This window comes from Lupinus angustifolius, chromosome LG07 (genome assembly GCF_001865875.1).
Source record: "Lupinus angustifolius cultivar Tanjil chromosome LG07, LupAngTanjil_v1.0, whole genome shotgun sequence".
Classification (NCBI taxonomy): Eukaryota; Viridiplantae; Streptophyta; class Magnoliopsida; order Fabales; family Fabaceae; genus Lupinus; species Lupinus angustifolius.
In genome coordinates this window covers 6,912,155-7,043,757 of record NC_032015.1, presented here as the reverse complement: position 1 = coordinate 7,043,757, position 131,603 = coordinate 6,912,155, and the positions used below count along the sequence as shown (strand labels likewise).

Sequence of the window (131,603 nt, the reverse complement as noted above, 5' to 3'; positions counted from 1 at the left end):
CTAATATGCGATTAGAATTTCGGATTTCGGCATTCCGAGTGAAAAATATTTAGAAAATAGGTATGGGTGTATTCAGGGTCTATATTGACTCAAAATTAAATTACGAATCCAACGGCGCGATCGGAATTCGATTCCGAGTTACGAAACTCAAAAAGACACTTTTTGAGCCGTATCGGGCGGATTCGGCCCCGATAGTGGTCCAGAACCGACTGTCTCCAAAAATTACCAAAATTTACCAAAAAATAGGAAATAAAATTTCAAGACTAAAACTCAACTAGAGTTTCGTCTAATTCTTTACCGAAAATTCCCAAAAATTCATTTTCGAATATATAATTAATAAAAATATTAGTACAATCTTATAATTCAAAATCGTAAAATTCGCGGTGTTACAAGAACTGTGCAAAGTGACATTTCTTGATGATCAACATGACATAGCTCTTGATGGAGACAAAGAAGATGGAAGAATGATGATTCTTTGTTGAATCTTGGAAGAGAAGTATAAGCGGAAGTCACCAAAACAATAATTATTGCTCTGATATTCTGTTAAAATGGTAGGAGTCATTGACAAATATTTTTGATGAAACAAGAAAGATGAGAAAAGTGAAAGAGAAAGAAAACTTAAAGAATTGATATTTCTCATTACTGAAAATGAATAAATTACAAAGAATAAGAAAATCACCCTTTATATATTAACTAGTTAATCGATTAATTAAATTCTTAATCGATTAATAAAAACAATATTACAACTAACAAACAGAAATCAACTAATAACTTTAACAAACACCATACATTTTTAACTTTTTTCTTTCTATATGCCCTCTAGGCAGTCATATTTGAGTTGGAACTTTATCGCTATTACGAGATTAACTATTTCAATGAGAGTTTTCTTCATAAGCCATCTAAATTTTGTTTTAAGTGAAAATAAATATATACGACTTGAAACAATCATCCATTAATAGCATGTTGTCATGTTTTTTTAAAATGTATATATACAAGAAGATAAAATGCTTAATTAACTTCCAAGTTCCTTTAAATTGAGGTGATTTTGTCTTAGGCACCTCTTAAATTATTTTCTCACAATTTCAAAACATTTGGTAGGATCCTTCCTCTAAGTGTATTGGTTTTCTAATGAAATATGCTTTTTAGGAGTTTAATCCAAATTTTTATTATATTGTAGAAGCTTCCAATTTTGGATTTTCTTAATTGCGATATATTGAAGCTCTCTTGTCATTAATAAGTTCCTGTTTAACTCATATCACAATCTTTTCTTAATTGCATTATATTTGAAGCTCCTTTTGTCATTAATAAGTTCCCGTTTAACTCATCACAATCTTAAAATTAAGAAGAAATCTTGTATTAAGTTTAAATGGTTTAAACAATTAAATTGTTTTATCAAACTGAATGATTTCATATATAATTAATCTATAAATATATAAATATAAAAAAATTATAATTAATACTTATGTATAATTTTATTGAATTAATATTCTATTTTTTTAGTTTTAAGTGACTGTGTTTATTAATGAACTATCTCTGTAGAGATGGTAAAAGATATTCCACTAAAAATACTGTTGTTATTGCTTCTACTCACATTTCCTGAAAAGTAGACCCAGAAGTGTAAAATAGAAAGTAATTTTGTGTATCCAGGTATCAATTGATCAAACAATAAATTATTTTTATATTCTAAACCTCTTAGAAAAGAGGAGAATGGATGGCTACCAGGGAAATAAAATGAAGCACATCTATTCTACATGATAAGTTACAATACGTATTACTATTCTAGTGTTATTAATACCTTATGGTAATCAAATCGATTAGAGTATTTGTATAATAGTATAGTGGTTTAATCGGTGATTTATTAATTAAATGTATATCGATGAAATTAAATATACATATATAATATATTAATATTAATGTTAAAACTTAATAAAAACTAATAATTTTATATTTTTATTAAAAAATTAATTTTAAATAAAAACTGATAGCTATAACCGGTATGATTCAATTGAAAATCGACAGATATGATCAGTTTTGAATAGTTTTTCCTGATTTTGACCAATATAATTACATGATTGCTCTAATTATTTTACCGTATTAGTATATGTACCGTATTAGTATATGGACCAGTTCACCAATTGAAATGGTTAACACGAACCTATTTTTAGAATACTGATTTATTTTATATTTATGTTAAAGCTCTCTTTACTCTTTTAGTGATAATAAAGTTTTTTGTTATCACATATGACAGTTCTTCTTAACTAAATCTTTATATAATTTATTTATTTTTATCAAATTATGGAGATTTATTACATTCTTATTGAAGTATGACAACTCTTATCAACTAAGTTTAATTGTTATATTTTATTTTATAAACAACCAATTTCCCCGTCATTATTTTTTATTTTTAGCAAAGGGGCAGAGAGATTATTATCAAATGTAAGGACTAAATGCAAAATATTTCTGTGAGTCATAACCTCCAGTTTTAACATTAGTTATTTATTTCAAAGGCTCTACTACTACTTTTTATGAAACTCACCAAAATTTGTTTTTTATGGCAAGTTTACTAGTTTATAAACCCAAACATTTCTTTAATAAAAAAATTCTCATGTTATGCCCTTTTTCCCTTTCTTTTACTCCTTGTTGGCTTATTTCCTTTTTCTTTCACGTGTTTTGACTTATTTCTTGTTATAATAGAATTCCTCATTTCTCATGCTCAATTACCCAAAATGTATTTTTCTCACGTTAAATAATGTAGTTTTTAAAATACCATGTAATTTTGTTTCATTTGCATGCATTTAATATTTTAAGTATGTTCTCTGACTTAATTTTAATTATCGTAGCGTTATTTTTTATGTCTTTTTTAATGAACTAATGTAATTTTAATCATGTACATGTACATCCATGTTTGTATTATTTTATAAATTTCATTAAAAACTTCAGTATTTCATTGAAAATAACATGGTAAGAATCAATCTTTTCTGTAAATCAGCCTTTGCATTTTCTTGTTGGTATTTACCCAAAATCAAATTAAGCGAATAGTTATTTTCTAAATTTTACAACTACCTTTGTAACCTAATGTGTAAAATAATTTATAAGTAATTTTTGTTGTGTCCATTTCATGTATGGCAAAGAGGACAAAAACAATTAGTCTGAGCTAGAGTCTACCGATTCATGTTGACCTTTGGCCACTGAAAATGGATTCCCTGTTTTAAAAAATTCATGTCCTCCTAAACCAATCAAATCTAATATAGACATAAAATGGGACAAGTAATTTCCATTGTTCGCCACAGATATGCAGAAATCTTTCAAACCAATTTATCTAATTTATATTTATAATTTGCTATATACATTTCATACAGGACTAACTCGTAGGTGCTCTTAATAAAAAGCAAAATTTAATACTCCATTTCCCTACAGAAATAGATGAAAAATTATGATATGATTATGCTTGAATAACTTTCCCTTGTGGAAATCTGATCTTGTAAACATGTTCTTCTCCGGTGCATTGATCTACTCTTTTAACCCAATGGCTTCTGTTCTTCTTAATTTCAGGTCCATATTTTGAACAAGTGGTGGGTTTTGCTCCAAATCTAGTCACCAATAACCCTTCTCCAATTGGCAGCAACTGAGTTTTTGATCCACATGATCTCCAAGACCCTCTGCATCTAAATGCATTGTAACCAACAACCATTGTGCTATTTTGCTTCCCACCTTGCACAACTCTAAAAATCTCTTGATGGTTCACAAGGTTACAATCTATTAGTACAAAATCTGCAGCCTCATATTGGTTTAATAGAAGATCTTTTGCATCTCCAACAATGAAGTGAACTTGACAAGAAAATAATCCTAGGACATTTTTTGAGGCTTTTAGTTCTTCATTGCCAGGGACAATGCAAACAACATGGCCACCAGTTTGATTAGCAGCAGCAACTAAAGCTAAGGTTGTTGAGTCTGCTACACTGTCACATGCAACAACCATAAGTTGTGCATTGTTTCCAGCTGCTAGTGCTGATATGAATTCAGCAACTGCAGGTTCTTTAGCCCTTTGACTCTGAGAAAAAGAAACCAAAAATCAGATCAGAAAAGGGTATCTATAAATTATAATGATAATATTGAAATAACTAATAGGTAGGCATTTTAGTTTGAGAGATTAGAGAAAAATACTCACCATTTTCAAAGTGCTTAGGTAGGCCTTTGTAGCATTTTCTGCAGACCAACAAGACATGGTTTCAATTTATGTGGCTTCTTTGTGACCTCTAAGGCTTTTGTTGTATGGAAGATTATATTGAAACTTTGCTGATGCAAATGTGTTCTGTTCTGTCTAGCTCTTGTGGTTATTATATAGAGACATGAGCAAACAAGGATCTTTTATGTCTTTATATTTTAGAGCCAATCATATCTCATTAAATAATATAAAAAAATTATTTTTTAGTTTTATAATTTTTAATTTTTATTACGTGTCACTTTTCAATTAAAATAATATCAAAAAATGAGGATAAAAGTGATCTCTATTATGGACACGGTGGGTCATGTGGCATTCCAACTGCCCTTGGCACAGAAAACTATATGATAATGCATATAATATGTATATGTATATACCTAAAAAACTGTCGTGTACATTAGAGCACCAACATTTTAAAAAAATTAGGTAAGTGAATAATGGGAGTTAATATATTAGGATATGACTCATGGTTTGTAGTGCACTTACACCTTACCCATTAACAAAGTTTATAGGTTGAGAACAAAAAATATTTACAGCGTAAGACTTTATATGATCTTATTATATTATTTATTATTTATTTTTAGTTATCATTGATATTTTAAAAAAAAAATTAAATAAATATGGATGATATAGTGATTATGTATAAATATTTATACCAATAATACATAAATATGATGTTTATGGAAGATTTGAACATAAAATTTTATATAAATATATTTTGGTCATATGGTCAAAATTCATTCTCGTAATTTATACGCTACTTTAATTTAAAAAGAAACATAATATCAATAACTTAGCCGGATAGGTTTGCTGAAATTGGTATAAAAATATGGCAACAAATATTTTTCCATTATTTTTCTCATTTTCATTATAAAAGATGAATTTAATTGGAAAGAAATATAGTTTCTTTATTTTTTTAATTTTGTTCTAGGTTGGTAACAAAAGGTGAAGCAAAGCATTTAGATTCTTTACGGCAATATTTAAGACATGAACAAAGTAGGTGACTAGATGGCAGGGATGGTGCTGTACATGTGTGCTTCCTGAAATTTAGTTCCGTATATAATATTTATTAATTGTTAGTGTAAAGATTTATACACAATTATTATATTATTTATAATTTATTGATATTTTTGAAATAAGGATTAAAAATGAATTGTGGATGATGAACTGTTACACTGTCGGTGCATATAGTTTTTTCCTTCTATTTTTTTCATGAAAAAACAAATAACTCTAATTTCAGGAATTTTATGATCGTTTCTTCGAAACAAATATCTAGTTATTTTGTGTATGTCCGTTTTGAGTTTATCAAATTTTTCTTTAGTTTTTATATGACAAAACTAATTGAGTTTACAAAGTTGTATCTACATAATTTTGTTCAACTAATTTGGTAATGTTTGTCATCAATCTGAGACTTACATCATTCATATGCATAATAGTATTGATTTGCTTCTTTAAAATAAATCAATAATCTTCTTTTAAAGTTGGTTGAAAGTAGAAGAACATTGTTTACCTGTTAATTTATCTTCTTTTGAAGTTAGCAATACAAAATTGTGAAAAATAGATTGCGTAATCGAATGTGCATCAATGAATATTTATATAGTGACTTATATTTTATAGAAATCTTCAATAACATTAATAACAAATTGATTATTAAAAAATATGTAATTTATTTGATTAAGTATATTTAAATTTTCTAATTTTAATATTAATATTTTCATTTTTATAATTAATAATATTTATTATTTAATTTTTAAGCAATTTTGCACACCATGCCTTAGGATCCTACGTTTGGTATATATACTAATGGATTTCATCAATCTTTATTTTCACCAAACAGAACTTAGGTGAGCTTCCTGGAATCTGGATATTGGCATTGGAATCTTTTTTTCAACTAATGTTGGTAAAGTTCCAAATATTTACTATAGGAATGAATATTTTTTGTAATACTATGTCACCAATGAATATATTAAAAAGTTTGATAACTTGTTTTTTAATGAAAGTTAATTTAACTTTTTAATGACGAGATTGTTTACAAAATATAATATGGAATAGTGGGTATATAGTATATATGAGGACAATATATTTTTTAAGTTTAATACAAATTGCTACATAGGAAATATGTTAGAAGTTTCCAATTTGGATTTTCATAATTGCATTATTGTTGAAGCTTTCTTTGTGATTAAGTTTTTGGTTACCTCATATATTAATGGTAGTCTTTGTATGGTTTATTTCTTTTTATCAATTTGCAAAGATTAATTACATTCTTAGCTAATTTAAAAAAAAAAAGCATTCTTACTTTTTAGGAATTGATTTCTTTCTTATGGTTTGGTCTGTGATTATGGTTACCATATATGACAGTTGTTATGAACCAAGTCTTTGTTGTATAATTTCTTTTATCAAGTTGTAAACATTAATTGCTTATTGAGGCTCTCTTGAGGATTAAGTTTATGGTAAGTGACAATTTTTATCAACTAAATATTTGTATAATTTATTTATTTATCAAATTGTAAAGATTGATTGTATCCTTATTGAAGCCCTTCTTGATGATTAAGTTTTTGGTTACGATCGATATTTGACATTTCTTATCAACAAAGTCTAATTTTAAAATGATTTTACATATAAACATAAGGAAGAGGAGGCTAATTATGCGGAATGCATGTGTTATCCCACCATTTTTTGTCAATTGACTAAAAATATATTTAATAATTATAATTTTAAACTAATTCAATGAATCAAAGTTAATAATGCATGAAATGATATAAAAAGTGGGACATCCCATTTGTTCACCGTATTTATTTGCTTTTCTTTAAGTTGTGGGTTGAGTTGTGTTTAAGAGAATTTCACCTATAGTTTATGCACACGTCCATCTCTATAGTGATCATTTTTTAATGAATAAATTATAATGATACCCCTGAGTTTTAGTGAAATTATATAAATCATCCTTTACTTTTCTACATTTACACAAACTCCCTGATTTTTATAATTTCGTTACACTAATCACCCCTGAGAAATAAGTGTAATATTTTAAACAAAAAATGTGATAAATAAAATTAAGTTAAACAAAATATGATATATTACGGAGACAAGTCCAAATAATATACAAATCAATGTATCTTTATTATTTTTGGTTATAAAGTGCATCAACAATTCTAAAATATATTGTATAAATCGCTTTTATACTATATCGTAACGAACCAAAAATAATAACTATGTATTGACTCATATATTATTTGGACTTTTCTCCACAATATATCATGTTTTGTTTAACTAACTTGCATTTATCATATTTTTTGTTTAAAATGTTACACTTATTTTTCATGTAGGGGTGATGAGTGTAATGAAAATATAAAAAAAATAGGGGTTTGTGTAGGTGTAAAAAAATGAAGGATGATTTATATAATTTCACTAAAACTCATAGGGTATCAGTGTAATTTACTCTTTTTTTAATTCTTCATTTTGTATCAAGCAACACTTTTAATTTTAAAAATAAGAGAATACAAATTGGCCTTCTCATGTTTACCCAAACAATCTTATTCTAGGTGACCTTCCTCTGAACAATAAGACAATAATTTAAAATCAAATTCAATATTCAATTTGGAAAATTCAGGATCTACATCACTCAACAGTAAGCACTAGCTGTAATGTCCTACTATATTGAATAATATCTTTTTTTATATAAGCAAATATATTAATTTAAAGCAGATGTTAATTTAAATTAAAAGTTTCCTATTGATTTTCTAAGGAGACAAAATAATCAGAACCCATGTTAACTGAGACAGAAGCAGTGAAGCACCGTAATATACTTAACATGACACAATATGCATGATAAGCAATGTGTTCTTCATGAGACATGAGACAGGTTGGGACATGTATAGAACTAAAGATTAACAGGTAAAATGGGTTCACATCTATCTTATTTGAGTAAACCCAGAGATATATTCTCGATAACCCTTATTAATGAGTGACATTTTTGTATAACCAATCATATTGCAAGAAATTAATTCATTTCGATCGAGATATATGACTATTTCTCTCAATAAATGTTATTCTTATAAAAAGTTATATCCAGCCACTTCCAAATTTCATCCAAAATTTTGATATAGTATTCATTTACACTTAAATATGATATGACATGATTAGGTTAAAATTAGGTAATATGATATATTAACACAATATATAAATTTAAATATTATATTATAAAATTATTAATTAAATGGATACAAAATCAAAGCTTAAATATATATTACCATATAAGTTTTAAAACAAATAATACACATACATATGGATATATTCTATAATGTTTTTCAAAACGTTAAGTTTTATTATTTATATCTAACTGCAAAAGAAGTACAAATTCTAATAGGATGTGTAACATGGAACCAAGTTTACATGACTCGAACTAGGTTAGTCCAATCCATTAATTTACCCAATCTAACTTAAACCAAATTAATTAACCAGTGGTTTGAATTGATCTATTAGATGGATTGAATTCATATGCTAAAATCAAATTATGAATGGTTGAAAAAATAAAGAAAATTTTAACCATGCAATTCAAAGCAACAAATCTACTTAATATTTCCTTCTTATAGAAAAATAAAATATAGGAGTTATAACTATACTATTTATTTGTCTTCTAGATTACTTTTCACTCAAATGCCAATATCAAATACTTTTTGTTTTAATCTTATGATTTTTAGTTTTACTACTTTTAGATAAAATATATACTTTTTCTAAAAATAGAGTGAATTATACTCACATGAGTTTTAGTGAAATTATGCAAATCATTCTTCTATCTTTACACCTATAAAAAAACCTAATGTTTATATATACATTACATTGACTACTTCTCTATGATAAATAAGTTTGTTTTTTTAAATAAAAAGTAGCGATAAGTATAATTAAGTTAAACAAAATATGATATATTGTATAAACAAGTACAAACAGTGTACGAGTCAATATATTTTCATTATAATATAATATAAGATTGATTTAAACAATATCCTCATAGATTCATTGATGCATCTTATAATGAACAAAAATAATGAAAATGTATTGACTCATACTATTTGGATTTGTATCCAAAATTTATCAATATTTTATTTAACTTATTTATACCTTTTTGTTTAAAATATCACATTTATTTTTCATGCAAGGTATTCAGTGTAATGTACATATAAAAATCAGGGTTTTTTGTAGGTATAAAAAATGGAAAGTTTGTTTATATAAGTTTACTAAAACTTAAGAAATATCAGTGTAATTTACTCTTAAAAATATTATATGATGACCCAACCTTCTTATCCAAGTAGATTAAATGTGAATCTCTTAGATTGTTATCGGATTACTTAACCAAAGTTTGCAACCATATCTATCCCAATTAATTTAGATACTATATTAGAAAAAAATCCATGCAATTCTATCTAATATCCCCCAAACTCAAAATCACCACAAACTTGACAGCTTTAAGTATGTTAAGTCTAATTTTCTAAACACAGAATTGTAGCAATTAACCTTTGAATTATTAATCAATAAGTTGTTTGTCTAATGATCTACTAGTTCCTCATAAAGATAAAAAGTTAAAAATTCAATTCCTAATAACGATACTTATTGGAGAAATAATCACGTAAACCAAAATATATTAGTTCTTTATCCATATGCTAATGAGATACTAATAGCTACACAAAAGAAAACTTTGAACTGTGATGATTTAGTAAGATGAGCCAAGTCCTTAAACACTTATATATATTATATCATGTTGTTCAAAATACTAAGTTTTATTATTTATATTAAACCGTAAAAGAAGTACCATTTCTAATATGATGTGTAACATCAAACCAAGTTTACATCACCCGAACTAAGTTAATACAATCCATTAATTTTGCTCAATCTAACCTAAATCAAATTAACTAACCAATGTAGTTGGTTTGAATCGGTCTATTAGATTGGATTGAATTCAGATATGAAAATCAAATGATGATTGTTTGGAAAATTAAAGAAAATATTGTAACAAAGCAATTCAAAGAAACAAATTTACTTAATTTTCCTTCTTATACTAAAATAAAATATAGGAGTTATTACTATATTATTTATTTGCCTTCTAGATTACTTTTCGCATAAATGCCAATATAAATTACTTTTTGTTTTAATTCATATAATTTGTACTTTTATTGTTTTTGGATAAAATATATACTTTTTAAGAATATTATATGATGACCGAACCTTCTTATCCAAATAGATTAAATGTGAATTTTTTAATTTGTCTTGGATGATTTCTTAACCAAAATTTGCCACCCAATCTAACCCAATTAGTTTAGATGCTAAATTATAAATAATTTGATGCAATTCTATCTAATTATCCCCCAAACTTGAAGTTATTCTCCAACTTGACTGCTTTAAGTATGTTAAGCCTAACTTTCTAAACATGGAATTGTTGTGGCAATTAACTTTAAACTATCAATCAATATAGTGTTAGTCTAATAGTATAAGTTTTTACTAGATCCTCACACAAACAAAATTGAATTCAAATGTTAAATTCAAATGATGAATAGTTTGAAAATTAAAGAAAATATTGTAACCAATCATTTCAAAGAAACAAATTTACTTAATGTTTCCTTCTTATACTAAACTAAAATATGGGAGTTATAACTATACTATTTATTTACCTTCTAGATTACTTTTCATACACATGTAGATATAAAATACTTTTTGTTTCAATTCCTTATGCTTTTTACTTTTACTATTTTTGGATAAAATATATACTTTTTAAAAATATTATATATTGACTGAACCTTCTTATCTGAATAGATTAAATGTGAATCTTTTAGTTTGTCTTGGATTACATAACCAAAATTTGCAACCCAATCTATCCTAATTAATTTAGATTCTAAATTATAACAAATTCGACACAATTCTATCTAATTATCCCCAAACTCGAAGCCATCCTCAAACTTGATAAATTTAAGTATGTTAATTCTAATTTTGTGAAGTGGATTTGAGGTAATTAACTTTAAATTATAAATTAATAAGATGTTGGTCTAACTAATGGTGTAAATTCTACTAGATCGTGAGGAATACAAAAAGTTAAAAATTCAATTTATGATAACAATATTTATTAGGAGAAACAATTATGCACACCAAAATATATTAGTTTTTTATTCATAGGATGATGAAATATCACTTATTACACAAAAGAAAATTGTTAACTATGATGGCTTACTAACATGAGCCAAGTCCGTAAACACTTATATTGTATCATGTTGTTCAAAATGTTAAGTTTTATTATGAGGAAATTGTTAGTCTACACCATCTGAGTTTTAGTAAAATTATACAAATCGTCTCTCCATTTTTTATATCTACAAACCCCTAAATTATATATATATATATTATATTGACTACTTCTATATGAGAAATAAGTGTAATATTTTAAATAAAAAAGATGATAAGAGTAATTAAGTTAAATAAAATAGGACATATTATAGAGATATGTCCAAATAGTATATGAGTCAATACATTATTATTATTTTTGGTTCATTACAAAATGCATCAATAATTCTAAGAAAATGTTATTTAAGTCACTTTTATACTTTATTATAACGGAAAAAAAAGAATGAAAATATATTGACTCCTATATATCATTTGGATTTGTTTTGATAATATACCATGTTTTGTTTAACTTAATTACACTTATCACCATTTTTTATTTAAAATGTTACACATATTTCTCATGCATAGATAATGAATATAATAATATATATAAATTAGGATTTCGTAGGTAGTTTGTATAATTGCACTAAAACTCAGATATATCAGTATAACTTACTCTTTTATTATTTATATCTAACTCGAAAAGAAGTACAAATTCTAATTGGATGTGTAACCAATTAAGTTCATGTGACTCGAACTAGGTTAATTCAATCCATTAATTTGCTCTATCTAACCTAAACCAAATTAATTAACTAATATAGGTGGTTTGAATCGATCTATTAGATTGGATTGAATTCTGTTAAAATCAAATGATGATTGATTCGAAAATTAAAGAAAATATTGTAACCAAGCAATTCAAAGAAACAAAGCTACTTAATGTTTCCTTCTTTTACTAAAACAAAGATAGGAGTTATAACTATACTATGTATTTGTCTTCTAGATTACTTTTCCAACGAATGCCGATATAAAATACTTTATATTTCAATTCCTTATGATTTTTACTTTTATGATTTTTGGATAAAATATATACTTTTAAACAATATTATATGCTGACCAAACCTTGTTATCCGAATAGATTAAATGTGAATCTTTTAGGATTACATAACCAAAATTTGCAACCCAATCTATCCCAATTAGTTTAGATGCTAAATTATTAAAAATTCAATACAATTCTTTTTAATTATCCCCCAAACTCTAAGCCATCCTCAAACTTAAGTCTAATTTTATAAACATGGATTTGTGGTTGTTCAGACCAACTTACATGTATCTTGACTAATATACTTTTATACTTTTCTGACCCAATCAAACATTATATTATATATCCATGCTGGGACTAGAACATTAATAAAAATATTCTTGAAACTTAGTTCCAAGATATTTATGTGATTCATACGGACAACCATATATTATACACCCATCACATGCAAACAAATTTCAAATTTGGTAGACCCTAGAGACATGCCAACACCAAACACAAATCAAAGCTTGCATAATTTCAGAAGTTGACATTAGCTGTATATTGCACATTAAGAAGTCCTGTTTGATTCTTTGTGCTATGAAGAAACCAAACATAGATGTAGATCACATAAAGTTGCTTCCCCTACCAAGAACATTGTTATCAAGGGACAATACCATGATTCTATTTTTTGTTTATTGGTCTTTGATTTCTTTGCATTATAAGATACCCATTTGTCTGATTCTGCTGGGAAGATTATGTATTTAATTGGTGGACATCGTATATATAAATGTGTGTGTATATATATATATGTGTGTATATATATATATATATATATATAACTTTCAGTACAAGTTTTCTCTTTCCTTGCTATTTCCAATTGGATTGTAAGAATCTAAAATAAAATAGGGAGATATGAATATGAGAACGTGCGGTTCTGAGAATATGGTGTGTACGATTATATTAAGAGGGGTACTAACCACTGGTTAAGAATTAATAAAAATCAAATTTATAATAAGAAATAGTGTATTTGACTTATCATATAGCAGTGATTCGATTTTCTAAAATTAACTTAATGTTTGCGTATTTCTTAATTAGTTGGCAGTGCTTATATAACAATACCCTTATATTGATTAATAATGTTATTTGACAACTAGTTTGTGATTATACCGTTCTAGTTATCATTTTAATTATTGAATGACATTTTAAAAATGTATGTAGATATAAACAAAAAATATGAAAATGACATAAATAATTTAATTTGTTATAACAGAAGTTGATGAAATGGATACATATAAAATGCGTAGGACGTGCATATAAGAACTCTATAATAATATATATTTTTAAAGACAGGGACAAGCAAGCATTTATCCAGGAAAAATACTTATTATATAATAAATATAAAAAATGTAATAAGTACTTTCAAAACATTATACTAGTTTAAGTGTTTAACAAATTAAACCCTTAATCTTAGAACATGTAAAAGATGTTGATTAATCTTGGATTTGAGGAGGAATGACAAGTATTTAACTTTCAATTAGAGCTGATGCTGAGGAAGTATAGAAAATTGGTCAATAAATTGGTCTATGTGGGAAAGGAAATAATGAAGAAATTATCAATTCTCTGGTTGCTATGGAGGAAAGGGATAAAAAACAATTTCAAGATTTTAGAAGGAGTCATGCAATGGTTAATGTTAATAATCTCCATTAATATTCGAGGTTTGGGTGGGCAGCTTCAAAAGAAGGAGATTAGGTCTCTTGTTCATAAACATAACCCTGATTTTATTTGCATCCAAGAAACTAAAATTCAGTGTGTGGATTCTAAATTGTGTGCTTTTCTGTGGGACAGTGATGATGTTGGTTGGGCTTTCTTACCAGCGGTTGGTCTCTCGGGTGGTATCATTTCTCTTTGGAATAAGGCTAAATTTGTGTCGGATGAGGTGAGGCTTGGGCCAAATTTTGTGTCGGTTAAAGGGAAGTGGACATCTCATAGTAAGCTTGCTAACATTATGAATGTTTATAGCCCTTGTGATCTGGTTAGGAAGAGGCTTTTCCAGGAAGAAGCCAAGAACGATTGGGTGAATCATTCGAAGGATTTGTAGTGTGTGGTGGGGGATTTCAACGCAATTGTGAACACTGATGAAAGAGTAGGTTCTGCTTCCCATTTTGCTGGTAATGAGTGTGCTGAATTCTCTAAAGTCATTGAGGATTTGGAGTTATTCGACCTCCCTCTTGCTAGTTCGAAATTCACTTGGTTTCTGTCAAATGGCTCGGTGATGAGTAGGCTTGATAGGTTTCTGGTCAATGACAACTGGTTGAACTGTTGGTATCGGCTTGTCCAATTAGGCCTACAACGAACCTTCTCTTACCACTGTCATATCCTCTTAAGAAATGATATTCCTGATTAGGGTCCTTCTCCGTTCATAACAAATAATTGTTGGTTTTTAGATTTTGGTTTTAGTAAGTTTGTTGAAGAAGAATGGAGTAAATTGGAGTTATTTGGTAGGGGTTCTTTTGTTCTAAAAGAAAAATTGAAGTGCTTCAAGAGGTCTCTGAAGATATGGAATGAAGATGTGTTTGGTTTTTTGAATGGGAAGATCTATGTTAAAGTCTCTCTCATTAATTCCATTGATGGGAAAGGGAGCGAAGGTATTCTTAGTGATAAGGGTATTGGTGCTAGGAGGATTGCTTCTGCGGATCTCTAGCGTCTATCAAGCCAAAAGGATAGCCTTATGTTGCAAAAATCTAGACAAAGATGGCTTCGGGATGGTGACTCTAATACTAAATATTTTCATGCTTCTATCAATAGAAGGCAAAGATCTAATGAAGTGCTTGGGCTGTTAATTGATGGAGTGTAGGTTGAAGATCCTACAAAGGTTAAAGATCACATTCGCTTGTTTTTTCAAGAAATATTTACAGAACATCATTGGAATAGACATTCTCTCTATGGGATTATATTCAACCGAATTTCTGAGGATGATAATAGTTATCTCATGGCCCGGTTCTAGGAAGATGAGATTAAAGAAGCTGTTTAGAATTGTGAAGGTGAAAAAAGTCATGGGCCTGATAATTTTAACTGCACCTTTATTAAAAAATCTTGGGATTGCATGAAGCATGATGTCTTTGCTATGGTGGATGATTTTTTTCATTTATGGTAATCTTACGAGAGGATGTAATGCTCCTTTCATTGTCTTGGTCCCAAAGACGGGAAGCCCACAAGGTCTTGGTAATTATAGACCTATCTCACTGGTTGGGTGTATCCACAAGATCAACTCTAAACTTCTGGCAGGTCGGCTTAAAAAGGTTATGCACTTGATCATCTCAGATTACCAATCTGCTTTTATTAAAAGGTAGATATATTATGGATGGAGTTGTTATTGCTAATGAGGTCATTGATCATGCTAAAAAGAAAAATTGTGGTGATTGCTTTATATTCAAAGTGGACTTCGAAAAAGCTTATGATTGTGTTAATTGGAGCTTCCTCTTATACATGATGGAAAACATGGGTTTTTGTCTCAAGTGGAGGAGTTGGATTAAGAGTTTCCTTCAGTCTAACTCTCTCTCCATATTGTTTAATGAGAGTCCAACTTTAGATTTCAATATGACTCGCGGCCTAAGGCAAGGAGATCTGGTTGCTCCTTTTCTTTTCCTAATTGTAGTCGAGTGTCTTGCTGGTGTTATAAGATCGGTTGTCTCGCAGAGGATCTTCAAAGGATATTTGGTTGGTAGGGATGAGGTTATTGTGTCCCATCTTCAGTATGCTAATGATACACTTCTTATTGAAGAGTTAGGTTGTTTCAGGTTGCTTTAGACAAAAACACTACTATTAGCTCTATGGAAAAATGGAGGAATGATGTTTGGTGCTGGAATATGAAGTGGCGAAGACATTTGTAATCTTGGGAAGAACAAGAAACTGAAGTTCTCCTTAACTCTGTAAAGGATGTCAGGATTTTGCATGATAGTGTTGATGGGTGACTTTGGGTGCATGACAAAGATGAACTTTACTCGGTTAGCAATGTCTATAATGTTCTTCTTAATCAGGTTAACTGCTGTGATGTTGGGTTCTATAAAAGAGTTTGGAGATGCAATGTTCCTTTGAAATTGAGATGTTTCATTTGGAGGCTGTCCTTTGATGGAGTTCTAACTCGTTTAAATCTGGCTAGGCGAGGTGTCCTTGGAGATGAAGCTCTAACAGGTTGTGTCTTTTGTGGAGTGTTGGAAGAATTTGTTGATTATTTGTTCTTTTCCTGCTATTTCGCTTATGGTGTGTGGCAAACTATCTACTCTTGGTTTGACCTCAGTTTAGTTTTTCCAGTTGGCATTAGGAATAACTTCCTATCTCATTGGTACTCTTTGCGGTTGGGAAATCCCTATCATCATCAGTGGATGTCTATTTGGTTTGTCACTTTGTAGTCTCTATGGTTGGCTAGAAATAAGGTTATCTCAGATCATTCTCCTTGTCATCTACATGAGGTAATTTTTGTTATTCAACTTCATTCTTGGAATATTCTTTCTGCTCGTTTTTCTCCCTTCCCTTTCTCCTTTAGGGATTAGGTTTGGAGCCCTTCAAGCTGTCTGAGTTGGTCTCTATAATGTTGTTGTAGATAGGAGTATTACTTATTCTCCTAATTCTATTCTTCTTCTTTATTAATACAATATAATTGCTGATAAATTTTTTTTATATAAGTTAATATAAACAGTTGGGGATATACAAATTCTGGTTGGTGGTTTTTGCGTGCATGGATGGAGGGGACAAGTACAAGTTCGTATGGATGAGCATACCTCATTGATAAGCAAAGTATGGTACATTTACTGTACCATGCACCTTCTATGTCTACCTACGTACATAAGAAGAACACTATAAAAATCAAAATAAAAAGATTTTCATGTATTGCGTATATAATGTGTGATTAATGTTAGATACATCAATATTAACACTTGTTGCATGTATCCCTATGATCATAGTTTTGAGACATGGTGGGACAATAAGCAAGAGGAAAAAATATATATTTCAATGTTTGTCCTGACATTGAATTTTATGAATTTTTATTTACTCTTGTCTCTCTTCATATTCTAATGCATGCAACACGTTAGGCGTCAATGTTATAAGATTGAATAGGAAATTTAATTCCAACAATATGTTGGATCCACTTTTATGAGTCGCTTGATTGTATTTTGTTGCTAAATATTGTAAATAATACTAATTTTTATTGCTCACGTTTGGGAGTAATAAAAAGATAGAGATTGAGGAATGAAGAGGGCAGTGCTAGGCTGCAACGCTAGTCAGCATCCAACGGAGGCGGGGTGTTAACACCTATGCCATGCACGGCTTAATATAAAAGATATCCGGTGATGAGAAACTTTTGATTATGCAAAAAAAAAATATAACATATAGATTTCGCCTGTTTAATTTTAAATGTGCCACTAAAAAAGCTTAATTTACTTTTATAGACATGTAAGCCAACTTATCATCTTCTAGGTAGATTATTGGTTAGTTATCTTGAAAAGTGCATAACAAAAAACCATTTATTCTTGTCAAAGAAGCTAGTTGGCTACTTAACAAATTACTTTCTTTTTTTATCCCATCAAAAAAAAAACTTAACAAATTACTTTATGATTGTATGGTATTACCAAACACTAAAAAATGTGTGGGCTTATGCTCATAAAAGATCTTCTGAATATATCGTGGTATTTTGGCCCAGTTCAATAAGGCCCAAAATCTAGACTCTAGGTCGAATCGCTAATACCAAATAAAATTCCACCACTCCACACGGCCAACTTAAAAAATTAGTTTGCTGTCAATCTCGAACAAGTGATTTTCGGTTCAAATAATATCTAATTTTCTATGAGTTTATTGTTATTGTAAATATTTATACATGATTAATACAATATTATTATTAATTTTTATATTTCGGTTCAAATATGAATAATACATGGAAAGTTCTCTTACACTATGCATACATCTTTTACTCACTTTTTTTTTGTCCAACCCTTGCTTAAGCCTAAACTGAATGACAATCTTACACCTCACACAAAACATATTTATATGATTACTCGTTTTAATATATGTATCACAAGTTATTTATAAAAGAAATAGAGTGTGAATATTAATATAATGTAAATTTTAATATATAATTAGTACATCATTTACAATTCATTAAAATTACTTTTTTCCAAAAAGTTGATGATAAATAAATATAATCAATAAGTGATATATTAATAATATATATATCGGTGCACGCATTTTTCTCCAAATAATATAATAATAAATAATACAAATAAATCCTCCCAAACCACATTCATATATCAAAATATATTTATATGGTATTCATTTAGGATAAGTATCACACATTATGTTCTTTATAAAAATATTGTAGTAAATAATGTAAACAATCAATATGAAACTCTTTCAAGAAAAATATCTAGTATCCTAAATTCTTACCCAAGAAATAAAAGTGGAAAACATAATATCACACACATTGAATCAACCAATATTAGTTTAGTCGTATAAGATTACATTAGATTTTTAGGATGATCAAAATGTCAAAAATTCAATTCATGTAAACAATATTTATTAAAAGAAATAGTCACACAACCGAAAGAAATTAATTCTTTAGTCAAAAGGTGGGGAAATACATTTGGTAGCACAAAAAAAAATATACAAAATAATTATTTAAAAAAATTAATTGACATATAAGATTTGAGACTTATTCCTGTTTCAAAGTTGAAACCTCACAACTGCCAACCATATAATTAAAAGACGGATATTTTATATAAAAGTGAGTAAAGGAGAGAGAGGAAGTGGTGATTGTTGATATGGGGAATAGCGTGTGTTTGTTTGGTGGATGCATTCCGCAGTCAAACGTCGGGGTTGTGGAGCAGTGGGGCCGCTTCCAGAGGCTAGCTCAACCCGGTTTCCATTTCTTTAATCCTTTCGCCGGTGAATGCCTCGCTGGTGTTCTCTCCACCAGGATCTCCTCCCTTGATGTCCGCATCGAAACCAAAACCAAGGTCCCTTCCTCCTCTCTCTTTTTAGTTTTCATTATTATTGTTATCAGATTCTGTCATTGTGTGTGTCATCTTTACTTTTCAATTGTCAAATGAGATATAAGAAATTAGAATGTAATGATGGTGGATGCAGGACAACGTGTTTGTGCAGTTGCTTTGTTCAATTCAGTACCGTGTAATTAAAGAAAACGCTGATGATGCTTTCTATGAATTGCAAAACCCTAAAGAACAAATCCAGGCTTATGTTTTTGATGGTATGCTTCTTCTTTTTTATATAATAAAATCATATTATTGTAGAAAATTTGAGATAAGTTATCCTCACAAAAAATTGAAAAGAAACAATTAAAACTACTATGTGATATTCATGTGACAAAGCGTGTCGATTCCTCTGCATGTCTACAGTAGGAAATAGTAATCCTGTCCCAAACAAGTTGTCATTGGAGATTCTATTGCTACTTTCCAACCGTATGCACTAAAGAACAAAAGATGAGAACTATCATAGAGTGTTAGCATCTTTATGAAAACCAAAACATCTAGAAATTAGTAAGGAGAGAAGAATCTAAGTCCTTAGGGAAGCTCCAAGGTTCATCATAGAATCCAAACAATCTATTCTGAAGATATTTTGCTGCCAAATGAGTGGATTCTAGGCAGTTCGAAAAAATAAGTTAAAATTTTGACTGAAATCAATTGTGGTTGTTTGATGAAATAAACTGGCAGGGGCTACACATCCATTTAAGAGTCAAAAAGCATGTTGCCTCATTTTGTCAAAGACTGACTAATAATTCTGCTTGTCTAGTGTCTATTGTCTAGCATTTTTTTCTGAAAGGGCGACCCAATACACGAGGCTCCCACCTAGTGTGGTATGAGAAAGAGATATACACGGTCTTACCCTCGTAAGTGAGAAGGTTTTTTCCAGGATTTGAACCCATGACTTACGGGTTAGAAGGCAAGCAACCTTACCATTGCGCCGAGGCTCACCCTCTACTGTCTAGCATTTTTATTTTAAGCACTAATTGTCTACTTCTCTATCTGATGGATCTGCCTTCTTTCTACATTTGTGACTGTGGGGGTTGATGTTTAAGTCACACGTGCTATTGTTCCGAGAATGAATTTGGATGAACTTTTTGAGCAGAAGGGTGAGGTTGCTAAAGCTGTGTTGGAGGAACTTGAAAAGGTATGTAAGCTATTGCTTCTATCCAATATTGTTCAGGCCATCTTTAACGAAATATTTCAGAACTGATAAGTAGAAAGAACCTTGATCACACAACGAGTGAACAAAGCAAGTATTTATTTATTTTGTTCCTTTTTATACTAAAGCTTGCAGGTTGCAAACAAAAGACTTAGTACAATTGAACAAACTACAAACATCTGTTTTGAAATTATCAACCTAGGACAGTCTTTGACTCTAGTATATTTACTTCCTTATGCTGAACTTTTGGCTGGACTGTTCCTCTCTATACCAATATCCCTATCTCTTGAAATTTGTCCCAGGTGATGGGAGAATACGGATATAACATAGAGCATATACTGATGGTTGATATTATACCTGATGATTCTGTGCGGAGGGCAATGAATGAGATTAATGCAGGTAAAAATACTTTATTGTTTTTAAGACTGCCCCCACTTATTGGACATATTAATCAGTAACTAACATATATACAAATTTCTCAGTACTCAATATATACAAATGCATGTCTATGTACGCATCTCATAACCACTGTGTGCCTCTTTCAATCCAAGGTTACCTGTCCCATGCCCAAGATGAAACTAGGCTAGTCTACCAATATCTTTTTATTATCGCTGTGGTATTGTTATCGACACTTAACTTGGTCACAGAATGTAAGGGTTGGGTTCTAAAAGATAATTCTGTGAATTTCTGGGCATCTTGAGTGTAATTCTGGTAGATCCTGTGGATATTTTGATGAAAGGACCCTACTGTCACTCCCCCCCTTTCTTCAAACAATCAGATAATGGTTTTGATTTTTAAATATTGTTTTTCTCTTCTTTCCCTGTGTACTTAGAATTGATAATCATTTTGTGCATAATTTGTTACTCATTGTTTTTATGATAGTGTTGTAGTCAATGTTGTGGTTTATTTTATAATAACTTGGATTGAAAGAATACATATATAAGAATTGTTTTCAGCCAACACATTTATATAATAGTGTAAACTATATCTCAAATGACCATAGCAATTGGACGTGAAGAGCCCAGTTCTAAGATTCTGCACAAACTTGTTACGTCATTGTTGAAGTAGGTTATGGCTTTCAGTCGGTGTTTATCATCCCATTTGCATTTCCTTTGCAACCTATCACTGAACATTTGATTTTACTTTACAGCTCAAAGGATGCAACTGGCTAGTGTATACAAAGGAGAAGCTGAAAAGATCCTTCTAGTTAAAAAAGCAGAAGCTGAAGCTGAAGCCAAGTATTTGGGTGGCGTTGGTGTGGCCAGGCAGCGGCAAGCCATAACAGACGGCTTGAGAGAGAACATCTTGAACTTCTCTCACAAGGTAGAAGGCACTTCTGCAAAGGAGGTGATGGATCTAATCATGATTACTCAGTACTTTGACACAATCAAAGATCTTGGAAACTCCTCTAAGAATACCACAGTTTTTATACCCCATGGACCTGGCCATGTTAGGGATATTGGCGAGCAGATACGCAATGGACTGATGGAATCAGCCAGTGCTCAATTAAATGTCGAGTGATTTTGTATATCACCTTAAACCAAGTTTACTTCTCTCTCTCTCTCTTGTGCACATACATTGTTATTATCTGGAAATTTAGCATGTTTTATTTGGATTGTAATGAAGTTATGAAGGTTTTGTTGTAAATTAGGATGGCTTGCAGTCATACTATACACTATACAGTCGATGTCATTCCACTGGTGAAATAATTTGAATGATATATATGCAATATATGTTTTATAGGAACTGTACTATTAATACCTTTAGTAGTTTTGTCATCCTGTTTCCCTGATTATATATAAGTGGACAAACTCAAGTAGTAAGTGCCCAACATTTGTTATATTTGAGTGTGTCTGTTGTTTGTATTTAGAAGTTGGAATAAGTTTTGGTTTCTGTTTTCATATCCACAGATGATCAAGGCATTTATCAAATGTTACATCCATGAGATGCAATTGGTCAGAATATTTTATAATTAAAATTTTAAGTTAAATATATATTTTAGCTTTATGCATAATGGTTCTCAGTTGGTATATCTGAATCATATCTAGATAACTCATACTTGAGATTTGGCCCAAGTGTGTAGTAGTGAAGGTCTTACTGGGTTCCAAGAGGATTCAATTCCTGAAAATGATACTTGTTGGGAGGATAGTCACAATCCATGAACTCCGAAAGGGTTAATTCCTTACCCAAAAAGGTGAAGAGATACCCTTAGTAGTACCAAAAAAAATCTTTCATTTCACCTACAGTCATCTACTTCATTATGCCCTAACCCTTAACCATCCACTCACAAATTGCATGTTTCCCATTCTCCCCATTTAGCCATAAACTCACTGTTATTGTTCATCTTCCATATTTTTTCTCAAGGGAATGCCTCACAAGTTCAGTTTTTCAACTTCTTCAATCAAGTTATGAAAGTGTACTTTTCCACAATCCTACTTTCGTAACTTCAGTAAATAAGTTCAAAATTTACTAGTAAGAAAAACCCAGATGTATGCATAAATAAAAAATTAAAAATAGCAAACAAAGCATTAGAAAAAAGAAATGCATTTGATTTGTGAATATTAGGCTTCAAAATTCTTAGATAACATTTCAATTATATTTTAACTATATTATTAATAATTTTACTGAATGATAATTTTTTTTTGTATATATCTCATTATGAATAAGAAACTAATTTTTTGTGTTTATAATTGTTCATACAATAAATATTGTTTGTAAGAATTCAACATTCAACATTTGATATAGAATGAAGATTAGGTAAAATGAAGGCTAAGTTTGTATGAATACAATATAATGAACCTTTAACTACAAAATGAAGGCTGAGTTTGAGAATTTATAAAATTCATTATACTAAATTGATAGAGACGACAACTTTAAACAAATAACATATATATTTTTCTTTTTCAGGGGCAAGAGTAATAAAAAATAAGAACGTTGAAAAATCTACTTTTCAATGTATTAAATAATAAATACTTTTGTTTTCGATAACCAAAAAAAAATACTTAGTTTTCTCAATATGAATTTTTTTTAGTTCTTCATCATCATCCTAAAAAATTTCTAAAATATATAATACCAATTAAAGTAGTTTTACTTTCAATTATTCGTCTTACATAGGCCAACATACTAAAATGGATAACCTCATCTAAACAATCTGGTTAAGGTTAATGATTTGCACACTTTAATTTATTGTCTCCACTTTATTCTCATTTTGTTTGAACTAGAAAAATATATTTCCAGTATATATTTACCGAGCTATACTTTTCAGTTTTCATAAGAAAAGAGAAATAATAAAAGAAGGGGATGTTTTGAAAAACATTGATTAAATGCAAATCCAACTAGGGATGGCAACAAGCACGGGCAGTCACAACTAGTAGCTACTTGTACCCGTTTCAAAATAGGAGAGCATTATTTATACTCGTCTGTACCCGTACGAGTACCTGTGTGTGGGTATTTGCGGATATTTTTAAGTACCCGCAGGTAAACAGATATCCCCAGGTTTCCTATATTATAAATGAATTTTTAAAATTTTACTTCTATTATATTTCAAATGAGATGAAACTTAATTATTTTTGTACCTTTTGATTGAATATTTGATAAAAATGTTAAATTTATTGGTGTTTTCTATTTGTGTGATTTTTTGTTCTTATTTCCTTAACAAAAAGTATATATTTTCTTACATGTGTGTTCTACACATGTAATAATATTTGTAGGATGTTTCACCACCAAACTCAATAAAATATGTAAACAAAGTAAAATGAAAAAATGTACATAGTGTAATGAATGTTAGAATAATGTACTTTTTATATTAATTAAATATAATATATTATCATATAAATAACGGTACCCACGAGCACGAGTATCATAATACCTATAACCGTCCGTATGTACTACGAATATTTTTTAAAAACCCACTTTTATATCCGTGAGTACCCGTTTATGACCCATACTAGTACGGGTATGAGTTTTTTTGCCAACCCTAAATCCAACCCATTAAATAGGTCGATTAAATCCTGTATCAATTATCCTTGTTTGTAGACGTTCTCTTTTCTTTCTCCATACCCTTTTGCCACTTATGAATTATGACTAATTTGCCACAACAATGAAATTCTATATATATTTGATTAACAAAAGTAAAAGTTCAAGAATGGGGTCTTCATGTTAAAGTAATGTCTCAACAACACTATTTAATCACGCAGCCTATGACAACAATAACATGTATTTTAATGAAATACACAGAATTTTTTATTGAAACTCATTACATCTGTCCCCAACTTTGTCAAAATCCCATTCAACTCTCTACACACATGTAAAAAATATAGAATAAAATTTGAAAAATAAAGAGAATACTGTAGACATGTGAAATATGTTTAGGAATATAAAATATGCTAGAGTAATGTACACTACAAAAACTGACAAACATGATATTGCATAAGATCTTACAAACTTTTATTAATTCCATAAAACTAAGAATCTAATCATGGTATTAGGTTGAAGTGGTCCAATATGCATTAACATGTATTTTTACTATGCAACTTAGTACAATTAATAATAAGGTTTTGGTGGCCAGTTGTAGGCAATGTTTGGAATCAGTACAACAGTAATACAAGAAAGAAAAGTACAACAAAGCTTTGTAATTATCATACAAGATAAGCAATATTAGGTGAAGTAAGATAAAATTGGAAAATGATCTGTTATCCTTAAGCATGTTCCAAAGTCTGTCCTAAATCAATTACTATATGATATATCAGTTAAAAAATTTAAACATTCATGATTTTATCTATTTTTGCTTCACTATGATTGGTTAAAGACAGACTTTGAGACATACTTGAGGACAACCGATCTCATCAGATAAAATCTTGATTTGATTGATGCATTAATTATAAATAGTATTACGTATTTTTTTTATTTTCTCCTTTTATTTTTCAAGGCAAGATGGAAAAACATAATCAAGTGTAGCACATGCATTATATTTAAAAGGAGATCTCATAAGAACTCTACCGACTGATTTCAAAATGAGAGTATATTTAGCTTTCAAGTGGGAATGATTATTGGTTGGTCCCTTTCCCAAAGTAGTGCAATCCAATTTATTTTTTAACAAGTATAGTGCAATCCAATTGAGTACTAAAAATCTAGTTGATTGGTGCTATTATATATATATATTATTCTTAACTCATATTTATGTATTATGTATGTCTAATAATTCTTGGGGCCCAATCTTGATCACTTTTAATCAATGTAAATTATAAGGGTGTGTGGGTAATAGAGTAATAATAGTACTATAATTATTTGTGTTTGAGATTGGGGCCACTTATACAAGAGCCAATTATGGCATAGATTGGTGGGAGAAACAGTGAAGATAGTATGAGAAAAGAGATAAATATATGATGCAGAGAGGATTTGTTTTGGCAAAGTTTGTAGGGTATGGTATTAAGTGGGAGCTGCAAAAGTAACACACCATGTGATAGAAATGGCACATAATGACTTGTACTTAAAGGTAGCTTCCTAACAAGTGTATGCAGTAAAATAAAATTTGTAGTTAATGTTTAATTTGCAAGTTTTATATTTAGTTATGAGTTTAAAATCCGTGCACTGGTAGTGTAAAATTTTTATACCATTAGTATATTATTCACCATTTATTTGTTTTACTTTTGTTTAAGATGCAATGATAGTTAACAATTTAATGGTAGATGATTTGTTGATAGTGTAAAAAATCTTTACACCGTTAATGTATAGATATCAAATCTTTAGTTATTCATCTGTCATTGTGTAACAAGTCTATTCACTTGGACCTTAGCTTAATCCATATAAAGGGAAGTGGGTGGTGTATAAGAGGAAATGGGGAACCTACAGGTGAGTTTATAATAATAGTGTATTCACTGTTAATTATAGTATAAATAAATGAGTTAATTACGTTTATAAAAAATTAAGTGATACTAATAATGCCTTGTTAGATTTACTTGTCCTATTATTGCGTGAAAAATATCTATTATCTCATATTATGTTGTCTCACATCAATGACAATGAAACAAAAACAATAATAATAAAAGTTTAAATTTTTAATTGATATGACATATTTGTTTTATATAATGATACATTAATCCTTCTACTTCTATCCGGGGGCGGATGTTCTCAATGGCAGGTGGGGGCAGTTGCCCCCTCAATTTTTTTAAAAAAATTATCCTACAATATTTTTTTTGATATGTTTCAAATTCAACAACAAAACTCCAGAACAAGAGTATAATATAAATGCATTATCAGTATAAAGATTTACATACAGTTATTATATCATTTACCATTCATTTATATTACTTTGTTAAAGAGTTAATGAAAATTAGATATGAATTGTGGATAATGAAATAATAGTCTATAGAACTCATATACTGTTAGTTCATACATTTTTTCTCCAAGAACAATACTTTTACACAAAAATCTATTACTCTCACCTTCTATGAAGCTTCACTCTCTTGACTCTCTTGAGTATGGCATGACACATTCCTCATATCTTTGATATAACTTCTCATAACTCTTCAACTTAACCCATTTAATTTTCACCTTAAAATGTCATATTTACTTTTTATAAGTTAGTGTTCTTCAATTACTTTTTCCACATGTACATTATCATATGCCTATGAAATCATGACATGATTACTTATGATTTGTTTGTTTTTTGCATCAAATTTTATTCATCAGCGTTGTCATTCTTTGTTAGTGAACTATTTTATGATTGATTAATTTTAGTGGGGTTATCTCTATCTTTCTATTTTTCTCTTTATAATTTATAATTTTCTTTAAAAAATATTTTTATCAATCTCAATCATACAATATTTTGATTATCTATTTGAGAGGATATAAAAACTAACTTATGCCCAAATTTGCATTCTTCTCAGTTTAAAATGCATATAATATTTATAAGAGATAAGTGAATATTTTGAATTTCTTCATAGATTTGTTATGTTAAATTTTCTATTATGTTTCTTGGAAATTTAAATATAAGAAAATACCTTATTTTTATATTTAAAATTTATATATTTTCTAACGATTCCATACATTATTTATGTATAAATCATAATCTTGCCCCTATAAAATTATGGTCAAGATCCGCTACTGCTTCTATCGATATTTTTTGTAACCTGTAATCGGGTTAACACCCATTATATCTATTTACAATATTTTTGCTTATAAAAAGTGATATATTTTTATTTACTCGAGAAAGTATATGAGACCTGATGGGACACATCAATTCCGTGTAAGTCTCCAGAGATCTCCCAGTAAACACTCGTATGAAAATCACGGGCCTTTGTTCCAAAAGTATTGTTTGAAATTCATACTTCAACACTTTAGAGCCATATAATCATACAGAAAACAAAGATCATGTATAGTCAAAATATCTCCATTTCCCCTTCAACCTGAGCATCACATTAATGATTTTTTTTTCCTTTTTCACTTTACATGAAAAATAAGTAATTAACTAATGGATCCATATTAGCACCAATGAATAAACCAAATAGTCTATTTATAAATCACAGAGTGAAGAGGTTGGATTCTGATGAAAATAAATTGAAGCATTAGCGCTTGACACGTGAGAATGAATTTTAGTTAAACCCCATAATCATTTCCAACATATCCTTTATTTTTGCCATTATTTCTATTGCAAATACGGGAAAAGGAATACTTCATTTCATAATTCAACTAATGCCCTTGGTTGGCAATATATATAAAATACTTGCATTACAAGCTACTGAACAAGAGATCCCAAAGAAAAACAAGAATCTCCAAGAACCTAACAACCCTTAACTAATTATGCTTCATTAAATGTTTCTAGACGGTTTGCCCACTCAAGTTGGTTAGAAACCAGAAAACTAACTAATGTGTAATATCTGACTGAGACAATTTATGTGCATCGGTCAGATTGCACGAACCAAACTTAGGCCAAGCTTGACCAAGCTGATTTGCTTAACTCGTGCACAAAGCCTAGTGAGTCACGGTCAGGATCACGCATGTTGCGTCTAGCTTGCTTACATACATGCCTAGCTTGTGAGTCACAGTCAGGATCATGCGCCTAGCTTGCTTTATGCCCAAGAAAGACACACTTTCTAGCCCTTGGATCTAATTTGGTCCTTTGGTTGGTTAAGGTTGATGCATAGCATTGGCAGCCAAAGACTTTTGTCTCAAGAAGGTTCGGCATAGTGTCAAAAAGGAGTTCAAAAGGAGAACAATGGTTTAAGCTTGGACTAGGTAGTCTATTTATCCAATATGTAGCATGTTGGATAGCATATGACCAAAATATCTTAAGTAGGTTGGAATGAAACATGATAGTTCTAGTTATATTGAGCCGATACCTATGTTTTCTCTCAACAACAGAGTTTTGTTGAGGGGTCTCAACACAGGAGGTCTGGTGTATGATGTCATTCTCTCTAAAGAAGGTTTCATTGAATTCTATGTCATTATTACTCTTAATACCCTTGACAACTTTGTCAAACTGAGTTCTAGCCATTTTGAAAAAGTTCTTCATTAAGTTTCTGGCATCAACCTAAGAATTCATAAGGAAGATTCAAGTGTGTCTTGAGTGATCATCAATCACAGTCAAGAAATACCTATACCTATGTATAGAGGTGTTGCTTATTGCGCCTCATATATCTATATGCAGAAGATCAAAAACATTAAAAGTTTTGTGCATGTTGTTTGGAAAAGAGAGTCTAGATTGCTTGCCTAAATGACAATGATCACAAGCTATTTTAGGAGAATCATCACCATAATGGTGCTTTTTACAAATAGATTTCAAAATGTCAAAAGAAGTGAGTCACGGTGATCATGCGCCTAGCTTGCTTCCATGCACGCCTGGTTCCAGCTACATCATATATGGTGCCTTTCCTTGATCATGGTTCAAACTCCTTTGGTCACGATTAATTTTCCTTCGGTCATGGTGAAGTTTCCTTCGATCATATGTACTAGAAACACCTTTTGAAGTATGTTTCAGCTGTTAAAAAAGTAACATGTCAGATTCATTCCATTTCAATCTAGAATCTCTATTATTACAACTTTACTATCTTTCTTTAGCACAAAATAGCTTGTTAAAAAATAAGTGAATAAAAGGTGTTGTTTATAAAGTGTTGAATACGAAAGGAAAATGGCTTTTAGAGTCCTTAAAATAAGAATTGTTTATCATCCTTAAAAGGGTTTTTCAGATGCATGAAATTTGGAAATACATGTAAAAAATTAAAATCATCAATCATTTCCATAAAATCCTTGGCGAAAAGACTAAAAACACTTAATTGTTAGCAGAATACATCTTTTTCCATTTTTAATAATAGTGATTGTTAAAATAACTTCTAACCAAAAGCCCTAGGATAGTTTGGGATTATTGTTCCAAGTAAGCTTTAAATGCGTACTGTAATGAAATAACACATTTTTCTCTCTTAATTTCTGTTATATTCTTTACATTTGTAAGAATAAAAGGTTGAAAATAAAATTCAACTACTCCTTGGTGTGAGTTTGTGAGCAAGACCCGATCCGACCGGTAGATCCGTCTCAACCTGATGACTTAGGGACGGGTCTGACTCATCCAAATAAATAAAAAAGGACAGACCCGATTAAAAGGGACAGACCCGTCATCAAAAAAGGATGGGTTCGGGTCTATGTCCGGATCACCTGACCCGTCCCTTATAGTTATATTTCAATAATAGTTGAATAAATACATATCAATACCTATTATGTTTAGTCTACATAACTCAAATACCTACAAGTCACACAACATGTCCACACCACTTATCATATGATCTTTATTCCTTACCCTTTTTTTCTTCATTGTTTAATTCTCCTGGACAATGAAGGACTGCTGCGACGAGAGTGAAAGACACTGCGACGCTTAAAAGTTAGTTATTTTTTCTTCTCCATTATTTGTTTTTCCTCTTTGAAGTTGCTTATGCTTATGTTATTGCCTCTGATTGTCAATGCCCAATAGCCTTTAACCTGTCTTATTCATCTTTTTACCCTCCAGTTCTCGTGTATTTTTTATCATTTACAAGAATACTTCAACTTAGGTTGACACTTATAGTTTAAAATTTTCAATGTCTCAAAGACACACTTTCTAGCCCTTGGATCTAATTTGGTCCTTTGGTTGGTTAAGGTTGATGCATAGCATTGGCAGCCAAAGACTTTTGTCTCAAGAAGGTTCGGCATAGTGTCAAAAAGGAGTTCAAAAGGAGAACAATGGTTTAAGCTTGGACTAGGTAGTCTATTTATCCAATATGTAGCATGTTGGATAGCATATGACCAAAATATCTTAAGTAGGTTGGAATGAAACATGATAGTTCTAGTTATATTGAGCCGATACCTATGTTTTCTCTCAACAACAGAGTTTTGTTGAGGGGTCTCAACACAGGAGGTCTGGTGTATGATGTCATTCTCTCTAAAGAAGGTTTCATTGAATTCTATGTCATTATTACTCTTAATACCCTTGACAACTTTGTCAAACTGAGTTCTAGCCATTTTGAAAAAGTTCTTCATTAAGTTTCTGGCATCAACCTAAGAATTCATAAGGAAGATTCAAGTGTGTCTTGAGTGATCATCAATCACAGTCAAGAAATACCTATACCTATGTATAGAGGTGTTGCTTATTGCGCCTCATATATCTATATGCAGAAGATCAAAAACATTAAAAGTTTTGTGCATGTTGTTTGGAAAAGAGAGTCTAGATTGCTTGCCTAAATGACAATGATCACAAGCTATTTTAGGAGAATCATCACCATAATGGTGCTTTTTACAAATAGATTTCAAAATGTCAAAAGAAGTGAGTCACGGTGATCATGCGCCTAGCTTGCTTCCATGCACGCCTGGTTCCAGCTACATCATATATGGTGCCTTTCCTTGATCATGGTTCAAACTCCTTTGGTCACGATTAATTTTCCTTCGGTCATGGTGAAGTTTCCTTCGATCATATGTACTAGAAACACCTTTTGAAGTATGTTTCAGCTGTTAAAAAAGTAACATGTCAGATTCATTCCATTTCAATCTAGAATCTCTATTATTACAACTTTACTATCTTTCTTTAGCACAAAATAGCTTGTTAAAAAATAAGTGAATAAAAGGTGTTGTTTATAAAGTGTTGAATACGAAAGGAAAATGGCTTTTAGAGTCCTTAAAATAAGAATTGTTTATCATCCTTAAAAGGGTTTTTCAGATGCATGAAATTTGGAAATACATGTAAAAAATTAAAATCATCAATCATTTCCATAAAATCCTTGGCGAAAAGACTAAAAACACTTAATTGTTAGCAGAATACATCTTTTTCCATTTTTAATAATAGTGATTGTTAAAATAACTTCTAACCAAAAGCCCTAGGATAGTTTGGGATTATTGTTCCAAGTAAGCTTTAAATGCGTACTGTAATGAAATAACACATTTTTCTCTCTTAATTTCTGTTATATTCTTTACATTTGTAAGAATAAAAGGTTGAAAATAAAATTCAACTACTCCTTGGTGTGAGTTTGTGAGCAAGACCCGATCCGACCGGTAGATCCGTCTCAACCTGATGACTTAGGGACGGGTCTGACTCATCCAAATAAATAAAAAAGGACAGACCCGATTAAAAGGGACAGACCCGTCATCAAAAAAGGATGGGTTCGGGTCTATGTCCGGATCACCTGACCCGTCCCTTATAGTTATATTTCAATAATAGTTGAATAAATACATATCAATACCTATTATGTTTAGTCTACATAACTCAAATACCTACAAGTCACACAACATGTCCACACCACTTATCATATGATCTTTATTCCTTACCCTTTTTTTCTTCATTGTTTAATTCTCCTGGACAATGAAGGACTGCTGCGACGAGAGTGAAAGACACTGCGACGCTTAAAAGTTAGTTATTTTTTCTTCTCCATTATTTGTTTTTCCTCTTTGAAGTTGCTTATGCTTATGTTATTGCCTCTGATTGTCAATGCCCAATAGCCTTTAACCTGTCTTATTCATCTTTTTACCCTCCAGTTCTCGTGTATTTTTTATCATTTACAAGAATACTTCAACTTAGGTTGACACTTATAGTTTAAAATTTTCAATGTCTCCTATAATTTTCAGTCACATGATTGTGATAGTTTTTAGTTTGAATGATGCAATTTATGGTTTGTAGTTTATATACTGATATATGTGATATGCAGGTTTTAGTTGAGTTTATACGTAGATGGTGATAAGTTCAAGTTCAAAAATTGACTCAATCAATATTTAGAAACAGGTAAGGCACATGCTTAATTCATCTCAACCCGTCCCTAATTTCTAGATGGCGAGGATCATTTTAATTGGGAGGGAATTACCTTAAACTTGTACTAACTAGTGAGATTAAATATATAATTATGAAGGATACCATGAACATCCTTCTGAATTCTTTGTGGGCTGATATCATTTCCAGACAGTCAAAAGTCCAATAGTAAAATGTAAGATTTAGATTGGTTTGATAATTTAAATTTTGCACGGTTAATAATACTATTAGAAAGAGGGGAAAAAGCAAGGCTCTCCCTCCTTTTTCTTGTTTTTTCTTCTAATTTTGTTATGAATATCATGCATCCAACAATGAACAATTAGGGTTGGAATATCTCTTGTATTCCTCTACTACTAATGTTTTGGCTTAAAAATAAAAAAAATATAGGTTAGGGTTGCATCTAATGTTTCTACTTCAATGTCAAATACACATTACTTGTGGGGGTTGGTAGGGTTAGTTGATGCAACGATAGCCATAGATATCAAATTACACGGTCAAGATTTTGATTGGAGATGTTTTGATTAATATAATCATTGTCCCACCGTCCACATTTTGATCGGTGAAGAATTGATTAATGTGTGATCATTGTCATCATCACACAACTGAAAATTTCAATTTTACCACAAGGATTAACTTTTAGTTACCGGTTAGCATAAAAAGCAGTTTACACTTTAGGGTTAAAATCAGAACAAAGATACACCTTTTCCATAAAGAGTGATCTTTAATTGAAGGAAAAATTAGACATTGGAAAGTTGAGTCCAACACTTTTTTATAATTAATCATTTTTCAATATAAAATACTTATTATACAATAATTGTTATACAAATTGATATATGATGTGCTACTGATACCAAAATAAGTTTGTTATATAATGATAGTAGTAAGCCATGAAAAAAATTGTTAAATACATAAGGGAATGAAGGTTTAAAGAGTAAAAATACTTTACCATAACACTGAAATAATGAAGTAAATAAAAAGCAGAGCTGTGTGTAGTGGAAAGAAAAAGGAAAGAGACATTAAAAAAGATTAATCATGGGGGAACACTGAAAGTATGAAGATTCTTGTAAAAAGATGACATTGTCCTATGCCAATCATCACATCCTTCTCTTCTATACAAATAACCATGCATAGTGGAATGAAAAATGAAATTATACCATATACACATGAAAAGGAAAAATAATTTAATTCAAAGAAAAAGGTAAAAAAAAAAAGGACTTTTCCTTTTCGTTTGGTCAGAATTGCTTAGCATTACAGACATGATACACTGTCACTAACTACACCAAATTGATAGAAAGAAAAAACAGTTATGAAATGAGTAATACAGCATCTTATAATTTCTACTAATGAGTTCAGTCAGATCAAACAGCTTTTTCATTCACATCCTTATTTGACTTTTTGCCAGACATGCAGAAACTTCCATTATTTCTAGCCTTGAAGGTAGGTGGAGATACTTACACCAATAAAGAATAAAATAACCAATATACTCCAAGACTAATAAACCCATAATATGTGCAATATTTCCATAGTAAGTAAGAAATGCTCCATAATGAAGAGCATGAAGAATGGTGGGAGATAATGGAATGTGTTAGATATATAATAAAGTCATTTACATGTATTTACCTAGTAGTTTAACTATATAGTAGAATTTTGTTGATATAGTATTAGTCTCCATAAAAGTTGAATTTCATCCCATGATAAAAATGAACTTCTGTATTGTGTATACACAAACCCAAAGAACTCTTCCATGAGGAGATGAGCTTATATATATCGGTAAGTTGTTGTAAAGCCAATTTCTTTATTTCATGGAAGATGGAATTAAATGGTGCATGACACCTATCCTATATCATATATGCATTTATGTCGCATGAGGAGACATACATAGTTATCTTTCGGGATATATGACTATCCCTCCCAACAAGTATCACTTATAAGTACTAACAAGTAAAGTGGAGAGTCCACTTCTTTCATTAGATTGAGAATATTAGCCCTCAACAATGTTATTTGTGCTCTATATTTGTACACTTAATTAACTTGCACAATATCTTTTTTTGGAGACTACTAATTCTGTGTCATTCTATAGAAACTTAACTACTTATCTAACTAGAGCATCTAGTGGCAGAAGCACACCATATTATACCAATCAAGATTTCTTGATAGACATGGTTCAATTTTGTAATAACTATTCGTCTAATCTCTAAAGTTGAGTTTGGACGTATCAAATGAAGTTGTTATTATGTGATAAAAAGATCATATACTCGAGTTATGAAATCCGCTTATAAGATAAGATTGGATGCTAGTAGATTTGGTCCTTCCCTACACTACTAGGATCAAATGCATATCCATAACTATGGTTTATTTATTTCAAGAACAATGTATATATAATATATGAAGATGAACCATTGGAAATAGATCACAACTGGAATTAGAATCATTTTTAAAGGGTTGGGGGAAAATATGTTTCTACTGTTCTTTAAAGGCATTCATATGCTTCAATAGCCTTCTAAGAAAGAGGGAGACTAAAAAACAACAAATATTATTCACAAATGCTATGCTTAGAAGTTTGATGTTGAAACATAATTGGTTGACTGAATGTTAACTTTTTCATGTGGTGATAGGTGGAACAAAACATGAACAATTGTTGAAATGTGCCCATATTGGCTAGCAAATTCGGTTGGGGAGTCCAACAAGACAAGTATGTGGTCAATGTTCAAGTGGTTCCAAAATTCAGAATACTATTATTGGTCATGTATATAAAAAAAGCTTTATAGAGAGCAATTAATTATTTTTGTGATCTCCCTAGAAATAAGTCTCTCATTATGGATCAAAGGACATTGTTAGTGCATATAAAAAGGGGAAACATGAAGAGAACTCTTTATCTATGTTAAAGACCCTACCAGAAATTGAAATTAACCTCTGCATCAGGCAGTTTGTAAATGCAGTGACAGCTTTTCTTCTTTGCTCAACTCAGTTTAAAACTATTCTCTAGCAATATTATGAAATCCAACATTACATTGGAATTAGCCTTATATTAGTTTAACTAGTTAAATTGTCTAATAAGATGATATCACATAACAATATAATTAATAATTATGAATAGTTATTAATTATATAATTTCTGAATAATTATATTGGAGTAATATAAGATGCAGAACATTGGAATAATGTTCGAACGAATCAGAATTTCACGATCCAACCCCTCATTCGGTTAGTACTGATTGGAATTCCTGTATAGTGCTATTGAAACTAAATATCTTTGGATGGGATGGAGGTGAGGTGGTCAAACAGTAAGATTTTTAATGTTTTTCTTTTCAGTCACAAAAACTAGTGTGACAAGCAGAATCTAGGCCATTGTATCATGTTATGGTATATCAAGACATAAACCATCAACTGAGATATAAAATCTAAGTTTTCTTTGGACTATTGTAGAACCCTTTTCCTCGTTCATGTGAGTAAATCTCGATAATGCCCCCCACCACCCCCAATGATGTCTATTTAACGTTGAAAAGAAAAAAGTGCTCCAACCATAATATTTCCTGCTTTTTTAGTAACTTCCCCACAGATTCTTTTTCTTTTAAATATATTTCGTGAGTTATGTATTATCAAAATTATGTCAGAGTCAATTGCTTAAAAAGAAAACCACACAAATTAAAAGATAACTAATTAATCCACAAGAAAAATGACTAATATTCATGTCTGAAAGACTGAAACAGAATCTCCATGACAAATAGGAAGTTAGTGAGCATGGCTGTATCTTATGGCCAATTTTTCAATGAAATGCAGCATTTGAAGTTATAGATTAATATTACAATTAGGACCAAAACCATTCTCATAACAAATTACTCAAACTTTTATGATATTCTTGTTCTTTTCTGGATTATTGTGATGCTAAAAAATGAGCAAGCTTTCCTTCTTCCTTTACAAACTCTATAAATACAAAATAACTGCTGGAAAAAAAGATTGGTGATTCAATCGAAACAAAACTGAACATATAACACAATCACTGACATGCTCTTTTGGTCCCTTCTAATATCCCTTGTAAAAGAATAAATAGAAGAGTTCTGAAAAAGAATCTGATAAATTCTACAAGTACACAATTCTATAGGAGTTGAAAATAGAAGATTACAATAAAGATGCATCACCATAGACCTCAGCTAGCATGCCATCCTCACTACCAGACATGGCAAACAATTCTGCGTCCTTTTCTTCGTCATTAGAGAAGTCTCTCCTTTCAAGCTTGGCATGAGCCGCAATATACACCATTTTCTGAGCTCTTTCCAAAGCAACTCTTGAGTGTTTATTTGCGGAAATTTTCCGCATGAAAGACCAATTACTCTTAAACCCACATGAGGTTGCATGCAGAAAAATAAGCCTCACTGCAATCTTCCCCAAGGACTTAAACCCACTTAAGCATGTTTCCCAAACTAGTCTACTGCTAAGTGGATTTGCAACTTTCATCTTACCAGTCACAGGGTCCCTTTGTTTCATCTGAACGGCTTGTGCGTAAAGAGGGTCAAGCCCCTCTGTCCTCCACTTCATTAGCTCCATCAACACAATATGAGCTTCTTCTCTTGAAGCTAGCCTTGTTAATAACTTATCTACATCTTTCTCCTGTTCACGCGTCAAGCACTTGAATGGAGGAAGGTACTTTCCACTTGTATCTTTAATCAAGTAAAGTGGATCAAGTATAAATGCTGCTGACCATGCAGGGTGATAATTTTTTCGGAATCTTTTTTCAATTACGTTATCCACCGGTCCTTCCATAACATTGTACTTGCCACACCACTCCTTCACTTTGGTTCTCAGCTCCTCCCAAAGAGGTAAGCATCGACCGATCAATGGTCTCTCAGCCTCAATGTCCTGAACCATTCCTTTGATAAGCTTCACAAGTGAATAAACTGCTTCTAGTTCATTCCAAAACCCTTCATTCTGAACCATTCCAGCTACTTCTCTTGCCAGTGGATCCTCCATGCAAGTTACCTTGAACGTTTCCTCTAACATCGCCATTTGGATTACTCTAGCACAGCTCAAAATGTCCTCCAACATTGGAAACACAGATGCAAAGTCCTTCAAAGCTTCACACTTTGGTGAAGGAACTCTAAGCAACCCGGCATACTCCAGCTCCTGCATCCTGTACTTGAGAAAACTATTCCTCGCCCGAGAGTCGGTATTTATAAAATTTGCAACCTTAAGGCAATTCTCAGTGACAACCATAAAAAGTGGTAGCTCATTGTTAAAATCTTTAATTAAACTAATGAACCCTTGAAGCTGACAAGAAGTGTTTACCATCCAATGGTTCTGAATCTCCAAGTTCCTCAACGCCTTCGCCTTAAACTTGTCTGCAACAATCCCTACACATCTCTGGACAACACTACCACTAACACCAGTCACTGTTTCCCACAATATCTCCTCAGCATACTTCGATGACACAACACCAGTGAACACAGCCTTCTGGAACACACTAGTCCCATTAGGAAGATTTACCATAAACTTAACCAAATTCTCACCACCACAACACAAGCTATACCAATTCTTGTTCTCCCAACCATCACTAGCCAACTGAAAAAACATAGCATCTCTTATTTTCGCTTCCGACTCAGCCTTAACATCACTGAACCTAGCATCAAGCCTAGGACCAGATATCTCGCGCCTCAAATCCGGCGTTGGCAAACCAACCTGGCTAAGAAAAGCTTGAAATTTTCTGTGCTCAAGAGTGGACAAAGACACATACCCACATGACTCATAGAACCAATCAGACAATAACTCCAAAGCAGAGTTAACCTGGTCCTTGTTCAAACAAGGACCAAGTGAAGTCTTAGGACTCTTGAGCTTCTTCACACTGTCCTCAAACATAGCCAAAGCACTCAAATCATCTTTACCACCAGACAGCACCAAATTCTGCTGATTCTGGTGCTGGTGCACAGAATTATTATGCACCTGAGTGTATCCAATTTCACCACCAACACTACAGAACCTTGAAGACTCAACCATTGCCAAGGTGTGATTTTGATGATAAGGGGTTATTGTTGTTGTAGTTGTTGGTGAAGTGGGACTGGCGGAACCGGGTGAGCCCCTCTTCCGGTTCGAACCGGCGACCATTGAAATTGGATGAGGGGAAGGAACCGAACCGGTGGGTCTCAAACCGGTGCTGAAATTGGGGCAAGTTCCACGCTTTAAGTGCTCAGAAGCGGTTCTAGAAGGGTTTGAAGCAGAGAACATAGAGTCACAAAGCGTGCACTTGAGTTTCACCGATTTGGGCAAACCAGTTTCTGGGTTCCGAACCAGAATCGGTTCTAAATGAGCCCAGTACCAAGCACCCTTTCCCTTGATCGCTTTGGTTCGAACCGTGACGAGACCCTCGTAGCGTTTGTTAACGGCTTTGACTGCAACATCATCTGAGGAAGAAGGGATAGGGTCAGTTGAGGTTGAGTTTGTTGAAGCCATTGTTGTTATGGCCAAAAGGGTGTCTGAAATTGTGCCCAAAATTGGGTCTTTGAGATGGAGGGTCAAAATAGGGTGTTGTTCTTGTTGTTGATGGTTTTGTTGTGGGGTTGTGGTGAGAGTGATGTCACCATTGTGGGAGTGGGTTTCGTTTTGGGACATTTAGCCATAAAGGGTGTCACTCACCACACTACAATAGACACTGAGGAAGTGAATCAGAGTAAGAGTGTTAGAAAAAGAGTGAGTGTAAGGTGTTTGATGAATTGTGTAGGTAAAAGGAGAAAATGGAAAATAGTGTTTGAGTGAGTAGAAGTGCATATAGAGAGAAGAGGCATTCACTCAGTTCTCTCACTGAAAGGATGGAAGAGAAAGGTGAGTCTGGGAGAGAAGAAGTGAATTCACCAAATGTGTATTTCTCAACCAAAAAAAATACATTTTTAACTTTTATTGTCTTTTTAAAGGAATCAGGTAAAACATAGAAACAATTTTAAGGTGTTAAAAATGTTTAAAAATGTTCAAATTGCTGTATTTGGTTGAATAATGATTAATTATTTAAGTTGCAATGTAAGACTTAAATCTCTTTTACTTTATTTATTAATACCTTCTTACTTAATTATATGTAATCTTGGGTTTTGACTAATTAGATATTAGAAAATTAATGTTTAACATTCATATCTATATACATAATTATAAATATTAACAAGACATTAATCAAGTGTTATAAAACATGCTAAACATATAGGATAACTAAAAAATTAAAGGTTTGATTTCTATAAGTAACATGTTGTTATAAATATAATGTCATTTAGTTAGATAGTGTAGTGTAAGTGTTTTTTTTGTTGAAATAATGTCTTTTTTATGATTTGCTATTTGGTTATCCCTTAATAACAATTTAAAAGAAAAGTATATAACTTTTTTGGTACTATCATTAATATCTTCTTACTTTTTTTGGGATAAGAAACTAATTCTTTTAATTTCATGACTGTCTATTCCAACAAGTGTTGCTTCCAGTAATTAAACTATCAACTTGAAGGATCTAGTATGACCTTTTATCACTATCCCAATAACTTCTTGGTGAAAAGTATATACCTTAATCACTAAATTTAAATGTTCTAAATCTTTTTAATTATTTGTGTATGAGTTTTAAGGATATAAATACTAGTGTGTCTTAAGTATTAAATTTGTATTTTATGATAATTAGAATGTTTTTTTATTAGATGTACTTCATGTTATAATTTTTGTATTTATTATAATATTCACTTAAATGGGATATATTAATTATAGTTATATAGGATTATATGGTTTTACTTTATAAATATAAAATATTAAGGACAAAATAGAAAATTAGAATAATGATGATAGTTATTTCAGATTTTAACTTTATATATATATATAGTATAATAAAATAATAAATAAATCTTACTATCAATTTAGATGTTAATTTTTTTATAATTATTCACATATATGTGATGTATATGTATGTGTGTGATTAACTTATACTTGAAAAACAAAGCCATAGATTTTATATTCAAAAAATTGAACTCATATTAAAATAATATGGGATATGATACAGAAAATAATAACAATATCAATATAGAAATTTCATGATCAGGTTATTGTGTGCAATGTGTTACTAAGTAAATAAAAATGGGAATAAACTTGTAACATGTGAAAGTCACCTTTTAGAAAGTTAGTTTAGTAAATACGAGAGATTCCAATAAACTATGTATCAAACTATCAATTTTTACCCTTTAATATTTTACAAAATTACAATGTCTACCAAAACTCAAATTAAGTATGTTAGTCATTTGGTCAACCTTATAATATATTTATTTCCATTGAACACATCACTCGTATATTTATTTGCAGTAAATATTTTATATTTATTATAATTATTCATTTTCACTTATTGTCTATTTTTTAATTAATTAAAATAGTTGCTAATGTCTTTCAAAGAAACGGATAAATAGGAATAGATTTTTTTTTCCTCCAAAAAACAAAAAGACGGATAAATAGAGAGAAATGTAGTGATTATAATATGAAAAGTATGATGATTTTATAAACAACGGTTATTTAATGAGTAGTTTCTTGTTAACTAATGTTAAAAAATAAATAACCTCATCCCATATCAAAATATAAGATCACATTTTTCATTTGAATATCTCCCATTTATTAGGTGATGAATCTATTTGGCATATTACATACAACCTTTTCAAATAGTGCTTCTTTTTATAGGGATATTCCAAATTAGTCATAATTCCATGTTTAGGTTAGAAATATGTCAATATATAAATCAAATATTATACAAAATATGTCATAAAATTATAACCTAAGACACTAAAATTAAAATGTATTTGTAACATAAATAATAGAAATATAAACATATTTCATATTAGGATGATTTAAATGAGAACAGTTCTCATATAAAAATGGTGACCACGATAAATTTGGGTCTTACAACCATATATGGATGGTTATGATTAAAAATTAGTTATTAGTCATATAATCATTTAAAAAAATCATATACATTTATATTTTAATTTTGGTTATTCAAATCACGTACAATGATCCATATTAATACTCTCATTTATCATAATAACGATAGCTTATCATATTATACATAAATTATGAGTTTAAAATGAAAGAATTTTTTATTTATAAATGTAGAATGTAAATACAAGTATGGCATATTCATATAACCTGCAAAAAAAGTATGAGACCAACCTGTATACCTAATATCAATGAAGGATAATAATGGAATTTCATAAAGGAATAGATATTTCAATTTATTATATGAGGAATTGTACAATTAAATACTCTCTCATATGCTGAGAACGCAAAAAATACTAAGGTTAATGAGATAAGAATTGTACAATTAAATACACTTATATATGATGAGATTTAATGTGATTAGTTGAAAAAATATTTAAATTTAAAATTTTAATAATTAAATATTTTTCTCACTAATCATGACATATAAAATAATATATTTGACATGATAAAAGATTTGTTGTCTATCTCATTATTAGTACTTACCAACCCATATCAAAAGCCTAATTCAGACAATTATATTTGCACCATAGAAACTTTGGTTAAACTATTTTCATCTTTGTCTCTTATACTCATTTTCTCCTTAATAAATAACACCGGGTGCATTAGACTTTTACTGGGAGTAAATAGAAGAGTAAATTACACTGACACCCCCTGAGTTTTAGTGAAATTACACAAACCACTCATCACTTTTTTCTACATCTACACAAACCTCTCATAGTTTTATACTTTCATTACACTGACCACTCTATATAAGAAATAAGTGTAATCTTTTAAACAAAAAATATGATAAATGTAATTAAGTTAAACAAAACATGATATATTGTGTAGACAAATCTAAATAATATACAAATCAATATATCTGTATTATTTTTGGTTTGTTACACTACATTATAAGAGTCGATTTAAACAATATTTCTTTATAATTGTTGATTCATCTTGTAACAAAAAATAATAAAGATACATTGATTGGTATATTATTTAGACTTGTCTACATATATATTATGTTTTGTTTAACTTCATTGCATTTATCACATTTTTTATTTAAAAAATTACACTTACTTCTTATACAGGGGTGATCAGTGTAATGAAAGTATAAAATTAGGGGATGTTTGTGTAGAAAAGTGAGGGATGGTTTGTGTAATTTCACTAAAACTCAGAGGGTGTCAGTGTAATTTACCCTGAATAGAATTGTCAATGATTAGGTAATATTAATTATTTTATCATAATTAATATTGTTCACTAGTAATTGTCTTCAACACCTTTACTAATTTGTTTCGCTCATGATTGTTACAATTAATTTTCCATTTGATGGAGTAATTACACGAACATTTTTTACTACAAATATACGAGCAACATGACTTCTGGTATATATATGTTGTCTTGGTCTTACATTGCAAAATAAGCAAAAAATACATGTAAAGTGAAGTGTAATAATCCTCTAACCCTCTTAATTAAATCATGATTTGGTGATAATTAATGCACCACAGAGAAAGGAAGGGAGAAAACAAAGAATAGTATATGATTGAAATGAAAAGTCAAACCTATACATACTTTGTTTTGGTGAAGAGGTTGATGACATAATTTCACCTAAAGCATGTGGTTGTTAAGCATAGACTTTACATGTATTATAAGTTGTAATGTCACATTCACCTTTTAAAAGGAAAAAGGAGGAACACACATTGTAATTGATTCTTTTATGTTAACTTTTGTAAACATGGACGGTATTTTATTCTCATATAATGGTTCATCTTTTGCAAACTAATAAGAGTAGCAACCAAGATAACTAGTTACGTTTTAATTTTTCTTCAGTGAAGTAAATGAACTTTCTTTCCTTTTGTTAATTATTATTTGTTAGTTGAGTAGAACTTAAGACAATCAAGTGCTTCATATTCATGAATCGTGCCATACTTTTGCAAAGAGGAAGATATAAACTAATTCTGAATCTGTAAAGTGTTAATCAAAATGGGAATATTTTATTCCCCTTGTACCCAAAAAAATTTGTACTCCTGATCATAATTTATACATGGGAAATAAAAGATTTTTTTATGTGAAGATTTATTTATGTATAATGGGGATCCATAATTTATTTGTGTTTTACTATCCAAAGACATTACTAGTGCAATTTTGTAAAAATTGTTATGTAATCATGTATAATTAAATTATCACGAAAAAAACGTTTGCTAAGGCTACTGAAGTTTGTTGGAGATGGTTAACTTCCAATGTTTTGATGGCGATAAACATAATAGATTTTATAAAGTAACATGTTGCTTAAAAGTGACTATGAACTAATTATTTAAAAACCAAGTTAAATATATAGCCCTTCATCTCAAAAGGATAGTTAAAAGTACAGAAAGTATCCAAGTTATTGCCATAATAATAAATTAGAAATATTTGGAACGAAATTATATTATTAATTATTCATTTATATTTTTTTTTTTTTAAAATCAACTATAAAACATAAAACGAAATTATATATAATTTGTTAATGATATAATAACAGTATATAAAACAGTTTCAGAATAACTTGCACAAATGTCTTCGGAGATCTTTCCATTCATTAATGTATAAGTACACATTAAATATAAAAGAATGAGAAATTGTTATAAAGAACCAAAAATATGAAGTGATTACGATTAAGCAATAAATCAATGAGTTATATGTTTTGTATCTAAGATATTTATTTGTTGATTTTGTTTATTCAACTCATTGACATCATGAGAGAAAACCCCTTTGTCGAACGTATACTTGCATTAGCTTGAAGGTATTGGAAATACTAACATAATATATGAGTATATTAAAATATTTTAAATTATATAATTAAAAATATCTAGAAAATAGTTAAATATCAAGATAATATTATTACTATAATTTGAAAATCAAGAATATCTAATGTATCAAAAAAATTGAGAATATCTAGAGATTAACAAACAAACAAAAAGTTAAGGCATGTATAATTTATACCAATGCAAACTTTTTTACCTTCACCATTACATGATTGGAAAAGTTACATTGTCTTTTGCGAATTTAGTGCTAGCTTTAGAGTTTTTCTTTTTGGTAGATTGCTAGCGTTAGAGTTAAGTCATTTTTTACCAAAGGCAACCAAAACATATTTGAAACTCATATTTCAACTTTTTGGGCTACTGAGCCTGATTAATTAACCAACTCATTCATGTTATAACAAAAGATAAATAACTTCCATCATTAATTATAATTATCATTAATCATTACTTATACATATTATCACACGTGTCTTTAAATATTAGCCCTATATTTTTATCGACAAGGTGCAGAAAATTTTCAAACACTTCATCAATGATATCTCTTTTTCCTTTTGTCAGTATATTCGGCTTTACAGTGTAATTTGTCTTTAATTCTAAGATAGCCTTATTTGTCAACAGTAAAAGACACAGCTTGTATTCACCAATTAATGTCTAATTTCTCCTTTCTTTATAACTGTTTTTTGAATTTTGTTTCCTCTAAAAATATAAGATAATATTAATAATTTCTTCAACAATTATATCATTATCATTGTTAAGTGGAGAAAAATCATAATAATAATGTAAAATAGATAGAGGAGTTGAGAATGTTATAATAGAAAAACGATGATATTTATGTTAAAATAAAAATTCAAATATTTTATGATTAATTTTTAAAAAAACAACCTAGTAAGAGATTTATAAAGGAACGGAGTAGTGGACATAAAGTAAAGTTATTTTGAAAATAATACCATTTCATACGCATCATATTTTTTCATAAACATTGAATCTATATAAAATATATTCCTAACTAATTCACACATATTTCATATGATCCCTTTTATAAGACTATTTTAAGGTTTTATTTTGTTCCAATTTTTAGAATTATTTTCAAAGTCCTATAATATAATAATAAATGAACTTGTTACCAAAATACGTTTATTTTCTCAAACAATATGAGCGACAAAGATAAAATAATTTTATTTTATTAATAAATGAAAGTTTTGATAAACTATATATAATTATTGGTAAATTTAAAGGTGTTTTTATATGTCTTAGTTTGTTTTGAAGCTACACTAAAATATCTTATAAAAACGATCAAATGAAGTATTAAGAAAAGTATGTAAAAATAATTGTAATAAAATATATTAACATTCCAAAATTAAAATTATAGGTCATATGAGTTAGATCTTGGGTTCATCAGACTTAGACAATGAAATTCAAATTTATATCTTTATAAGATATATGAGTTATCCTATAAGGATATGAAATGAATCCTTATAAGGTGATTCAACTTTCAATCTCATATAAATAAAGCATTGGTTTAGTGATGGAAAGTTTAACTAGATTCCTAAGATAACCAAAAGATCAAGAGTTAGATTACTGAAATGAACACTTGTTGAAAGGACAACCACACAACCAAAGGAGATTAGTTCATTTCTCAAGAGGTAGAAAAATACCTTGGTGATATAAAAAAAACTTTTCAATAGCATATAATAGTCCTTGTTAAATTAAAATAGCTAAACATTTCTATTATGCCATTAAAACCAATAAGAATTTTGAAAGTTATAGAAAACTATAATTGAAATATAAACATATTAGCAATTATATATAGTTAGATTATAGTTTATTTCATCATTCTAATAGCAATGGGTATCAATTGGTCTTATGTAGTATGACTTGGAGAGTTGATAAACGCAAGTTCATTACAAAATTTTCACAAGCTCTATCCAAATTGACCAGTGAATAACTGGCCTCACCACAAATATATTTCAAAACTAGAGATGGAATTAAATTTGGAACAAAAGAAACAGAATTATATTGTAATAATGTAATACCAATGTCACATCTCAGTGAGCAAGTGGTAAAGTTTGTATGTATTACAAGTAAAATGTTTCAATCATATCCCTCTTTCTACTACTAAAATGATATTCTAGAATGTATATTGTTTCAGACATATAATGCCATCAAGTTAAAGATTAACACACTAAGTCTAATTGCACATATGCAGCATTAATAGAGGAAATAATCAGTTATAAGGATGAAACTTCATTGTATTTGAATACACAATCATATAGACGTCCCCCAAGAAATTGTGCAACCTCAGGATGTTTCACCTGTAAAAAAGGATGGCAAAAATGAAATTATGTACAAATGATATGATTAAATGTGAACAACAGATATCAAAGTCTTATATGATATAAAACTGCACTAATATTAAAATGCATTACCATCCCAATCTTGAGAGAATCACATTTAAATTGAGCATAGAGATTTGTTTCTATTCCACGACCCTGTTGAAAGAAATAAGTCTGAGTTATATGATATTTAAAAGTCAGGCATCCACATCCCTCTTATATTTTAGACTCTTCAGACACGATCACATTAACACTTCTCCCACTATTTGACACTTTAGGCTTGTGTTCCACCAATACGGGTATATACCAGTACGGAGTTTGACTTTTTTTATTTATTAAAAAGTAGAGTATGGGTACATTAATTAAAAGGACGACTTAGTTTACGAGGCTCCAACTTTGTGAATGGGAGATAGAGAGTGTGACAGAGAGTACGATTGTGAGAAGAGTGTGAGTTTGAGAGAGAGAGTGAGTGTGAGAGTGAGAGTGAGAGTGAGACATTGGGAGTGAGGGAAGGGGAGTGGGAGTGTGGGAAAGAGAGAGTGAGAGACAGTGAGAGTGAGAGCAAGAGACAGTGAGAGTGAGAGCAAGAGAGTGTGAGTGTGAGATGGAGAGTGTGTGAGTTTGAGAGAGAGTGTGTGAGAGAGTTAGACATTGAGAGTGTGAGACATTGGGAGTGAGGGAAGAGGAGTTGGAGTGTGGGAAAGAGTGTGGGAAAGAGTGTGGGAGGTTGAGAGAGTGTGCGAGTGAGCGTGAGCGAGTTGCTATTCTAATAAAAATCAACTCAAACCTACTAGATAAAGTATTTTTATCCTTGAACTCTGATAAAAATCTTCTAGCTCCATGGCTTCCCATGATCACTAACTTACCTTTACATTCAACAAGTTAATATCTCTAAGGACCATACATGACTCAAACCTTTTCTAGGAAATTGAAGCATGTCACTAGGAGATAAAACAAGGGGAATGAAGGATCCATTAATGACATTGAGAATAACAAAGTATTGATTGTGGACCAATCCGGCAATAAGTTTTTTCCATTTCTTGTGTTTTAAATTCCAACAAAGCCATAACAATATCCAATGAAAAACTTACCATCCCTTCTAAGATGACAAGATCTGCATCAGTGGCAAGATAAGCAAGCTCCTGCGAAACTCGTGTAAGATCAATAACCTGCCATCCATGAACAAAGCCAGAGAGAAAGAAAGATGTAAGTTAATGATCAAATATCATATATCTAAATACCATATTTTGTCCAAAGTAACAAAACCCATTGCTCAGTTTCTTACAGGTAAATCATTGCCAGAGTTAGCAATAAACAGATTTGAAGTACTAACACCCACAAGACGTCCTTCTTCATCCTTTAACTGGAATACAACATGATAGAGTTAGCAAACAAGATTGTAATATCAAAGTTACAAAACTTATTTTAGTTACCTGTGATATAATTTCAACTAGCTCCGAGTAAGTCACATCATTGATGGAAGGTAAGTCATTAGCAGCCAATACGACCTGCATTCAAAACAGAATCAAATAAAATATGATGAAGATGGCAGCCATAAGAACAGCACATGAAAAACCATTTCAGTTTCAAATGTATTCTTAAAATGGAAAAATATTATTAAGTATCTACAAAACAAAATCAATGGAGGGGATTGAACTAGAATTACAATATCAGCAAAATTAGCTTTCATGGATTTCTTAGAACTGAAGAGGGAAAGTTTTGGTAATATGTGACCTACGCTACACTTTGGCACATTATATTGTGGTGTAGCATTTTTAGGGCTCGTTTGGTAGACAAGATAAGATATAGTCTGTCATATACAGGGTTTAGTAAGCCAGCAGGATAAGATACAAGGCTATCCTATTGCTCTATCTTACCCTGTTCACATAATGCATTTTTTATCTCATGGGAGGAGTTAGGTTAGAAAGGAAAAGGATAGGGCAGTACAATTTTTGCCCTCACAGTTGAACACCACCACACTACCACTGCCGCCACCACCACATAAATGCCATTGTTATCAGATGTGCACCAAACAATGGACAAAAGATAAGAGTTTACCGTGCTCATATCCTATCCCACTCTTATCATGCTCCCTATCCTACCCAGTCCTTATCTTATCATGTCCCCCCAAACAAGCCCTCAAGGTTTTTATGGCACAGCATCTGATATGAATCAAGAATAAGTGTTGGGCTTCTATTTCATGTAAAGCACATGACCTTTCCTATAGGGTTTTGGACAGCTTTATGCCTCTATCTTGTTGGTTCTCTTTTTTTTCTTTGTTGTTTTGTGATGTGTTCTTATGTTAAGGAGTTCCAATCCTCCCATCTCTTTGTAATTTTTTCTCTTCATCATAATGAATTTCTTCTAATAAAAAACAAAATGTCAATGAACCTGACTCCCACGCCGAAGTAGCTCCCTTGCAAATGGCAAAATACCCAAAATGATATCTGCACCCGAGTTATCTACAAATATGATAACCTGCCAAGATTAAAGAAACAGATTACAACAGTGCTACTGCAGAAAATATGCCAAATACATAAATTTCATTAGAAGATGTATCACTTTAAGCTCATGAAACTTGCCTTCTTCCAAGACTTCTTGCTCCATTTCGCTTTGAAAGTGTCAAGGTCATCAATAACCCAAGGTCGAGGGACAAGATTTTGACAACTAGCCAAAAAGGACATTCCATCCTTAGAGAAAACCTCTGCAAGCTTCAAGTATCAAATAGTCAATAGTACTACAACTCCCCCATATGAATTTAATAAGTATCACGACAATGGGCTTCTAGTAGGAAAATATATTTGAGACAAAGTAATGTTTAATTATATCTGGCTACCCATGCAAAATTTTAGGACTACAGTTCCATACTTCCATACATAGATCACACAGAATGAGATAATGCCAGTGACAAATAGTCAATAGTACTACCAAGTATCAACAGCCAATAAAGGGAACTTAAAGAACAATGTCTTTTAAGTAAAATTAGCTACGCCAAATAATAGGAAAGTGGAAGAATAAAAGGGTTGGTACTGTAACATGGAACATAAAAGAATATTCATAGAGATCCCAGCTTAACCAAATAAAGTTGATGCTTGAATGAACAGAACCAGCAAGCTTAATCCAGTTCGGTCCAATTTTATTAATTGCAATCATCCAGAAGTTATTAAAAGAATGTATAGAAAATTATCCTACCTGTGCAGAACCAAGATCAAATATGTTTCCTGCAAAAATTCCTCTAACTAGATTCTCAAGTCGCTTCACGTCATCTTCGATGGCATCATTAAGAAGGACAACATTCTCAAATAGGGAGATGGCATTGGCATTTTCTTCATCCTAATGCATTCAATAAAAAGGAGTAACATATCTTGGCAAAATAAAACTACATGGTTCAGTGATAATGTCTTGATACCACCCTGGCCTTCTCTTATAAAAAGTGATAACACACTGTTTACAAAATTACAACTTTGATTAATAAATTTAGACCTTTTCAGTCAACTATACTGGAAAAAAATTCCTTAAAATTCTTGACTATACTTAAAACGATGTTAAATTACTCCAACTAATAGGTCCAATACAACCAGAAAGGCACAGACTTCATCTTTTTACCATAGCTGCATATCATTAGCAAACAGAATCCCAATGTGCAGTTAAGCCTAGGTAGTCAATCCCAAATAGTGGAGCATCCCAGTGAACCTCAAAAATGGGATAGCCGATTATGGGATGGCCAAGATAGGGAGGTTAAGGGAAGCAATGACATAAACTCGATGAAAGATCTCAAGAAAGATACACATAAATGCTAAAAAATAGAAAAACACACAATTAAATACATAAGACGGAAACTCAATGACATAACTGAATTCCAATATAAGTCAACTACGTTTGAGGCCTCTCCAAGGCTTAAAAGTACTAAGAAGCTCGGAATTCCTATGTAAACTTACCTTGACTTTCTTGAAGATATCTGCAAATCCCAATTCTCTGAGTATTTGCTCACGGAGTCTGCAGAGAAGCTAGAAAAACCAATTCCCCCAAGAGAAACAGAAGGAAAACAAAGAAAATAGAAATCAGATACACAAACAAACTGCTGAATTTTTTTGTTCTAGTTCCTTTTTTGGGGGATGGGGACACAAATTAGTAAATAATTTCAGCAATAGCATAGGACATACAATACAATCAGGTGGTCCACCATGACTTTCAGGATCTTTCTTGAGATCTTCAAGTATATCAGTATACCTTTATTATGGAATGCACAAACAAAAAATGCAATTAGAATATCCCATACTACAAGATATTAAATAATTATATGTTGCTGCTGAAAATTGGGAAAAAGGTATTTTTCATGCGCCAAACCTCTCCAAATGGAAAAAATAAAACAAATAAGCAAAAAGAAGAGATCACCTTTGAGCAAATTTTTCAGCTTTATTTGCAGCATCAGGAACAGAAGTATCACTCTCTGCACGCTTCCTATCAAAATAAAAAAGGATAAACATTGCTGTAATGTAAACAAGAAACATGCAAATAATGTAATCCATGCAATAGTTATTATAAAACTGGAAAGTAAGAAAACAAAAGAACCCATGATAAAGAAAACAATATAAATAGAGAAAGTAGAATTATTTATATGAAAAAAATGAAAAAAGGGCATTGGGGTGGTGAGAAATAATAAATAGCGAGGAAGCGTACTTGAAAGAAGGGATGGAGTTGAGAAAAAGATGAATCCAAGAGATTTCAGTTGGAGTGGGTTTGCGAGGATTATCAGAAGGGAACCGATAAGGAATAGTGCAAGCTCTGTAGTGTGCATCGATTGGTGTTTGTAACAAAGGGAATTCCACAAGCTCTGATAAGCTCTCCATTGAAGATCAGAACCAAAAGAATGAAGCAAAGATCAAAACGCTGTGACAAAGTGAAGGGATAGCAGAAAGAGAGAGAGGTATAGAGAGAAAGAGAGATAGAGAGAGAGGTATCTATATATATATATATATAGAGAGAGAGAGAGAGAGAGAGAGAGTGGCGTAGCAGGAAATGCTTCTCTCACAACACGCTCCAAACTCTTGCTTTTTCTCTACTTAAACTAACACAGTTTCTTTTCCTCTGAATCTAAATAAGAAACTTTGATTTTATATCAATCGATTTAATAATAAAATGAAAGGGGGAAAGTTAAAGGAAAATATATTGTTTTTTGAATTGTTTAGCATACAATAAAATGAAATAAAAGTAGGATGAAATGATTTTTTTTTGTTAAAAGAGATAAATAAAGATAAAGTTTAGATATATAACAGATATGAAGTAAGGATGAAATAAAAATCATCATTTTTTTTAATTCTCTTTCTTTTGTCCTCCATCCATATGATGGCAGATAATATTCTCACCTTTGTCTATCCAACCTATCCTCTTTTTTTTCCTTCCATACAATGGAAAAGTGAATTACTACTCTTTTTTAGTGAAAGTCATCTAATGTGCATGAATTAATACATATCAAAATAAAGAAAAGATGTATCTACTTATAAGATTTTGTATTTTGTTAGTATATTATCCAATATTTATATTTAATTATTATTGATTCTTAAATAAAAGTAATATATATGAACAAAGAAAATGTAAATATTGATGGTGTATGAGTTATATATATTATTATTACATTATCAACCATTCATTTTTAATTATCATTGATTTTTCAAAAAAATTAATACAACTAAATGATATATTGATTGTTTATAAATATTTATAGTGACATTATGCTCATAAAAATTTAGTAACACTTGTATCTTTAAAATGATGCATCTATACATTACATTTTTATTTAGGTTTAATCTATAATATTTTAATTAACTAATTCATCCTAATTTATTACTTACATTGCTACAAACATTAATGAAGTTGGCTTACATAAAGTCTTGATCAGCCTTGCCTCTAACCAAAATGAGAAAGTCAAGTAGTGGAGATTAACATAAGTTCTACCTAATTGGCTAACTGCAATTGGATATAAGTTCATGAGCTCTGGAAATATTTTAAAATATATATAAACAAGAGTACGAAAAAATAAGTTTGCTTCTATAATTAATTCCATCCATTATTTAACTTAAAAAATCTGCACAAAAGTAGTTAAAGTGGTTACCTAGCTCATAAAATTCATGAGGTTGGGAAGAAGGATATGAAGATATGCTGTTTTGTCTTTTACCTATCAAGAAATAGTAAAGACTTAAGTGGTTACTTTGCTCATAACATATGATAGTATAAGCTAATATACTTTGTGACATGTTGCTTTTATTAAGAATTTATAAATTAATTTTACAAGAAAATATATCACCTCATATATACCCAGAGTTTCAAAAATGGCAAGCAAAGCAAAAATGATTTAGTGTTCCAAATTTCTCTTGATACCACTCAAAACATCAAAGGCATAATAAGGCACTGGCATAAAATGGCAGGTGTAAGTAGTAGTACCACGACTGGAAAATCAGTATACACTATACAGGTACTGGTTGAACGACAAATTTTACCATTTTAAGATGTGCAGAAAATTCATATTAGAAGTGATTCATCCAGGATCGGTACTCATACTAATAGTAAATATTCAATCACCGACCAAAATAGAATCAGCAAATAACAAGAGTTTACTGCCCTATTCACTCCTCTTAAAATTCCACACTCAACAAAACTGTTATCTTGTATAGGACATGCTGTCAACACTGGCAGTCCTGCCTTAAACCTCAGTAGGATTCCACTGGGGCTCTGAATTTGGATCCAGCATAGACAGCCGCAGCGCCAAGTTCCTCTTCAATCCTGAGAAGCTGCAACAAAAAAATTAGGTAAGTGGACCACCAAGAATCACCAGATGAATAAAAAGTATCACCACAACCAAACTTTTATCCTACTAGGTGTGATCCGCATATGAATAAAAAGTAGTAACCATAATTATAAAAGGGGGTCATCAATTTCAGTGACCATATTCTGAACATCTAACAAAATATTAGATGAAAGATGTCATAAGTTTTACAATATTACCTGGTTGTACTTAGCAAGCCTTTCTGATCTGCAGGGAGCTCCAGTCTTGATCTGACCCTGTTAAACATCGAAAGTATATGATCAGAAATCAGATTAAGTCAGCATAAGCACAAGGTCAAAAAGTTGTTTGTCTCAATCATGATACATAGTCAGGGAGGACAGACACTATTGTGAGTTTGTGAGAGAGAGAAATAGCAAAATACATTCAGAAAAAGTACATGACAACTTACTGTTGATAACCCAACTGAGAGGTCAGCTATGAAGGTATCCTCAGTTTCACCACTACAGTGAAAAAAGTTGAAACAGATGAGTACTAACTTTCTAAGGATGAAGCAATATCTGAAAGCAGAACAGAATGGAACTAATGGCAAAAACAAAGAACATCCAATACCTCCTGTGACTAGCCATGACACCCCGACCAGCTTGCTTTGACATTTTCACAGCTTCAATACTTTCAGTTACACTGCCGATTTGATTCACCTAATAAATATAAATAAATAGTCACAAATCAAATTCAGCTGACCAAGGTTCATAGAGAAGTTCCTATAAAAGTTAAATTACCTTCAACAAAAGGGCATTGCAAGACTTCTCCTTAATTGCTTTCTCCACACGCTACAAAGCCAAGAATGGACAGCATAATGTTAAAAGGATACATTTGTTTGCTGACCATAACTCACAAAGTTAAAGTTAACAAAGTGTACCTTTGGGTTAGTGACAAGGAGATCATTGCCAACAATCTGTACTTGCTGGCCAATTTCAGTTGTTAACTTTGAATAGTGCTCCCAGTCATCTTGATCAAATGGATCCTCAATGGAAACAATTGGATAATCTGTCACAAATGATTTGTATACATTCTTCAAGCTGTCGCCTGAGATTTTCTCTGATCCATCATTATTCTACAATAAGGTAGTCATTTATCAAGTTAAACTATTTGACAAAGAAGTAACGCAACAAAGGGATTAGACTTTAGGATAATAAAAGTTGTCTACCTCTTCCTTAAAATTCAAGTCATATGTTTTGTCCTTGTTATCATAAAATTCAGAAGCAGCAACATCCATTCCAATTACAACCTATAAGGATAGAAATTAGTCAGCCATATATTATGATGATAAGTCAGCTTCATAAAATGAAAATTCAACCTTTCCAGTATAACCAGCTTTTGCAATAGCAGTCTTCAGAAGCTCGAGACCCTCCTTGTTTTCCTATAAAAATACAAAATTTCAGTGACGTAAATAAAATAATCTCAGACTAACAGCAAAAAGAATAACATTTAAACAAAATTTTGATAAGCAAAAAAGGTATGTGACTCGAGCCAAATGCAAGCAATCATACCATATTCAACTTTTAAATAACACTTAGATTGCTAAAACCGAATGGAGCAGGTAAGGACCTGGATATTAGGAGCAAAGCCACCTTCGTCACCAACACTTGTAGAATCTTGGCCATACTTCTTTTTAATCACAGACTGCAAGACAAACACATCAACATCTTGATCTACAAAACAAACTATAATGATTTTCCTTTCATAAATAACAAAAGAAAGCAAGTTGGAGAAGGCGATAACCTTGGCTTTAGGTGATGATATACTTCTACACCCATCTTCATCGCTTCTTTGAAAGAAGAAGCCCCAACTGGGAGAATCATAAATTCCTATAGAATAGCCGCATGGCAAGTATTTCAATAAAAAATGTCCCTACTCATTTGTAATATTAAATCAATAGCCCATGCTATAGCTTAGTAATATTACAAATGAGTAGGGACATTTTTTACATTCTGCACAGCCTACACCAAGGCATGTTTGAAATTTTGTTATCATCTCCATACCACTTTAAAAACAAAAATCAAACTGGTAAAGAAAGATGTAATGAATAAAAAACATATGGGGCTGGGGACAAAATAAAGAGTTTAATTAATATGTACTCTGATTGGACTCTTACACATGCATCAAATGATATTTAGACAACTTAGTATTTATTGTTATTTCCATCTCTTATATTAAAATGGAAGCGCACACATCAAAATATCAATGGATGATTGTGTATAACCTTCTACAAGACAGTGTGTAGCCCTTTAGTTCTCAAATATATAAGAGAAGCAGATATTAACTGATTTAACTGAAATCCACGAGAATATCAAAAACAAGTACCTTGCTAACACCTTTCCCAAGGTAATCAGAGCCTCCATCCCTCAACTCCAGAGCTTCATAGACACCTTTATAGTAAGAAAATTGAATTAGGACAGATACTACTTTCAGAACTACCAACCCAAAAGAGCAGATTAAACTTTGCAGCCACTGAACATAAATATAACATGCAACACCAGATTTCCTTTTATCATAAAAGCAAAACGTATATATTAATACATGTTGATAAGATACATCCAACATGATGATGCTTCAAGTAGAATAAGACATGATAACTTAATATGATACAAATACATCAAATCAATATAAATGTTAAATAGCATATAACATGCAGCACCTGATTTCTTTTTTTTAGAAAAAAGAAAAACCAAAACCTATTCATGTTAATTAAACACAACCAAATAATACTTCAAATTCAGCATTTCCAACATGATGATGTTACATTCAACATTTACAACTTATATTCAAATGCATCAAATCCATATAGATGTAGTGAAAGCATTTTACACAATCAAATGCGATTATCTATTTATCTTTATCTTGTCCAGAAATAGAAATAAAAACATGAATCGTTTACCTGTTGAAGCACCACTAGGTACCGCAGCTCTGGCGAAAGTTCCATCGCTGAGAGTAACATCAACCTAAAAATAAGAATCAACACTCATAAATCATAGCTTCGATTAAAAAGAGAAACAGAAACTGCAAAAAGAGAGAAAGAGATGATCGAAACTCACTTAGACGGTTGGATTTCCACGACTATCGAAAATCTGGCGAGCTTTCACGACCTTGATCGTTGCCATTGTGAATTTTCACACTTTTCTCGTGCTTGTGAGATTTTCCTTCTCTTTCTGAGAAAAGTTACAGTGTGTGGTTTTGAACGTGGCGGGTGATAAATTTTCACCGTTGATCGTGAAAGAGGAAAGAATGATATGGACGGGTGAGATGGTTTTATGGTTGGACATGTACTTTTGCTAATTTTGCTCTGATTCTAGTTTCTAGTGGTGTGTCTTTCCATAGTTTTAGTCTACAGAAGTTTGTAGATCGGCTCAAAACAATTAATATTAAAAAAAATACATTATTTAAGTAAAAATCATGCTGGTGTATTCCCACGTAAAATTCAATAATAGTTTGCATTAATTTTAAACACGCATTTATAGGAGCGAGTCTTATGGGACAACTTTCAAGTAGATTAAAAGGGGGTTAATTTTTTATGTATTAGATGATTAATACTTTTAATTATATAAAAAATATATTATATTGAGGTGAAAATTTCATGTGTCATAATCTACAATACAATCACTAATCTCTTTGAGTACATAGTAAATATTTTTTCACATAGAAAAATCAGTTTGCCATTTCTTTGAAAAATATGAAACAAGCTGTTGTAGACATAAAATGACAAGTGTCATATCAGGTTATGCCCTTCCAAACATGTCATACAGTTCATAGTAGTGATAGCTCTGGAAGTATATTGCATTATTGTTATATAAAACATCAATATTCAAATGTGTTGACTAATTCTGTGTACAAAAAAATATTGACCAAGTCTTGTACTGCACATAATTTATACAAATGATTCTGTCAAAGTCTAATAGAAAAGTATTTTAATGGAACCACTAAAATCAAAAGAGCCATTTTATATTTAGGAAAACTTTTATAAACACAAGAGCTAACAAAAGTGAAATCAATCAAAAGAACAATTTGACCCTTAGATCTAATGCAATTGAAAGTCAACCATAAACAATAATAATTGGTAGTTGTATTTCAATCATCAATAATTTTTTCGGTAATCTCAATCATCAATATTAAAACACACAACAATTATAACTTCTTACTATTTTCATATGGAAAAGAGTTGTGCTTAATATTTACAGAATTTCAAGAATCTTTCTTTTTTATATTTAAGAAAGTTCAATAAATTGAATTGTTTAAGGGTACAACATTTACTTTTTGAATAAATGTCTTCTAGAAAGAAAAAAAATTTAAATGATTGTCTTACCTCATTACTTAAAAAGATAATGCATATAACGGGTTAGGATTTCTTTGGAGAGGGAAGTGCATAAAAAATAAAAATAAAATTTATATTATATGACATTTTTACCTTCTAAATGTAATGTAATAATATTTTCACCTTTAACTGCGAAAGGAAAATCAATAACTTGTATATGAAGTAAAGTATGGAAAATGATTTTCGAATTAATTATATTTCTTAATATATGAGTATTATTTATTAATAGAGATCGTATTTAAGTACTTCTTAGATGGTTTCCATGATGCATATTATAGGGAAAGTGCATATAACCTCCATAAACTTTATATTTTTTATAAGTAGGTATTATGAACTATTTTTCATTTCTAATTACTCCTTAAACTTTATTTGTTGGTGAAATTGCTCCCTACGTAAAGATAATCTTAAATTAGGAAGAAAAAAATATTTAACAATAGATTCGTTGACCCATAGGTTTTCTTCCAGCAAGTGACCAATACCAAGCATACACAGATTAGCAACGAAGAGTGATATGGGGATCACATACCCGTGATCGTGAGCCAAATTCCTCACCGTCTCAGCTACCAAATTTAGTGGCACCATAATCATTACTTGTGTTTCGTTCTCACACTTACACTTATTACTCACACCACCTTTTCAAGTTTGTTTCGGGTGATGGTGTCTTTTTTAATATGCTAAATTTAACCGTTAAAAATAGATTGTGATTGTTGTGAAACTTTGATACATTGTGATTACTAAACACTTAGGCATAAGATAGAAAGGAAGAAAATGCACCATTATCATTAACATATAACTTATTGTCGCATTTCAGATCATATCAAGGTGCTTGAGAAGAAATAAATCAAGTTCAAACAAGCTACACATAAGCAATGGTTATTAAGTAAGTTCAATCCATTGACAACAAATATTATAGGAGTTGAATTGATTGTTATAAAAAATAAATTAAATTAAATTTCACGCAGGTACCAATTTCATCAACAAATAAAGTTTGATGAGTAATTAGAAAGAAAAAATAGTTCAGGATAGTTATTTGTAAAAGACATAAAAGTTTATGGAGATTTTGTGGAGTTTCCCCATATTATAAGTTGTTAAAGTTTACTAAATATTTAAAGTAAGAATTTTTTCATCCCCTCTCAGTAAAGTACAAATAATTTAGTAACCATAATTATTTACATTAAAGAGGATAGTAAATATAATTATTCTAATTACTTTTGTTTAATGTACGGAGTTTTTAGTTACAATTAATATTAATATTTATGTTTAACAATGACTCGTCTCGGACAGTTTGAAAAGGGAATATAAGTGTACTTGTCTCTGTATACTATAACTCTATAAGCATCAACCATCTGCAATAAGTAATAGACTTCTATTACTATTTTCACTATTTAATTCAACTCTGTTTAGATATTTTCTTCGTATTGTTTGAGTCACATTCAAAGAAATAAATATCAGTGGATGAACAATGAATGGTGTGAGATTTTCAAGCTAACAAATTGTTGTGAATCCTAGTCAATACCTTCAAGATCTTCGAAGTACATTAGAAATCTTAACCCATATATTGTTTTCTTTATCAAATCAAGCATGATTATAAAGGAAAACTCACATTTTTTTTATGGGAGGTGGGCCCACCAAATTTCTTTCCCTTCTAGAAGAAAGTGAGAAGAGAAAGAGAGATTTTAGCTAGACAATAATTTCTTGTCTTAAATTGTGTAAACTATGTCACAAACCATATCAATTAAAAATGTTAATTAAAATTATAATAAAATTTATAATTTAAAATTATAATATTTATTTTTAATTAATAATAAAACAACATTTTCCTTTTTTTCTTTATTATAGAAATATTTTTGTAATTTGAACCACAATAATCATTTTTTTCTCATTTTCTATCCAACCAAACAAAAGAGAAAAAGAAAAAAATATTTCTTTTTATTCATTTTCTCTCATTCTTCTCTTATACCAAATATCACAAAAATCTACTATATTTAATGTTTATCCTCTTTATCGCCTATTTCTCTCTTCTCATTTTTTTCTTATCAACCAAAACCTCTACTTTATCTTCAGTTCCCTTAATACTTACCTCACAAATAAACATTAGGAAAATGAGATAATAGAACATTAGAATAGATATGAAGACCACGTCAAAAGGTTTTGGTTGGTGATGTCAAGTTATGACAGAGGGTTGTGCTTGTTGTTAGAATGTGAGTGGCCAATTAAGAAAGTTCCATGTGAGGTTCTTTACAATTTACATAGTACAAAAGACTTTTTGATTGACCAATTAAATTTAAAAAAAACACATACATTTGAACGAAACTTCCCTCATACGTTAATCTATCAATATCATAAGAAAAGTTATATGTTACTGTTTTTATTTATCAATTTATTATACAAAACTTCTCACGTACATTAATAAATAAATTATTATACAAAAAGTTATATTCTGATAGCTTTCACACCACACCTTGCTATAATTTCTTCAATTTTGCTACAAAAACAGGTTTGTTTTGTCCTATAAAAGATATAGTAAATTACACTAACACCCCTGAGTTTTAGTAAAATTGTATAAATCATCTCTCACTTTTCTAGCCATACATAAACCTCCCCTAATTACACTGAGCACCACTGCATAAAAAATAACTGTAATATTTTAAACAAAAAAATATGATAAATGCAATTTAGTTAAACAAAACATGATATATTATATAGAGAAGTCTAAATAATATACAAATCAATTATTATTTTTGGTTCATTACACTATATTACAAGAGTGATTTAAATAATATTTCTTTAGGATTATGCATTTTGTACAAAAAATAATAAAGATACATTGATTTGTATATTATCTAGACTTGTCTACACAATATATCATGTTTTGTTTAACTTAATTGCATTTATCATATTTTTTGTTTAAAAGATTACAGTTATTTCTTATGCACGGGTGGTCAGTGTAATGAAAGTATAAAAACTATGGGAGGTTTGTGTATGGCTAGAAAAGTGAGGGGGTGGTTTGTGTAATTTCACTAAAACTCAGGGGTTTACTCTAAAAGATATCTCCTCATCTATTTTAGTAATGAACTAATCTCTTTCAAGATGTATGACTACCCCTCCCAACAAATATTTCTATTAGGAATTGAAGCTTGATTTTTTATCATTCTAGAAATCTAGCCTAACCTTATACCACTGACCAATACTTTGTTGGTGGTGTATGTCCTTAGAAGGCTTTAAATAGGCCTTAAAAGTCACGAAACTGCATATACACTAGCTCTTAGGTTCTTTAGTTCTTACTCATCCTCCCTCAGTTCCTCTCACTCTTTGATATCTCTGTACTGTTTTTGTGTCTTAATTGTTCACATTCACAACCATGTTGGATTCTATATTAGAGTTCATGACTCAAGCAGCTTCTAGTTCTGCATTCATTTTCTGCTTTTGCAATTTGATTATAGTGATTATCCTAGTGGACTTGAAGCCTAGCCTCAGTATTCATCAACAAAGTGAAATCCCCTTGCATATAGTTCAAAAAGGCACAGGATCATTACCACAAGAAGCACAAGTGTCACAAGTCCAGGAAGAAAAAGAAGCAGAATTAGATGAAGAAACAAAAGAAGCAGAATTAGATGAAGAAGCAAAAGAAGCAGAATTAGATGAAGAAGCAAAAGAAGCAGAATTAGATGAAGAAGCAAAAATATTAGCAGCAAACAACATTGAAATTAAAGGCAATGATGATTGGAACAATGAAGAGGAGGAAAGTGGAGAAGTGGAAGAGGATGATGAACTTAAGAGAAGAGTGGAAGAGTTTATTGAGAAAGTTAACAGAGGATGGAAACAAGAATTGTTAAGCACTTCATTATAGGACTTTAATAATATGGAACTTTAGGCCAAAACTTTGGGTTATTAACCACAAAGTTGAAATATGAGACTTATGTTTAATTTTTGTTGTATTGTATCATTCAAGAGAATAACATAGAATTAGTTATTTGTAAATGCATATAGAATTTCTATGCTTTTTAGTTCAAACTAGAAACCCATCTTGCTTATGTGTTTTGGAGGTAACTGTTCCAACATGTGAAATATTGTGCTTTGGTAAATTACACCAGAAAATGAACAAAACAGAAAAAAGAAAAAATGACTTTTGATCTTTCATTTTTGAACTTTATTCTTGATCACTTCACAATGTTCACATGGATAAGGAGAAAAAATTAAGTACATAAAGAGCATCCATGGAAGCAGCATATGTAGGAATTCCTTTCATCTTTTTAGCTTTTATTGTAAGGAAGTAGTTTGTGGGAATTTCTTTATTCCAAAACATTCTTTTTCATTTTCTTTATATTGAATGCACTAGCCAAGAAAGGGACCCCTTTTTTCTCTGAGAAGGGAATTATGATGAAACACAGCAGAAAAGTTGTGAAGTCTAAGACATACAAGTTGATTGTATACTACAACAGTAAATACTACAAAGCCAGAAAGTGGTAGAGATTAAAACTGAACAGGTTAAAACTTCTGTTGAAGAAATTGTGATTATCTAACATTTTCTTGCAAATTTGGCAAAATTGCAGCTATTGTACTATTATGGCAAAATTTAGATCAGCAGAAGATAATGATTTCTACTTTTTGGGGTACACATAATGTACTATTCTGTTTTGTCAAATTAACCAAAATCATTCTTGCATATTATTTTCTCATCTTAGACAATAGACATTAGGAAAAAATTGTTAGATTATTGTTTGAAGTCATTTTTTGCTATTTAAGTTGGTTCAGTAAGTTCTTTTAAAATGGATCCTCATAGTTATTATTTATTTTTAACTTTGTCATTGAAGTTCTTTTTTATTTTTAAATTATTTTTTAAGTTTTTTCCAGTTAATTATATATCTTAAACACTTTTTATAGTTTCAGAAAACTAGAGATTTTTTGAGATCATGCTAACTACTATTTTAACCATAATTATTTTGCTGGGACATAGTGAATGGGTACATCCCTCGACTGCAACGAGTAACATGGTAGAGTCTATTTGAGAGTTAGTTTTTGGAAAGCAAAGGAGAGAAGGGGAAAAGTTTGAGAGTCATAAAATACACTTGTAAAATGACTCTCAAGTCTTCTCTTTCCCTTCATTCCCCTCCAAAACCAATCTGAGAAACAAACCCTATGAAGTGACACCAATGTATTAGATGGCTTTTTTATTTTTAAATTAAAAATGTATAGATATGTAGGTAACCTACAAAACACAATCATGTTCTATGAGATATCCTTCATAGTAATGCCTGTGAAAAAAACCATACCACTATAAAAAGCTGAAAGTAATTTCTTCTTTCACACCAAACAATACCATTTGCTACAGTCACAAAACCAACATGACAACATATTGAACATACAATCTCATTCCAATTGTTCTTATAGAATGATGTAAATAACTAAAAACGTGGCATCACATATTTCCTACATCTAATTGCTACAACAATGAGTAAACAATGTTAAAGACACATTATGAGAACAGACAACAAAGCCTTATATATAATAAAATCACCTAGTACCAACAAAGGGTACAATCTCTTAATCATAACAAACATAACACTCATCCCATTACAACACTCATCTTCTTAGGTTAATTGTCAGCACCAACCATGTTTTTAGCATGCAACTCCTCCAGCATCTAATATGCTGGGGTTAGAACCCTTCTCTTGCAAAGGAGCTTCATCATCAGCAGATGAGTTCCTAGAGCCTTGAACATTGTTATAAGAACCGAAGTTGTTGTCGACTTGAAACGCGGCGGGTGTCATCATAATAGGCTTTACTCCACCAAAACTGATTTTTATTTCTTCAGCAGAAATTGGATTAACATGTGTTGGTGCAGTAGTTGATATATGCTCTATCCTTGGCTTCTTGGATTTCTGTTCCAGCTGTTGACCTGGAAGAAAACTGGCCACAACAACCTGATGCAGAAATCAAGTAAGAGAAGCACTAAGTGAAATGTTCCTCATACATACTTGATTGGTTTAAGAACATGTTTTCTATTTCCACTTTTTTTTCTGTGATTTGTACATGAAACAGTGAAAATAAATGTTTCCTGTACAGATCATGAAAAAGTGGAAGAAACTGAAGGAAATGATGTGGCATTTTTGCATTACTAATGAAAACGGAAAACGCTTTCTCAAACTAAACAGGCCCGGCAGTTCTTTTATTTCCTGTGTTCTTTTTCATTTTTTAAGTAGTTGATATGGAAACAAATGCTTTACAGTGATAGTAATTTGAAGAAACATCATTTGCATCAGTATCATCTTATAATTTTGTTATTAAAGAAAGGTTAGAAAACCTTGGATAAACAAATTCAAAAGGTTCTTAGCATTGTATCAAATATTTTCTTGTACAACAACAGTTACCTGCACAGGACCTGCAGCTACCAGCAAACCGGCAAGTCCACCCCCCATTACACGACCATCTGGACCTGCCAAAGAGACGCTCATCCCACCAGATCTGCTCTTTATGAATCCATTCTCTGTTGGCATAAATGAACCAGACAATGAAAGAATCTCAAACCGTCCCTGCAAAAGAACCAAATAAGCATCAGCATAGTTACTGCATTCACCTAGTGCCATAACTGAGTGAAATAGGAATATAGTTGTAAATGAAATCAGTGTGAACTAGAATGAATTAATAAAAATGAAGGATGGTAACTTGGTATCTGAAAGAAGAATGACATGGAAGGAGACATGAGTTGTCAAGAACCATAAACATGGTCGCAAGCCATATCCGAGAAATATGGCAAACATGGAAAGTGAAAAAAATAAGCCATGGGGTCAATGTTGAATTGGAAATTATAAATAGGAGAAAAAATCTTGTCGGATCTATATCATGGAAGCAATGGTTCTCTCAACTCTACTCTCACATAAAAAATCAAAGACTTGGAATAACCATCAACATTAAAACAATAAAAATATGGGTACCTCTTACCAGATGACCATATTAATATAACTAACAACTCTTGCATAGAGAATATTGAAAAGAAGTCTAATGACTAATCACATAACGGAGGTCATTATCATCACACAATTGCTAAAATAAATTCAACAAAACTCTATAGCGTGCAAATACCTTAATTTAATTTTTACAAAATTCTAAAGTTCACAGTCAACACATCCATATTTTTATGTATACCATCTAACTATCCCCCAATAAAAACCAACGAAGCCCCAGCATATAAACGAAGAGACATTTTACAAACAAACATTTGATTTATAAAAAAAAAACATTTGATATCTAAAATCATGTAATACCCACAAGGACAAAAAGAAAGAGAGAGCAGCAGATAAAACAAGTGCATTAATGTTAAAAATATTAGGTAACCCTTTAATGTTACTTGTACGTCAGCTGATAAAGAAACATGGGAAAAACTCCTTTTCTTTTCGGGCTAATGTCATAAAACTGAGCTGACCTCATATGTTAAAGTACCACCAGAGGAAGTCGGTTGACGGAGTGTAACATTTGAAATTGTGCCATTTGCAGAGAGAATGCATGTAGCACGGTGTCCCTGTTGAGAGAAGGACATAATCTTCATAGTAACATCCTGAAATATGCCATAGGATAAGGGAAATCACAAATACACAAAAGCAGACCATGTAGCAATAATAAATAATAAAAACAAGAAAGTGAGTGTTAGGTTACTTTCACTAATAAGCAATGACCATCCTCTGCAAAACCTAAGTTTTGATCCAATTAATACTGAAACATAAGCTTCACAATATTATATTGTAGCTAACAATATTTCTTCACCTATATAACAAAATTAAACCGTTGACGTCTATATTCACATTTTATGCATACATTATCTATTACACAAGTTACCTTTCAGTGCAGCTTTAGTAACCTACATGTAAGAACTTCAAAGGAGTAGCCAACACATGTGAACATAACAAACTTAAACCAATAAAATGATAATTTATCTTTCTTTATCCTTTTCTCCAACTCCTCCAGGCTAAGTTTCTACATGTTCTCAATTTCTGACTCTGAGCAGAACCAAACTGATTCCAAAAGGCTAATTTTGTATGTGTTTAACAAATGATTATATACACCAATACTGCTTTACTAAAGCATAAATACAGTGAGTAGTATAGTAAGGAATATATCATATGAGCTAAAAGATAATCAAGAGCGGAGCTAAAGTTAATATTGTATTTTAAAAAGTATGGAATTTAATACGCAAAATAAACGGCTTTGCATCTTCTCTGAATATGACATGAGACAAAACTGATGGGGGTAAAACTATAATCAAACTGCAGAGAATACCTCGCCGGCATTTACTGTAAGCACGTAAGGAGTGAAATTGGCACCAACAGAACATGCAATTCCATAACCTATAAGATACAAAGATATGTGGATGAATGTAAGTCCAGAAAAAAATTACTCTCTAACTAAAAGAATTGCACTTATCAGTTCATCGTATAAAAGCAAATAGCAATCCATTATTCATGATAGATAGTGCCATTTACATTGTAGCATGACACACAAGTGTAATTCATTAAGTCATACCATAACTGCACCTAACCCATATATAAATGTATAATATCACATTAATCCAGAATTGTTTAGTATACTAATATATATGTATATATATATATATCAAGATTAACACATTATATTTTTAAAATATATGAAAATATGACCTGTTTGATTACATTTTTATTACATGTGATATATAAAAATCACAACAATTGTTATTTATAACATTCTAAACCATGAATTGACATTGTTTCACTAAAATAAGTCAATAAAGAATCAGCTATTCAATGATTTAATTTATAGCATTCTAAACCTAAGCTTAATAAGGTAGAGGATGCAAAATGATAAATTGCAACAGTGCCACACAAGATACCCACATTTCCTACTAGTTTGGTTCCAAATATTCCAATAAACTAGAACCACTCAAGTGCAAAAGGAATCAGCTATGCTACATTCCATGAATGTATTCAAAACCTCCTCCAAAATTTTCAGAGAGCCAAATATCATAAAAATGATAGCCTGAGCCAGAAGTATCATCAATTATTGAAGTCAGCAAGCATGTCCATTTAAACATTGGCAACATACTAAAAAAGAAAATAAAAATCAATCTTCACATCCAACCTCTTCACAATAAAGAAATAAAAAATAATAATCAATAATTCAATACATTTGAATGACATATATTAAGTGTCCTTTTATAAAGCCAACATTAACATGTTGCATGAAAGAATCCATCCTACACAAATTGTTATTAAATAACACTACCATTTTTCAAATAAGCAAATTCAACCATGAAAGAATTGTAAATTTTATTAAGGTCTCAAAACCAAGCTTTTGAAAATCATTATTAGTTTACACTTTAGACCAATTCAAGCCTGGTCACGTCAACAAAGTACTACACTGAACCTATGTAATATGATGGTTACTTCAATTAATCTAACTCTGTTTCCTTGTTCAGCTTATGTCACCTTCCTCCCATATAAAGGAATAAATAAAGAGTATCATGTGCTATCTGCAACTGAAAACCAACCTCACTTTACTAGGACCACATAATATCTCCTTCCAGATTCCACCACCACACAATTTCATTTCAGATCTTAAAGACTAAAGAATGGTCCAATTATATATATACATATATACTACACTTTGAAAAGTATGAATCAAAACCAGGAAAGACAACATGCACACCCAAAAATCAAATTTAATCAAACATGACACAGAAACAAAAATTATAAAATAAAAACATTCATCATTTGTATTTTAGGCAGTCAAGTAGAAAAATGATAACTGTACTGAATTTGAAAAAAATCCAATGTTTTAATTGCAAATGTAAGACTAAATTTAAACTAAAACAAACCAAAAACATAGACATAATAAACAGCACTATCAAAATTTAAAGGCTAAAATTTGTTCTACCTGGTCCAGCATTTTCAACTTCATAAAAGTTTGACTTCTTCATTGATTCAACAGACTTCCCTCTACCCCTTTTCCAAGCTGAGAACTGTCCGGTCCATGGAATCGAAGCCGATATCGGCATCGGCGACAACGCCATGGCTGCTGCCACCACCTTGCCGTCCGGTCCATACTTCCTAGGCCTGCCCCTTTTCTTCTTCCCTTCAGTTCCTGGTGTCACCACCGTACTTACCAGCGCCACATCCGGCAACTCCGCCGCCGTGCCGGAAAACTGCACCACGTTTTCTGTTCTCGGTGCCACGTGGAAGCTATCTGTGGCCTCATTTGCCTTAACCACATGCTCAGAACCAAAAATCTCTCTTTCCTCCATTTTTTTATGCTGATCAAAGAAAAAACTAGACACCCGAAAACCTCAACAAAAAAACACTTAAACCCTACCCATTGAAGATTCTTTTTAAAACTTAAATAGATTTGAATGCAGAACTAAAAATACCCAGAAAACAGTACAAAGACGTTTAAGACTTTGAGCTGAGGGAAATTTGTTACTGCACAAAAAACTTCAAAAACACAAACTTTTTTGCAAAAGGATGAAAACCCACAAGTATAATTTTTTGAATTTTCAGCGGTTGAGGTTGAATTCCGAGAAAAACACAGTCCTGTAGCTCAAATCTCCACCATTGCAGAGAACACAAAGAGCTTCGGAAAAAAAATAAAGACAATTTTTTTAAAAATAATTTCTACAATTACAGAGAAAAATAACACTCTACTTCATAAATTGCCCAGCGTGATATATGAAAATTAGGGTTTTGCAGGAAAAGATGGAGTAACTAAATAAAGTTGGAAAAAATGGAGAATATAATACATTTTTTAAAACGATAAAGTGATTAAATATTGGGAATTTAATTATTATTCTTATTAATATTTTAACTACAAAATTGAAAGTATAAATTTTGGTTTAGAAAATGGTTCACGTCCGTCTTGGAAATTTAATAAAGTTGATTTAATAAATGACTGTGGATGCAGGTTCTTAATTTGAATCCAATTAAAAAATTGGTGATATTTTGGAAAAGAAAGAGAAATGGCTTTTATGCATTTATTTATTCACAGCTTTTTTAAGAAAAAAAATTATTCAAAGATGAAAAGTAAGGTTAGGGCCAATTCCATTTCCCCAACTACTGACACGTTCTTTTCTTTTCAGTTAAATTAAATTAAAGTTGACCAAGGTACATAAATGGTTGAATTTACAAGAAGAAAATATTAATTGATTAAAATACCCTTTTGGTTTGGTTTATCTACTCTATATGCCACTATAATGCGTGCAATCTTCTATTATTTCCCTTGTTTTTGCCGCAGTTCTTTTTCCCCTTTTTTTCCTGTGTGTTTACCAATAGGTTTGTGTCTTAACACCTACTTCTCTTTTGAGGAAAAATGGAGACATATGCCTAAAGAATATCTTAAGGGTGTTAGGTGTAGTTTTAGTGATTGAAATGTCAATTTAATAAAATTTTAGAAGTTTTAAATATGAGTTTAATATACGTCATAGTGTAAAGTTTTTTATACTAACAACATATCGTTTACCATTAGTTTAGATTATTTATTTTTGTTTGAAAATTAATTATGACTAATATATGAATGGGGATAATGTGTTGACAGTGTAGAAAATAGTTATATTGTTAGTGTATACATATTAAATTTTTTAACTTCATATTTGGTACGAATTGTTTTTTTGTAGCTTATGCTTATTTTTTGAAAAATAAGTTGAAAATATAAATTATGTATGTTTGGCAACCAAATGAAATTATAAAATCAGATTTTTTTTTTTAAAAATAAGCAAAAAGTATAAACTTCAAAATTATGGGTTTACTTATTTTTGGTTAGCTTATTTTTTTCTTCAATTTTTCCATTTTCCATATTACACCAATATAACTTTATATCTCTCATCATATGTACTCTTCCACCAAACATCATAACTCTTCACATCATCACCATAACTTATTACAACTTTTGTATAAAACTTGACATTCATGTATTATTTATTTTTGTGAATTATTAATTCAAGTTTAACAACTTCTATTTATTTGTGTATCATATTATTTTTTAATATTGATGTTGTTTTTTATATTTTATTTCATTTTAATATATATTTTAGTCTTTGTTATCCAATATTAAAAATATATATGATGGTAAATATTAAAAAATGTATATTTAAAAAATAGTGTAAAAAACAACCAAAATAATTATAACATAAACAAATAATCTCATATCATTTTCTGTAATTTACTATGTAAAACAATCTTTCTACTTTACCCAAACATAAACAAATTATAACCTCACAATTTATAAACTGAAACTAAAAACTTAATCTATATCAAACGCACACTAAATATATCATAAATGAAGATGCTAGAATAAAATGGGTTACCACTTACTAACAATATTTTTTTGGTACTACCAAGAGTATCAAAAGGTAAGGAACTAATATCTTTCAGTGTACGTGACTATCTCCCTGAACAAGTGTAGCCCCTAGGAATCGAACTCATGATCTTTTGGTCATCATATGGATCTAGTAGATCTTACATCACTAGACCAACACATTCGTAGTCACTTGCTAACAACATGGTTTGTTAGGAAGAGTGTAATATCTATGAATAAAAAGTTATTGCACTTTGAGAATATGAATTATGCACTTTGAGACTTGTTAAATGTTTGATTGTTTATTGTTTGGATTTTTGTTTGGCCATGGATTATGATGTTTATTGGTGTGGATTTTGGTTGTTAGGGAGTGTATTTGGCCGTGGGTTTTTGTGGGATATAGAATGATTGATTTTGTGGATTATTTTGGACAATTGTGTAAGAATGTTTGTTGGTGGCTGTGTGAAAGGTTTATTTGGCCGAGTATGATGTAGGATGGAAATGAATAAGAGAATGTGGAATAGATAGGAAGGTGAAGGCATGACAAGCTTGATTGCTTGATAAGTCTAATGTATTTCGCCACAAGGAAGAAAACCTTGATAAGAAATGACATTGGTTTAACCAAGAAACTAGGACAAACTCAACTAGCAATGGATTATTTTCCAAATAAAATTCAAGTTGTCTTATTCCAATAACAAAGGCAAGTACAAATAGTCATGGAACTTTCGGCCAAGCTATGTGCCCACGTGAATAAAGAGTAGTAAAGTACATTGAATATTTTCCTAATTCTTTTCCCATGTTTTTTCGGTTTGGGAGGGAATTTGAAATGCATGGTGTATTGATTGCTTTCCTTAATCTAATTCCCATGTGCTCTTTTCGGTTGAGGTGAGAGTTTGAATTTGAAAATGAATCTTTATGGAGTGAGTGTCCAAATTCGGTTTTGGAGTGGAATAAGGAAGCAACCAATTTGTCTTTATTGCTTTCCTTATGGCTTGCCTCGTGTGAATAGAGAGATTCTCTATGATGATCGTGCCCAACACATGTTTAATTATGAATAAGGAAGGTATTGATGGATTCCAATTTGAGTTGAATGCTTTGGAATGAATAAGGAAACAATCAATTTGTCTTCATGGCCTTCCCTTATGGTTTGCCTCGTGTGAAAAAAGGAATATCTCATTGATGATCACGCCCAACACATGTTATTTGTGAGTAAGGAAGGTATTGATGAGCTTTCGTTCTGATTTGAATCTTTAAGGAATGTTTTGCCTTGCTCATTTCTCCTTATTCACATGCCTATCTTGACTAGGAAATAAATGGGATTTGCTTGATTGCTCTTGATTGTTGCCATATAGAGTTCTTCCACACATGCTCTTCAAATTAGGCAAGGATTCATTGAGATCTTATGGCCTTCAAGAGTAATCTCACGACTGGCTTATTAAGGAAAGTGTTCCCTTGCTTGTACCTGGATTACATGGTTCTTAATGTAATTTATTACAACTATGAATTCAAGAACTTAAAGCTTAAAAAGGCAGATAGTAGTTGTTCTTTCAAATAAGGCAAGAAAATAATTCTTAGGCTACATGTGGGTATGATCAACCCCACTTATTAAATGGGACTCTCACACTCCTCAAATATTCCCTCCTTGGTTGTGGCCAACTTGGGTTACTTCTATAAAAATGGTGTAATGTATGGGCTTGGTTTCCTTGCTGGACTTTGTTGATTCAACCATTTCTTCCACTAGTTGGTTGAGAGCTTGGTGTGCCTTCTTGGTTTTGAATTGGGTCATGGGCCCTCCTAGCCCACTTAGCTCTTCCTCATTAATGGGCCTTGTCAGGTTTATATCATCATTTACCATTCATTTATATTATTTTTATTTAAAAGTCAGTAATGATTGAAAATAAATGACAAATAATATAATGATAATCTAAAAAACTATTACATTGTTAATACATATATTTTTTATGGTACAAATATGGTAAGCATAGTTATAGATGGCTTTTAAACCACATCCAATCTATTAATGGTGTATTAATTAGCTAAAATTATGTATTAAAAATGATGGTTTAGATGTATTTAGTAATATTTACCATTCAAAAAAAATCTCATAACTTAAGGTTATGTTATGATGGAAAGGAAATGAGACTATGAGAGTGATAAAGGGACAAAGATGTGAGGAAGATAAGTATAAATGACAGTAATCATCTCTTATATGAGAGTGTAAATTTTAGATAGGAGAGCAGTAAAATAATAATAATGTTGGAATATTTTTTTATTTTTCATTAAAAATGTAGTTAACAATAATGTAATCATATAATTTTACTAAAATTATATAGTTATTTTGATATTTTGTCTATAGAAAAAACATCAAATTGGAGGAGCTATGAAAATAAGCATATGAAGGATTGTAGAAACCCTTCAAAATATTTTATTCTCCTTCACCCAACTCCCAAATAAAGGAGAAATTTTCTAAAGTCGTTCATTCATTTCTACTCCAAAATCATACTTTCATACATAACCTAAATGTATGTTTGGGAGTGTGAAATTAGATAGAAATATATTTAAAACATGATAATGCGGGAATTTTTTTTTATCCCTTTAAAAATCTAATTAACAATGAAAAAATGTACAAAAATATAATTATAACATTTTATTAAAATTCTGTAAGTACTTTAACATGTAAAAGGTTTCAAAGAGCTTTACAAAACCTTCAAAGTCATTCTTTCTTTTTCCCTCAACTCCCAAATAAGATAAAATCTTTTCAAATTCATTCTTTATTTTTCCCCCAACTCCCAAATAAGATAAAATCTTTTCAAAGTCATTCATTTTTTCTATCCCCTCTAAAATAACACTTTCAAACAAAGCATAACGAGACGAAAGAAAGAGACTTAACATAGAAATGACATTCAAGTAAGTTGTACTTAAGTTCTTAATAAAAGTTGTACATAGTTTGACAATTACTTTTTTTTTGTTGCTTCTGGTTGTTTTTTTGGATACTTATTCATGCATTTCTCGATAAGTGTCGCTCCCAGGAATTAAATCACCGATTTTGGGGATTTAATGAGGTCTTACAGCACTAGACTAACGTCTTATTGGTTGCTTATTGTTGCTTTGATTTTGTACTATACAATTGTCAATATCATATTTGTAGACAAGAAAATCAACCATCTTCACTACTAGAAGATTCAATACTAGATAAGATTGTGATATGTGTCTTTGAAAATAATTAATGGTACAAATTTTAAAATATTTTTAAACACATCATTATTATAAATGATGAAACTCATTTACATCTTATATTCCATAGTCTAGTACAATATCCCAACCTATACCAAATAAAGATTTTTTTTTTTCTATAAGGCAAAATAAGCCTATGTTTAGAAGGGTAGAGTTAGAGAAGAGAAAAAATATGGAGAGAGAAGTTGAAGAGAGATGAGAAATTTCTTCCATTTGGTTGAGAGGGGAAAGAGAAAGGATAGAGGAAAAAAGTGGATGAACCACAAAATTGATTTCTCTCCACTTATGAGGAGAAAGTGAGAAGAGAAAGAGAAACTTTACTAGACAATGATATATTGTTACAGATAGTCTCTCAAACTATGTTTCAAATCATATCAATTGAAAATATTAGTTAAAATTATAACATTTATTTTTAATTAATAATAAAACAATATTTTTTTATCTTTTTTCTTTATTTTAGAGACATTTTTGTAATTTGAATTACAAAATCATCATTCTCTTCTCATTTCCTATCCAACAAAACAAAAGAGAAGAAAATACTTATTTTTATTCATTTTCTCTAATTCTTCTCTTATAAAAAACATGACAAAAATCTACTATATTTTTTATCTTTTTCTTTATCACATATTTCTCACTTCTTATTTTCGGTTGTCAATCAAATAAAGCCTTAGTGAGTGTCTTTTTCCCTATATTTTATCAAACATGAAATAAGACAGAGTACTACATTAGAACTGACCTTAGGGAAGAAAATTGAACACATTAGATTGCATAACATTGGACTAATGATTATCATTTCATGCAACTACAACAAGTAGACCGAAACCAAACAAAGAAATCACGCTAACACAAAACCAAACCTTTTTTCCTCAAAGGAATATTCAGTCACTTGAATGAAGTTACCTCCAAAACTAACTGATGAAAGAGTTGGAGTCATGGCCAAGTTAATAGTAGGCATTTTCTTTGGAGTTCTATTATCTTCATCTACCATTGCTGTTGTCTTTGGGGGTGTAGTGGATAGCAAATTGTTAAAGTAATGTTGTTTTCTTATACAATAATTATATGGTATGTGGTACGATCACAAGTGTTTGTTTAGTTGAGTAAGTGATTCATTTTACATTAACTTTAAGAGACTTTCTTTATGATGAACTCAAATATGTGGTATATGATACATAGTGAAGATACAAGACAATGAAGTAAGTTAGATTGTATGATTCAAAATATATTAAAATAAGAAACTGATATAAATACAATTTTATATAACTACTCAATGCAATAAATTTTAATTATAAGAGTAATATACACAGACATTTTTTTTTCAGGGTGTGCATATATGGAAGAGAGGGTGATTTGATTATTGTCTGTCTCCATCATCAGAGCATTTTTTCATGCTGAAATTTGTTTTCTCAAGAAGCTGCCATCAAGTTATGTATTAATTTGCCATCCAAATAAAAAATAATATTATATCCTCATACTAAATTTTTTCTACAAATCATTTTACCCATAGGCTACAACAAAGTGACATATGTCAGTTGTAAACCAATCAATAGTAAACAAAGTACCATTTTATGACACATGTTAATTTTTTTATAGATATGAAGATTAGTATGTGATTTAATATGAGAATATATCATTTTCCCCGAATAAAACATGAGAGACTTTTGGGACCTATTTATGTTTTACTGCATGGAGAGGAGACTAGCTCATCACAGGTATATCTTAGACAGAGTATTTACCCCATCATATGTGAAATCAATGCATTTGTTCTTTTCTCATGTTATAGTTTTTTAAGTCAAACCATCTAGCCATCAACCATTGCTATATGCAACTAAAAAGAAAGTAAAAAGACGTTCTAAACTGATAAACAAACACTGAAACACAAAAAAAGTTAAGATAATAAGAACGAAACAGCTTGCAAAAAGCAACAAAGTCAGAGTTGAATAATATATTTCTCTTAACAATTTATCATCCATATTCTACAAAGTTTTATATTGTTTATCCATTACATGCTGGCTAACACAACGTCACAACCTTCTTTACCTTTTATCTTGACTCTAGATACAAGTTGAATCAAAAGTAGGTTAATTAAGTATTTGTATGAAGTGAACAATTAAATATTAAATAAGAATAGACCAGAAGATAATAACACAATTTGTATTTACATATACATTGAACGACTATCACTAAAGGGGACGAATCCACTTATTCCAATAGTAAGTTTTTTAAACTTATTTCTCATTCTAGCCATTAATTCTAGAGAAATCCAACAGTTTGAATTAATGAATAGATTTAAATCATTAGACATCCACATAATTATAGCTAGAATGAGGAGTAAGTTTAAAAAATTTATTAAATGGATCCTCGCTCATTTATACTATATATAGTGTAACTTTTACCACGGTGTAATTTCCACTTTCTATTTTGTCCTTCATATTATTTAATTTTTACCAAAAACCATATAATCATAATTAACCACCACCAACATATTAATTAATCACATCTCTCACCTTAAACTAAATATTATCATAAACATACAAAAATTATAATATAAAGTACACTGAATATAACAAATATATTCTAATTATAAAAAATTAAATATATAAAAATTAAATATACAGTACCATACAATATAAAATACGACACTAGTCATTATAATGAGAATAAGAATTTGTATTTTGTCACAATTACTTTTGTCTCATTAAATTTACATAACACATAAATATTAAGTCTACATGTTCCATCATTTACATCATTTCAAATGCATAACTTTAGATTGCTGGTTTAATTTATACAGAAAAGGCTATCTTCATTAAATATGAATATGAATCAGTTGTAGAATAGAATTGAAGAAACATACTGTGTTAGTTTAATTGCTTTTCTCATGATTTTCCTCCCAAAAAATCGCTTGTCATATGCAATTTACAGAAATAGATAATTAGAGAAACGTTTAAGACAAGTAGAGTTCTTTCATATCAAACCTTACGAAAAAAGATATGCCTTTAATGGATTTGGCAAGTCAATTATTTTTTATGTTTTTAGAATTACTAGTAAATATGATATGAATTGGCAAATCCTTCTCCACGTATTTAATAAAATAATTTCATTTATAATAATGAAAAAAATATTAATCATAAATTATGACTTCGTCCCCTTGTGTTGTTTATTAAAGAAATGTATTTCGTCTAGAGTAGTAGGTCTTAATTAAGTTTTTCAAATCTATTCTTAAGATATGAGTTATGAGAGTTTAACTTCAGTCTAATTGGTTGGGTGGGTCCAATTAGGGGTGGCAATGCGGGTCAGGCCAGTCCGGCTTGGGTTGCCTTTGGCCCGTCAGAATGTGGGCTAACCCGGACCGACCTTTATTGCTAAAATGACTCAAAATGACAGTCTGACCCATATTTGGCAGGGCTGACAGGCCGGTGGGCTGACCCGTTTTTTTTATAAACACACATTAAAGCTTTTAGACAAAAATAAATAATTCAAATAATTCATAGATGTCTTTTAAAACAAAAAATCACAAATAAAAGATACAATCTCATAATAACATATTGCATTAATACAAAACTTGTAAATTCTAAACAATAAACCATCATAGTCTTAAACTTTTAGACTCATACTTCATAATAGAGCTTATAACTCCTAAGTTTTAAAAAGTGTATAAGAATCAAAACTTTTATATTATAAAGCAATCACAATAAATTATACAAATTACCCAATTTAATTTGAATTCGACTACATTAAAAATATAAATTGAAACTCAGTCGAATTCAATTAATTTTCTAAAAGGAAACAAAATCATTAGTTTTGTTTGAGTTTCCAATTTTCCATTTCAATTAATTAAATGTTTAAATTTGATTCAAACACCCCTAATTGTCACTGAAACTCCACCTTTTATCTGATAACAAGTACAATAATTGGATAAGAGTGAAGATAATAAATAAGCACGTAATGAGATATTAAATGTTCATTTCACAAAGAGAAAGAAGAATTATATCCTTAAGGATTCAAACATAAGTTAAAATTGTAGAAGTTTAATCTTAATTGCAATGAGCAACATGATAGACAAATGAACTTTAATCTTAATGTTGGCCCACCAGGCCAGCTTCCAAAATGGGTTGAATACGGGCTTTTGGGCTAAAACTCCTAGCTCGGCCCGCTAAAAACACTTATCCGAACGGGGTGCCTCGTCGGGCCAAGCCCATTTTGCCATCCCTAGGTCCATTGTAGTTTTTGGTCCAAAAGATCTAAAAAATGCATTTGTAATTTTTTTTTGGTTTCCCACAAGTATCATCGTACCGGTTTTTCATCCACAAGACTCGAACCCGGGTTCTTGCTTAAAGGGAATCAAGCATGTACCACTTGAACCAACGCCCGTTGGTAAATGCATTTGTAATTGATACATCTATCGTTTAATTTTAGATATTTATAATTTACCATGCTATAAGGTAATTCTTACAGAGTAAATGGACTTGTTAATAACTTAATATAATAAATATATTAGTCTAATACCTCATTGAATTTTCAGTTAAGCCAAAATGTAAAGAATTTGATTTTTGTAAACGACATTTGTTTTGAGAGACAATTTCATAATGTAAAAGAATTATTATTTTTATTTAATATGTGATTTCGATTCGGTTTGGATTAATTTTTTATTTTATAAAATATTGAAATTCCATTTACATTCAAAACTCATAAAAATGATTAAATATTAAACATAAAACAACAATGAAAATAGTGTTCAACAACATTAAAATGTATGCACCTATAGTATAAGTAAACAACATCATAAAATAATAATAAATAGTAAGACAATAATAATAAATAAAAATAGTAACAATAACAATAATATATCAATAATAACAAGATGTCAATAAAAATAATATGAGCACTTGCAAGGTAATTTTAACAGTTATGGTGTTCCACGGATGATTAATAACAATAGTACTTTGACAACAATAAAATTGATAATAAAACACATAATTAGAATAACACTTGAATCCTCTTTATTTGGTTGTGGGATTGATTTAAGTTCTAAAAAAATATATCAAAAAACATAGCAACATATATATATATCTATATGTGTTATAGGATATAACAAATAAAATATAAATACAATTTTGGAGTTGGACTTAAGAATAAATTTGGAAGACATTTACAGTATTACACATTTAAATTTTACATATTATTTCGGTCCGGTCTGGATCCAGGAGGTGAAACTAAAATCCGGATCGGACCAATCAGTCTTTAAAAAATAAGTCCAATACGATCCAAATGCATCCAGTTTTTACAATTTCGGTCTATTTTGGATCACTTTTCAATTTTATTGTTGAATCGGTCTAGATTTGAACACCCCTACTATTATGATCATCTCTTAAATGAATTTTTGCTTAACCCACAAATATGATTACATTAGCGGTATAGTCATGTTAGGGCACCCATGGAAATCATATATAAAACACTAATGGAAAATCAAATTCAGCCAAGGTACTAGCTATATGTATAATATAGTGAGGATAACAAAAAAACTAGGATGAAATTGAGACTGATTTTTTAGAAGGGCAATATATTTTTCATCATATTTTCTACACGATTTAATTAAAACCATAATTTTTTTTTCTAACACCAAGAATGTCTTGCAAGTATTCCCAAGAGATTGGTAGTTCTTGCATCCAATTAAATTTTGTCTTTATCAACAAATTTTGTTCCCACTTCCTTGTGTATGTATGGAAAAAAGAGCATAATATATGTTTTGACAAAAAAAGAAAAGGAGAAACCAAAGAAAATAATAAAAGTCATATGCATACCCTCACATGTAAAAAAAAAATTAGTACACCATTACTTTGTTGGGTAAAGAACTAATTATTTTCCAAGTTTATATTTATCTCTCTTAATAAGTATTACTTACAAAAATCAAACATTCAATCTTAAGATCCAGTATGATCTTATATCACTATACCAACATCTTATTGGTCCCCACATAAAATAATATATCAAACTTATAATCAAGTCATTAATAAATAAGTGGAGAAATGTATAAGACTGTGTAATTCATTTTTAATTATTATTGATTATTAAAAATATATATTAAATATAAATAATTCAGATGATTAATAAAATGATATAGTAAATAACATGAGCACATTTTCTATCTTATAGAATATATTTCTTCATATGTTTAATTAATTAGAAAAAATACATAATTATTAAATGTCACAGTTTACTGACAAAATCAAATAACACAAGGCAACAACTATTCATATTTTCTTATTTGCTGTAGCATAGATAAAGGGTAAATTGTAATTAAGCAATGTCATGTGAAATTGTGCATTGCATTTTGTTCCCCAACTTGAAGATGAAATCATCCATATCATAGTTACCCACCCATTCATCCAAACCCTTTTTTGTTCTACTTCTCTTTCATTCCAATCCCAATTCCAATTCAATGGCTTCAATTCCCACTCTCTCTTCCTCTCTACCCACAATTTCTTCTTCCAATTCAAACTTCAACAACCACTCACCTTCCACCTTCCTCACTCTCCCTCTCACCTCTCTCTTCGGAACCACTATCTCCCTTCAACGACCCTCATCAACCCCTTTCCTTCTCAACAACAACATTTTCCCTCCAACCCGTGCCTTTTCTCCAACGCTGTCGTTTAGCCTCCCCACAAAGTACGTTTTTATACAATAAAACGCATATGGGTTTATCTCATTTTGTTCTAATTCACTTAAAGTTTGTTCTTTTTTTGTAGGAAACCTCAAACGGATGGTGAACCAGCGAAAACCCTAAAGTGAGTTCATTGTCACTGTCGTTTCTTATTCTTATTAGATAACTCCTGCCACTAAAATTATGACATGAGTACTATTTAGTTTAACCACTTTCTACGACAATATTTATAAAATCTAAACAAAATAGGACACATGTGATAATTTTAATGGCCGGAGTCTATAACTTATTTCCCGGTACTTTATTCTCTTATTATGATTGCCAGTGTTGTTGTAATGTGTTGGTTGTTTGGTTGATTTAGGTGGTCTGCGAGAGCAATAAAGTCTTTTGCAATGGGGGAATTGGAAGCAAGGAAGCTCAAATATCCAAACACTGGAACTGAGGCACTTCTCATGGGGATTTTAGTAGAAGGTTACTTTTTCTACAATATGATTGTTCTTTCAATTTTACTCAATAATAGTTGCATGGTCAATTTATATTTCAGTAGTTAAGGAACTTGGTTGCTCTTAAGTAAAGTCTAGTGTTCGATTCGGATAAAATGGTTGTTGGGAGATTTTTGTCTGCTTAAATGGGTCTTTCCTGGCCGAATAGGTTTAGTTGGATGAGTTCATTTCCAATCTGAATGTGTACCCGTTATGACTCAACATATAAATTCTTATTTTTGGTAAACTTGTACACATAAGTTAACTTTGACAAAATTGACAAATTTTCAATTCTACTGGTGAGTTTACAAGCCTGGCTGTATACATTGATTTAACCTCAAAATGTGCATTTATGGTTCATGTTGTTGCATACTTAGGTGAATTACATATGTTTGCAACATATATCAGGTTTATAAAGCTACTTTTATGTTTTCACAATTTTTTGTTTATGAAGTTACAAAATAATTTAAGTGATATGCTAGCTATTATTGAGCTATTAACCCATGTTCATACTTTATTACTTTGTTTTGTTATGGAGTTAGAATGAATATTATGGATAAGCTATTAACCCATGTTCAGGTACTAGAATATGTTTTTTAAATGATATTTTTGAGGTATGTAATTACGGCCTTACAATTTGAGTTTACTAGAAAATCACAAGTTTATCTAGATTTTCACGTTTGACAATGTTGTGAAGAAGTTGAATAGATTTATTCCCTGGGTTTTTCTAGTTCTATATAATATACCATTTTAGTACTTAATCATGTTTTCTTGTCCTTTCAGGAACTAGTCACGCCGCAAAATTCTTAAGAGCTAATGGAATTACACTTTTCCAAGTTCGTGATGAAACAGTAGAGCTACTTGGGAAATCTGACATGTATTTTTTTAGTCCTGAGCATCCTCCATTGACTGAACCAGCTCAGAAAGCCCTCAATTGGGCTGTTGATGAGAAATTTAAATCAGGTGTGCATGGTTTCCTTGATCATGTGTCTATGTATCAGTTTCATTCTCGTGCCAAAAAATTAATTGGGCAACTAGGTTCAATGTGCAGTTCAGAATTCCCATTTCCATGTCGTGTGAGTTACTTGATGCATGAAATGAAATCTATTAGTGAAGTATTATGGAGACCTCATCAAATGTGTCCAGCTTCTTTATCGGGTTTATGACTTTTAAGCTTTGACCATGTCCATAGTTTGCTTAAATCTTACTAAGTTGTTTTTTCGGTTAGTTAACCATCTCCCAAATGCCTGAGCCATTCCCTAATGGATTTGTAATCTGAAAATTTCATGTGCCATTTTTACAAGGTTGATCTTCATATTGCTTCCTCGTAATATTTTCTCTAATGTATCTACTAAAACTGCTACATAAAATGCAGGTGAAGAAGGGGAAATTACTGTGACTCATATACTTCTAGGAATTTGGTCACAAGAAGAATCAGCAGCTCGCAGCATCTTGGCTGCTCTGGGTTTCAATGATGAAAAAGCCCAAGAACTTGCTAAAGTAAGTCTCAATTGTTCTTGCTTTGGTTGATTAACTTCTCCATGTTAATTTAATTATGTTTTTTTTATTGCAGATTAAAGGAGATATTGATTTGAGCTTTAAGAAGCAGATATAGGAAATTTCTTGCAATAATGGTTGATTGATACTTTTTGTTCCTTAGTGTTGCAAGTTCCAGGGAAATTTAACTGTAGTCTCTTCCTTATTGCAAGTTTGTTAACAAGTGCTGCATTAATGTGCTATGACTCTATGTCAAATTCTGTTGTACACCAATTGGAGATGATTTCTCATTCTTTTTACCCAAGTTTTGTAGAAATCAATTTTTAAGGAGGTTGTGATGGTGAAATTGCAATATCCTTTGTAACGTTATAATTCTACCTTTATCATTATCATTTTTTCCTTATGATGAAACTTTTACTTTAAAATCAAAATGTTATAGACCTTAAGAGGATAATATATTTATAGACCCAAAAAGTGTTAATGATTAGTTGAATACAATATATTTGAAGTTAAAAATTGAATTGTGATTGATCACAATATCGTATAGAATAGAATAATACACTGTTAGCACATTGGTGCAACCCTTAACCGATGTAATGATATGTAAGAAAAAAGAGAATGGTTGTTGTCTGCTCAGAATATTGAATGTTCCTTCATATGCCATTGAAATGGTGGACATGTTTATAGCATGATATTTGCACATTTCTTTCTTTCATATTGCATGACACAATAGGGCATTGTAAAATCTGGTAAAAAAAAAGTAAAGTAAATATTAATTTTGAAATTATCAGGATTAAATTTAAATGGTCAATATTATAAGAGAATAATGTATCTCCTCGTATTAGAAAATAATTTATCTCCTATAGCCAGTAAAAATGTGACATGTGTGCTATTTTGTTTATTTTTAAAAATATTTTTATAAAAAATGATGAAACATGATACATGTCATGATTTCAGTGGCAGGAGGAGATAACTTATCTTCTTATGTAAGGAGATACTCCATTTTCATATTATAAATGTTGTATTTGTTATTATTGAACCGAATGGCTAATCAGTCCATTAAGAAGTAAATGAATCCTTATGAAGTCTATATAGAATAATATGTTGTACAACATATATATGAATTGTAAGAACTGTATCAGATTTAAGGAAATGTGCGTTAAATCTCTTTAAACTTTAGGTCACTTACAATTTAGTATCATGAACTTTTAAATTATCACAATTAACTCTTAAACTATTATTATATCAATAGATTTTTCCATTCATTTCTCGTTAAGTTCCTTACACAAAATGTAGATAATTAAATTCATTTAATAAAATTACTTATTTCTGTTCATATTACTTATTTAATAAAATTTAAAATCATTTACATTTTTACCAAGAAAAACACTGTAAGAAGAAAAAAATAGGATTTGAACATTAACATCATTAAATTGTTGAAATACCAATCATATGATCTTGAATTTGACGATTCTCACACACATATATGAATAAAAGGATGCAGTGTTATACCTGAATCCATGTTCCTGGATGTGCTTCTTTGATCTACGTTACTGAAAGAGGTTTTGTGGTATGATGGCATTCCTCAACAAAATCCATGATTCCTCTTGGGACTTGCGTTTTCACTCTGATGGGGAGAAGAGAAAACTGAATGATTTGGTGTATTGTGGACCATAACCTTCCTTATGTGTTAATTTATGCGGTTGCCATTATCCCCTATGGATTAACCTGATGGGTATCCACCCATTAAACCCATATCCGTTATGATCTTTTAGAAATCTAAGGATGTCAGTAATTATATCACTTATAATGTAACCCCGAAAATAAATAGCTGATATCATTGTATCAAATATATGATGTTCACCTTAATTAGAAATTTATAATTTCTAACATAAATTTTAAAAAAGGATAATAACATACATATTAATCTATTGTGATTGTTTTTGAAACTATGTTTAAATTTCTATTTGGATCTGAACAATTTGCTTCTATATGTATGAATGTATCGTAGTATGATTTCTCTTGAGGGATGTTGAAAAATGATTTGATAATTGAGTCACCATGTAATAGTTAAAAGGTCAATATATGTTTATGTCATTTGCCCATAGTAAATATTGGACCTATTGATATAATTATAATAGTGTAAGATCAATAGGGATAATTTAGAAGTTCATGATATCAACTTGTAAATAATCAAAAAGTGTGAAGGGTCTAAGTAGACCTTTCCTAGTACAAATATAAAGTAAGAAAATCATGCATGGCCAAGGAAAATGAAAATCTGAATCACAATTTCTTTAAAAATATTTTCGCCAAGATAAAAGTCACTAGTTTTGTTAAACAATAAAAAAAGTCATGGCCAAAAGTCACAATTTTTTGTTGTACCAAAGCATTAATTTAAATAGATAATACTCAATTTGATCTTCCAAAGATTATACCACCATTAATTAAGTCTTCTAAAGAAATTTAGAACCAAATTAATACCTCAAACATTACATTCGCCATTAAGTTAGTTTGTCAAAAAAAATTGTGATCACGTTAATCATTTAAATATTACATTTGTCACCAAGTTAATCATCAAAACAAAACAATCATCAGATTAATTTCTTATCAATTAAATGATCAACTTAATAACACCAAGAAGGGTGATAAATTATGTAAATGCCATTACATTTGTCATTGTTGAATGACCATTTTTTGTCATTAAGTAAGAGAATCACCATTTCACACAAAACAGTCATTACTCTACTATAACATTTTCGTTCACATAATCTATATTATAAACATATGGTAAACTTCTAACTTTTGTACACCCATTTTTAATCTCATTTCCATAACAAAAACTAACAACTACTTTTTTAATAGAGAAAATGAAAAATATACTAATTCAAAAAATATATTACGTTGAATTTTAATGCGCACATAATCTGCATTGTATAATTAAATGATTATTATCTTTAATGTGTTAATTGTGAAGTTAGACTTTTGCTATTTAGATATTTGGTTTTGATAGTCACCAACTTAATATTCCAAAGATTACCATGTCATCGGTATACTCATACAAAGAAATTCATCAATTATTTTGTCATAATGTTCACACTTATATCAATAATATTTTAACATCCAGAAACAAGCCTAATATTTAAGAGACTAATATAATGATAGATTTTATTAGAGGACAGAGTTAATAACAAATTTTATATTTGATAGATTAATGTGATAATAAATTTTTTAATGACTAATTTGACTATAAACATAATAATTATTCGACTTATAACAAATTTATTTAGAGAATCAAATTGATGATAAAAATAATCTTTTAGAGACTTCAAATTTGTTTAGACAAGGAAGGTGTATGTATTCACGAGTCAATTTAAGTATTTGGCTCTAATTTAAAGGTCAAACGTGTAAACTTTCCCACTGTGACACTTGAGTTGCGATTCACTACACTCCCGCCAAACCCAATTTAGGGTTTAAAGCTTCTTCATTCTCCCAAATCTCACTCCCAAATCTCACTCCCAATTCTCACTCCCAATTATCACTCTTCTTCTCGTTCTCTCTATTCAATCTCTACCATGAGTTTCGCCGCATACAAAATGATGCACTGTCCTACCGGCATCGAGAACTGCGCCTCCGCCTTCCTCACCCATTCGCCCGCCGATTACGTCCCCAGCATTCTCCCTCTCCCGGCCGATGACCTCGACTCCGACTGGACCCCCCAACGCCCTCACCTTGGGCCTGTTCCCAATCTCATCGTCACGGCGGCCAATGTCCTCGAAGTCTATGCCGTCCGGGTCCAGGAGGAAGGTGGTAAGGGTGGTGGTGGTGGTAATGCCGAGGCCAGGCGAGGCGGGATTGTTGATGGTGTCGCCGGGGCGACCCTTGAGCTAGTTTGCCATTACAGGTTTTCTGTTTAATTTGGCTGCGCTGGAGTGTTAATTTGTTTTTATGCAAATATATTGTACATTGTGGCATTGCGCTATGGCAGTTTACGTTATCTAGCTGTACTGGAATTTAGAAAGAAAGAGTTATGGTTGCCTTATTTACAATTAATGTGTAGTGTGTTGAGCCTTGGTAATTTAGCTAGAGATAATTGTGTGTGGATTTGGTTATTTATAGCTTCAATGATCAATCTGTTGAGTTTACTTACTGAGTTGGTGTTTGGAAGAGCTTCTGAGAGCACCTTATGGAAATAGCTTATGTCCTTCATATAAGTTTTTAGCTTATTTTAATGGGTTTATTAGAGAAGCTTGAAAAATAAGCTATTTTCAGCTTATTTAAAAAATATATTATTGATTAAGCGCTTAATTAAGTTGTTTACCCAAATGCGCATCGAGTCAATATGGGCATGTGAGATGTCTTTGATGATAGGCTTCTAAATTTATCAAAACTACTGATTGATTCAGGCATCTATTGTTCTACACTTCTACCTCTTACACTCCTGTTCTTACACTTATGATTTAGGTTGCATGGTAATGTTGAAACCATGGCTGTGTTGAGCATTGGAGATGGTGATGGTTCCAGGAGGAGGGATTCTATTATCTTGACTTTTAAAGATGCAAAGATTGCAGTTCTAGAGTATGATGATTCTATTCACGGACTTCGCACAAGGTGAGTGGGCATCATTAAATCAGTGTTTGGATGATAGTGGTATGCTTTTATTCTGTTAAATTATATTTTTAATAGTGCGTTTCTAGCTTAGAACTTCTGCAAACTTAAAATTAGAAGGATCTTTAATTGAAAGTAAACAGTTGAAAATATTTACCTTCAAGGTTGTTGTGGAGTGTGATTATTATAAGGGCGGAACATTCTGATTAAACTTGGTAGGGCAGGACAAGGTTTATTTGCCTCATCAACATGCTTCATTAGAAATTTATAATTGAAACCTTTTAATATGGCCTATTTAGGGAAATGACTTTGGCATTTTGTCGAGGAAGATTGGTTTACGAAGGCAGTGAAGTTAAAATACACTGAAGATAGATAGTTGTCTTCTAATGAATGGTTTTATTTGGTTTCTTTGACATTAATCTCGTGGGGTTTGAGGGATAAATATTGATAAAAACATAGAAATTGTGTTTTTCACATGCTTGTTATTTCTTATACTTTTACTTGGCGATTTGATCTTTTGTCCTCACCTGTTGTCGTTTTATCAATTATAAAAAAAACTGAGGGTAAGTCTCGGCACAACTGTAAGGTTGTTGCCTTGTGACTTGGAGGTTACAAATTTAGATTATGGAAACAACCTTCCTACATGTCGGGGTAAAACTATGCACATTTACCTTCCTCAGACCCCACTATGTGAGAACCTTGTGCACTTGGCCATCCTTCATTTTGGTTAATAAAATTCTATATTATGTAAAAAAAGACAGAAAATGATGGTTACCGTGGTAATATCAATTGGATGACATTGTGGTAATATCTTGCCGTTTGTCTGTGGGCAACATAAAAAATGGTATCTAGTGGCAGTGTTCGCTATGTAGTGTAGGGCTCCTTATTAGTCTTGTTGTTTGATGATTTCTATTCTATGTATGTCTGAGTATTCTTTATCAATATATTTTTTTAACAAGAAAACACAGGTAATGTTCTTTGGGTGCTCGTGGTTCTATTCTCTAATAAAAACATAACATGTGTGTTGTACTATTATATTCTTACAACACATAACCGGAAAGTTAAATAAAGTTTCGATGCTGCTAAAAAGTAAGACACATTTTATTTTTAATTGAGAACAACATTACAAGCACTTAAAAAACTTTACCTAATGTTGTCTCCCGCTTAAAAAGTGAGGTGCTCTTTGCTAGGCTAGATTTTATCTCTTACTTGTTGTAAGGATGAGGCTTATCTATAGTCTTGTACTCTGTCTATAGTTCTCTGCATTGTTTTGAGGGTCCAGAGTGGCTTCATTTGAAAAGAGGAAGAGAACAATTTGCAAGAGGTCCATTGGTGAAGGTTGATCCTCAGGGAAGGTGTGGTGGAGTTCTTATATATGATCTGCAAATGGTAATACTAAAGGCTACTCAGGTATATTATCCTCTATACTTTGTTAATTTGAAAATCTTTGCAGTATCTTATGGATTCTTATTTGGACCTGATTATGTGGAAAAATATATTAGAAAGGACGGAATGCAGTATAACTGAACAGAGAGGATAAAAAATTTGCTAAAACAGATAGAACAAACATATGGTGACTAAAAGTAAAAAAAAATGCAGCCTAACCTTCCTAATCTTGGTATATAACTTAAAAGAGAACTTCCTTGAAACAACCATTGGTTACCTAAATGCTGATTTACTCTTATGATCCAATTAATTTGGTGGACAATAGGAATTGGAGTCAAGATTCCTATGGAGTCTTTTCTTGCAGATGCAGGTTCTAATATAAAAGGCCTTACCCATTCTCCAAACAGGGATAACTCTATTCTTGCTTACTTAACAAGATTAATATAAATAATTTCCTGTAGATTTGAAAATTATACTTAGCTTTCTCTCCAATGATTGTGTTTGTGTCATTCCGGTCAATTTTATGTTGTACAGCACTGAGACATTTGTCGATGCAGTCATATTTGTTTTAGCATAAAACAGGAAAATTGGATCCTTCTGAAGGGGTTTGACTTTAAAGCAAGTTCTCACGGTCCACATTAGTGGTTTTGGTACTAGTAATGGTGACAAGGTCCCCTGGCTGTGTGCGATGTGTACATTGATTTGGCTCCTTCGGTTAGAAAAAATGCCATATTTTTTACAGTAGTTTCTTAAAAAGTGATCTTTGTAACTTATTTGTCTTACTTGGCTAGTGGTAATTATTAGAACGAGGAAGGAACCAAGGGATATAATCAGGCTAACTAAAATTATTATTAATCTTCAATGGCAAAGCTACGAGGCCAACAAACATAGCCCTAGTAGTACATGTTTTAATACACAAGAAATCTTCATATATAATACGAAATAAAGCCACAATCCAACTGCAAAACCAACAAAAACAAAGCCTTAATCCAATTAATTGTAGGAAATTTAAACCGAAGCAACTAAACTTGAATTGCCAAGATACAATTACATCAGAAACTAAACTAATAGATTTTTTCCTCATTCAAGTATTAATTCTTGACTGTATAGATCTGTTGCATCAGTTGCATGTCTTTCTTTGAATGAGCATCTTCGAAAGATGTGCTACAGTATGTCTATTGCTGAAGCAACACTGTCACAATGTAAATATTGTGTATAATTACAAGAATCAAATAAATCAGATGATGATCAGAAATAGATAAGAATCAACTTGTAATCCCTGAAATCAAGGGATTTAGTGATAGGGAATTGTATAGATGTTTTTTTTCTGATTAGGATTGATGTAGTTGCCTTTTTTCTTCTCTTTGTAATTCCCTATATAATCATGTCTATTATCTATTGATCAATATATAAAAAATAAGAGATTCAGTTTTCCATATTCACAAACACCATAGCTAGATTAACTGCAAGTTTTATAACATAGCCTGTTGCCTTATATAATGCGCCTAACTTATAGAATCTGATAGAACGAGCATTAATTGTGATTAATTTATAAGGATGGCCCAATGCACGAGGCTCCCACCTAGTGGGGTCTAGAGAGAGTAGATGTATGCTGCCTTAGCCGCCTAGTGTATTTTCTCCTGTGAAAATTTATTTTTTTAATATATTTTTATTGGCTTTAATTCCTTTTTCCATATTTTGTTGCCATCAGGCTGGTTCTGGTTTAGTTGGGGAGGATGATGCCTTAGGTTCTGGAGGCGCTATTGCTGCTCGTATTGAGTCATCTTATATGATAAGTCTACGTGACTTAGATATGAGGCATGTAAAAGATTTCACATTTGTTCATGGTGAGTTTCATGAGTACCATTATTTATATTTTTGAGCAATTAAAAAAATCTTTGCCATTTTGTTTTTGGTAGACTACCATTTTCTCACTGAAGTATGTATTTATAAATGGTAGTGATAAAAATGCTAGTTTGAGGACAGGAATATAGATTAAGTTTTTACTGAAATGGAATAATGGATGTGGCAAATAATATTAATAATTACACGGACCGCCCCTTAAAATTGGCAAGCAAATCTGCAATTTTTTTTTCATTCACAGTATGTGTGACCGAAATGGAGCTCCGAAATTTAACCCAGCCCTAACAAAATGTGAGAAACAGTGATATGACAGCCTCTTGAACTGATCTTTGCCTCAATACATTAACATAAAAGTTTGACAGGTCATAGATGACACACTTATTAGTTTTTTTCACAAAAAGAAAAGTTATTAGTATTCTCTATAAATTGAGTAGAATTAATAACACTATTTCTGAAGCAAAGTCTGATCTGACTAATATTAGATTGTACATTTGTACTGTGTAAGTGCATAATCAATATGACTGATGCAGGTGTTTCGATTTCAAATCTTGTTTATCTATTTCTTTCACTGAAAACATATTAATGTACCTAAGTTTGTGCTATTTTTGGTTTACTTAGTCTTTTGAAAATCCTCTTAACTTATTTATAGGCTATATTGAACCTGTGATGGTGATCCTGCATGAGCGTGAGCTTACCTGGTCTGGACGTGTCTCATGGAAGCACCATACTTGCACAATATCAGCACTTAGTATCAGCACAACGTTGAAGCAGCATCCACTCATTTGGTCAGCTGTTGTGAGTTCAATGTAGATGCCTACATGGCACTTTGATTGACCGTTTTGTTAAAAAGTGACTGGCAAAATGGAAGTTTTGATATATCTCTTTATGTTTTCTCATTATCCTAGATAAGCTGGAGTAGTTTGTGTTACAGATGGTTTACTTAACTTGCCAATAGTGACTACTACCTATTTGTTTTGTATTAGCCTTTTCTTTTTATCTTATGATTTTTGGTGTTACTTTTTCTTAACTTGTGGACAGACAAAATGGTATGTGGGTAGTCAGTATTGTCAATTATATTATGTTATCTTTTATGTTTACGATTTACTCTCTTGAATGTGAAATCACTTTTGCAAGTGATTAATCACTGTGGGCACATAATGTATAATATTTGAACGGTATTATCTAATGGATATCATGCATAATTCCAGACTCAAAGTCCAGTATCGTTTTACTGCTGCTGATTGTCCCCTCCCTATTTTAATATTAATTTTTTTGTTTGTTAATTTATTAATTTGTTAATTTTGTCAGAATCTCCCACATGATTCCTACAAGCTTCTTGCAGTGCCCTCGCCAATAGGTGGTGTTCTTGTAATTGGTGCTAACACCATTCATTATCACACTCAGGTAAGTATTTTGTTTTGGTATAGTTATGCAGTGGCTTCTCAATTTGCATAAATTTGATTATTGGAAACATATCAGAGTTGAATTTTTTACTACAGATAGTTAGATACTGTATTCCTATTTCCTACATTATATAGTTTTTTTATTTGGAAAAGAGATAGGCATTAATCTAATGATAGGTTGTTTTTGCAGTCTGCTTCATGTGCATTGGCCTTGAACAGCTATGCTGTTTCACTTGATAGTAGGTGATGATACTTTCTCTGTTTTGTTGTCATCATAAAAGATAAAACAAAATTCTATGATTTTGACTATTTATCTAACATCTTTAGTGCCGAGAGGTACTATGGATTTTTATATTTATTTGACATTACTTCTCTCTTTTCATGCAATTTTTTAACTTTTTTATTCACATGTCATGTATGGGTTTTCTGAAAATAGAAGATGGCGATCCTGGTGTGCTAGTATGCAATGTATCTGTGATTAATTATGTTCATTTTCAAATTTAGTTCATTTTTAATTTCATTTCAGTCAGGAGATGCCAAGATCAAGTTTCAATGTTGAACTTGATGCTGCAAATGCAACTTGGTTGTTGAGTGATGTGGCCTTGCTGTCAACAAAAACTGGTGAACTGCTAGTGCTTACTCTTGTTTATGATGGAAGGTATGTTATTCTTCTTATTCACCTCTTTTGTTCAAAATTTTCTTTTTGTGACGTGTGGGTCATATGTTCATTTTAGCAAATAGGTAGATGATTTAGTTTAGGATTCTGTTCCCACTGACATAGGAATATGAGTTTTACTTGGGAAAGGAGAATCTACTTACTGTTAGCTCTGAAGATATTTATTTTCAACATTACAGCTCTGTCAATGTTCTGTTCTTGTGGTGGTATTTATGTGTCCTTTTCTTCCTCTCTTTTGTCATTCTGTCATCTCATGTTATTTGTATGAAAGTGGAAGGAATTGCAATCTAAGGCCTTATCTGGTTTCTACAAAGCAGTTTTAAATTACTTATGAATCAACAGTGAAATAATTTTAGTTTGAGTTTTTAACTTTTGGTCAGTAGTAGATGGGTAGTGGGAGATCAATTTGAAGAATTCTAGAGTATACCAAATAATGGAATAAAAAGGTTAAGGCATTGCTGTCTTTGCCTCATGCAACTGTTGTATGTGTTCAAAACATGATGAAACACCATTATGATTGAATCTGCCATGTACAACACAATTCTTTTTCAGGGTTGTACAGAGACTTGATCTTTCCAAGTCAAAAGCTTCAGTCCTTTCATCTGTAAGTTTGAAAACTCTTACTTATTTTCTTGTAACATCTTTGAATCTAGCCTTTCAGATGAGTTTTCAGGTTGATACTAGTTTTTTGAATTTGTGCAAAAAATTTAGGGTATTACGACAGTTGGGAATTCTCTGTTTTTTCTTGCCAGTCGATTAGGAGACAGCATGCTTGTGCAATATTCTTGTGGATCTGGCATTTCAATGTTGTCATCCAATCTAAAAGAAGAGGTATATTGGATGTCTATAAATTCTCTGCTACTTTGTTTTGATATTTTTCTACATTCCTTACTGTTATCTTTATTTGTTACTTCTGTTCTCTCTAATCTCTATCTGTTAAGTCATTTATAAAAAATATCCTCCTTCATATTTTTTAGGTTGGTGATATTGAAGTGGATGCTCCTTTAGCGAAGAGATTGCGGAGGTCACCTTCTGATGCTCTGCAAGATATGGTTAGTGGTGAGGAGCTTTCCTTATATGGATCTGCTTCAAATAGAACAGAATCAGCACAGGTAGTGTTTTATTATTCATATGCCAAGAAGGTCACAGTGGAGATTAAGCAGGCATTTAGCATCTTTCATTTGTTCATTAACACATTCCTCATTGATTTTAGTGTGGTATTTTCTGAATTTCTTAGGTGTATAAAACCTACTGAACTACATATATGTTGGCTGCAGAAAACCTTCTCATTCGCAGTGAGGGATTCATTGGTTAACGTTGGTCCTTTGAAAGATTTCTCTTACGGTTTAAGGATAAATGCTGATGCAAATGCTACAGGGATATCCAAACAGAGTAACTATGAATTAGTAAGGTTTTTTCGATGCTTTGTTTAATTAATTTAATTTCCAGACCCCACTAATTGATAGTCTCGTACACTTGACCACTATTTTTTGTTTAATTAATTTAATCCAACCACTTGAGTTGCTTATATTGTTCAAAGAGGAAAGGGATGGGGAGCGGTGAGTCAAGATTAAAAGTTACCTAATGTTACATGAACCCTTAAAAATGTTAAATGCATTTATTATCTAATCTTTATCATATTAATAAGATCCAATGGTTAAGTTTCACTGTTCTCTCTTTATGCAATAACAATATGTTCTCACATGATGTGGTCCCTATATATCTATATTATATTTCACAGACCAATGTAAACAGCTCATTTTGTCTTTTATAGTTCTGTTTTACCATTCAATATATTTGTTATGTCACATATTTTGAGCCATTTGCAGGTGTGCTGTTCTGGTCATGGAAAGAATGGTTCTCTTTGTGTTCTTCGGCAGTCAATTCGCCCAGAAGTGATAACCGAGGTTTGTTCATAGTGGGGCAAAGCCTTGGTTGTTGTTGTATATGTTGTTTTTAATATATTATACACTTTTAATCTTAGTACTTATGTTTAGGAAATAGTTTTTAGGTTTATCTGTATATCGTGTACTACTGAGACTTTTATCTTTGATACTACATCAATAAGATGTCAAAGTAAATCCATTACCTCATATAGTCATATACATCAGACATCTGGTTGTGATGCACTCTCACCTGTCCAATTGTTTTTTGCATTTTTCTGAATGATCCATAGGTTCTCCTACGAACCATTTGTAAAAAAGTTGCAGTGATATGGATAACTGACAATTTTTTTCATAATGTGTACTTTCAGGTTGAACTTCCTGGTTGCAAAGGAATTTGGACTGTTTATCATAAGAACACACGCTCTCATAATGCTGATTCTTCTAAGCTGGCTGATGACGACGATGAGTATCATGCATACCTTATTATAAGTTTGGAGGCTCGTACTATGGTAATTTTCTTCTTCTGTGAGCGTTCAATTTCTTCTTCTGTGAGCGTTCAATTTCACAACATGCTTAATAAGTTTTTTATTTTAATGCTATTTGTTTGTGGATGAAATTTCTAACCAAATGGCTTAGGTGTAATGAATTCATGTATTAAATTGGTGCCTAAACAAGAAGGGTCTTTGTATGTGTTTGGTGGTCTTCCCTATTGAAGGGCATGGGATTTATGGTTGCCGACTGCATATATGACATATCAGCAACGTTCCCTTTCAATACAGCATTTATTTCCATATATGCTTATACATATACATAATCTCTAATATTTAAAAACATTGTTCAATAATGCATTTTTGACCTTTTTGAAATTTAGTTGATTTTTTTTCAATTTTATTATTATTCTTCTAAAATGAGGTTGAAGACCGGTAAGTATTTATAGGCTGACTATAGGTTATGAAGCACAAATGTGTCATGGGACATGAAGATGGCAGGACATGGGTTCACTGATACAACAAATTTTAAAATTATGGGATACAACACAAATACTTATGATACAAGGTATAAATCAATATAAGGCTAACACAAGCGGAAGTATTAAATTACAGAGATAACTGATTTTTTAAATGTTAGGTCACTGTTTCATAATAAAATGTTAGGTCACTGTTTCATAATAAAATGTTACTAACATTTATCTGATTATTATGACATTTTCATCTATAACAGTAATTTTTTATAAGGTTTAAGAGTTGCAAAATACAATTAGGAGTGTCTTGAAGTGTTTGATATGGATACATGTCCGTGTTGGATACAATGTGCGTACTCTACGAGCAATGTACCATCAAACTTGGCTTCCCTTTCTCTCTGTTTTCACCCATGAAATATTTGACATACCTATTTCTATCTCTCTGACTGCCAGTTCTGTTTTCTTCACCCTGGGTGGTGTTGTGTTGCAGGACAACTGATAAGTTAGAATTTAACTTTCAAAAGGTTGATTAGCTATAGGAGGTATGAAAAGGTCGATTAGTGGCTATTGGTCAGTGCGTGTGAAATTAAGTTTTTGTAATTGATGGGTACAAGGGAAAACTTGATCATAGGCACAACCAGTGTATCAAATTGTGGACCGCATCACATGATGCGGCCACAATATTGCGGTTGCGGTGACCGCTGCAACCGCATCACATCACAATTGCGGTGTGATCCCGAATAACAGTGACACGATCGCAACAGGCCGCATCGCAACCGCATCGGACCGTATTTTGACCACATCAGGCCACAACCGCATCGAGCCACATCCGACCGCATCGAAATATGTTTTTACTCACAAAATAATTAACACCGCAATGACCGCAATTCGCATCGCGACGGCCGCAGTAACCGCAACCACGACCGCAACCACAATTTAAAACACTGGGCACAACCAAATACGAAAACATTGGACCATAACAGTGTTAAGAAAATAATCATATGCTTTTATTTATAATAGCAGTACAAAGCGAGCTACAATATCAAATTTAAACCAAACCAGAGATTTTCCCCCCTTTTGTACTTGTGCCTTCTGAACTCTACAGCTACCCATTACTTGGCTCGTTGGTAAACACCCTTTAGTTCTGGTTCATTTTTAAGCTTCAAGGCAAATAGAGAGGTGAATAAGATATCCTCCCAAAGAATTTATTGAATCTAAATGCAAGTGAATAACTTGATATTTGATGAGAGTGGGGTACACAGGCTAAGACGAATCAATCCCTAAATTTAAGGATTAGGATCAGCTATTTAATGGAACTAGTAAAGATAAAGATACAACAAAATCAACTAATTAATATTTCAACAGAATCTAACTTAATGATAATGTCAGATATGGGAGATTCACCTACTGCTTGTAGAAAACAGCCAGTTGTGTTTAGCAGGGATTTATTTAAGATGTTTGGAAAAAATAGTCATGAGTAAAAAATCAATGATCATGCTCATTTGTCCAACCTGTGTGACTGCTTCTCATATTTGTATGAGAAGCTGTTTTCTGTGGGATTTCAGTGGCTGTGTAATGGAATTGTGCTGGGATTTTGACTTTATAGACAACACAGCCATACGAGTTGGAGGGAGCAATTGGTTAGTACTTTTGGAGAATGGTGTTGGGGTTGCATTAGATATTAAACATTGAAAACGGTGCACATATTAAGACTATACCTGTGGTGGCAAGAATAGTTTATAAAGCTTAATTTTAGAAAATTTATTTAGTGGCTCTCTTCATTTGAACTTAAAATTATAGCAAGCTGCTAGCTTATAATTTTTTGGGGTGGCAATGCTGAATGGGTAAGGAGGAGGAAATTTTTGCTATATTTGAAATCTTTGCTCAACAATTGAAGTTTTTGTTGCATTTGATTTTTAATTTGTGGTTGGAGTAAGTTTGTAGAAAGCAGAAAGATAAATTGTGGTAAGACTGCTTGAAATTGCTTTATTGGACCTGTTTTAAGTGGCATGCTGGTGAAGGATACAGGGATGAAGTAAATGAGTTTTTTTAGAAGTTGGCTAGATTGTGTTTCTTCTTAGCTTGATTCTTGCTTTGCAACGCCTTTTAATTATATGTTCACTCTTTCTTCCGATTCAATTTCCATCAATCTTTTCTTTTAACCTTTTCTTTTTCTATTTAAAATGGTAGTGCGATATTTTAGCTTTCTATATGCTAGAGTTCTATGTTCTGGCATTTCAATGAAATTTCTTACAACACATTTATCAGTAAATAACTGGCAGTAATACATATTTTTTAACACACCGACTCTTGTTTCACCCGTTATGATTAGGTTCTAGAAACAGCTGATCTTCTGAGTGAGGTTACTGAAAGTGTTGACTATTATGTTCAAGGAAAAACGCTCGCTGCTGGGAATTTATTTGGCAGGTAGAACTATATTTGACTTTGATTTTGCTTATTGCTTTTGTAGATCTCTGTTATGCCTCGGCTGTTATCTGTTTTTGGTTAGTTATTGAGGTGTTGTTACAATGCTATGAAAGCCGGACTGGCCGCAAGCCGTTTGCGAAAGCAGCCCCATTTTTACCCTGTAAATGAATCCACATGTTGACCGTCTTGAGCCGGACTAAAAACAGTTGGGCTGTGTCAAAATCAGAATAACCTGGATTTTCCAACGCGGACAGCTTTTAGATTAGAAAAAGGATAAGGTAGACTTGTCTTGTTGTAGCATGAACGAAACTGCCACCACGCTTCCACTGCCTTCTTTGTCGCTGTTAGTATGAGGAGGGATTGTGGAGGTCGGGGTTTAGTGGGCTGAGGAGGCTTTCCCATGGTTCCTAACACTTACTGTCATTTTCTCAACTATTGTTTTTATATTCTCTATATCTTGGTTTACTATGTAGACTTTTATGTTTCCTTCATGCCATAATGTAGTCTATGTATTATTCTGATGATTCTCCACTCTGCTGAATTCAAATCAAGATCGTTAGGATATAACTTATGCAATCCTGTCTTTGTTCTTAGGCGTCGAGTTATCCAAGTCTTTGAACGCGGTGCTCGGATTCTAGATGGTTCTTTTATGACCCAGGAAGTAAGCTTCGGAGCTTCTAATTCTGAATCTAGTTCTGGATCTGAGAGTGCTATAGCGCTCTCTGTTTCTATAGCTGATCCTTATGTCTTACTCAGAATGAGTGATGGAAGTATTCGACTTTTGATTGGAGGTAATTTTTTGGTTATCAACTTGAATAGTTTCTTTTCATATTTTCTCATGATCATATTATTATTATTTATTTCTTTTGTTCCTTATATACTTATACTAGTTCTTATGTATGGATGCTGCCAAGAAGCAATCTGATTGCGGAAGTTTTTTAAATATAATGTTTTTGATGTCCTTTTTTCCTTATCAATTTGCAGATCCTAGTAGTTGCACCATTTCCCTTACTTCTCCAGCTTCACTTGAGAGCTCAAAGGGATCAGTATCTTCATGTACACTGTACCATGATAAAGGGCCTGAGCCATGGCTAAGGAAAACAAGTACTGATGCATGGCTTTCTACTGGGGTTAGTGAGGCTATTGATGGCACTGATGGTGCAGCACAGGACCATGGGGATATATACTGTGTTGTTTGTCATGAAAATGGTACCCTTGAAATATTTGATGTGCCCAATTTCAGTTGTGTATTTTCAGTGGAAAGTTTTATTTCTGGAAAGAGCCACCTTGTTGATGCTCTGGTGAAAGAAGTGCCAAAGGGGGATAAAGATTCTGATGGAGTGGCCAGCCAAGGCAGGAAGGAAAATGTACCGAATATGAAGGTTGTTGAGTTGGCCATGCAGAGATGGTCAGGGCAGCATAGCCGTCCATTTCTTTTTGGAGTTCTGAGTGATGGAACAATTCTTTGTTACCATGCTTACCTTTATGAAAGTCCAGACGGGACTTCTAAAGTTGAGGATTCAGTATCTGCAGTGCCCGTTGGCCTTTCCAGTACGAGTGTATCCAGGCTTAGAAATTTGAGATTTGTTCGTGTACCCTTGGATGCATATGCCAGAGAGGAGGCATCAAATGAATCCCTTGGTCAACACATTACTATTTTTAAGAATATTGGTGGTTATCAAGGATTCTTCCTTTCGGGTTCAAGACCGGCTTGGGCTATGGTATTGAGAGAACGGCTTCGTATTCATCCACAGGTCAGAACAAATTCACCACTATGTTATATATCAATTAGCTATTCAATTTGATTGATATAATGGCCTTTTACATAGGTCCTTGAGTCGCGTTTAGTGTAAAGTCCTACATACATAAGTTGAGCATGAGTAATGAACCATTTATATTGACTTGGACAACCTTCCCACATGAGCTAGTTTTTTGGGTTGGGGATAGGCCTGATTATTCTAATATGGTGTAAGAGCTAGGTCATGATGTTGGGCCATCTGCAGATGTCCAATCTTGGAAACTTCATCCTCTAGCTTTTGAGTTGGAGTTAGGCCTAGTTTAACAAAAAAAAAGCATATGAATGTCATGCTTTCAAAAAAGTTCCCATGATCTTAAATTGCAGTCATGGATGGCCAGTTTCCCTCTGCCCTTTTCTCCTCTCCCTACCTATCTTTCTCTCCCCCCTCCTTTAGGCAGTTCTTAAATATTATTATCTTTCCTGTATGTAGTGCTTTATCTTTTCTGGTAGTCCCCTGTCAGACCAGCCGGTTAGTGTAATAGGCTCTGGAATAGGCATTACCGCCAACTGTGAATGCCATTCTTGTAGAAATTGTAATACGATGTTGATTGGACTGCTTACTGTGAGCCAGATCAGTGGACCGAGTGCATCTTTCTGGTTTGGTTTTATATGTAAAAGATAAATGTGACTCATTTTGTTCATATTTTGAGGTGTAGTTGTGGAAGAAGTTTGACATTACCTTACCATTTTCTTCTGTGTCAGCTATGTGATGGGTCTATTGTTGCTTTTACTGTCCTTCACAATGTGAACTGCAATCACGGGCTCATATATGTCACATCGCAGGTACAGGGAAATGTAACACCTTCCTTTTGTCGATACTATATCACAAACTATATATACAGTTGTGGCTTATTTTTTGTTATGTAACTTGTTTGTAGGGTGTATTAAAGATATGCCAGTTGCCTTCTGGCTCAAACTACGATAGCTACTGGCCTGTACAGAAAGTGGGACCCCCTCCCTCAAGTTTTGTCCATATTTCATATTATAAATCTTAATTTCTACTGCTTTGATTTGACCTTTTTTTAAACTTGTGATACCACCCTTAGGTTCCACTAAAAGCTACTCCACACCAAGTAACTTACTATGCGGAGAAGAATTTGTATCCGCTTATTGTTTCAGTTCCTGTGAGTATACATATATTCCCACCCAATCATTTCTTTACTCACTTGCAATATTCAAGAGCATAGTTGATATGCTTGCAAGGCTACATTTACCAACTGTTAATAATTATCAGTATTCCTTGTGGTTGGAATCTTAGCCATACAAAATGTTTCGTGATTCAAGCATTTATAAACACATGCATGGAGTACATTGATGAATGATTTCCATTAGCTTGTTTCTTGATTAGTAATTTGTAGTCTATCTCGTTCATATATTTCTTATTATATAAAAATGTATATTTAGGATTTACTGATGAAGTATTCATTAGTTTGTTAATTTTCTAGCGTAGTTTCAGTTGTTTAACTAGCTATTCACTCTTAGCCCTTCAGTGGCTTGTTTAACTAGTGCCTTTGCATGATGCTATTATAGATGGAACAACTCGTTCTTATTTTGCTTTTTATTCCTGTGTCAGATGTTTTTATTGAAGAAGTAATGCATCTTTTTAATAATTCTCATCAGGTTCTTAAGCCATTAAATCAAGTTGTTGCTCTGGTTGACCAAGATGTCAACCTTCAGGCTGAGAGCCAGAATTTGAATTCTGATGAGCAAAATCGCTTTTATACTGTTGATGAATTTGAGGTTCGAATTATGGAGCCAGAAAAGTCTGGTGGCCCTTGGCAAACAAAGGCAACTATACCTATGCAAAGTTCTGAAAATGCCCTCACTGTTAGAATGGTTACTCTGCTGGTAATTTTTTTCTTTCCTTTTCAAATCAAGCTCAATGTTGATTATAGTGATACAATTGAGATGCTGGTTAATACATGATCTCATTAATTTCTCTTTTTGAAACATGTCTTCTTTAGAATACAACCTCAAAAGAAAATGAAACGCTTTTAGCTATTGGTACTGCTTATGTGCAAGGAGAGGATGTTGCTGCAAGAGGACGTATCCTCCTGTTTTCTTTAGGGAAAAATACTGATAATCCTCAAACTCTGGTATCTTCATTGACTTCTTCAAAAAGTGGCCAAAATTTGTCTCTTTACTCTAATTTTGGGTGATGTGTTCAATTGGACATTATTAAAATTTTCACCTTTACAGGTTTCAGAGGTGTACTCAAAAGAATTAAAAGGTGCAATATCTGCCTTGGCTTCACTTCAGGGCCATCTATTAATAGCATCTGGCCCAAAAATTATTCTTCATAAGTGGACTGGCACCGAGTTGAATGGCATTGCATTTTTTGATGCACCACCGTTACATGTTGTGAGCTTAAATATTGTAAGTGATTTTTATTTATTTCTTTCCTGGTTTTGATCACATTTCCAATGGAAAATGGCATTCAAAGTTTAGTTATTTTCAGTAGTGTCACTTTGAAATGTTGCATTCCTTGTTTCCAAGAGCAATAATCTGTGTGCAATATGATACAATTTATAAAGTGAGGAAAAAGTAACATAAATGAGAAACTCAGATAACTGGATGTTGTCAAATGGTTTTTCTCTCTAATTAATATTATACACTTCTTCAGGTGAAAAATTTCATCCTTATTGGTGACGTCCATAAAAGCATATACTTTCTTAGTTGGAAAGAGCAGGGTGCTCAACTTAGCTTATTAGCCAAGGATTTTGGTTCTCTCGATTGTTTTGCAACTGAGTTTTTGATTGATGGAAGTACTCTAAGTCTCATGGTTTCAGATGATCAAAAAAATATTCAGGTTTGTCTTAAGATTGTCATGTAATATATTGTTTCCATTTTTTCATTGTGACAGCTTTACTCTTTTTAAAGATAACTGGTAAAAAGCATGAAGTTCTTTTAGTTGAAAGATTACGTTATATAATTCTAACACATAATATAAAATAATAACCTGCATAATTATTTAGCTTTTGTTTAAGACTTGTTTGTAGACTGTTGTGGGAAATGAGATTCCACTATTTTCTGCTAATTTAAATTGGAGGGTGCAGCTTTGACTAAAGACTAAGCTGTGTCTGTCATGTTTGTGGTTTTTGTTTTCTGATGTTTGTTGTCTTTCCTGGCATTTATGTTTATATTTATAATTTTGTTCTGGTCCATGTACCTTTTTTTGTTGATTGTAATTATTACTCATCAATGTTCAGTAGGAATTCTTATGTTGCCTCCGCCATATACTCTCTTTTCTTTCTTTCTATTAATACATAATCTTCCCAAATAAGAAATATTGATGCTTATGACTGAAAACTTGAAAGTTGTAGTCCGATGTTAAGTCATTTTTTGTGTAAAAAATGTGTAGCCTTTTTCATTAAGAATATTATCCTTTGTAATGTTTGGAAGCAGATCTTTTACTATGCACCAAAGATGTCAGAGAGTTGGAAAGGGCAGAAACTTCTTTCAAGAGCTGAGTTTCATGTTGGTGCCCATGTGACTAAGTTCTTAAGGTTGCAGATGCTTTCCACTTCCGATCGATCTGGTTCTGGTCCTGGCTCAGATAAAACCAATCGTTTTGCCTTATTATTTGGTACCTTGGATGGCAGTATAGGTTGCATTGCACCTCTTGATGAAATCACATTTCGCAGGCTGCAATCTTTACAGAGAAAACTTGTTGATGTTGTACCTCATGTTGCTGGCCTAAATCCAAGAGCTTTCAGACAATTTCGTTCAAATGGAAAGGCCCATCGGCCTGGCCCTGACAGTATAGTTGACTGTGAGCTGCTATGCCAGTAAGTTTTATCTCCACATTAGTATTATTGTATGTATATGCATGCTATAGGGAAATGGATATCAAACTGAGTCTTAACAAAATTGACTGGAAAAATAAAGTAGTTTTTCAATATATGTTGAAGATTTGTGTTTTTTTGCAACAAGAAATGAATACCCGATCATATAACTTGAATAACATCTATGCTTCTGCATGACTTACCTGTTTAAGATATCTACCACTTGCTTTTATATATTTCACGAATATGCTAGTTAGTTCCTAGTTTTGAAATGTAAAATCTGCTTTGGTCTGCTTTGTTACAGCTATGAAATGCTCCCATTGGAAGAACAGCTTGAAATTGCTCACCAGGTTGGAACAACTCGATCACAAATTCTCACGAATCTAAGTGACCTATCTCTTGGAACAAGCTTCTTGTGAATGGTGATTTATTGTATTTGTAGATCAAGGAAACATCACTGCCCATGTCTTGCCAAGTTCGTGGTTGTTAATCTTGCTGTAGTTTTGATCCAATTTCGTCTTATTATGGCAATACATGCTTTACTATGTTTAAGGCTCGGGTAAGTCATTAGATCATAGCCAGACTTTATCTTATTGTCCTTGCAAGGAGTGAATGCCGAAAATCTTCGGGTAGTGTGATATCCAAAATCTGTTTCCTTGTCTGTATATACTAAAGGCCATAGTGGCTTTTCCTTCAACCTGGGTTCATCAAATCATGTTTTTCTAGAGTTTGAAGTGGGAGAATGTCCATGCTGAAATGGGGCATGGTGAGTTGCTAAAGAAGCAAGCCAGGTAGGACAACTGAACCACTAGAAGCTAACATATTCTTCTGTATGGAAGCATTGAGAATTCTCTGTAACACCATGTCATTATTGTTTCTGGTTACATGCAAATATTATTGTTTACTTACAATGGCATTTCATCATTTTCAATATTACTGCTAATATGCGTTCTTACAGAATATGGTTTAGTTACAAATGGGTTTTAAGCTAAACAGAGACTAATGTTTGGGTGAATGGAATATAGGGATCTCTGAAGGATCCATTATTTGTGAATTTTTACTGGCAATTAAATGAATGGAATGAAAAGGGAGCCATTCCTCGAAACCCTTTTTAACTCTTCACCCTCAAACTGAGATGGGGATAATGTCATATAAATCTCTTGTGCTTCATTTCATTCTTTCCTTTTAAACAATAGCAAGATGATGACTCTACTTCCATTACTTAACTTTCCTTCCTATTTTATTATGTTTAATTTTGTTTAACCACATCAAATTCCCAAGCTTACCATAAATCGCCTGCGTGTAATCTTGATGGCTTCTTTCTACATTGTCATGGTATATTCAGAGTTAGAAACATTTTTATATTACATGTTAATATAATATTTTTTTATAATAATTATAGTGTGAGCGTCGATGCAGAGTCAATGGAAAAGTTATCTATTACCATCACGATTCGCAATCAATTCTTCCCCTTTGGCCAATGCAAAACCATCAGATAAGATAAAATTGTGAACTACTCAAACCCATGCCATCTTGTGCCCACATTTTCAATGTGGAATACACACATTTTAGATATTAGTGAAAATCACGTCACTGAAAATCATTTACATTAGATAATTTAGATTCTTAATATCCAAACCATCTAGATAATTTAGATTCTTATGTAGATGGTTTTATTAATGTACCCAAAAAAACCATCTAGATAAGATTATAAAGGACACCTAAGCTAACCAATATTATGACACCATAACATAAAAGTAAAACCCTACCTTTGCTATTAATTAAATAAACAAATATACCTTCAAATTAAATTGTCCCGCGTGTGCTGTGGCTCGTGCACGTGGGTCTAATTGAATAATTTGGTCTACCACGTACATCCAATATGATAATGACACACGTTCACATTATGTTCCTAGTGGAGCAAAGATGGAACAAAAGAGGGAAAAAAAGGAAAGATTGAAGATTGGGAAGAGAATCATGTTATCCCATTTGCTATGTTTGTTTAGTCAGTCTATGCTAATTGAAATTTACTTTAATTTGGGGGCCATTTTCTAAAATGAATGTCTACCCAAAGTGGAACAGAACTCCCCCAATTTTGATCAATGAGAGGCCACAATTCATAACCTTTGTTTCCTTGGCTTCTCAACATGGTCATGCATATACTACATAATAATAAAAGGAAGTCCATTTTCATTGTTATCTTTGTTTTATAATAATTCACTCATCACATATGCAATAGAATTACTGCTTTGGTCAATTTGAATCAAATTTTCCAAAAAAGCAATTATAGATAGTGGGATCTTAGTCAGGTACACTTGACTACTTGAATCACCATATTACATACATATGCATATGTAGTTTAATTTGGTTTGAAATGAAAAGAAGAATCTTTCATTTATTTGAAATGCTTAGTTCTTAAAGGTTCATTCTTTAGAACCATTGTAGTAGATGCCGATTTTAGTTCACGGTAGGTTCCACTTTCACTCATAAATCAAATTCAAAGTATCATTACACTTCCTTTAGTAAGCATGAGTCACACACAGATTAACACTTATTTATTATAATGAATCCTTTTATTATTAATAAGCTACCAAAGCAGCACAGAAATATGAACAAAAAGTTCAGATCTAAGATGAAATATAAAAAATATAATTTTGAGATTCCTTAATACTCCAATCAGTAATTAATTTTGCAATTATGTTTCTTATTGCGTATTCTTCTACAAACTTCTCTTTATTATTCAAAAAGAATTATATATGTATATGTATGTATGAGAGAGGTCAGAACATAAAAGCATTAATTATAAAGATAATCGTTTCTAATTACATAAACTTTATTCAATTATATGTGTCAATATCTCTTAACAACATTCGTCAATAAAATATGTAAGAGGGGTGGAAATCATATGGTGATATGTACACATGAGAGCTGACCAATTATAGGGCTAGAAACTAAAGTTACATAAGTCAACTTCAACATATGAATTTAAAATCTTTTTGTTTGGTGGAAATTTTAAAATTCTGTTTACTCCCCTTGTCTTGACCCTTAAAAATGTTGATTTTTCTTAGGAGATATCACTGAAAACTAGTGTAAGAATTAAGTCTAAAAAGTGAACAGTTCCTATTTTTTCCTAACCAATGGGCTTAACAAAATATAATTATCGAAAAATATTGTCACTGTATTATCCATCATTGATATTTAATCATCATTGACTCTTCAAAAAAATTAATCCAAATGGATTGTGAATGATATAGTAATTACATATAAATCTTTACATTAATATTGTATATATATTACACTTTAAATGAATATATATATATATATATATAAATAAATAAATAAAGCACCCAATCTACTATCTAATGATAGTGGTTAATAGTAGTAATATATCAATTTTGGTGAGCATGAAGAGACAATCATTAATGAGATTTCCTAGATCTGAAAGTGTGGTTGAAATTCTTAAAAACCTTCATGCTAGATATTGTTATTTTCCCAATGAATTCATAATATAAGAGCTATGATTGTGTATGAATTTCTCAAAACTAATGGTGTCCCTAACCCAATGACATCATCTATTTTCTCTTTTAACTTCTGGAAAAGATGGAGTAATGAAGAGATATGATATGTTCTTAGGACTTAAAGTGCCATATACATCATCATCACCCACTTATAATCATGTAACCTCCACAATTAAAAATATGCATGCTATGCATGTAGCATAATAAGAGACTAAAGGGTGTTTTTTTTACAGGTTTTATTAACTGAAATGCAAAAAGAAAAAGGAGAAGAAAATATGAAGAAAAAAGGAACTTTGGTCATGATTTCATGGTTGAGTAATTGGTGATGTTCGTGGCAGCGTGCAAGCAAGCCAGCATGCATGGTTGCTATAGTCCTACCCATGCATGAAATAAGATTATGGTCGCATGGTACAAAATAACTCTCTAAGAGTGATTATGAATTTGCACACCAAACCCTTTTCCATTTTCAAACTTTTTTGGTGGGTGCATTAAAAAAGTTGGTTTGTGTCACTTTTATGTGCTTAATTTTGCTAAGCCTAAAAGCAATACATGATGTAAACACAGAAGCCCCCAATAGGAAGGTGATTTCAACATCAAATATGAATGCTATATAACATTTGTATCTGTCATCATTGCAAGTTTGAATTACTCTTTAAACAACATTTATTTACACTAACATTACTGTTGAATTATTACTCTTCTAAGAACATTTATGTACACTCATATTTATTTAAAAAAGAACAAGCTTTATATATATATATATACATCTAAAACGAGACATCATTAGATATATATGAGGTTATTATGGTTAGCATTTCATTTTTATGAATGTTTCACTCACGAGTTTTAAATTACAATCGTAATTATTTTTTAATTTTTATTAAGGAAATAGTGAAATTTAAATAAATGTTTCCTTATATGTAAGAAACTGTTAACCAACACTCCCAAGTCTCACATTATCCCTGCAAAAAAAATGTATACCCAGAAAACATTTAAGTCCTCCTAATTAATATGATAGCGTGACATGCATGTAAATGTACTCATGTCAAAGATGGTTTAATATTTTCATTTTCTCTTTAATCAAATACTATATTATAATCGTAACGCCAAATTACGTTTTATTTTTTTAAATCGGTCATGTTCCCATATAATACAACTAGAAGTATGAACTTTCCTCAATCATATTGAACATGACTACATTGTACATATAGGAATATAAAAATCATCCTTTCACTTTGTTGTTGTTGGGGATTGTCTTATTTGATCTGCTCATTTTTATATATAATTATATATAATTCACATATGTTTGTATCATAGGTTAATAGTAGGAGTATATATTATCAACAAAAAAAAATATGGTCAAGATGTACTTAGGTACTTGCCTAATAAGCCAGTAGAGAATCTAATATTGTCCTAGATTTCGCAAATGGAGTGCTGGTTCATTGCACATATATAAAAGGACAAATTAAAATCCATATTTTTTGTCACCAAATGCTCCTCATCTTGCATTACTATATTATTGTTTTTAATTGACTATCATAATCTTGGCTATAGTAAAATCATTTTAGGATTACAAAGCATGATAGTTAGTGTTAATTAGCCATTCCATGCATGACACATATCATATTCCAGCTTGCAGTCAATGAATGAAAGCAAAAAGGGAGGCTTCTTTTTTCAATATTATTCCATTGAAGAGATCTATTTCTATGAAATTTTGCAAAGTTTATTTTCTTGTCCTATCACTGCATATCCCTATGCTTCCGCCTACAATTAAGCTTCCTAGAAAACCCCTCTAATACATGAGAAATGTATGTTACTATATTGTCTCTAACTTTTATGTCTTGGGAAAAAATTAATCTTTACTCATTTGGTGAAAGTGAATACCTTTCATAATACCAAAAAGAATTATCCACACAAATGAAAAGTATTAGCTGGTATCCCAATAATGCAAGGCTAATTTATTTCCTTATTTTTATATCCCAAGTGCAAAAGGTGGAGGGAATGGATTATGGATATAATAATAGAACTAGAAGTAGAGTCTTTCTTGGACCAGAGAAGAAGAAAAATATTTACCAAGTTAAAACAAAGAGGAAGGGAATGCATGAGCTTGCTTTCTCCAAAGGCACCAATATCAATGTAGCATGGGCTAATGTATGCCTATACATTTTCAGACAATTCAACATAGAAATCATTCACTGCTCCTTCCATTGGTTGGCTAAAGGCATGGCAAAGGTTAAAAAGAAAAAACCCTTTGTAGAACCATTTCATTAGATATTTTAGAATAACTCCATTCTTTCCTATAATTGTTCTTCTATCAAAAACCATGTCTTGAACAAATGATAATGAAATAAATATAAAAAAATAATGAATATTTAATTTTTTAAATTAACATTACATATTTTTATTAATCAAAGATATGATTTGATCATTTGATATACCATTTAAGACAATAGATCATTTTCTATTCCTTCATCTCCTCTCTTCTCTCACCTATAATTTAATTTTACATCATTTGTCCACTAGTGCAAATTGACTTTCTCTCTTAATCGGGGAGATCTCTAAAACTCAACTTAAAAATGCATTTTAGATAGGAGAATCATTGTTTTATCAACAATTGACATTTATTAATGAGTGGGGATCCATTTACTCACTTATTCTTCATCTTGACCATCAATTCTAGAATATCTAATGATTTATATCTACTTACTAATATAATTCAAACCATTGGATTTTCCTAAAATTGATGGCTAAGATGAGAAAAAAACTTACTCTCGGAGTAAGTGAATTCCTCCTCTTTATTAATAATAAGAAGGAAGAATAGGAGAAAAATCATTATAGCATTTGGTGACCCTTAATTTCTATCAACCTAGCTAAGGGTGGAAACAGGTCAGACTGCCTACTAGATCCTATTACCTAGTCTATAACAGGCTAGGTTAGGTCAGACTTTTTTCGTAAACAAACCAGGCTTAGGCTTTTTGAATAGCATATTTAGTTTAACAGTCCAGACTTTAGGCCATCCAAATGACCTATTAAACCTAACAAACCGACCTATTTAGTTATATTATGTAATAACGTTCATATTTTATAATTTTAATATATAAGTAATGCCATTTTAGGATTACAAAGCATGATAGTTAGTGTTAATTAGCCATTCCATGCATGACACATATCATATTCCAGCTTGCAGTCAATGAATGAAAGCAAAAAGGGAGGCTTCTTTTTTCAATATTATTCCATTGAAGAGATCTATTTCTATGAAATTTTGCAAAGTTTATTTTCTTGTCCTATCACTGCATATCCCTATGCTTCCGCCTACAATTAAGCTTCCTAGAAAACCCCTCTAATACATGAGAAATGTATGTTACTATATTGTCTCTAACTTTTATGTCTTGGGAAAAAATTAATCTTTACTCATTTGGTGAAAGTGAATACCTTTCATAATACCAAAAAGAATTATCCACACAAATGAAAAGTATTAGCTGGTATCCCAATAATGCAAGGCTAATTTATTTCCTTATTTTTATATCCCAAGTGCAAAAGGTGGAGGGAATGGATTATGGATATAATAATAGAACTAGAAGTAGAGTCTTTCTTGGACCAGAGAAGAAGAAAAATATTTACCAAGTTAAAACAAAGAGGAAGGGAATGCATGAGCTTGCTTTCTCCAAAGGCACCAATATCAATGTAGCATGGGCTAATGTATGCCTATACATTTTCAGACAATTCAACATAGAAATCATTCACTGCTCCTTCCATTGGTTGGCTAAAGGCATGGCAAAGGTTAAAAAGAAAAAACCCTTTGTAGAACCATTTCATTAGATATTTTAGAATAACTCCATTCTTTCCTATAATTGTTCTTCTATCAAAAACCATGTCTTGAACAAATGATAATGAAATAAATATAAAAAAATAATGAATATTTAATTTTTTAAATTAACATTACATATTTTTATTAATCAAAGATATGATTTGATCATTTGATATACCATTTAAGACAATAGATCATTTTCTATTCCTTCATCTCCTCTCTTCTCTCACCTATAATTTAATTTTACATCATTTGTCCACTAGTGCAAATTGACTTTCTCTCTTAATCGGGGAGATCTCTAAAACTCAACTTAAAAATGCATTTTAGATAGGAGAATCATTGTTTTATCAACAATTGACATTTATTAATGAGTGGGGATCCATTTACTCACTTATTCTTCATCTTGACCATCAATTCTAGAATATCTAATGATTTATATCTACTTACTAATATAATTCAAACCATTGGATTTTCCTAAAATTGATGGCTAAGATGAGAAAAAAACTTACTCTCGGAGTAAGTGAATTCCTCCTCTTTATTAATAATAAGAAGGAAGAATAGGAGAAAAATCATTATAGCATTTGGTGACCCTTAATTTCTATCAACCTAGCTAAGGGTGGAAACAGGTCAGACTGCCTACTAGATCCTATTACCTAGTCTATAACAGGCTAGGTTAGGTCAGACTTTTTTCGTAAACAAACCAGGCTTAGGCTTTTTGAATAGCATATTTAGTTTAACAGTCCAGACTTTAGGCCATCCAAATGACCTATTAAACCTAACAAACCGACCTATTTAGTTATATTATGTAATAACGTTCATATTTTATAATTTTAATATATAAGTAATGCTATTATATATGTAATTTTAATATAAAAATGTATACAAAAATATAATTTAATTGTTAGGATTATAAAAATTTATTTAAAAGTATGCATATTAGTTATTTAAATATAGACATGATTACATATTTCAATATAATATAATATAATAGGCCTTTAAACAGACTAACAGACCAGACTATGCTTTTAAACAGAACAGACCTAGGTTTTGGAAAAAAAATTAAACAAGTCAGACTCAGGCTCTTATATGCTATACAAGTTCGGCATGTTTAAGGTAAAGTCTAGCCTAACCTGGCCTGTTTCCACCCTTAAACCTAGCCAACACCTTCCCACTAACCATGGGATATGAACGAGTGAGATACTAGTGGAGCCGTTTTCTTTATATTTCCACCACCAAAATTTTGCACTATCTCTATGCTATTGTGAATGTATCATTCTTGAAGGCATAAGCCACTATCTAAATGATGTTTTTGCCTTCTTGAACCTCATAACTATTCTAAGTCAAATTTGATCAATTATTCACACTATCTGCAGCTTTTGGACAATTGACATTATTCATTAGCCTCATAATTATCTTATCTAAAGAAATAGTGTTTCAAACGCAACAACTTTATTACCTTTAAAACTTACCGCACCTAATAATTAAGTATCTTTGATATGAAAAAGAGATGGTTGCATTGCATATGAATTTTGGAAAAATCATAGTGGCATGGTGTTTAATAATTTCATAAAATGTTAGCATATATGATATTTTAATATATCATTATACATATCTGTAGTGTTTTATTTTCAATGATGATATAACAATCCTGAATTTGCTGTAATTGAGTGGACCTTAGACCTCTAAGTATAAAGATACAAGATATGTTTAGTCAATGTAATGGATGGAAAGTTGAGATCATCTCCATTACTAAATTTTCTGGTTTATAAAATATAAGAGGAAGATAGAATAATTAAAATTTGAATCACTATTTTTTTTATACTACATGTTAAGATCTATATTCAGTATTGAATTCTCTCATATCGAATAAATGTTTACCTGATTGATAAAGTATCTTGGACCAATGAAGACTTAATTGTTTTTAGCCACACATACTTTGTGACCACCAAACCAAACTGTCAAATTTATTTCTCTTTCTTTTAATTAGGTATACTTAATGCATGTGACATAAAGAAACGAAATTCTTAGTTGAAACAGTTAATCACAGAACGAAAAAAAACAGATCGGTGAGAACAAAGATATCCTTGTTGTAAAGTATATAATAGCATCTAAGAAGAAGCGTTTCAATGGATCCAAACTCAACAAACAAACAAAGTGATTTGTATTTTACCAACTAAGAAATTAATGATACAACAAAAATTTCTAAACACAGGTTAAATAAACATATCAACTATCAAGTGCATAAAACTTCAATTTAGACACCTTAATTAAACATAAAGTGTTAAAAAAGAAAGGGATTCATCATGAGTGAAGCTTCTACGCGCTTTTAGAGCGATTGAATCTTAACTAACACTGACAAACCAACCTTCTGAAGCCGCAATCTACCATACCAAGTGAACGAGACATCCTTTTCATTAATGAAGAGGTAAGTAATTATTTTTACACATATTCTTTATGGCAAAAATGTAATTTCATGATAAGCAAAGGGATACATATTACTTTTTGTGTGTTATTACGTGGTATTTGTTTCTCCGTTAATGGAGACATCTTAGTCGTACCGTGCCACTGCAAAGTGCATGTGGACCTAAACTTTTTTGCTAGTTGCATCATACTTTTCTACACTAGTTTTAGTTTATTCATACTCATAAAATTGGTAAATTGTTTTCTTTAATTAAACGTATAATGAACACTGTTAACAAAGAAGCTTATACATTATTAAATAGATGAAAAAAAAATGTTAAAATTTGATGGCCTAGAGGCATCGCTTTCAAACTTTAAATACTTTAACAACTCCACTTACCTCATGCATCCCTTTCTCATTACTTCTTACGCATATTAGGCTATCCCACACTCTCTTTCTCTCCATCTGAACCAGTATTCAGCCACCAACTCTTCAATTAATTTCTCTTTATCTCTTACATGCATTTCCACAAACATATGGTGCTCACTTCCTAGCTCTATCTGAAACACATCGAAACTCATATACCCACAAGAAAAAACTACGACCCATTTCACCAAAGTCGATCTTCTCTTCATCTCTGAAAGAAAAAACAAAATTTTCCATGGCCCTCGAAACTCTACTCATCAAGGTGAAAACTGCGTTCTCTCACAGCTTCAACCCCGTTCAACCCTTGAACCCAAAGAAACATCTTCTGAAAAAGAAACCCAAAAACGTCGGCGTTTTGGCCTTCGAGATCGCTAGCGTGATCTCAAAGCTCCTCCATTTATGGCAGTCTCTCTCTGACGCCAACATCATTCGCCTCCGAAACGACGCCGTTTCACTCGAAGGCGTTTTGAAACTCATCTCAAACGACGAGTCCTTTCTCTTAAGCCTCGCACGCGCCGAGTTTGCCGAGTCATTACGACTCGTTTCTGATTCGATCTCTCGACTCAGCGTTAAGTGCCATGACCCCACCCTCCGTTCCTTCCACCGAGTCTTCACCGAGTTTGCTAACTCGGGCTTCGATCCGCTCACGTGGACCCTCACGTGCCACAAAGATATCGAAGCCAGACGAAAAAAATTGGAACTTTACGTGTCCCTCACGCAAACTCTCCATAGAGAAATGGAAGAGCTTTCTGTTTTGGAAAGTGGGTTGAAAAAATCACTACTTTGCCATAACAACAATAGCAATGAAAAAATTGAAGCTTGTTCTTCTTCAATTGGGAAGGATCACCATAAAATCTGTGACCTTCAGCATAAGATTTTGTGTCAGAAACACGAGGTTAAGGAGTTAAAAGAAAAATCTTTGTGGAACAAAGGTTTTGATGGTGTTGTTTTGTTACTAGTGAGGTTTTGTTTCACTGTTTTAGCAAGACTTAAGATTGTCTTTTTTGGAATAGGACCTTATTTGTCTCGTAGTTTATCAGCTTCAGCTGCTGTTTATCCTTCAGCTACTACCTTCATTTCTGGGCCATTGAAAAGTTCAAAACTTGAATTAGAGAAAAGAGAAGATTTTGGAAGTGGGTTTTTTGAGTCTAATTGTAAGGTATTGAAGCAAGGGAAAAACACTTTAGGTGATTCAGCTTTGGCTTTGCATTATTCAAATTTGATTATAGTTATGGAAAAAATGATAAAGTCACCCCAATTAGTTGGAATGGAAGCAAGGAGTGACTTGTATGCAATGTTGCCAAGTAGCATAAGGTCATCATTGAGGTCAAGATTGAAAGGATCAGTTGGTTTTTGTGCTAGTGATCCTGCACTTGCTGGTGAATGGAGAGATGCATTGGGGAGAATATTGGGGTGGCTATCACCTTTGGCACATAACATGATCAAGTGGCAGAATGAAAGGAGCTTTGAGCATCAGAATTTGGTTACAAAGACTAATGTATTGCTTTTGCAGACTTTGTTCTTTGCTAATAAGGACAAGACAGAAGCTGCTATAACTGAGCTTCTTGTTGGGTTGAACTATATTTGGAGGTTTGAGAGGGAAATGACTGCTAAGGCTTTGTTTCAATGTGTTAATTTCAATGGGTTTTTAAACTTAAATAAATCTAGCTAAGGGGATGGGTTTCTTTTGCCTTTATCTCTTCCACTTTCTTCTATGGTGGTTGATTTTAGAAGGAAAAATATGTAAGTTCAGATCATTGAGGGTTTGTTTGATTCATACTTGAGTCTGTATATGGAATATAGATGTATGTAAATGAGATATGGGTTTTGAGTAAAATCTCCAAGTAATGCATGGAGTTTCATGATTCATACTTTCCACTTAATCATGTGAGAATATCCTAATGTTCCATTAGTTTTATCATCATCTTCCGACTATTGATACTAATATATCACTATGTAATGTTACTGAAATTTCAAGTTGTTTATCTATACTTTGTATAACAAAGTTATTTAGTGCGTTGAATAAGTGTTAAGTAAACTATAAGTAGGCCAGGTAGCTTATTTGATAAGAAATAAAAATTGGTTTGTGAGTAAATGGTAAATCAGTTTTATTTCAATAAATTATGAGTTTATAAGGTAAAGGCTTCTGTCATTTTACAATCATTATCTAACTTATTAGTAATCTTATCAAATACTTCTAATTCAACAACTAGTATATAAATTTTGTATATTTCCATCTTGTTATATGGTTTCAATATTTTATCCAATCCCTGGTCCATATGAGTCTAAAGTAGTGATTCTGGCATGTTCAAGATTTAGTCATCATACTCTACCTCAAACTTAATCTCACATTATAATCAAGTTTTTTCCTACTATAGATCCCAAGGTCCAGTGGTTAAGATTGGTCCTGTCTAATAACAAGAATTGGCCCAAACCAAATATTCGAGAATTATTATATCCATCAGAAAAAATTGTAGGTTTATTTCGAGGAAAGTCTCTACCTTTAATCAATCTAGTATCTCGACTCCAATTCAGTTTTTCCTTCTAATACATAAACACCTTTTTTTCATGATGAAATATTATACTCGTGGATTTCTTTTAATATTCAATAGTTTCTTTTTATAAAAATAAAATACTATACATTCACTGACTAGTGAGTACATAAGAGAAAGGAAGAAATTGATCATGTCTTATTTGTTTGAAATTATCCCTTAAAAGTATTATGTCGTTAGAGTGACTAATATTCATAGTTTTTTATAAGTGTAATCACCATTAGAATGATTCTTAATGAGAAAAAAGTCATTACTGATATAATTCTTAAAATATATAACTGAAATAAATGTCAATGGAAATAAAACATGGTTGTACAATCATAATTGGAATGATTGTTAGTGGGAAAAGAAATACAAAACTAACATAATTCATTAGAGAATATGGAATTTTGAGGTTGGAAAAAAATTAATGAATACTAACAAGATGATGATGATATATTAAAATATTAAAGGAAGATGACTAATCAGATTTTCAAACTTTCAACTTCATGGAAGCAGAATAGTGACAGAACAGATCACGGAGACTGGGACCACTCTGATACCACATAGAAAATTTAGGATGGTAAAGAATTTGTCATACTCAAATATAAATAAGTTCAAATAATTTATTATATATACATAAATTGTTATAAATGATAGATAATATTAATCTAAATAATAACTGATAAAATAAATAAATCTAACTAAATATTATATAAAAAAAATGATCTACTAATCCAAATATTTCAAACAATAATAGTATATTCCAATCAAAGTCGAACTACAGAAGTTGATTGCCTACTAAATTGTAGATTATAAAGCAAAATTTTCTTGACATGTCGCATTTGCATGTTTGGTTAAAGGTCGTTTAGATTGTATGACTAATGATACATAACTTGTTTTTCAAGCAAAAAGAAAGAACGAAAACATCATACTATAATTTCTACTTTCATATAAAAAGGAGACAACTCTTTAGTTATTACAAAAGATGTTCCCGAAGGATAGCAATATTTACCAATCTTGGTTAAGAAAAGAAATCATAACAACTATCTATTAATATCCTAAACTCTATTTCCTAATTTGTCACGGATGCAAAGAGGGTTTTGTTTAGCCAAAATTTGACGACCAATCTCTTTGAAATTCACTTTGCATGCATGCAGTTCTGGGTATCTATGCCTTCCACAAAACACTTCACCACAGCGGCACTCAAATCCTGATATTCCAACCTTTTTGTTACAACTCTTGCATCTATTCTTGTTCTTCATTGTGGTAGAAACAGCGACAACATCAAGACCACATGGTTTCGGAGAAGTAGACGATGACTCATGAGGAACAAAGATATTAACCTTCAAGTTTTTTACTTCACATTCATCATCATCATATGGTTTAGTGATGTTTTTCTTGAGCTTGAGATAATCTTTGTAACACTTAGAGCAAAAGTTCTTGTTTGCAGGAGAACCGTAGAAGCCACAACCATTAGCACAAAGTTCCTGATCCATGTTGAAATTACAAGGTGTGGGGTATAGAATAAGGGAAAGAATGTTCAAAATAGTAAATTCTACTATGCTATTGATTATGAAGTGATACTAAAGACATAATGTTAATATGTATTTATACTAATATATTTTTTATTATATAAGGAATAAAGGAAACAAATCATAAAATATAAAATAAAGTAATCTCAATCATAAAAGATCTTCTAATATGTTTTAACTAAATCTATAATATTATATCTATTGCATATATTTTATTAGTTTAACATAGTTTGGCAGGAAATTAAAAGCTAGAGAAAATATGTGCATGATACGTTTCTGACGCAAGGTTGAAGTTGTAGGATTATAGAATGGGACGGGTTATTTATAAGTAACCTCCTCAAGTACTTATCATGAAATTAATAGTGGATCATCTATACTTTAGTATATATATATATATATATTAGTCTATCTATATGTTTTATTTATCTTCTACTTTTACTTATAAATAAAATTAATAATTAAATAATTTTAGTTTTTTCTTTCCAATTTTACCTTTAGTAAAAAAATTATGTTGTCATCTTATATTGTATATCTTTATTATCTCTACAAAATTAAATCATCTATCATTGTCACAAACAATATATTACATATTTATTTTTTTTTTAAATTTTAGTTTAGATCTATATAACTTCTATTTATGTCAATATTAATCTATAATAATTTTATTAAATTGCAGTATAGTGCCTATCAAAATACTAATAATAATAATTTATATTAATACTAATATATAAAGTGAGAATACCTTTCGTGCCCAACTTTTAAAATTCTCCATAATTGGCATTACTTCGTTGATGTACATGTGCATGTATGTTGGATAATGAAATTAAAATAATATTTATTAATTATTATATATTAAATCTCTTCATCTATTCACCATAAAATATCTCTTATTTTACAAACCATCTCCTAATAACAAATATCTTATGGTTGGTAATCTTTTAAAATAAATAATACTTTTAAACAATTATTTATGTGTGGGATTGACGAGTAAAGTCTAAAAAAATTGTATGTTGATATATGGGAGACCTTATCAAAATAATACTATATCTATATTTTTATACTATATATAATGATAAAATATGGTGTATTTATTATTGTGGATTAATTTCTAATTTTCTATTTTGTCCTTAATATTTCTTAATTTATACAAAAAAATATAAATATATAATCATAGGTGACCATCATTAACACAATAATCACCTACTTCACCTTAAATTGATCATTATAATAAATATAAAAAATTATAACATAAAGTACCTTCAATACAAAAGTATCATAATTCTCTAAAATAAAATATATAAAAATTAAATATTTAATACTATAAAATAAGAATACGAGTCAACCTATACACAATGTATTCATCCACACACTAGAATTAGTAAAAGAAATTGATATTTAGTTACATAATTTAGCTTTACTCTTACTAATAATTTATATATATTTTCATTCACATCCTATTATCTCTTTAAAATTAAATCTAGCATTGTTACTCATAATAATTTTTATGTGTTCTATTTTTAAAACTTTATCTATGTACGGTTTATTTGTGGAGATATTAATCTATAATACCAGATTTGTTTAATTCAAAAAATAAGCTTTAACAAGTATGGTAGTGCCTTTCAAAATGTTGATATCCAACAAGACCATCCTTTGGGGCTTTCTAAGTTTTAGCACTCATGAATTTTATTTTAAAAAGTAAGCAACACTCCTATTATAATATGCTTTTAATACAGAATGCATTTGCCACGCCCTTCCGAATTATGTTGCATTAGAATTAAACTCCTATTCGTTTTTGGCAATAATTATGTTTTTTTATCATATGAAATAATAATGTTTTTTATTTATTAAAATATTATACTTTTGAACATTCCTTGGGTTTACTTGCTATCTCATTAAAAATATTGCAAAAATTCTTAATATCAAATTATAGTTATAGACTTATAGTTGTATTTAAACGGTTCACGATGTTACTTTGAAGTTTTATTGTTAGGGATTGAATATGTTTTTTTCTTATAACTCTTAAATGTACTTATCATCTTCTTTTAAATACTATATTTATGCATTATGCATAGACCTATTTTACATCAATAGATAAAATTTAAGAGATAATTATAAAGAATAAATAGTTTATAATAACTGCTTACAAAATACATTTATATATTTTCTCATATTGTATATTACATCAAGTATCACTGTTGAAATATTTTATTATATTTTAATATCATCAATGGTACATCTTTAACTAAAGTTTTCTATATATAATTCATATGAATGGTCATTTAAACAACATGAAGATTGAGTTTTTCCTGTGTATAATATCATAAGATTAATATAATTTTTCTTGGAAATCACAAAGGTTACCAAATTGACTAAGCTGTATCCCATAAGTGAATGTTCGAATTTTAATTTTTGGGGCGATAGAGGCTTAGCATTATGTCCTAATTTTTTGTGCTATTTAGATATTTTTTTGTTAGAAGCAGATGGTCACATAAGTACGTCAAATTATTTGCAAATGTTGTGGACTAATGATTTATGTTCTAGTAGATCTTAAAGAACTATACTAAATTTCAAAGATATATGCCACTAGGGGTTAAATATCTCTACATTGCTGCAATTTTAAACCTAGAGTTCTTGGTAGACAAAAAATCAAAGTTTCTCAAGGGTTTTGTTGATTTAAGCAAAAACTAGAGTTTCAGTCTGTTAGAAATAAAATGTAATCCAAATGTATTACATGATAGTTAGTTGCATTAGAGACTGATTTGTTTAAGTTTGTTGAAATTTACTATTTTTAGTTAGGAAGTTTAAAACTATGTTTTCTATTATTGTGTATTTTCTATACGTAGAAGGTTCTTCCTTGTTGAACAATGCATATGATATATCAATATACACCAAAACATACTATTTCTTCTTCTTTTCTTTGTTGAGATTCTAACAATTGGTATCAAGAGCACGTTCCAAATCCAAGGACCTCAGAATCACGCTTCAAAATTCACTATCTCAAATCTGCTACGGTGTGTAGAGTGCAACTCGAAAAATTCACTGTGTGTGAATTAGGTTGGTGTGTGGTGTTGTTGCGAGAGAAGTGAAGGTTGTACGTGAGGAGTAGAAAAGCTAGATTCGGTTCAGAAATGGTTAGAAATGGAGGAGATCTACCATCAATGAGTCTTCCTATGTTGACAGAGAAGAATTGGGATAGATAGAACAGACAGATGAAAGTATTGTTCAACTTTCAAGAAGTAAGTGATGCAGTTGAAGATGGTCTTCTTGTACCTGGTCCTGATGCCACTGAAATTCAGAGGATCGTGTTCAAAAAGGCCAAGAAGAAGGATAACAAAGCATTATTCCTATTGCATCAATGTGTCAATGATACACATTTTGAAAAAATTCAGAATGCAAACACTGCAAAAGAGGCATGGGATATCTTGATTCGAAGCTACTCTGATAGAGACAAGATCAAAAGGGTAAAGCTTCAAACCCTTAAAAAGCAATATGAACTAACTCAAATGGAAGAGAATGATAAGATAGGTGACTAATTTACAAAAGTACTCACAATAACAAACCAGATGAAAAGAAGTGATGACAAATCTCATGATCATTGAAAAGGTCATGAGATCCTTACCTCAAAAGTTTGACTACATTGTAATAGCAATAGAAGAATCTAAAGATGTTTCTGGAATGAAGATTGAAGAGCTTCAAATTTCCTTAGAAGCACATGAAATGAGGTTGCTTGAAAGGAATCCAACCAAGAACCCTGAACAGGCCTTGAAGGCAACCAATTTCAGAGATGAAGACAGTCAGAAAACAAGAAGGTGGAAAGGAAAGAAGAGCAGAGGAGATCTAAATTGGTCTGAATCTTCAGATTGAAGAAGAAGACCAAGAAGGAATCTGAAACAAAATAAGTATGACAAAAGGAATGTTGAGTGTTTCAAATTCCACAAAAATGGTCACTACTCTTATGAGTGCTTCAGTGAAAAAGGCAAATGGAACCATGATGAGAAAGAAGCCTACACAGTTCAAGAAGAACTTGAGGAAGAACCACTGACACTCATGGTCACAAACTCTGCAGAGCATAGCCATGAGTCTTGGTATCTTGACTCAGGGTGCTCAAATCATATGACTAGCCACAAGGAGTGGCTTGCAGATTTTGACCCTAGCAAGCAAAGCAATGTGAAGTTTGCAGATGATAGCATTCTCAAGGTGGAAAGAACTGGAGATATTGTGATCCTGAGGAAGAATGGATCAAGTGCATTGATCTCTGATGTTCTCTTCATTCTAGGACTGAAATGCAATCTATTAAGCATTGGTCAGTTCGTGCAAAAAGGCTTCACAATAATAATGAAGAATGGTCAGTATGAGTTGTTTGATGGTGAGAAGAGACTCATCCTGAGAAGCAAATTGACTAAAAATAGGACATTCCAAGTAAACATCACAGTTGCTGAAGTTCAATGCCTTGTTGTCATGGATTCTATTGATGAAAGTTGGCTCTGGCATTGCAGGTATAGACACTTGAACTTCAAAAATTTACACCAACTTGGTTTAGCTAATGTAGTGCATGAAATTCCTAGAACTACATTGCCTAAGAAAATGTATGAGGTTTGCTTGGCTGGGAAGTAGTCTATAAGACCTTTTAAATCTCACTTAAGGATGAGGGCTAGAGGAATCTTAGGAGTGGTGCATTCAGATATTTGTGGTCCATTTGAAGAGCCATCACTATCTAGAAACAAGTACTTCATTACCTTTGTTGATGAATTCAGTAGAATGATTTGACTATATGTGTTGAAACAAAAGAGTCAAGCCTATGAAATATTCCTAGAATTCAAGGCATCAGTTGAAAGGGAAACTGGAAAGATGTTGAAAATCCTCAAAACAGATGGTGGAGGTGAATTCACATCAAATACTTTTACAACATATTGTCAAAAGCATGGAATCAAACATGAGATCACTGCTCCATACACACCTCAGCATAATGGGCTAGCAGAAATAAGAAATAAGACAATTGTGGATATGGCTAGAAGTTTGATCAATGAGAAAGGCATGCCACAAAGATTTTGGGGTGAAGCAGTTGCAACCTCAACATACATCTTGAATAGATGTCCAACAAAGATGCTTGAAGGGAAAGTTCCAATGGAAATCTGGACTGGACAGAAACCTATGGTGAGTTACTTCAAAGTCTTTGGCTCACTTGCATTCAAGCATGTACCTCACCAAAGGAGAAATAAACTTCAAGACAAGAGTGAGGCAATGGTGTTCATTGGATATCATTCTACTGGAGCTTACAAACTCTATGACCCTGTCAAATATAGAGTGTACATCAACAAATATATTGTTATATTAGAGCATGAAATGTGGAATTGGGAGAGTAACACAACGAGCTTAAGGAGAATCTTGCCTGATCTGGCTAATGAAGACACTGCATCTGTAGAAGAGAATCAAAGAATTAGCAGTGTCCCTACTACTCAGAGATCACAGAGAATGAGATCAATGCCCACCAGATTTACTGATTATGAGTTTAATCACGACAATCAAGTCAATGATGAAGGTGACTTGGTATACTTAGCACTCATGGCACTTATGGCTGAGGCAGAACCAATCAATGAAATTGATGCACTACAAAACTCGGTTTGGAAGGAAGCAATGGATGAAGAACTCATGTCCATTGAGAATAACAAAACATGGAACCTAGTTGAACTACTAAAGGATAAGCACCAGATTGGAGTGAAGTGGGTGTTGAAGCAAAAACTCAACCCTGATGGATCCATATCCAAATATAAAGCAAGGTTAGTTGCTAAGGGATTTTTGCAAAGAGAAGGCTTGGACTACACAAAAGTATTTGCTCCAGTAGCTAGAATTGTAAAATAAGATTGGTAGTATGGATTGCGTGTACAAGAAACTGGGAATTATTCCAGCTTGATGTAAAATCAGCCTTTCTTCATGGTCCCTTGGAAGAAGAAGTTTATGTTCAACAACCTCCTAGATTCATAGTCAAGTGGAAAGAACATCATGTCTACAAGCTAAGAAAGGCATTATATGGATTGAAGCAAGCTCCAAGAGCTTGGAATAAAAGGATTGACTCATTCCTTTTCAAACTGAAGTTCAACAAATGCATAGTAGAGCATGGTGTATATGTCAAAGAGAGTAGAAATGGTGACTTGATGATAATATGCCTATATGTTGATGACGTACTCATTACAGGTTCCAATCCAAAAGAAATTGAAGAGTTTAAGAGAGTCATGAAAGTTGAATTCGAAATGACAGACATGGGAAAGCTAAGCTATTTCCTTGGCTTAGAATTCACATACACCTCTGTTGGGATATTAATGCATCAGAAAAAGTATGCCAAAGACTTGTTGTAGAGGTTCAACATGAGCTCATGTAATCCAGCAATGAATCCAGTTGAAACTCAATTGAAACTCACAAAAGATGAAGAATGTGAGGCAGTGAATGAGACTCTATACAAGTAGATGGTAGGATCCCTGAGATTTCTATGCAATAGCATGCCAGATTTGTCCTATGGAGTTGGACTTGTAAGCAAATTCATGTGTAATCCTAAGAAATCCCATATGTCAGCGGTTAAAAGGTTGCTAAGATATGTGCAAGGAACAAGTGATTATGGATTATTGTTTCCGGTCAAGAGGCACGAGACAGGATTGAAAATGGTTGGGTTTGTAGACTCAGATTATTGTGGTGACTTGGTTGAAAGAAAAAGCGCATCAGGGTACTTGTTTTTGTTGAATGATGCTCCAATTTCTTGGTGTTCTAAAAAACAGCCAATCATTGCATTATCTAGTTGTGAAGCATAATACATCTTAGGGAGTTATGCTGCATATCAGGCAGTATGGCTTGAAGAATTGATGAGGGAAATGAAGGTTGATGTCAAGACTCCAATACAACTAAAGATTGATAACATTCCTGCTATTAGCTTGGCCAAAAACTCAGTGAGCCATGGCAAAAGCAAGCACATAGAGGTAAGGTTTCACTACCTTAGAGACTTGGTAAGTAGAGGAAGGCTTGAAGTAGCCTACTGCAGGACAGAAGTGCAGTTGGTTGATATCTTCACAAATGCATTGAAGGGTGATAGATTTGATGATCTAAGGAAGAAGATAGGAGTTGTATCAAGCATACATTTGGCTTAGGGGAGAATGTTAGAAATAAAATGTAATCATGTATTAGATGATAGTTAGTTGCATTAGAGAATGATTTGTTTAAGTTTGTTGAAACTTACTATTTTTAGTTAGGAAGTTTAAAATTATGTTTTCTGTTATTGTGTACTTCTATAGTAGAAGGTTCTTCCTTCTTGAACAATGCATATGTTATATCAATATACACCAAAACACAATCTTTCTTCTTCTTTTCTTTGCTGAGATTCTAACATAGTCTAACTTATTGAAAGAATTAGTTCAACCAATGTTATAAAATCTGGTTCATGCAGGTTGGTTCAACTAGTGAACCGGTCCCAATACTAGTACGATATAATAATGATATCAGTCATGCAATTATACTGGTCAAAATCAGTTAAGACCAGTCAAAACCGATCATACTGGCCGGTTCTCAATTAAACTGTATGGTCATATCGGTCGGTTTTCATTTAAAATTATTTTTTTAATAAAATAAAAGTAATTATTGTTTTATTTATTGATTTTTCAACATTAATGTTAGTATAATATATATGTATACTTAATTTCACCGATATGCAGTTTAATTAGTAAATCATCGGTTGAATTACTATACTATCATATCAGTACCTGACTAGTTTGATGTCCGGTAGAACATTAATAACATTGAGTTCAATTATATTGGAGATGTTTGTAAGTTGAATAAGATTGTCTCTTGTGAAGGATGTAGGTGACTAGATCTGAAAAATAGAGAAAAAATGTATGCATTGACATATGATTCAACATTTATGTTTAATTATCATTAACTCTTCAAATAAGTAATCCAAATTAATGATATATGATATATGATATATTGATTGGATATATATCTTTATTTTGACAATGCATAAATATTACACTCAAAAAATTATGGTTGATGTGCTTCTATATTAAATCTTCAATACTTTTGCACGGTTGTATTGGACAATATAGTTCAATTATAAAGTGGCAGACATTAAAAATACATATATGCTCACCAATTTGATGAATTGGTTTTCATTCCCATCGGAGGAAGCAAAAGGTAAAGTGCAAAATATTATAGTGTTGATTCTTGATATAAGCATCAATCACTATCAACTTGAAGTCTAAAGAATCTTGAAGACTAAAGAATAACTCATTTGTAAAAATATCACAAAGCAATTGTGAGTTGCTTTAGCAAGCACCAAAAGGTAACTAAATCACTTTTTTTTAGTTTATTGCCAGTATTACTGCACGAATAAGTAATATGAGGTATTACTACCCTTAACCCATGAGCAATGTAACAATCCTCTCCAATACTGGACTTGAGGTATATGGAAATAAGAAAATGAGTTTGAAAGATAATTGCCTATTTTTCTTATTCTAATTTCTTTTTTGTATTGAATAAGAGTTTCAATATTTACCTTCATAGTTTAGACCTCCCTTTGACATAAAAACTTGAAAATCCAAATTCATCAAGCAATATGAAAGTTGAGGATCCATAGTTATGAAATCCATATCTAAATTGATTATTACTTTTCATACGCAGATAGATTGCTGTATGTATATGCTCTTGCTTGCACATCAATACATTCAAACCAGGTTTTACTCTATTTCCACAAAGAATTGTGCATAGAAAATCAATAGGATGAAACCTCTTGGATGGTGCACCTTTACAACCCGCAGCAATAAGATTGAAGGACTTCTGTCTGCTAAAAAAAATTCCAAGAGTCAAAACTAGCCTAGACAGGTTGGAAAATCCCAAGGATATTTTCCAAGGCCAAAACTGGTCTATACAAAAATTCTCATCTGCCTAGTGATTTTAAACCAACCTCAAGTTTATTCAGTTAAGTCTCTGTTGAAAATTATGGGTTGACTCTCTTGAGATTGTGCATTGTTCAGAGAAAATTTCTTCTGCAATGTAATAAATCTTCGATTCTGCAAGGTGGCTGATCTTGACAACTCATGACAGACATATTAGGCAATAACCATAAATGTCAGTGAAAATAATGGGACTTCAACTGGAAGATTTACAACTTTCAACGACTCCCCTAATCCGTTCGATAACTAGAGGAATGTCCTCCAAAGTTATAGTAGTAAAACAAATGCGAAACCATCCTGGTTCTATGCAATGGCAGGCTGACCCAGGAGTTATATTGATCTTAGCATCACTCATAAACTTCTCCCACAACTCAAGTTCTCCTTTCTCGCTATATGGTCGGATTAATCCACTCATATCAGCCCAGCAGTACATACCAGCACTGCTCTCTGCACACTTGATTCCTAGTTCACTCAAACCTTCTACAAATGTATCATGCGCTTCTCGTATTCTGTTCCGGTTTGTCTGAAAGTAATCCTGAATAAATCTTTTATCTGAAAGCATCGAAGTGACTATCCTCTGGGTTGGAGTAGATATAGAGGAAAATCTACTTAATTTCTTGGCAGCAGCCAAAACACTGTTGTTGTAAGAATAAATGACCCCAACTCTAAACCCAGCAAGCGAGAGGTCTTTCGACAAGCCATATATTATATGAACCCGGCTCTTGTCTATATATTCCGAATCAATAATTTCAGCTATGCTGACAAACTTCTCGTTTCCATAAGTGGAGCCGGCAAATACTTCGTCAGCAATGATATGGATGTTTTTCTCTTCAGCAAAGTCTAGAAGACTGTAAAGCATATCTTGTGTCATCACATTGCCAACAGGATTTGAAGGGTTCGAAATTAGAATTCCACGAACTTTGACTCCTCGTTTTCTTGCTTGACTAAATGCTTGTTCAAGAGCAGTGATACTTAAACTGAAATTGTCGGCACTACGACAGTGAACAGGTATTAGGTCTACCCCTGGACGCCATTTCACATCCCTGTCAAAGCTGCACAATTCCTTTTAAATTAGTTTTAAAATTGGCATAAGAAATAAGAACCATGAGCGGAAAAGAGAGGCATTCAGTACCCTGGATAATAAGGTGTTGGGACAAGGAGTGCATTTCCTTGGTCGGCCAGGCAGAAGGATAGTATCTCAATTGCAGGAGTTGCTCCAGCTGTTAATACCATATTCGATGGATCAAATTTCACTGATCCTCCCATCACCTGATGCATAAAATCTGAGAAGGCCTGCAAAATAAAATCAAACAACACATACTTCACAAAAAAAACAATTGGATGACCTTAAATGAACTATAATTGGAATTTACATCATCAAGAAAGCATATACATAAAAAGAATATAGAAGACTGATTAGTCAACTAATGGCCAAAATAACAAACACAAGACAACATTTCAACTTTTAGTCCTTTAGACAACAAATACTCTAATGAAAACCCAAATGCCCCTTTACTGCATTAAAATATTTCAAAAGCTGGTGATTACCCTGTATGTTATAATGTTGTATTATGAAATGCAATAGTTCTACTAGTTCAACTTCTTCATTCAGCATAATCAGATGCAAAAAAAGTTTAACATTAATAACAATTATAATATAAAAAACAAAAGTATAAGCTAACAAGCTTGTGGCTCATATGACAGCGCCTATGCACCCACAGTGTAACATTATAATGATACATTATAAGACATTTCTCTTGCTTTGCGCCGCTATGCATACCATTCATTTTCAAACAATATAAAGCCATCAAGCATCTACACCCAAAAGGGCAGTCCATTACATGAGGCTCTCACTTAGTGGGGTATGGAAGGGTAGATGTACCTAACAGGCAAATAATAATACAAAATACATGATTTTCAGCTATAGGCAATCTTCACTTAAAATAACTGGACTTAGACCATAATTTCACTTATTAACCTTGTATACCGAAATCATCATTCCATGTAATGTATTCCAGGTTTACCTTGGAAAAAGTTTCGTGTAATAATAATGTGAAAAGTGACAAATCATGAGTCCGGCATTCATATCACATTCCCAGTAACTATGATTCAGACATGTCACTCCATCATCCCCCAAGTACAAAACAGAATGAATTAAACCACCATTCAATAACTTGAGCACAAGAATTACTATCTAACACATAATGACAGACAATTATCTATGTTTTACCATTTTCAATTCCTCCAATCCATCAAATGGCTGATATGTCGCAATCCCATGAATACTCAAACCAACACCATCATCACCACTTCCCAAAATCGATTCCGCACAGTTCCTCAACATCCAATCCCCAATCAAATCCAAACACAGCTACAACAACAACAACGAAAAAACAACAACATTACAAACATACCCAGAAAACAAAAAAAGACAAAACACATGATAAAAACATGAAAAAGAAGCAACCTTGTTATCAGACAAACCAAGTTGAACAATCCCATTGGGATTCTCAACCTTATCGTACGGATCTTGCGCCACTCTCTGCAACCCAATGTAATAAGGAGAATCATCATCAGGTTTAGAAATGAGGGTAGCGAGCTTAGAGACCCGAACACGTGAACCGGGTCCACGTGTGTTGAAATTGGAGCGAGAAGAAGAACGAGGCAATTCTGGAAGATTGGGTGAAGAAGTAGAAGGAGTGGGAGGGTTAGAAGAAGAGTTATCGGGACGGCGTCGTTTAAGGTAGAGTTGGAAAAAGTAGAAGAGAGCGCAAGGGATAAGGGAACCGAAAAGAAGGCCACCACGGCCTTGAACCACACCTTGGAGTGGCACGATGAGTTTCATGCCTGTGGAAGAAGAAGAATAAGAAGAAGGAGAAGGTGAAGGGTTGGTTTGTTTTCGGGTTGGATTGGTGGGTTTTCGGGTTTGGGTCATGTGATTTGGTTTTTGTGGTTCAATTTTGAAGAAGAAGATGATGATGATGATGGAAGAAGTGAGTGGTAAGCGCGGAAACCAATTTGGGTGTGTTTTTTTGTTTATCGTTTAGAATCTGCGATCAACACTAGCCTCACCCTCGTATTTGTGTAACACACATAAGACAACAAGTGAAGTGCACAATTTGTTTTCTATATTTTTTCAATGGGTGAAAGAAACAACGCATGTGATTTTATTTCACATGTATTCATATTTCTTTCACAATAAAAATGTATCCATTGTAAAAGCTTTATGAGGAAAAAAAATGTATATGATAACATGTATGAATAAAAATGTATCCGTTGTAAAAGATTTATGAGAAAAAATGTATATAATAAAATTATAAGTTTTATTTATTGCATCATCCATTATTGATTTTTCAAACAAAATATTAATACAGACGAATGGTAACGATGTATTAATCGTGCATAGATATTACATTCACGTTTTATATATTATGATTCCATTATCTACCATTTATATTTGATTATTATTAACTCTTCATAAACAAGTAGTAATATAAATGACATTATGTATTGTGTATAACTCTTTATAAATATAATAAATAAATATTAAATTGTATTTCTTTTTCTTTTTGGGAATATTCTCTTTATTATATACTAGCGTGTCGGTAATCACTTTGTGTCTGCCAACCCGCATTTTTATTTTTTAGTATTAAATATTTCATTTTTATATATTTTATTTTAGAGAATTAAATCACTTTTTCGATATTATAATTTTTTGATTAAAAAATGTAAAAATATTTTTCCTCTAACCTTCATATATATTTTTTATTGTATGGAAAAATATTGTAATAATTATTAATTATAAGGGCAAAATAGGTAAATAAAAATTATGTCATTATGTAGTTATTATATGTTTTGGTTTTATATATAGTATATCTCTTTATTATATATATAATGTTATATTTATCGATGATTAATTTAAAGATTTATATATAGTTATTATATTATTCACCATTTCGTTTTAATTATTTATATCACTCAATGATTATCTTATATAAGTGAATGATGACTAGAAAAGAATAGTAAATGATATAACGACAATATGTAAAAAAAAACTCTTACATTATGAATGCATACATTATTTTCTCATATATATTAAGTTGAATATCTTTCTATTTTATTAGTGTTACATTTTTACATTATCAATATATTATATCAATTACATTCATATAGTGACTTATTGAAGACATTAGGCTTAAAATAAGTGCAATCACATTTGGGCACAAGCACAAAAAATATAGCGTAAGTGTTCTTTCATCCAGTTGTGGGATTATGTGGCAGTGAGGTCTCTGACTGAAGTGGGTTGAAGTTGACCTCGAGAGATTGGTTTTAACTTTAACCAGATTGTGGAACAACATTAGAGTGTTTCTATGATACTGGATCAGGCTTATGACCTGATTTGAACCACCTTGGGTGAGAATATGAATGGAACTTTATGCTTGAGTCAATATTTATACGATAAGTTTATGCTATATAGAATATGTGATAAAAAGAAGCCAGAGAGAATATGATCATTCATGTGTAAATGGCCTCCTTTATTTTATATTGAATGTAGTAGGCTTACCTTGCATTGAAGGAAGGTTTGATATGATGGTGGAGGTCATGCTCATATTCTTTCAACCAGTCAATCTAATAAGCTTATGTTTAAGCCTATGGTGGCTATAAAATGTTTTGTAGGGTTGTCTTCCCTTATAAGTTACCCAATGCATTAGACCTTGGACTTTGTTGTGCCTTGATGGGTCGACCCAAATTTTGGACAATTTTGTATCTTTTAGACTTAATTCTTTACATAATGGTTGGTTTATTGGCTTCTTAGGTCGCTCGTGGTCAGTTTAAAGAGTTTGAATCTATAGATAAGAATAATAAGAATGATCAATGTTAATACGCTAATAAAAGGTCAAGTCAATGATACTATTTGAATTCGTGGATATGTGTCGTAAGGATTAAGATCAAAATCCTTCATCTGATATTAAAATCAAAAAAATTCCTTCACCATCAAAAATCAAAGTCCCCCACCCCACACTTTAGTGACCCATGTCCTCCTCTTAATATTCTTATTCTACTTTTGCAACCCTAAACCTTCCAATATTGAGTTTGTTCTCTATAGTTAAAATTGAATGTATGACCTAACCTTGTAATGTTGAGTTCAAGTTTTAATATTTTCAATTGAATTCTGCCTATAAAAGGAGTGTTGGGTAACTCAAATTGAGGAAGTTTAGAGAACAAATATCACATTTGATTTAAGGATAAATACAAGTGATTATATATTCATAATAGAGAAAAAGATACATACATTAATAGTGTAAAAGTTTTTACATTGTTATTATATCATTTGTCATTCATTTTTAATTATGTTTGACTTTTCAAAAAAAATAATAATTCAAATGAA

At 31.5% G+C, this 131,603-nt stretch overlaps 12 protein-coding genes, 1 long non-coding RNA gene and 1 pseudogene across 18 annotated transcripts; 6 read left to right on the top strand and 8 right to left on the bottom strand.

Moving 5' to 3' along the window:
• Positions 3,312–4,298, bottom strand: LOC109353021. Its single transcript, XM_019595212.1, has 2 exons — positions 4,169–4,298; positions 3,312–4,051 (listed from the first exon to the last, which is right to left on the bottom strand). The coding sequence occupies exons 1-2, from the start codon at positions 4,223–4,225 to the stop codon at positions 3,443–3,445; spliced, it is 666 nt and encodes a 221-aa protein (XP_019450757.1). The 5' UTR covers positions 4,226–4,298; the 3' UTR covers positions 3,312–3,442.
• On the top strand, positions 19,117–22,315 carry LOC109352083 (protein PPLZ12). Its single transcript, XM_019593893.1, has 5 exons — positions 19,117–19,387; positions 19,518–19,638; positions 20,467–20,558; positions 20,876–20,972; positions 21,724–22,315. The coding sequence occupies exons 1-5, from the start codon at positions 19,193–19,195 to the stop codon at positions 22,092–22,094; spliced, it is 876 nt and encodes a 291-aa protein (XP_019449438.1). The 5' UTR covers positions 19,117–19,192; the 3' UTR covers positions 22,095–22,315.
• Positions 36,565–50,609, top strand: LOC109352082. Its single transcript, XR_002108323.1, has 3 exons — positions 36,565–36,867; positions 45,234–45,236; positions 50,598–50,609. It is a non-coding gene; the product is annotated as an uncharacterized LOC109352082 (long non-coding RNA).
• Positions 36,706–39,642, bottom strand: LOC109352077. Its single transcript, XM_019593887.1, has one exon. It carries the CDS (start codon positions 39,430–39,432, stop codon positions 36,952–36,954), a length of 2,481 nt encoding a protein of 826 aa, XP_019449432.1. The 5' UTR covers positions 39,433–39,642; the 3' UTR covers positions 36,706–36,951.
• Positions 46,686–52,838, bottom strand: LOC109352078 (uncharacterized protein At2g17340-like). 3 transcript variants are annotated; one of them, XM_019593890.1, is made up of 13 exons: positions 52,820–52,838; positions 51,332–51,397; positions 51,100–51,166; positions 50,875–50,943; positions 50,129–50,269; positions 49,519–49,647; positions 49,328–49,414; positions 48,370–48,444; positions 48,222–48,299; positions 48,028–48,105; positions 47,030–47,092; positions 46,799–46,915; positions 46,686–46,746 (listed from the first exon to the last, which is right to left on the bottom strand). In XM_019593890.1, coding segments are annotated over exons 1-12 (939 nt in total). In that variant the 5' UTR covers positions 52,822–52,838; the 3' UTR covers positions 46,686–46,746; positions 46,799–46,831. The 3 variants fall into 3 exon arrangements, with proteins under 3 accessions (XP_019449435.1, XP_019449433.1, XP_019449434.1); XM_019593888.1 differs by lacking the exon at positions 52,820–52,838 and adding an exon at positions 51,617–51,863; XM_019593889.1 differs by lacking the exon at positions 52,820–52,838 and adding an exon at positions 51,617–51,863 and having other exon boundaries at positions 46,706–46,725; positions 46,823–46,915.
• On the bottom strand, positions 53,413–55,625 carry LOC109352080 (enolase-like). Its single transcript, XM_019593891.1, has 10 exons — positions 55,510–55,625; positions 55,329–55,405; positions 55,078–55,140; positions 54,928–55,008; positions 54,640–54,834; positions 54,500–54,550; positions 54,330–54,418; positions 54,169–54,220; positions 53,939–53,995; positions 53,413–53,724 (listed from the first exon to the last, which is right to left on the bottom strand). The coding sequence occupies exons 1-10, from the start codon at positions 55,580–55,582 to the stop codon at positions 53,644–53,646; spliced, it is 819 nt and encodes a 272-aa protein (XP_019449436.1). The 5' UTR covers positions 55,583–55,625; the 3' UTR covers positions 53,413–53,643.
• Positions 55,665–57,037, bottom strand: LOC109352081 (annotated as a pseudogene).
• Positions 61,304–62,189, top strand: LOC109353006 (cell division control protein 45 homolog). 2 transcript variants are annotated; one of them, XM_019595194.1, is made up of 2 exons: positions 61,304–61,654; positions 61,736–62,189. In XM_019595194.1, exons 1-2 carry the CDS (start codon positions 61,451–61,453, stop codon positions 61,937–61,939), a joined length of 408 nt encoding a protein of 135 aa, XP_019450739.1. In that variant the 5' UTR covers positions 61,304–61,450; the 3' UTR covers positions 61,940–62,189. The 2 variants fall into 2 exon arrangements, with proteins under 2 accessions (XP_019450739.1, XP_019450738.1); XM_019595193.1 differs by having other exon boundaries at positions 61,304–62,189.
• LOC109352076 (AT-hook motif nuclear-localized protein 3-like) lies at positions 63,368–68,832 on the bottom strand. The gene is made up of 5 exons (XM_019593886.1): positions 67,993–68,832; positions 66,364–66,431; positions 65,513–65,644; positions 64,461–64,622; positions 63,368–64,013 (listed from the first exon to the last, which is right to left on the bottom strand). Exons 1-5 carry the CDS (start codon positions 68,357–68,359, stop codon positions 63,711–63,713), a joined length of 1,032 nt encoding a protein of 343 aa, XP_019449431.1. The 5' UTR covers positions 68,360–68,832; the 3' UTR covers positions 63,368–63,710.
• LOC109352075 (ATP-dependent Clp protease ATP-binding subunit CLPT1, chloroplastic-like) lies at positions 79,974–82,678 on the top strand. 2 transcript variants are annotated; one of them, XM_019593885.1, is made up of 7 exons: positions 79,974–80,301; positions 80,382–80,420; positions 80,658–80,767; positions 81,562–81,741; positions 82,154–82,278; positions 82,352–82,420; positions 82,458–82,678. In XM_019593885.1, exons 1-6 carry the CDS (start codon positions 80,075–80,077, stop codon positions 82,391–82,393), a joined length of 723 nt encoding a protein of 240 aa, XP_019449430.1. In that variant the 5' UTR covers positions 79,974–80,074; the 3' UTR covers positions 82,394–82,420; positions 82,458–82,678. The 2 variants fall into 2 exon arrangements, with proteins under 2 accessions (XP_019449430.1, XP_019449429.1); XM_019593884.1 differs by having other exon boundaries at positions 82,352–82,678.
• On the top strand, positions 85,689–103,966 carry LOC109352074 (cleavage and polyadenylation specificity factor subunit 1). 2 transcript variants are annotated; one of them, XM_019593883.1, is made up of 27 exons: positions 85,698–85,790; positions 85,835–86,176; positions 86,737–86,883; positions 88,137–88,290; positions 89,978–90,113; positions 90,779–90,924; positions 91,438–91,533; positions 91,723–91,775; positions 92,059–92,190; positions 92,761–92,812; positions 92,920–93,039; positions 93,186–93,320; positions 93,486–93,614; positions 94,038–94,115; positions 94,463–94,603; positions 97,388–97,482; positions 98,077–98,273; positions 98,467–99,236; positions 99,983–100,063; positions 100,159–100,224; positions 100,327–100,404; positions 100,901–101,128; positions 101,245–101,376; positions 101,480–101,656; positions 101,904–102,089; positions 102,686–103,068; positions 103,370–103,966. In XM_019593883.1, the coding sequence occupies exons 2-27, from the start codon at positions 85,848–85,850 to the stop codon at positions 103,482–103,484; spliced, it is 4,356 nt and encodes a 1,451-aa protein (XP_019449428.1). In that variant the 5' UTR covers positions 85,698–85,790; positions 85,835–85,847; the 3' UTR covers positions 103,485–103,966. The 2 variants fall into 2 exon arrangements, with proteins under 2 accessions (XP_019449427.1, XP_019449428.1); XM_019593882.1 differs by having other exon boundaries at positions 85,689–86,176.
• Positions 113,159–115,081, top strand: LOC109352073. The gene has a single exon (XM_019593880.1). The coding sequence runs from the start codon at positions 113,454–113,456 to the stop codon at positions 114,888–114,890; it is 1,437 nt and encodes a 478-aa protein (XP_019449425.1). The 5' UTR covers positions 113,159–113,453; the 3' UTR covers positions 114,891–115,081.
• LOC109353099 (zinc finger A20 and AN1 domain-containing stress-associated protein 7-like) lies at positions 116,750–117,273 on the bottom strand. Its single transcript, XM_019595275.1, has one exon. The coding sequence runs from the start codon at positions 117,246–117,248 to the stop codon at positions 116,811–116,813; it is 438 nt and encodes a 145-aa protein (XP_019450820.1). The 5' UTR covers positions 117,249–117,273; the 3' UTR covers positions 116,750–116,810.
• On the bottom strand, positions 125,982–129,248 carry LOC109352071 (probable aminotransferase ACS12). The gene is made up of 4 exons (XM_019593878.1): positions 128,682–129,248; positions 128,445–128,585; positions 127,347–127,507; positions 125,982–127,266 (listed from the first exon to the last, which is right to left on the bottom strand). Exons 1-4 carry the CDS (start codon positions 129,147–129,149, stop codon positions 126,411–126,413), a joined length of 1,626 nt encoding a protein of 541 aa, XP_019449423.1. The 5' UTR covers positions 129,150–129,248; the 3' UTR covers positions 125,982–126,410.

Excerpts from the sequence above, each read along its gene's own strand:
- LOC109352083 (XM_019593893.1), top strand. The coding sequence starts at position 19,193 with ATGGGGAATAGCGTGTGTTTGTTTGGTGGATGCATTCCGCAGTCAAAC. Across the intron at positions 20,559-20,875 it reads TGTTGGAGGAACTTGAAAAG|GTGATGGGAGAATACGGATA; the intron begins GTATGTAAGCTA and ends AATTTGTCCCAG. Across the intron at positions 20,973-21,723 it reads AATGAATGAGATTAATGCAG|CTCAAAGGATGCAACTGGCT; the intron begins GTAAAAATACTT and ends TTTACTTTACAG.
- LOC109353006 (XM_019595193.1), top strand. The coding sequence starts at position 61,451 with ATGTTGGATTCTATATTAGAGTTCATGACTCAAGCAGCTTCTAGTTCT.
- LOC109352074 (XM_019593882.1), top strand. The coding sequence starts at position 85,848 with ATGAGTTTCGCCGCATACAAAATGATGCACTGTCCTACCGGCATCGAG. Across the intron at positions 91,534-91,722 it reads CCATTCATTATCACACTCAG|TCTGCTTCATGTGCATTGGC; the intron begins GTAAGTATTTTG and ends TTGTTTTTGCAG. Across the intron at positions 97,483-98,076 it reads GCTGGGAATTTATTTGGCAG|GCGTCGAGTTATCCAAGTCT; the intron begins GTAGAACTATAT and ends CTTTGTTCTTAG.
- LOC109352076 (XM_019593886.1), bottom strand. The coding sequence starts at position 68,359 with ATGGAGGAAAGAGAGATTTTTGGTTCTGAGCATGTGGTTAAGGCAAAT. Across the intron at positions 65,645-66,363 it reads TTACAGTAAATGCCGGCGAG|GATGTTACTATGAAGATTAT; the intron begins GTATTCTCTGCA and ends GGCATATTTCAG. Across the intron at positions 64,623-65,512 it reads GTGGTACTTTAACATATGAG|GGACGGTTTGAGATTCTTTC; the intron begins GTCAGCTCAGTT and ends GTTCTTTTGCAG.
- LOC109353021 (XM_019595212.1), bottom strand. The coding sequence starts at position 4,225 with ATGTCTTGTTGGTCTGCAGAAAATGCTACAAAGGCCTACCTAAGCACT. Across the intron at positions 4,052-4,168 it reads ACCTAAGCACTTTGAAAATG|AGTCAAAGGGCTAAAGAACC; the intron begins GTGAGTATTTTT and ends TCTTTTTCTCAG.
- LOC109352077 (XM_019593887.1), bottom strand. The coding sequence starts at position 39,432 with ATGTCCCAAAACGAAACCCACTCCCACAATGGTGACATCACTCTCACC.
- LOC109352078 (XM_019593888.1), bottom strand. The coding sequence starts at position 51,786 with ATGGAGAGCTTATCAGAGCTTGTGGAATTCCCTTTGTTACAAACACCA. Across the intron at positions 50,944-51,099 it reads GTGGACCACCTGATTGTATT|CTTCTCTGCAGACTCCGTGA; the intron begins GTATGTCCTATG and ends TGGTTTTTCTAG. Across the intron at positions 46,916-47,029 it reads ATTCTCTCAAGATTGGGATG|GTGAAACATCCTGAGGTTGC; the intron begins GTAATGCATTTT and ends CCTTTTTTACAG.
- LOC109352071 (XM_019593878.1), bottom strand. The coding sequence starts at position 129,149 with ATGACCCAAACCCGAAAACCCACCAATCCAACCCGAAAACAAACCAAC. Across the intron at positions 127,508-128,444 it reads GATTGGAGGAATTGAAAATG|GCCTTCTCAGATTTTATGCA; the intron begins GTAAAACATAGA and ends TTTATTTTGCAG. Across the intron at positions 127,267-127,346 it reads CCAACACCTTATTATCCAGG|CTTTGACAGGGATGTGAAAT; the intron begins GTACTGAATGCC and ends GGAATTGTGCAG.
- LOC109352073 (XM_019593880.1), top strand. The coding sequence starts at position 113,454 with ATGGCCCTCGAAACTCTACTCATCAAGGTGAAAACTGCGTTCTCTCAC.
- LOC109352080 (XM_019593891.1), bottom strand. The coding sequence starts at position 55,582 with ATGATTCTCCCAGTTGGGGCTTCTTCTTTCAAAGAAGCGATGAAGATG. Across the intron at positions 54,419-54,499 it reads GCAATGCCCTTTTGTTGAAG|GTGAATCAAATCGGCAGTGT; the intron begins GTAATTTAACTT and ends TATATTTATTAG. Across the intron at positions 53,996-54,168 it reads TCTCAGTTGGGTTATCAACA|GGTCAGATCAAGACTGGAGC; the intron begins GTAAGTTGTCAT and ends GATGTTTAACAG.
- LOC109352075 (XM_019593885.1), top strand. The coding sequence starts at position 80,075 with ATGGCTTCAATTCCCACTCTCTCTTCCTCTCTACCCACAATTTCTTCT. Across the intron at positions 80,768-81,561 it reads CATGGGGATTTTAGTAGAAG|GAACTAGTCACGCCGCAAAA; the intron begins GTTACTTTTTCT and ends TTGTCCTTTCAG. Across the intron at positions 81,742-82,153 it reads TGATGAGAAATTTAAATCAG|GTGAAGAAGGGGAAATTACT; the intron begins GTGTGCATGGTT and ends CATAAAATGCAG.
- LOC109353099 (XM_019595275.1), bottom strand. The coding sequence starts at position 117,248 with ATGGATCAGGAACTTTGTGCTAATGGTTGTGGCTTCTACGGTTCTCCT.